This window comes from Thermobia domestica, chromosome 15 (assembly GCF_964235325.1).
Source record: "Thermobia domestica chromosome 15, izTheDome1.hap1.1, whole genome shotgun sequence".
NCBI classification, from domain to species: Eukaryota; Metazoa; Arthropoda; class Insecta; order Zygentoma; family Lepismatidae; genus Thermobia; species Thermobia domestica.
Window position 1 is genome coordinate 175,728,889 of NC_137468.1, and position 144,179 is coordinate 175,873,067.

Genomic DNA, 144,179 nt, shown 5'->3' on the forward strand with positions numbered 1-144,179 from the left:
ATGTCGCCATCCATCCATTCATCGCACATAATTTCATGAATGCACTACTTTGTTTTCTAACTAACAGGGCTCCAAGTTGTTAATCCCACTCTGAGTATCCCCAGAGCAGAAGATTAACGCTGTCGTAGCAACTAATATCATATATCCTTGCGTTCTGTTACCTGCACTTCATTTTATATTACATACCATGCTCAGGTCACCTTCTTCTGTATTCCTAACCAGATAAATATATCAATAAATAAATAAATCCTGATACTCCTCTCCCAATGAACTACTTATAAATTAATGCTCATAGTCTCAGAGATGGCGTTACCTTCTGCAGCCCGTCCATCTTAGTATGAAAATGAAATTATACTTGAGAAAAGCGCCGCGAAGGTCGCATGAGACCTACATTCTTACTGTCTCGTAACTTACTTAGAAGGCTGTTGGTGAAACTTCTCATTAGAGGGAGCAACATGACCCTTCGAAGAGTCTTGTGTTGACTTGCCAGTAATATTGCATTTTAAATTTTTTCATTACAAAATTATTATTGGTTCTATGAAACAAAAAATCACAAAATTCACTACGGCACTCAACGTATTACGAGCCACCACCGTGAACTGCTTCAACTAGATTATTAAAAGCTTCGCTACTCTCCAAGTTTGATTCGAAATACATAACCATACGCAATTAAGTAGCAGTGGGTGGTTTCCTGTCACGTTTTCTTATTCGGACTAGTACCGATAACCTTCTGGCATTTACGGAGTATGTGAATGAGATAAACGCTTTTCTGTGAACACCAGAAGAAATCAATAAAATGGGATGTGGAGTATCCCTTTCTGTGAACTAATATCCCTAAGACAAGTAAATGAGTGTGGAATAATCAATGGAATGAGAATGTGGGAGGAAACAGGGTTACCTGAGAAAACCCGCAGACATCATGTTGTCCACCAAAAACTTACTTGAACGGATCGAACCAGGGACCCCACGCACAAGAGGTAAGGGCTGTACCACTGAGCCTTTCTGTCCCTGTTGGAGTATAGTTGAGGAAAATTTGAATGGAAGAAAGTAACCCCGCCTTGGAAATAGGTAATTGTAGTGCTTATACTGAGCCAAAATAAGAACATCTAAATAAACGGATAAAGGAAGATCTTTGAGGATAAGCTTTGAGATACGAGAAATCTAGAAGTCATGAATCAGATTAGAAGAGATGGCAAGAAGAGCGAGGTAAGAATGTGCTTCGAGAAGTTCAATGTTACACCATACATTTAAGGTTACAGAATCACAGGACAAGAACTAGAAATTATTCCAGTATCATGGAATCACCAGATCGATGGGGATACAACATTGCAATGTTGTTTTTCATTTAGAAAACAGAGGACAAGATATCGGGGAATAAATGTTTAATCAGAACAATCTAGAGTTTAAATAGGTGTGTACAGTTACTAGGCATTGAACGGTATAAAATATTATGAATAGTTGTGATAAGCTTTGCATAAAATCGAATTTATTAATAACTATTGATTTTAAATTATCTCTTATTTTATATAAATGAGGTTTGAAACAATTTACATGAGTCATGGGGCTGTATGCATCTTCGGGTGTGACAGTGAGAAGCAAGACTCAAACAAAAGTTGTGACCCTTGGCTTATGATACAGTCCACTGCTGGATACATTTAGTCTTCATAGTACCGTATCCAATCCTAACTGTATGCGCGTAGAGGGCAGCGGTGGCTCAGTGGTAGAGCGTTCACCTCTGGTACATGGGGTCCTTGGATTGATCTATCTCGCGCCAAGTGAGCTTTGTGGTGGACGAACATCGTGTGTAGGTTTTCTCGGGGTTCTCCCGTTTCCTTCCGACTTCCTCATTCCACTATTTCATTCATTTCTCATCATAAACGTTTTCTTTAACGTATCCGGCATAACCGTGGGACGTAAAACAAAGATTTCATTTCATTTCAACTATGCGCGTACTCGTAATGGTTTCATACCTATTCCATGATGATGAGGCACATATTCCTAGCAGTGATCACATAATTCTAATGCCAATACGTGTAGTCGAATAGTGATGCACATAACATTGAAAGTCATTCAATAACCATAAACATATTTCACATAATAATAAAAGCATTTCATGTAACCCTGAGAGCATTTAACATAATCCTAAAAAGTATTTCGCATAATCCTAATAGTATTTCACATACATATTGCAATGACTAAATGTTAAGACTGGCAACACTGTAAGATAACCACTAGAGCCATTAAGCGATTATTGTATGTAGCTTTTAGTACCGAGTGTGTTGTGCATTGTGTGAAGAATTCACGTATATATGTTGCGAATTTCGTGATTTACTATGCTTTCAGTAAACTGTGTTTTCTTTCTTCGTCATGCATAGTGACGTAGAGGAGAAAGTAACCGTCACGTTCTGTGTAAAACTTGGCAAAATAGCCAGCGAGACCGCGGACATGATTCAAACAACCTACCACAATGATGCTCTTTCTCGAGCGAACATTTTTATGTGGCATCATTGTTTTCGTGACAGTCGAGAGACGTCACGGATAACCTTAGGCCAGACCATCTAGTATCCGTTCGAACTGACGAAAATGTTGAAAACATGCGACAAAAGCTGTCTGAAAATCGTTTAGTCCCTTAGGATGGTTGCAGAGCCCTTGAACATTGGTAAGGCCATATTCCTCGAAGGTTCGTGGAATAAAATCTACAGAAGAGGCAGATTTGTTCTAGATTTGTGCCCCACAGTCTGGTAGCAGAGTAAAAAGAAGATCGGGTGTCATCGTGTCAGGATTGGGCCCAACTGACCGAAAATGATCCAGAATGTTTAAAAAAATCATAACTGGTGATGAATCACTCTTTCACGCGTACGATCCTGCCACAAAGAGACAATTCGGACATCCAAAAGACTGTGACGAAGGAACTCAACACTGTCAGACAACAGGACTTTCAGAAAGGAATCCAGAAACTACTGCATAAAGCCGTGCAATTACCTGTATACAACAAGGATGGTTATATATTGGAGATTAGAAACCAATCAATGTAATTCTCTTTATTATTTTCTGTTAGTGACAATCTTTTCAAAATTTAGTAGACCAACTGTGTAATCCTAGAAGTATTTCATACATGTATAATCCTAAAAGTACTGTATATAATCCTACTAGTGTCACATATAATCCGAATTGTGATATGGGCACACATACAGTATTACTAGTATGTTTATCTGTCTCTATTTACCATTACTAACAACTAGCTGGGATGTATTTTTAAAAATCTCAATTTTCTGTTATAATTCTCATGCTTACAATATTTGTTTATTTATTTCAGGATTATTCAAGCGTGCACAATATTATAGCAGCAAGTTCGAGAATCTTTTTCACTTTTGGCTCTTGCATTTACATGTTGTAGCAGTTATGCACCCGAGAGGCATTGAGGTATGTGTTTCAATTTAAAACTTTGGGTCGACTTTACATTGCCCTCTCCAGTTGGTATCCTTATACTGACACCATTATGCTCAACCACAAGAACGAACGGTCAGTTATCTTAGTAAATGATGAAACAAAGAAATCTTCCTTTGTATGTATATTGGCCTCACTAACGGGTCTGTTATTTACTTTCACCCCCTGCGCTACCGCGCCAGCTAACTAAATTCGTTCTTCCCTGAAGCTAATTAGATGTACTACTAGCTTATAGCGAGTGACTAACGCATTTGTGAACAAAACTGTACTGAGCATTACTTATCAGTAAAGATACAACAATGGCTTTTGAGCTCCTTCGTTGCTAAGCGGTTACTCGATTCCTGGTATGAGATTATGGCTCGGATTTCACGTTAATCAGTAGGTTCACGTCTCACATAGCCTCGCTGCTGAACGGGACGTTAAATTTAAAATAAACTCAACAACAAAGGCACTTGTCGAGATTCCTCGTGACTGTGTAGTTAGCATAATTGCCTTCGACATGGAAGACTCAGGCTCGAATCCAGTGGGAGCTGATGTGCTTCGGATCCTACGTTAAGTTATAGGTACCTATGTTCTATAGCCTCGCTGCTATAGGAACGCTAAACTCTAATCAATGCAATCTACTAATACTTCTAAACCAGTCCTGTGTTTCTATATGCATGAAGATAAACTGGAGTTTGTAATGTAAATTTCAAATTAAAATTCAGTTGTAGATTTGTATGAAAAAATGTTTATACTTTTACAGGCTATCCCACATAAGAACTGTACGCATTTGTGGCAGAAATGGAGCAGTTTCCATTAGAATAGCGAATTGATATTGTGAAATTTTACGTAAAGACAGGCTCCATCAAAGAATGTACAGAAATGTTTCAAGCGAAGTATTCTAATAGAAAACTCCACATGACCAGCACTATTCAAGACCTATACAAGAAATGGAGGGATGTACGATCCGTTCAGAGTGTGCAGAGAAACAAGCGACCGACAGTGAAATCCCCTGAAACTATAGACAGAATTTGCACAGACATTACGAGAAACCCCCAAATGTCGGTAAGAAGGTTATCGCAGATTGGTATATCTTATACATCGTGTCATTGTGTACTAAAAGGTGTGAGAGATCGTGTGAGTGTGGTGCAAGAGTTGAAACGTGAGGCTCAGGAAAACAGTGTTCTTTATTGTAACAGGCTGTTAACATTAATTGCTAACGATTACTTCGTCTCCTTGCTTTACTTCATGTCAAATGAGCCTGGTTTCACTTGTCAGGTTATGCAAACTCCCAGAATTACAGATACTGGTCGCAGGACAACCCACATGTTCTGCATGAAGAACCTCTCCATTCAGAAAAGATTGTGTTTGGTTGCGTTGTTCGGTATGCGCATTATTGGCCCCATGTTTTTCAATGACATCTTAAACAGTGCCAGATATTTAGAGATCTTTGACTCTTTCTATGCCCAATTAACAGATGCAGAGAAGCTGTATGCAGTATTCCAACAAGATGGAGCACCCGCACACACATCTAACCAAGGCATGACCCACATCAGCAACGTATTCCCTGAAGACAGACTTGTCAGTTGAGGCCTTTGGTCCCCAAGTTCCCGGACTTAACATTGCGTGATTTTTATTTATAGAACACACTGTAAAGCAAAGTGTATGCTGACAATCCGCATACCATAGACGATCTTCAACGAAACATTACTTGAGAAATTAACATTACGCCTGCAGAAATACAGCGTGATGCTGGTAACGTCATCAAACGAGGTCAGCGATGCCTGGATGTCCATGGGCACCTCTCCCAGTATCTACTGTTTAACGTTACTATTATCTATTCATTGTTGCTGTTAAAATATTACTTGAATCTCGTGCGTGAGGCGTACCGGTTTTATGTGGGATACCCTGAATAAACAGTTTATATTAGAGGTTGTTCATTTTAAATATAATTTTAAGAATAAGAACTACAATTCTCGTAATATTATAAGATAAGGTTGATCAATAAATTCTGCCCTCCTTTTGTGAGTAAAATATAAGACTGTTATGCATAATATTGACTTTTATGAATATTTGGCTTTTATACTTACAAGTGTGAATCAAAAGGTTTGCAATACTTCGATGATTCGCTTGCTTTATTTGACTAGTGACAACGAAATGTGCACAGCATTCCAAGTATAGGCCATTGTTTTGCACCATTTTTGAAACCAACTTTCGGCCAATTCTTCAGTCCTACATGGGTAATAGTTCACATTCTTCCAGGGGAAAGAACTTCTGCACTGCAACTTAAAATCCTCTTGGTTGTTGAAGCACAGCAAACGCAGGAAGTAAGATATCGATCGGAACAAATAATAATCTAAGTGTGTGGGGGAAGTGTGGCATTAGTACAATTATGTCAAGGTTCTGCAATTTATTTCGGGTCGTTCGAAATTTATCATCTCTGGAGTTATCTGGCTGCAGATAGGTCCACTTCCTATTTATCAGTACAGAATATTTTGGCACACAATGTCATATATATATATATATATATATATATATATATATATATATATATATATATATATATATATATATATATATATATATATCCAGTCATTTGGAGTATAGGTTGCAATTGAAATCTACAAAGGGTATTTTCCATTTATGAGTGAGTTCTTTTCGACGATTTTCCCGAAATAAACAATACAGGTAATTTTGCTTGAATTACGAAAATGTAGATTTCATTCCATAAGTTATTACAATACGTGATAAGAATTTTTTTCTGAAAAACTAAATCACGAGGGGTAGGCCCTAGTTTGCTTTAGAAGGTGAGCTTTCTTCGTGTTAAGTTTCACGAAAACGTTGACTATAATTTCCTTGATATTAAAATGTATCGGTAAATTAACAGTCATGTGACATCATCTAATGTAAAGAAGGAAGATGGGACGGGGAAAGTTTAATGCTATGGCAGCGCTTTTATTTCTTTACACAATTTCATTCCATCTGTTCTCTCACAATCATTTAATTCTCTGTAAGCTGCTTCCTAAAGATCATATTGTAGGACGTAAAATTATAGACTTCAGTAAGATGATAGTGGAACTTACTGTATAATCGGGGCCGTAACTTGCGGGGAGGAGCTACTCCGTTACTAAGCGGTTAGCATACATGCCTTTGGCGTGGGAGGCCCGGGTTCGATTCCCGGCGGGAGCTCATGTGGTTCGGATTCCACCTTAATCAGTAGGTCCACGTCTCATATTGCCTCGCTGCTGAACGGGACGTTAAACTCAAAATAAACTCAACTCATCTTGGAAGGGGGCAACTGCCTACCCCAAGGAGGCTCCCCGCCGTTCGAGGGGGTCATTTTACGACATAATTTTCTTACTTTATATACTATACTAACATGAAATTATAAACGAAGCATCGAACAGGTTCACTACAATACATAAACAAAACAGCACACAAAAGGCAAATAAAACAAAAATGAGTCGTGGACCCATTGCAGCAAAAATATCTGCTATTAGGGGCCCTAGAAATAATTTATTCTCATGGCTTTGAGATTTGTCAATATTGTCCCCTTAATTAATTTGTAATGTATAGAACAGGTCCAGGGACATAACTAACGGCACCGCAGACTTTGCCATGCGGGAAGGTCCACAGACTCTAAGCGGCCTATAAAGAGTAAGAGAAAGATGGAAAGAAGAGGCCCAAGAATTAGAAAAAAAACTTTTTCTATGGGGCCGAAATACGAGTATTAATGCTTGCCCCCTAGAAACAATCTAAGCTACGGCTTTGTGTATAATATTGTAAAGCTAGTGAAGGGTGTCCCATAAAGAACATACCTTTTGAAATGCCCGCCATTTCTTTTCTCATAAGTTGGCAGCACTGAACGTTACACGATTTTCATCTGATGTTTCTGTGGTTAGTCGTCACGCAGCGCCGGCAAGTGGATTTTCATCTTGTTTTCCGTACCATGTAGGAATGGAGCGCTTCGAAACGGAACAACGTGTTGTCATAGTGAAAAACAAAAATGGAGAATGTTGTGCAGCGACTGTTCGCAAACTCCGTGGAATATTTAATCAACATAATGTGCCGATTAATTCAACAGTGATGAGACTGATTGCTAAATTATGAGAAAACCGGTTCAGTTGTGAACATTAAACCCTCGAGGCGTCTGCGTGTTAGTCGTTCTGCGGCAAATCTTGCCATCGTGAGTGATAATGCTGCTGTAAGTCCGGTCCAGAAAACAGACCAAGATCATGCGCTATTGGGGGCTTCGTAACAACTAACTACAAAGACAACTGATGGAAATCGTGCAACGTACAGTACTCCGAATTTACTAGAACAGAAATGGCGGACATTTAAAAAATCGTAATGTATATATACTGTAAAATATATATACTGTATATATCCTCACGAAAGCGAATTTTTGAATTCTTCTTTTTCGTAATAAATAGCTAGGGTAATTATCTCGGCCGTGTTTGTTAATGAAGTAAATCAGTCAATATACAGGGTAGCCCAAAAGTAGGTATACACCCCTGCATTGACTAAGTATAACATTCTAGCTTATAGGTTTATTTGCTTCGGCTGTTCCGAGCTTAAGATATAAGTAAAAAGACATTAAGAACAAATAAAAAAAGAAACTAAGACTACCTGATGGATAACAATAAGAAATGATATGAAATAAAGTACGGGACTGGATACCTTCTTTTGTTCCACCCTGTATTAACGGGTAATGGTGACTTTAACGGTAACTATCCACGTCTTATTTTATACCATTCAAACAAAGATAGTAGAACGCCGATAGATGGCACCAAACATCCTCCAGTGACTGACATCTATCGAACGAAATTAAAACTTCTTGTATGTAATCCTTTTATACTGTCTACCAAGGACTATTTCAGTTACTTTAAAACGCACGTTGTAATACATATTGTATATCCTGTACAGGTGATACTAGGCAGTTCTAAACATATCAACAAGAGTAAGTATTACAAGACTGGTTTGGAAGACTGGTTAGGCAACGGACTTCTCACAAGCGGAGGTTAGTACAACTAAATAACTACTATATTTTATAATTACAATATGAGAATGCAAACATAGAATAGACCCATATAATGTAAATATTTACAATAAATGTGTAATTTTTTTTGGTTACCGAAATTCACTATAGTAAAGTAACATTAACTATCCAGAAAGTGAGGGCGCGGTGGCTCGGTGGTAGAGCGTTCACCTCCGGTGCTTGGGGTCCCTGGTTCGATCCGAATTCGTGCCGTGTGGACTTTGTGGTGGACAAACACCGTGCTCGTGAGTTTTCTCGGGGTTCTCCCGTTTCCTCCCACTTTCTTCATTCCACCATTTCATTCATTTCTCATCATCACAGTCTCCTTTAGCCTAACCGGCATAACCGTGGGACGTAAAACTCAAAGATTTCATTTTTTTTTCATTTTCTACCCAGAAAGTCACTCACGTTTCAGCGGGGTGCCGCTAGAGGCGGGGCAATCGCCGCCATTTTGTGCGGAGACTGTAGCAGTATTGCCAATTTGGGGGTAAAGTCGCTAAATCTAGGGGATTCGACTTCCAGAATAGCGGAAAAACATAACACTTCCGGTTAGTGACTTTTTTGGTGATTTTTATATAATGATTTGAAGACTTATTTACAAATCTAGCGATTTTTGTGATGTGAACAAATCAAGCACTATTAGTTGAAAACAGTTTTTATAGGTTTGTTTTCCTTTTACTTAACTGAATTAGTCCAAACGTCAAGGAGTTTGACTAATATACAGCCCATATAGCATGTGATATCGCCAGAATCCCGTTTTGTTTTCTGATGGGCTACGTCTTATCATCTAATGGAAAACAATTTGAACCTTCCATGTCATTTAGTTAGCAGAGCTTCCATTGAAAGACAGAAATAATACAGTATTACTTCTAAAACTTCGATCCAACGACGAATGGGTATAACTTTTTTTCTCTCTCTCTCTCTCTAAAGGTTTAAATTTCATGTGGTTTTTCCTAGCGAGATTTCGTGAGCGCGAAATTGAACCTTTGGGTTTTATATGGCATGGAGTTGATTTTAACGTCCCGTTCGGCAGTGAGGCTATATGATACGTGGACCTACGAACATGGAATCCCAACCATGTAAGCTCCCGCCGGGAATCGAAGCCGGGTCTTCCGCGAGAAAGACGGGTACCCTAAACGCTTTGCATGGAGTATATATATATATATATATATATATATATATATATATATATATATATATATATATATATATATATATATATATATGTACTATAAAGAATATATAATATGAAGAGAGAGAGAGAGAATACCACGAATAATTTTTAGCGACTTTTCATCCCAAATTGGAGTCACTTCACCTCCCACTTAGTGACTTTTCGTGTCAACTTTTTGGCAACACTGGACCCTATCCTGTTCAGCTGAGAACCTGTGAAGTTCGTGTTGCTTTTATGTTCATAATACATTGTTAACACGAGTGCTCTGCTCTGAATAAAAATCCCGTCAGTTGTGATTGAGGTCGGTCAGACAATTTTTGTTGTCGAGAAAACACTGAACTGATTGGCATTCATCGACAAATGTATCAGTTTTATGGCAAAGATAATGAGTGAAAGTGGAGTGAGGCGATGAAGCCTCATGTTTAAAGGTGGCCGCACAATCGTTCACGGTGAAAATCGAAGTGGGCGACCGGTTACTGTGACAGATGATCTGGTCGCAAAAACCAATCACAAGGTTCGTCAGAATCACCGTTTTACGTTAATAAAGCTCTCGTTTGAATTTCCTCAAATTTCATAGAGCTTATTGAGGCTACCGGGTTCCGAAAATTTCGATAGAGGATCGAATAGCTCAGCGGATAGCAACCACCTTGAAATTCCTGGAGGTCTATAACAAAGACGGCAATTTCTTGAGTTGGTGGCAGCAACTTTTTCACCTCTCCCCCAAGGCTGCATGTACAATTAGATATACAAAGCAAGAAAAGTCAGAATAATACTTTAGCATTAAAATCTAACGTTAAATTGTTCTATTAATACTTGACATTTAATCTTAATCAATAGAAGTTAGTATTAAATGAAACCTGATACGAGACTTGGGTTAAGTGCGTTAATTGTTTTATAAAATGCAGTCCATTAAGTGGGCAACACCAATCCACCAAGAAAACTTGCAACCCATGTCTGCAAGATAACTTATGACTACTGCGTTTGAGTATAAGTGTTCTGCAAGTCGTCTTTTCGGAATACGGTTTAACAATTACCGCTGTAAAATATTGTGAAACTTTACATGATTTGGGAAGAGCAATTCGATAGAAACGGCGAGGAAAACTGAATGCAAAAGTCCTGCTGTTTCAAGATAACGCCCGCCTGGAGTCGGCCAAGCAGACCCAGGAGCCCTCTTACAGGCTCTTAGACCATTTGCTATATAGCCTGGATCTCGCGCCGAGTGACTACCACTTGTTCCCTACATGAAGAACTGGCTAGTAACGAAACTCTTTGATGACAACACAGACTTTCAGGTTGACGTGCGGGGATAATTGAAGTCACAGGCGGCAACTTTTTATGACAATAGACTTCGTAAGCTTGTTCATCGCTATGATAAGTGTCTAACCTTGTACGGCGACTATGTAGAAGTGGACTGTAAGACAGGCGCTTCAAAATTTATAAAATAAAAAAAACGTCTACTTTCAATTGTTTTCTTTTTATTCTAAAACGTGAGTTACTTTCTGGATAGTTCTCGAATATACAAATATCAATTAAAATGATTAAAGTATATATTTTTGTGGTGTTCTCACTGCAAATAATTACTTGATCAACATTTTTATTTTTCTTATTCATTAGCTACACCACCACGTGCAATCATGAAGCTGCAAACATATTGTAAGTCAAGGAAGCCTGTAATAAAGTCTAAATTGTATCAAATCAAAGTATATAGAATTATTTCTTACTGGTGTGTCCCATATGATTTACATATTTAAAAAAAAACTTTCTTAATACAGCGTGCCCATAAACCTTAAACTTAAACTTTAAACTTAAACATCACACTTTAAACTGATATTACATCATTTTGGTTAATCGCATTTATATCAAATTGGTCACATTTGAAAGAAAAAGTCAAATACATTTACCATACCTCATAGACATGGAATGTGGACCCGATTCTTAGGACTGCGTATAAATGTCTATTGCACTTGTTCCGGAATTCCCACACTGACAGATGGTCTCTCTGAATGGCCTTTCCTTTGATGACACATGCAGCCACTGTACCACTTAAAAATTGACTTGAAACTTTCGTACAAAAGCACACTGAATCTGCATCAAAACACGCCAACTTCAATCTTGAGAAGTCGCCATAACTACTTAAAACTTATTCTTTAATAACAACACAACATAAAGACAGGAAATAAATTTACGTTAGCACATTAAGGCATGATATACAGAAACATAAAAGCTTCCCAACCCCATCAGAAAGTCGCGGTCGGAAAGAGGGATTGCCGCCGTCGACGATGACATGCCGCCGGAGGCAGCCGGCACCCGTCCGCTGCAGCACCACGATCTACTTGTTCGAAGTTGCCGACCTTTTGCCGAGGCGACAAGCGATCGAAGATCGTAAAATAAAATGCACTTTGCCGACTCTTTGCCGACTGTTGCCGCCCGTCAGAGTCGCAAAGGCCTCTTTCCGATCCTCTGCCTGGTCCTTACGGCGTCGGCGGCTCATTTAATGCTCATTCTCGGCCGTTGGCCGACTGCTCGGCAGGACAACTATTCGTCGCGGTCGAAAATCGCGCAGAAAGACGCCGGTGTCCGGCGCCGGCAATCCGACCGCGGCATCTGGTCAGCATGGACAAATTGTCTGACTGTAGGCGGCAGGATCCTGATTGGGAAGTGACCTCCAGCAGAAACAGCAACTGCCTGCTAAATATCCAACAATGAACCCATATCGACTAATCGCAAAGTAATCATAAGTGAATATACTTTTCGTGTGTTTGATTCCTTTATCATTTGCATTATTGCCCATTGTTGATATGCACAAAAATATTTGTGTTTTTCTTTCAAATGTGACCAATTTCATTTAAATACGATTAATTAAAGTGACATATTACACTTTAGAGTATGATAGTATTTTTATAGACACACTGTATTATGAATTGTTGATATTCCAAGTTGTATCAAGAACGAAAACAATATTTAATGTGAGTTCAAACTCTAATGTTTATCAAGTGACAATTTTTTTCCCTGTTACAACAAAGTTTAGTGTTCTGAACTGTTTTATTAGTAGACTATAACACTTCACAATTCCCTTCAGGGTATTTTAGAACATAGATATTATTGATAAAATTTTATTTTATGTTAATCAAGGGTGTAATGGAGGGTATACGGGGGTATATCCACCTAATATTTTTATAGCTCACCATATGTTCACTTTAAATCTGGGATGAAATGAAAAGATCATGATGGTGGGCATACGCTATTTATTGAAACCAGTAGAGCGTAAAATTGCCAAAAATTCTAGGAATATAGCACTGGAGCTAATTAATTTTTTTCTTGTGGCTTTATTGCATATAAGTTGATGTTTGCATATACGTATGGAAAGATTCTTCTAGTCATTACACATATCTATAGGTAAGCTGTCACATTACTTATTTATATTGAGTTAACCATTTGCAGATACAGAATTTCGACACACACACACACACACACACATATATATATATATATATATATATATATATATATATATATATATATATATATATATATATATATATACACGAGGTGAGACAATTAAATAACGAGACTGGTGTCATAAATGTGCTGTATTGCAAAGGAAGTTACAGTTGACTGTTATCCCCTTCAATATACTCCCCTTCCCTATCTATACTCCGCTGCATACGTGTCTTCCATTGTTCAAAGCAATGCTGTAGGTCATTAGATGTCACATTGTTCAATAACTCTGACGTTTTTCGTTTCACCCCTTCCACAGACTGAAAATGTGTTCCCTTCAATGCACGTTTCACTTTTGGGAATAGATAAAAGTCACAAGGAGAAAGGTCTGGGGAATACGGAGGACGGTCGAGCACAAGAATGCGCTTGGCTGCTAAATATTGCTTCAAGAAAGGGCATTATGGGCAGGCGCATTGTCTTAGGAAAAACATAAGTAAAAACTTTAGGCTTCTTAATACTATATATATATATATATATATATATATATATATATATATATAACGCAGCTGCTGAAATGCGTTGGGCAGGGGCGGATATGAGTAAATCCATGATCGATCGATCTAGGGCGCAGTAAAACTAGTTGCGCCACTGATAATCATTCTTAGAAAAAAGGGAATCTCTCTATTCAATACAATGGCTCTTATGTTACGTGACTCGTGCTAAATTTTAACAGAACCCTGATGCAACTTCACTTCCATCACATTTTGGAGAAAAGTGTTTAATAAACTACCTGGCATGAGGATAAATCATTTTAGTGACACAGCAAAGGTCTTGTTTTATTAATATATACCATTGCCAAGCAATTACTTTTACAAAAGCATTTTGTTCTGTGGTGACCCAGCGATAGAACACTCATCTCTGTCGTGTGTAGTCCCTGGTTCGATCCCAAGTATCGTTAAATGGGATTGGTGATGGACAAACACCGTGTGTGTGTAATTTTCTCGGGGTTCTTAAGTTTCCTCCTATCCTTGACATTCTAATATGATAACACATGTCATCATAACCGTCACTCTAAACCTCGGTGCATATACATAGGACGTTAAACTAAAAAAAGAAAGAACACTTTCTTTCTTATAAAATATCATAATTCTTTTGAGGGATAATAAAGTGTGACATAAATTACTTGTTTGTGGTTATGAGGAAAACGAAATAACGGTCAGCGACGAAGATGAACAAACTGCGATTCCTCTTTCCGGCTGGATTGCAAGAAACCGTTTTCCAATATTTTTTCCCGTTTTAGCTCCATAGTGATTGATGTAAAAACCGGGAATGATTGGTTTCTACCACTTCCGGTTTAAAGATCACCTCGACCAACGAAGTAGATTCATAACTTTGGATCCTCTAAAATGAAATGCAATCTTTATGTTTTACGTCCCACATTTATGTCGGTTAGGCTAAAGGAGACGGTTATGATGAGAAATGAATGAAATGGTGGAATGAAGAAAGTAGGAGGAAACAGGAGAACCCGGAGAAAACCCACGAGCACGGTGTTTGTCCAGCACAAAGTCCACACAGCGCGAACTGGGATCGAATCAGGGACCCCAAGCACCGGAGGTGAACGCTCTACCACTGATCCACCGCGCCCCCCTCTTTGGATCCTCTATATTCTTACCAAATTTGGAGAGGATTCAACTAATAGTTCTTTTTTTTTTTTTTTTTTTTTTTTGTCTCCCAGAAAGATGTAGACGCGGACGGACAGGGTAAATGTATAAACGAGTTTTGGTAAACCGAACTCCGTATAAATTGATACTTATACAATATTTTGCAATAGTACACATTCCATCATATTGGTATCTCCTGAAATTAATTTAAGGTGACTTTAAAGGAGCCCTAGCTGCCAACAGATGGCAGCACGCATCACAATCTTCTCAATGTAAATTGTGGAAGATGTCCCATAAATAATTGAACTTTTGAAATACCCGCAATTTCTGTATTAGTAAGTTGGCAGTACTGAATGTTACACGATTTTCATTTATTATCTTTATATTAAAGTAGTCACGGAACACCGAATAGCGCATGATGGTAATCGTCAATCATTCACCAGTGTCTAGATAATATTCACCATATTTGTAATATATTTTCACTATTCTGTCGTGAAGCGCGACATTCCTACATATACAGAAAACAGATCATGTGTTATTCGGCGGCCCGTGACTACTTAACCACAAAGGCAACAGAAAAAATCTTGTAACTTTCAGTGATACCAACTTACTAGTATAGAAATACTCTGTATTTTAAAAGTTCCGTTCTTTATGGAGGTTACTCTTTAGGAAGCGACAATACTCCCAATAATTGAATGTATTTCAAGACATAAATGAATATTCAAACATTTTTTTTTCGATTTCTTTTATGCAGGTGAGAAATGGCGAAACCATAGGAAGTTGGTTACACCTGGATTTCATTTCAAGATTCTTAAACAGTTTATTCCAATTCTGTATGAGAATAGCCGCTTATTTATACAAAAACTCAGTAAAGAAATTGGATCACCGAAGTTCGATGTTTTGCCATACACTACCCTTTTTTCTTTGGATGTCATATGTGGTACGTAAAATTTCCTCAAGTTTCTACTATAAATTATTGTAAAGAATTTTGTGTGCAGGTCAAGATAAAATGTACCACTATACACGAATGTTTTACACTAGGTAGTTTAAACTTAACCTACAAAAAAATCTTCATACATTGTAGAGAAGGCAGTATAGAGTAAGGAAGATTTAGAGTAATAGAAGAATAAGCTACTAAAAGGCAATGTAGTAGGCGAAAATGGGGGAATGGCAACCACTTAAGAAAATTTGAAACAAAATCTCAAAAATTACCGAGTGATACGAAAAGAAAACTACATTAGTAAAACAAAATGTACCTCGGACCGCAACACCTTGGAAAATGTTGCGCGTGTGAGAGCGTCTATCCAACAATTTCCAAAGCGTTCAGCACTTAAACAGATCGGTCAGTCGTTTCTTTTTCCTTAGTGCAGAACCTGTCGCTTTTAAGTTTGACACCCAAACTTGAATAGTTTTTCTATCCGTAATAGAATCATGTTGGCCAAGTCTGAACCGAATGCAAAATATCCGCTAAGTAGTAATTACAAAACACCATTGCGAATGTACTCTTCCATAACAAAGGCACAATGCTCACCGCGCCACGGCATTGCGACTACTGAAAATGACACGTATACCGCTATTGAACGGTAGCCCCTGCGTTCTGTATTCTCACCACAACTCACACAGTGCCCTCTCCAAATACAGGTTCTTTTGCCGGACCCTGTACATACATGAATTCATGTAATTTATGTTCTGTACTTCGTTTATCAGAAAATGCACACCTGATACCTTATGAATTATTTCTTGTGGGAGGAATCCCATTCCTGGGTACTCATTTTAAGTGCTTATTTATTTTAAGATGGATTAATTCTTATTGGTTAGCATTGAGATATTCGTCATAAGCACGACTACGCAAATGAACAAGCCATCTTGTACCAAGTGGCCACTAAAAAGTACGAAAGTCAGGGCATATCGAAGCCGGTGGGCTTGTTGAGTAGAAGATGGGTATCCGAAGGAAGCAGGCGCGTTAGCGACGGCGAGTATGCGCGTAAGGTAAGATAGTCGAAACAAACTATGTTCTACATAGCTATCTTAAGTGTCAGACAGCTTTGTCGTTACTGATCATGACTTAACACATTACATTCAGATACAAACTTCGTCTAGCATGGGTTGGTATAGACTATTACGTGGTTAAAAGCATATACTTTGCATAACGTTTCTAAACATTATTAGGAATCTGAGACGAAGATCTTCTATAGTATTAGTTTGATTACTTATATATTCCTCTTTTGAAATAACATTAGATATTTCTTTTAAACATTATTCAAATTTATGCATCCATAAGCTGGGATAACACCTTCCATTTTTGCAATGCAATATTACGTTAAACAGGATTGTCAATTTTACCATTTTCTAGCTTTCCTTATCTTTTGTTTTCCAGAAACAACAATGGGCGTAAGTATTAAGGCTCAAATTGATGGCAACTCTGAGTACATTGACGCTATGGCCAGGTAATGTCATTTTTTACCTTGCTTCTTTTTGTAAATGCTAGTATTTGTAAGACTTCCCTTGACCTACTTCCGCTCCAAATACAGATTTTTCTTTTTTCTAAAAAAAAATGTATTTCATTATCATCAGTGTTGTCAAGTCTATCGTTTTATGTATAACGACTCACCAAAGGTAGTCGTCAACCTGGTTCGGTTAATAATATCAGTAAATCTTGAGTGGTAGTAATTGTTTACACATTAAAATATCTTCCGTGATTACATTTACTAGTATTCTCACCTTTTATATTGAAATTACAAAACGATGATACGTTTTAAACAATTTTATTCGTTGATTCTCGTGGAACGAATATGCACATAGACTGTATTACAATCGTACATGTTAGTTAAGTATCTATCAACAACAACATAGCAACCAACTATATAATAATGTCTATTTCTTATATATTAAAAACATTCTTCTTCTGTTATTTTTAAATTAACATTATATCTGGCATAGTGCTTATGTAGAAGCACTTTCTGCCCAAAAATACAAGTAATTATCAATTTATACAAAGTATCTCGTTGTATAAAAATGTCGCCCGACGATGGGACTGAATATAAAAGTTACAAGGGAGCTTGGTTTTTATATCTAAGAACCACTGGTCCATTTATAAGAACAATATTCCCTTAATTATATTCTATACATTTTGATCGACCCTCGTATGTATATATAACATTATTTATTTTCATTCATATAAATATATTTATAATAAATCTTTCATTTCATTATCATTTATCTTTTATTACAATAATATATATATTTTATTATTAAAACGTCGTCGCTTATTTATATAATTAACGAAGGGTACGAATTCAAAATAGTAAGAAGCAATTACATTTAAAACATGAGTCATCATGATCAAGGGCGTATTATATATTAATTACTTTAGATGATATTCAACAGTATGCATTGTATCAATTAGGCGTCAGAATATAGAAGAATCTTATTCAAGTAACATATAAGGTGGTACATGAAGACAGTCGTCGAATAATTAGCTTAATAGAATGAATCATATACTTAACATAATCTTTGACAATTAAGTTTCAACACACAATCAAATATACTATAAATAACCTTTGCTTTTAATGAATCGAACTATAACTCTTTCATATTAACAAGAAAGAATTAAAATCATTTGAAAATTATCATTTGTTGAAACAAATGTGATAAAATATTTATGAGTTCATTAACTAATCCTATCAAGTATAGTGCTTGTATATCGAAGTCATAAAAATTGTTTTTTTTAATAGCTAGCCAATGGCTAGCACTCTGTTAGAGGGTTACGCCCTCTTTTAGGTAAGGGAAATTGGAACAATTATTGGATCAAGGATTATGGTTGGTCTAAGGGGTGTTATGAAGCAGAAAATCTTTATTTATTAAACATATCAACAAAACAGAGGACTTAAGGCCATTTGCGGCCTTAACATATTGGATGGAACAGGAGAAAAAAAACAACAAAGAAAAAAAACCAAGAAACAAACAAAATAAATACAATATATGCTGTGATACACAGAATCAGGAAATTACACAATATACATACTGAGAAAGAAACAAAGTATTATTCATATTATGGAGCAAGGGTGATCGATGAAAGTAATTATGATGTGAAAATGATGCTAACGGCATATGCTTATATATAAAATAAAGGCTTCGATATAGGAATAAGTCTTGTGATTATGGAGATGAGGAATGAGATGAGGTGCAAATCACGCCACAACACGCAGGTTATGTAAGAACACAGATGAAACTATCTTCTTGCCTAGGGGCTACTCTAGGCTATAATGGAGACAGAGGAAAGCCCATGTTAGTTAAAGGGAATGTCACTGTGCACTATATGATGGGAAGATGAGAGGGTGATGAAGGTGAGTATGAAAATCGTCAAGTAGAATAATATCAGGATGATTCGGTGGAAGTGTGTAACAGTACAGTGTGAATAGTAGTGACAGGGGTGTGTGCAGAAAGCGAGAAGGTGCGGGGTGTACTGCTGAATAATGCATCGTATCCAACAAAAGAGGATGATGATCTTGGTAACGTCGAGTGATATAATTTACCCGGAGTTTCTCGATGTGGTATTGTAAGGTAGGAAATGTAATGAGACGGTATAGGTATTGTGTAGGACTGGGTAATTTAATCCGGTAAGCTATTCGGAAGGCATGTCTTTCAAGAATGAGTAGTTTCTGGTAAAAACTGTCTGGAGCAGATACCCAAGCTGTATGGCCATGTGTAAGGGTCGGGCGCAAGAAGGCTTTGTAAGTATTGAGTACGGTGGCAGGTTTTAAGCCCCAGGTTGTGCCAGTTAAACGCTTCAGAAGATTGAGGCGATTGTAAGCTTTACTAGTAATCGTGGTAAGGTGTTTCTTCCACGTAAGATGCCGATCGAAGGTTACACCTAGGTATGTTGCTATCTTACTGGCTTGTATTGGAACGTCGTCTACCTGAAGCGTTAAGCGGTTTGGATTACGGCGTACTTTGGTTGACTTTTTCGGCGGTAGGAAGACGATGGCCTGAGTTTTAGAAGCGTTAATTAATAAATGCCATTTTTTGCACCACTGATAGAAATTATCTATGGCTGTTTGTAAAAGTGTATTGATTTCCTGGACTGTATTACAAAGGGCAAGGAATGCAGTGTCATCAGCATACTGAAACATGTGCAGTTTGTCTGGAAGTTGAGGCATATAGGTAACAAAGAGGAGATATAAAAGAGGCGATAACGCAGAACCTTGAGGGACACCAGAAAGTATAAAAATCGGATGTGATAGATGATCGTTTATGGAAACGTATGCAAGACGGCCATTGAGAAAGTTGAAAATAAATCTGATATAAGGGATTGGTGTATGAAGGCGCATAAGTTTGTAAATGAGTGCCAGATGCCAGACTTTGTCAAATGCTTTTTCTAAATCGAATAGTACCAGACAAGAGGGTTTGACGCTATTATAATGTATGGTGATCAGATTCGTAAGTCGAAGAAGTTGGTCGTTGATGGAGAAAGCAGGTCTGAAGCCGGCTTGATATACCGGAAGAATGTGATGATGAGCAAGGTATGTATGGAGTCGTTTGACCAGTATCCGTTCGAGGATTTTGCTAAATGTGGAGGTAAGCTGAATTGGACGGTATGATGAAACATCATCTAAAGGTTTGTTCGGTTTAGGAAACATAAGTGTTTTCGAAGTTTTCCAGGGTGTTGGAAAATACCCAGTGCGGAGAATGAACGTATAAATGGTTATTAAAAGAGTTAATAGTGATAACGGGCATTCTTTGATATGGCGGTAAGTAACCTTATCAAAACCGGGTGCAGAATTACGTTTTCGGTTGACAACAGCTCTGAGTTCATCGATTGTAATTGGTGAAGTTAGAGGTGTGTCAGGTAACAGGGAATGGCATATGTTAGGTTGTAAAACGGAAGAGTTCACATTAACTTTTTCGGCAGGATGGGAAGAATCATCGGAAGGAAGAGGTGTGAAGATGCGTTGGAGATTGTTTGCAAAAGCATTTGCTTTGTCTACGTCCCCTTGTGCTGGTGAGTTATCGATTAAAATAGGATATGGAGTCCTTGTATATTTGCCGCATAGAGCATTGAAACGTTTCCAGTACTTTGAAGTGTGATTATTATCTGAAAGTTTATTACATGTTTTAATCCAACATCTAAGTTTATAAGCACGAATATAATTGCGAACTGTGCGTTGTAACTGTTTATGAAGGCGAAGGGCATCTGGATTATGCGTGCGAGTATATTCACGATATAGCTGTCGAGAACGTGTTACCATGGTGAGATAGTTTGGCGGCAAAGTGGGCTGATATGGGCGGGAGGTACAAGTAGGTATGAAACGTGTACTAGCTTCTTGGATTGCGACAGTTATAGTGTCAATTGCAGTGTAAAGCTCGTCTTCCGTTGTAGGTTCTGTGAGGTGATCTGTGTTGGTAGAAAGATATGATCTGTAGTTCTTCCAGTTTGCTTTATCAAAACGAAGGCTGGTAGAGAGAATTGGTTGCGCCTGAGTTGTGTTAGAGCTGTGAGTGTTAATGGTAAGTTTTACTGGCACATGATCACTACCAAGTGGGTCTAAAATTTCGACAAGACTGTGGGAGACTAGAGTTGTTGATAAAATGACTATGTCCGGCGTTGTATTTGAAATGGGCCTAGTATGTTTCGGTAGATCTTGTATGATACCTGTCGTGTGGGTGGTAAGGAAATTTTTGAAGGTAGTTCTTTCGTGATCGGGCCGGCTATGCATATTAAAATCGGCCATAATGATGTAGTGATTGAATGAGTTGGATATAAATTGAACAAACGCTGTTGGTAATGGGTGTCCAGGACGAATGTAAATAGTTGCGACGGTGATGGTGATGTTTCGAAAATATAGAGAAGTAAGGACGTATTCTGGTAGATGAAGAGTATTGCAAAAATGTCGTCGATGCGGAGTTTTATGAAGGAAGCCAACGGCTGTACCACCATGAGCGCGTTGGGCAAGTAATTTGCAATCCTCACGTAGTAAGGTATAGCCAGGTACACGAAAAACCATTGATGGCGTTAAGAACGTTTCGTTCAACAGAAAGGCTGTAACGTGTTCTTCAAGGAGCAACGTTTCAAAGAGAACTTTGTTTTGACGAAATGAACGGATATTAAGAAACAGGAACACTAGAGCCATGAGAATGAGAATCTGGCAATGAGGTGTGAAAATGGACGGTGTTCCCAGAATAAGTGGCAGTAAAGTTAACATGGAATGTGGACTTTGCAGCTTGAATGATTTGCTGGAGAATGTGAGGTCGTTGGAATGGTTGGATGTTCTGCATAGCCAAAGTAAAGAAGGTCAGAAGCTGGTCAAGGGTTATCGGAGCGTCTGTAGACTGATGATGTGTGATAGGTTGTTCTGATGTACGAAGAGGTACTACCAATTCAGGATGGTCCCGTTGTGGATCTTGTTTGCCCTTGCATTTATAGCTATAAGCAGGATGTTGCTCCTGACAAGTGGGACAAGTCGGAGCAGACTTTAGGTTTGTGCAGGCACGGGTAGAATGTGGGCCGGAGCAATAACCACACTTGTGTGCGTTCCGACATTCGGAAGTTGAATGTGTGTTATATTGCTGGCATTTTTCGCATCGCACGGGCAAAGGTGGTGGTGAACGTGATGGTTCCACGCGATGCTTATGTTGATAGATGACAGCACCATTCGCTAACAAATCGTCGATGGTTGCTTGGTGTGATGTCAACACCCGAACCATGTAGGTGGGGCCTCGATCATTCTTGATCCTAATGGTCTTTGTGATGGTGTGCCCTTCGTATTTTAGTTCTTCTAGCACTTCTTCATCGGTGTATGAGGGATCTACCCCTCTAATAACAACGGAAAGTAATGGTGTGCGTCTAGGAGGAGGCATCTGCTTACGTCGGGTGTCTTGAAGTGAGGTTAATTGCGCGTTTTTGCCAAAAATGTCAATAGGCACTTTGTTTCTGATTGTTTGGAATAGTGCTTGATCAGTAGTCTTTAGTATGATACCATTGCGGGTATGGACGATCTCGGAGATGGCCGCGCGTGGTAAATACTTTCGAAGTTGAAGTGCAACAAATTTGGAATTTGAAAACTTGCTGTCAAAATTGGTTAGAAGCATAGAATGAATAGCTTGCTGTGGAGTACGTTTGGAGTTCTCTTCTGGAGTATCGGCAATGACCATTGCATCTGAGTCTGAATCGGAGTGCAGATGTTGTTTTTTCGATGGAGGCGAAGTGCTGAGGCGGGCGGCATAGGTTTCTTTCTCTGGAGGTGACCGAGAACGAACAGAGCCGTTAGACACAATAGAGGCTTCAGATGTCTGTGAACTTCGCCGCTGGCGTCTATGTGTAGCACCAGAGTCCTTTCGTGGTTCTGCCTTTCCGGCACGAACGGATGGCCCGGCTACGACGCGCGGGAGACTAGAATGACGACCTTTGCTCTTCAAGGAAGATGCCTTGCCTGAGTCCGCCATCGTAATAGCCAAATAGGTGGGCAAAAGCCCAGGAGCTATGTAGCAGAGAGTTTCAGATGTAGATGATAATGATGTAATGTGTGATAAAGGTCTGACTACCCGTTTGGATAGTAGTCAAGGTGGAGTAGAATCCCCTACCAAATCTGTAGCACTGCACACCCTTGGCTTGATCAGTCTGGACTACAGTGCTCGAAGAAATGGCTTGGAGAAGCACCCAGGATGAGGAACGGGAAGGAATTCAAAAAGCAGCTGTTCTGACGTCTGGTACGTCACAGCTAATAGCAATCGATTGTTGAACAATCGATCGGAAGTATGAAAAATTGTTTTCATTATTGATATTAACACATAAACTTAAAAATAAATGTTCACAAGAATCTATAGCTGGTATGGGTTTAACCCTTACTTCATTAACTAGAGTCAGTTTAAATTTGTACTAGCATATGATTCTCTTAGAGTACATTGTACTGCACTATCATGATTAGGTTCCGCAATATTTTGTACATGTATTGCGTCGTGATTCTGATTTTGATATGAAGTGCCATCTCTTGAACAACGATTATGTCTATACATAGAATTTGTAGCGTTTCTAGAATTTTGCCATGTATTTCGATTGCTTTTATGCCTACTTCGGTTGATTGATCTGACATAATTATTGTCACGATTGGTTAGGTTAGACGGATTCCCAACATAGCTTTGCCTATTTTGCTCATTCTGATGGCTTGAATTTACTCGGTTTAGGTTGTGTTCCGTATCGTTCACACTACGGATATTTAGATTCCGAACAGGTACAAAATGATCTGAATTATTTTTACTTTTACCTACTCCAGCTTGTTGATTCAGAGCATGGTATTGAGTTTCATAGCATTGAACAAGCATTAATAAATGGTTAAAACTCATACACTGGGTAGAAAACAGGATCTGTTGTAACTTAAACGGTAGCAAATTTCGAATTGATGCTATGATTCTAGATTCTGATTGCAATGGATTTACGACTTTTAATTCGTTGTATGTATTTACAACAAACTCGACAACAGATTTGTGCAAACGAGGATTGAAATGTTGATTTCTAATTGTGGCATCTCTATTTGCAAGCAAAAAGTCATTTTTGTAATTTGCGATTAGCGCTGTTTTGAACTCGTCATACGTATTGACGTGATCTCGCACTGCTTTAAACCATAAAGAACATGGTGGGAGTAATAAATGAGGGATTAATTTCATATATTGTGATTTATCTATACACATTATATTGCACTCGTCCTGGAATTTTTCTAGGAAAGAAGTAGCATTCTCATTACATTTACCACTGAACTTACTCATAGCACGTATTTCACTCATCTTTACGCTTAACTTTACCTTCCTTTTATCATTCCGTGTTCTTGTTGAGTGACAATTCCTACCTATGGCGTGATGTGTAGTTGCACCATCTCTTTTCTGCACATCGGTACTCCTCGGATAAATTTCTTCCAAAATAATGTCCTCATCAGATACGGGTGAAGGCGAAGTCATCTCTTGTGAACAAGGGAATTCTACACGATCATTAACCATGTTGTTACGGTATGTGTTGTCCTTGATCTGTAGTGTCCTGATTTTCTCTTGTAAGGTAGCTATCAACTGAGTATTAGCGCGTATCTGGTTGGAGTTATCCGTGACCTGAATCTTTTGTTGCTGTACAGTAGATTCTATTACTTCCAAATCCCTTTTTACACCACTGACTTCTTGGATTAGATGGTTTTGATTATCCTGGCAATCCTCAGATATTCTTTTTAACTTTTCATCAAACTGCGCGGTGATGTCATTCATCGCCTGTATAATAAATTGTTTCGTCTCTTCTGACTTCTGCTCCAATCGTCTGTTGGATTCCTCGGACTTCTGCTCCATCGTCTGCTTTAATTCTTGCTTTAATTCTTCATATTGTCTGTTGGATTCCTCGGACTTCTGCTCCATCGTCTGCTTTAATTCTTGCTTTAATTCTTCATATTGTCTGTTGGATTCCTCGGACTTCTGCTCCATCGTCTGCTTTAATTCCTCATATTGTCTGCTGGATTCGTTGGACATTTGAACCAAATTTTGTTCTAATCGCTTCATGGCTTCCGAATCATCTTTTCGACATTGTTCTTGCCGCTGTAAGGCTAGCAAAATTCGGTCTTCTAATGTCATTCCTGGTGCTGCACTTTGTTCACCGTTATCACAATCACTGGTTTCTTTCTCCATGGCCTCACCGTTCATTTTTCGTGTGATTATTCTACCACTTCTAAGTCTTGTAAAGTTCGTAGTCATTAACCTTATTACAGAAGTAAATTCACCCTGTACGGATATGAATTTACAAGATTCCCGGGTGAGGTAAACCAAAATTTTTATAACGACTCACCAAAGGTAGTCATCAACCTGGTTCGGTTAATAATATCAGTAAATCTTGAGTGGTAGTAATTGTTTACACATTAAAATATCTTCCGTGATTACATTTACTAGTATTCTCACCTTTTATATTGAAATTACAAAACGATGATACGTTTTAAACAATTTTATTCGTTGATTCTCGTGGAACGAATATGCACATAGACTGTATTACAATCGTACATGTTAGTTAAGTATCTATCAACAACAACATAGCAACCAACTATATAATAATGTCTATTTCTTATATATTAAAAACATTCTTCTTCTGTTATTTTTAAATTAACATTATATCTGGCATAGTGCTTATGTAGAAGCACTTTCTGCCCAAAAATACAAGTAATTATCAATTTATACAAAGTATCTCGTTGTATATGTACAGGTCTGTAGACTTTTCATAGCAACATTTTGATATGAACTACAGATTTAAAAAAAAATCGCTCAATACTACATGAAAGTTTCAATGTTGACTGTAGCTAGCTGAAACGTAACTACGAATATTTAAAAAAAGTAAATCAGAAACTTGTTTGAAGGATCATTTTTGACAGAAGAAAATGTTTTTACGTTGAGATGCAGAATAGTTTAGAATACTGTCTTTCTTTTTCTCTTCTTATCTTTGTTTGATCCCTACTAAGTCATCCTGAATGCTTTTTAAAGTTTAGATCAAATACTTATTTTAGATTTTTTAAAAATATTGTCTTTGGAGAAGAAAGGCACGTAAACTATAGCGTGTGATGTCTTTGAGTACTGCAAAAAATAATTCTTTCCTATCCTCCGTTTGGAAATAATCTACAAAGTAGGTACATTGCGTTGAGGAATTGGTTGTGTGAAATAAATTTCTACTTAATTTTTTTGATTTTTTAGAGACAAAATTATTCGGCAGTAATAAACTGCTGCGAATATCTCTACTGTGGTTAAAAATGATATCTCTCGCTGTTCTGGTGATAAAATGAACATTCGTACCAGTGTAGAACAGGTTTTCAAAAGACACTAGCTGTTCTATCCGCACTCTGTACAGATGATAGCGTTTTTGTCTTATGTCCTTAAATCTACTTCCACTCACACACGCCCTAATTTTAAAACACGTCAAAAGTTAGTGCCAAATTAGTGCTGAGTACTTATAATGTTTTTAAAAAAGTATGCAGTTACACAAATGTCAAAAATCAAGAAAGATTCTGGGTGGACCTATGTTTGCGCTAGCTCCACCCAGTCAACTGATTGCGATGAAACCCTTAAATAAAGTTATTGATAAATTAGTGCTGACGATATCGCATAAAAAGAAAATTAGTCCTCTTATCAGAAAGCCAAAAGATATACCAAAATCTTGGATGGCAGTATCATCAAAGAAAACATTTCATTTCTGATTTTTATCTAATGAGATAAATAACACTAATTCTTTTTCCATGCACTATCGTCATCACAAATTTTGTAATTTTTGACATAGTTTATATATAATTAGTGGGTGTATTATTAAAAGTGGGTGGGGGCTGTCTTCACGTGAACTTGGCTCCACCCATATCCGGACTAATTTTAAAACATATGCCGAAAATTTAGCTGACGTTCAAGAGTATAATTGCCGTCAGACTTGATTCACTTCGGTATCTGCAATGTACGAAAAAAAAAAAACTACACAAAAAATTTTGGGTTTTAGTGACAACTTCACCTTATTTTTTGGTACACCTTTATAAAAGAAGTTTTGAATGACTGAGTAATCAACACCCAGACCAATCTGTTTGGATTAGACACTTCAAATCTGGATAGACCATAGGATTTATGATGAAGGTACTACTAAGGTTGAATACATTTTGAAAATTCGACGAGGAAAGAGAAAAGAGGGTGGCAATATATTAAAATGTCCGATATCCCAGAATCTTTTAAGGTTAAAGACATGAAATTTGGTATAGTATGTATTTCTTATTTCAAATGGAAAATTCTATGGTTGCGGCAACATCATGCTCCCGGCCGAGTTAGAAAGATCCCTTGTTGTTTGATCTGTGCTAAACACTCGTGCCAAATCCCAATTTTTTATACATATGCATCTCCGTAGTTCATAGACGTAGTTGATCCGACGAAACACCTCGGTCGGTTCACATCCCTCACTCACAAACTGAATGACTGCTTGCTGAATCGACTTGGACGAGTTTAGGATAATGAAAGCCATTTGCAAACCTTATTCCTGCAAATACAGGAAACGTTTCAAAATGATCACTACACTCAGGGCCGAATTTAGGAAGGGGGAGGTGCAAAGATGCACGTGCAACCCCCTTCGTTGTAAATATACACTACCTAAAGTGAGAAGCTTGTTATGCTCCAGCATCACAGCTATGCTGTTGTTAATGGTTTTTCATTGTTTCTTATTTATTTATTTCAAGTGTTTCTTATTTATTTATTTCAAGTTTCAATTTATTTGTTCTTTTGTCCATGAATTATCAACCAATATAAATTTTGATATTGAGAAACACATGATGTAACCAACATATTATCTATCTGCACCAATAAATAACTCTAATGGAAGGTACTACAGGAACATGATCGTTGGTTTGTATCATATTGTAGAAAAAAGAAGAAAATCGATTTGCAGTTATAATACTTCCGATTTCAGATAAAATGAATGTTATAATTTAAATACAAAGTAACTTAATGCTTGAATACGTTTTAATTGTGCTCATAACTCAGTAAATTTATCTTTGAAGAAAATAATATTTAGTGGCCTCTTTCAAGGTAATATTAAATTTAATTTATATATTGTCCGAAAATATTTATTTTGTGTGTTACGAAGATGGATAAAATGATTAACTAAGCAAATCTTCGGGAAGCTTTGCTTCCCCTTTTCCTATGCTATTGCATAGCCATGCCACTAATGAAATCCAGAATGCGCAAATACTAACTCCAAATGTTTTCAATAATCCAAAATTGCCAGTTTCTTGTTTTCATATTGGAATTTTACATAAATTGATGAGTTTATTCGTATTTTGCTTGTAATACATGACGATGAAGCACGAATCGAAAGGATATAACAAAATTAATTTCAGACACGTTAATTACCTACTGTGGCATAGCAATATTCACGATAATATTATGTTAATGAGGATCCTGTTCTAAATAATTCTTTTGTAAGCCTGTACTTTAAGTCTTTTCATGACAGTTACCGTAGAATCTGTGTGTAATAACAGGAATAGAGTGTGTATAATTGTTAAATGAAGTTAAATACTGTATTAATAGTTATACAGTTAATGGAATATGTATGGTGTATACATATTTTGAATTAATGCATATGGCAAATAATTTAAATAATTATTTAATATAAAGATAAGAATTTTATTTAGAATGCACATTCGCCCGTTATGAAGACGCCAGACCTAACTGTATGAAGAAGGATTGGGTTATACTAGGCTTCTGAAGCCAATGATACATGATGACATGTTGCTATCTGAAGGTAGTTGTATTTTATGCCACATCTTCGGTAATCTAACGAACTAACAGCTTTATCTTTGTCTCAACATTATCATGTCTTTATTTGCAAAGGATACGAGTAATTATTCAAAGTTTTATCTAAATTAGAAAATGCATGCAAAAACTGAATAACATTATATCAGCTTAACCTAATTTAAACTCTTGAAAGCTTACTACAAAACTTCTGAACTTAACCTAATTTTGTTACATTTCGGAAATGCACCACAATGATTAAATTTAAACTGTAACATGAAGGCTGCCGAAATATGGAATTGTAAAAGAAGACAGTCGGATGCCTACCTTATATTTCTGTATTTCTTCTGTTGAGTTCAATTGTAATGTCACTTTTCTGAAAATGCTGATTTCCTATTATGTTTCAATATTTAATGATGCATTGCTATTTTTATCAATTATATAATTTCCATTGTACTTCAGCGTTAGCTTTGAAGATGAACTTCCATAAAGATATTATTCGTTATAATTACTTTTATGTATTTATTATCTGAAATAATTTAAGTGTCATAATTGTTTCTCTGCATTTGGAGTATAAATAATTCATCCAATCGCTCATCCACGTATTTGAAGACACGGTGTTAAATCTGTCCCGTGCAGTGTGATTTTGGAACTTAATCGGTACCACACTTACTTTCCACCGAACCGGAATCAGCGTTATTTTCCGCGGTTTTCTACACGCGGTGGCGACCTAGAAATAATACAATGATTTAACAATTTTCCGTTGCGATGCTGCCGTCAAAGATCTGAAGGAAATCTGGTGTACGTTTTTCTCGGAGAAGGACGGGAGTGCTACAGGGTGAGTTTGGCTCCCTAACAGCCAGGATTTGGATAGTTGATCTCAGTTCTTTTTCATTTTTCATGTTATGTTATGTAGGCGAGATGTGGAGGAGCATCATCAAGACGGAGTTCGCCAAACTTGTAAGTCGAAACTGATTTGGTGGAAGGAACTGGATGAGACTTCGAACAACTATCTAGTGGAAGTTAGTGTTGAGTAACGATTAAACAACTTTATAATACGCGTGTGCTGAGCAAAATAGTTAACTTCATAACGCAAAATCTGGTTTTGTATTTTATTCCTAACCCATAAGTGTATGAAAAAATTAAACATAATTCAGTGGTATTAAATAAAGTGCATGGCGAACGGAAAGGGAATTGCGAGGTTTCCCGAAACCTATGAAAAAGATATGGCTATGTTGGAAGTAGCGAAAGAACAATATAAGTGTTGCGACGAAGTGATTGTTAAAACAAGAAAGGGTAGCAAAAAGAAAACTGTGAATCGTGAGAAAATAATAGTATGTGAGAACTGTCACAATATTTTTCATTGTAACTGCATCGAGATGGACGATGATAGTGTTAATAAAATTTTGAAGCGAGAACTAAAATGGTGGTGTGACACGTGTAAGACGGACTCATCAGTGTTTCCTAAAGATGACGATTGTGACGAAACTAAACCTGATGGCGATGCAAGTGAAGAAGGTAGAACTTCAAACCAAGATACCACTGGAGAAGACGAAATAGAACGAATTTACCCGAATAATGTAATAACACAAACAATGAAAGCTGATGAAATCACTACTGGAAAGAAACTTCCTCCAGAGAAACATTCAGAGACAGAAGAGGAGAAGGACATCTGCATTCTTATGGAGTCTATACAAATGCGTGATCCAGAAGAACAACCTACAGTCCCGGTAAATATTAACAAAGCTGAAGATATGTTTGCACTGGTGATTCAACGATTCGATCAATTCCGTACTGATGTAACTAACAGTATGACTGCGTTGTCTAGAAACATGCATATATTTGGAAAGGAACTAAAACATGAAATCCGTCAGGATTTGAATACTGCAGTTGCGGAGATGAGAAAAAAAGTTGAATACATTCGAAACAGGGAGGACATAACAGAACAACGGTTGGGAGTAATTGAAAATAATATCGAGCATTTAGCTGAAAAACAAGACGACACCGTTGCTAGACTGGTGACAATGCAGAATGTCCAAGATGACAATGTATGTAGAATTGAAAATAACGCCTGCAGAATTAACACCTTGGAAGAAGAAATCCGAAATGATGTAAATTCAGCCATTGGAGATCTAAAGAAAGACGTCGTAGAAGACCAAGAAGAGGGTGAAAAGTTAGTAGGTGGTCTGAAGAACGCTTCTGATGGGACAGCATCAAATAAAATCGAAGATATGAACATATGTGATAACAGTCAAGAAGACGAATCTTTGACGTGTAAAATGAGGAAAGATTCGAATGGATTAGTTGAAATAACTCGTGAGAAGAGAAAAAAAGTTAAGGAAGAAGTTAAAATACGACAGTTCGGAAAGAGAACTAATATGATGACATGTAAAGGGAGAAATTTGAGAAAAAGAAAGAAGAAAGCAAAGGAATGCGAAAGTAGAAACAAAAAGAAAAAGAAGACAATGACAGAAATTAAACTCAGAAATTGCAAGCGGAGAAAAGGGAGAAGGACAGACTTTGCAGTTAGATATATAAAGAGTAAACGAAGAAAGTATAAAGGAGAAAGATGGAAGAAGCAGTGTATGAAGAAAGGCAAACATCTTGTAAAGGGAAGACAGTGGAAACATCGAAAAAGGAAAGAAAAGAAGTCACGAGAAAATAAAAGATGGAAAAGTGATAGGAGGAAACAACAAAAGGTGGAGAAAGACATAAATAGAAGGTATCGGAATAGGAAGATAGAAAGAGAAAAACTAAAATATGAAGAAAGAATTTCCTTCCAAAGAAAGAGACGAAAGATAATACATGTTTTCCAATGAGTTGTAATTGACTTTGTTTTTGTTCAGTTATTATTATTGTTGTTTTTTCATTTGGTTAGTGAATTTATAATTAAGAACTTACATTTTGATACATTGATATCCAGATAATAACTACATTTTGGGAATTTTGTTGTTTGGGAATTTAACATAATTTTAATTGAATTATATAACAATTGTTTTATGGAACCCTATTGCCTAAAAAGAAATTCCGTTTGAGGAAAAAGGCAAATATGATATAATTACACCAGGAGATTTTGTAATGCAGAAAACTCACTATTTATCTTATTACATTTAAAAGTGAATCTCTGAAGCAATTACATTGTTACGTTGGGCCATATGTAGTAACAAAAATTCTAAGACATTGTGCGGTAATGAACACACTGAATAATCGTCCAGCAGGAACACAGAACTTTAGAAATCTAAAGCTGTTTAACTGCTCTCCTGAAGAAAGAATTAACCTGTTAAAGAAATATAACACTGTCTGTGAAAATGCCATAAAGACAACTCCCTGATAAAGTAAAAAAAAAATACCTACGGATTTTTTCTGGAGAAGGGGGAGAACTGTTATGCTCCAGCATCACAGCTATGCTGTTGTTAATGGTTTTTCATTGTTTCTTATTTATTTATTTCAAGTGTTTCTTATTTATTTATTTCAAGTTTCAATTTATTTGTTCTTTTGTCCATGAATTATCAACCAATATAAATTTTGATATTGAGAAACACATGATGTAACCAACATATTATCTATCTGCACCAATAAATAACTCTAATGGAAGGTACTACAGGAACATGATCGTTGGTTTGTATCATATTGTAGAAAAAAGAAGAAAATCGATTTGCAGTTATAATACTTCCGATTTCAGATAAAATGAATGTTATAATTTAAATACAAAGTAACTTAATGCTTGAATACGTTTTAATTGTGCTCATAACTCAGTAAATTTATCTTTGAAGAAAATAATATTTAGTGGCCTCTTTCAAGGTAATATTAAATTTAATTTATATATTGTCCGAAAATATTTATTTTGTGTGTTACGAAGATGGATAAAATGATTAACTAAGCAAATCTTCGGGAAGCTTTGCTTCCCCTTTTCCTATGCTATTGCATAGCCATGCCACTAATGAAATCCAGAATGCGCAAATACTAACTCCAAATGTTTTCAATAATCCAAAATTGCCAGTTTCTTGTTTTCATATTGGAATTTTACATAAATTGATGAGTTTATTCGTATTTTGCTTGTAATACATGACGATGAAGCACGAATCGAAAGGATATAACAAAATTAATTTCAGACACGTTAATTACCTACTGTGGCATAGCAATATTCACGATAATATTATGTTAATGAGGATCCTGTTCTAAATAATTCTTTTGTAAGCCTGTACTTTAAGTCTTTTCATGACAGTTACCGTAGAATCTGTGTAATAACAGGAATAGAGTGTGTATAATTGTTAAATGAAGTTAAATACTGTATTAATAGTTATACAGTTAATGGAATATGTATGGTGTATACATATTTTGAATTAATGCATATGGCAAATAATTTAAATAATTATTTAATATAAAGATAAGAATTTTATTTAGAATGCACATTCGCCCGTTATGAAGACGCCAGACCTAACTGTATGAAGAAGGATTGGGTTATACTAGGCTTCTGAAGCCAATGATACATGATGACATGTTGCTATCTGAAGGTAGTTGTATTTTATGCCACATCTTCGGTAATCTAACGAACTAACAGCTTTATCTTTGTCTCAACATTATCATGTCTTTATTTGCAAAGGATACGAGTAATTATTCAAAGTTTTATCTAAATTAGAAAATGCATGCAAAAACTGAATAACATTATATCAGCTTAACCTAATTTAAACTCTTGAAAGCTTACTACAAAACTTCTGAACTTAACCTAATTTTGTTACATTTCGGAAATGCACCACAATGATTAAATTTAAACTGTAACATGAAGGCTGCCGAAATATGGAATTGTAAAAGAAGACAGTCGGATGCCTACCTTATATTTCTGTATTTCTTCTGTTGAGTTCAATTGTAATGTCACTTTTCTGAAAATGCTGATTTCCTATTATGTTTCAATATTTAATGATGCATTGCTATTTTTATCAATTATGTAATTTCCATTGTACTTCAGCGTTAGCTTTGAAGATGAACTTCCATAAAGATATTATTCGTTATAATTACTTTTATGTATTTATTATCTGAAATAATTTAAGTGTCATAATTGTTTCTCTGCATTTGGAGTATAAATAATTCATCCAATCGCTCATCCACGTATTTGAAGACACGGTGTTAAATCTGTCCCGTGCAGTGTGATTTTGGAACTTAATCGGTACCACACTTACTTTCCACCGAACCGGAATCAGCGTTATTTTCCGCGGTTTTCTACACGCGGTGGCGACCTAGAAATAATACAATGATTTAACAATTTTCCGTTGCGATGCTGCCGTCAAAGATCTGAAGGAAATCTGGTGTACGTTTTTCTCGGAGAAGGACGGGAGTGCTACAAGCTAGCAGTGAGTTTTGCAAAATCAATAGTTTCAGTTAATTTTCTGAAGATTGAAGGAAAAGGATTCATCGAGAGCAGACACTTAGCATTTCCATGGCAACTCCTCATTCCCACCACAGATGCTTAAAGGCATTTAAAAACTTCAAATTTAATTCAAATATACTGGCTGTTATTTGGTACACTCCCTCAGAAAATCCTGGATCCGGCCCTGACTACACTAATGTCACGTACATGGTATTACATATACTAACTACAACAATACAATCCTGTCATCAACTGTTCCTATCAGAGGTTCCAAAGTGGTTTCATTTGATCAATACTTATATAAATTAACAATAATATTGGGATTCAATACAATTCTTTGTAGAAACTCCTTACTTTACGTAACTACGTAAACTTGCTTTTAGAGTTACATACAGTGACGACTCCAGCTTTATGTCCTTAGGGGGGCAAAGGAGGGGCAGATACATTTTCGGGGGGGCGGCTATTTTCCACATGTTTGACTTACTTTATATTACATTGTGTATTTCGTTGTTGTTTATATTAGACCTATATGATAAACTTATTTCAAGTAAAATTTGTAACTAACAAATAAGTAACGTCTGCACATGAAATATTTATCAATGCAACTTTTGAAACCTTAACATAAATTGAATTACTTTCGCGTATGATACAAGTAACACATTTGTCTAGTACTATATGCTACGTATATATATATATATGGGGGCTATAGCCCCCCTTGACGCTCAGGTATACATTGGATAAAATGGACTTCAATCCTGTTTTACACTGGATAAAGCCCCTCCCTTGGTTTAGCCCCTCCCATGATCATATCCTGGATCCGCCACTGTATATAAAATTCACGGGGAGCTGCTGCTGAAAATCTCGTTGTCCAACCCAGAAGGAATGTAGGTACTAGGTACAAAGATGAAACTGTAGTTTTGAAAAACATATCTCTGTATGTACAAATACAAATTTTCATATTAATAAAATTTTTATTGCTTTCTCAGGCCTCTGAAGTGATTATGTGTGCCCAAACAGCGAATTTCATGAACATCCAGATCACAACTGTTATAACGTTTTTGTCGAAAAAGTGTAAAACGCTTTTTCAGGCCAGCCACCCTGAATGAGGTTTTCCTGGGTTTTTTCTCATTGCCACTAGGCAAATGCCGGAGCGGTACCTAACTTATAGGTCCCAGGCTGCTTCCTTCCTCCCTCAATTCTTTCTTCCTTTCCTTTCCCCGGATAGTGTGCTCACCGAGGGAGTCATCCCTCAAAACGTGATGGGCTAAATGGCCTTAGATGCCGAAAGCCCTGAAATCTAAATCCTAAATTCTCCCTTTGTTCCACCAAGGATAGTCACCGAAGTAAATTAATGAAGAAATCAGTGAAACACTACGATACAGTGGTGGAGAAGTGAGTGCTTAGTTTAAACGTGACGATTTCTCAACAAATTATGCTTTACATCCAGGATGACTTAAAGCAGTGACTGTTCTCGAAATCATGGATGCAATTTCTGACATTATTGTTTAAAATTTCGACCAGTGGTGGATATAGTCCGGGGCCGGGGAGCCTAGACCACTCCAGATTTTAAGTGACAAAAATAATTTAAGCTACTGTTTATATACTTTTTAAAGTGTATAGTAAACTCACGACATACTTATTATAGTCTGGGGTCTGGCTGCAACCCCCTTCCATAGTTTTTACCGTTTCAGCAAAACTTCTTGAGTCATATATTGTGGTCATTTCTTTGGAACGCGTCGGTAGCATAGTTCAGAATGGCTTGGGTATTTGCAAGTTCTCGATATAATGGGTTCCCAAAAGATCTGTCAGGAGAATAAAAGAGTGAGGGCATTAAGAGAAGTATTCTTCCAATTTGACTGTAATGCTGATCATTTCGCTCACGAATAGTAACTATGGACGAAATGTGGTTGCACCACTATGATCTTGAAACGAAACGACAGTCAGTGGAGTAGTAGCACTCATTTCTCCCTCGCCCCACGAATTCAACACACAGAAGTAGGTTGAACGTTCTTCTGGGATAAGTATGAAGTCGTACTCATAGACTACCTTCGCAACGATCAGATATTTAATCCAGAATATCTACATTACTCACAAAACTGAAAGACAAATTCAAAGTTCAACACCGCGGAAAATGGAAAGAAAGACATTCTGTTCCTTCAGGAGAATACACCTGTCCATCAAGCCCATGCGAACACACTTGACATTGCATAATCTAGGATTGCAATGTCTAGGTCATCATTCTTATTCCCCAGATTTAGCTCCATCTAACTATTGCCTGTACTTATTTCCCAACTTAAATAACACTTGAAAGGACGCCATTTTAGATCTGATAAGGGTAGTGCTACGAACAGTAGTGCGAGGAAGTCTCCAGATTTTGTTTTAACTTTTCTGCAAAAACTGGAGCACTGTATAAGATAGTAAAAGTAAACTCAAATCACTCTTATTAGATAATCCAATATATGATATAGAAAAGTTTTACGAAATTACAAAGCAGTTAAAGTGAAAAATAACATAGCACTGAAGAACTATGAGAAAAATAGACATGTATAGTACGAGTAGTTATCTATTGTATTGTGTTTTAATCGTTATTCTTTGTATTGTATTCGAATTACAATCGAGAATTCATATACATTAGGTTGTGTATTACAGTTATATCTTTATATATATATATATATTCTTTCTTTTCTGTATGCATTTTAATCTGTAACTTCTTTAAGATCTGACGATTGTAATGCTTCATATGGTCACTGAAGTTTCTGCAATAAAGACGATATGAATATGAATATTGACTCTCGGGGGAAGTGTAGAAGAGGTAAAACTTCACCATTCCATGTGCACTCCTTCTGGGTTGGGTTACGAATTTTTCAGCAGCTCCTGGTATATTTCTAGTCAATATGGTAAACGTCACGTCAGTACTTTGAAACAAAATAAGTAAGGGAGCAGTAATGCATACCAATTTAATTCCATACATTTATTATTATTATCATTTACAGGAAGGGAAAACACAACTCTTTTTATCTCCTTCAAAAAATTAAGTCCTGGTAGTCGCAAATGAAGCTGTTATAAGCCCATCCTCTGAATATTGAAAGCCGAGAATAATGTTTCAGGAAATAGAAGTATAGATCCTTTAAATAAAACAAAATATGAAACTGAAAACTTCAAATCTCGATAAATACAAACAAGTTATGTAATTGGTTTTACCTTTCTTTTGTTTCTAACCGAAGTTGATCCAATGAGAAGAAAACAAGTGGACCAAATCTGCTATTGTTCGCTAGGCACAATAATTAACATTCATAAGAAAGAACTATAAGTAAAACTTACCGGAAAAGTCGCTAAATTAGGAAACAGAAATATGCGCGGATACCCAGACGTTCAAAGAAGAAAGCTTGAGAACTAATCTGTTACATAGTACTCTGTAAATGCATAGATAGTACGATCTGAGAATGAGATTGGTTATGAAACTGATATAAAATACTATATGTAGAATGTTTTATGATTGTAGGAGTCTGGGGGGGCAGTCTAGATGTCAGTCAGGGGGGCAGGAATAGCCACTAGGGGGGCGCTCGCCCCCCTTGCCCCCCCTCTGGCGTCGTCACTGGTTACATATTTATACAGGCTTTATCTGTCTTTTAAGGAACTCATAAACCAGATATCAATAGTAACCCGTATGATTTAGTGTGATATTGTATAGAATGCTTTGGATAGACTTAGAAAAACTATACCATCGAAATAACATTTCATCTTGTTTTCAACACGCTTTAAACCCAATAAAATGAGTACATGAGAATCATATAGTGAGATTGTGAGTGAATTTTAATTTCCTTTGTGTACACTAATTGCTTTGCTTTTGTTTGAGGAGAGTGACAATGAGTAGAAATTCAGCGGAGCAGAAACCAGACATCGGACCAAGTGACGATGGATCGTAATGCATCAAACTTAAAGTGGTTGGAAATTATTCAAATTAAATTCACTTCAATCAAAATAACAACTCAGATGGGTAAACTCAAGAAATCCTACACAAACATGTAGGTGTGCCAGTCACATCACTGAGGTTTCTCTTCGACGGTAGAAGAATAAATGATGTTGAAACTCCAAAACAGCAAGAGATGGAAAACGATGACTTATTAAAGTGCAGGGCAGCAGTTCGTTCTGAAGTCTCCGAAAACAGTGAAGATGACTCGCTGTATAGCAAACTTCATTCTATCGTTTTATCATCCCTACCAATAGAAATGGATGTGGTACTAATCCATCAAATGGTTCTTGCGGCAGTGCCTGTTTTTAAATGTTGCTACTGCATTTATTTGGACAGAATTACATTCCTTCACTGTTTTGTAGTTTATTGGGTAAAGAACATTACAGATAAGCACAAGTTGTTTAAGATGCAAGCTGCTGTATTTTTCAAATTAGTTTTAGCATTTGATTTAATAGTGTTCTTTAGGGTTATATTTAATGCAAATGAACCATATGAAAATGTCTGGCTACACCATGGTGTCTGCCTCTCTATAGAGGTCAGAGATTTTTGCGCTTCTTGCACAATAATAGGCATTACCTTAGAAACCATTATGAAGTTACTGACAATATTGAGGACATTTTTGACAATTATAAGTTGTAGTCTTGTCATAAAATTTGAAACCTACGTACAGCAGCTTCGAAGCATCCAATAGTCAACATTATCTATAATGAAATAACTGAAATTGTGTTGAAGGTTATTCACTGAATAATATTATTGTGTGAAGTGATTATGCGTTCTTGTAAACAGCTATATGATTATTTATTTATTTATTTCTCTAAAAGTTTATTTAATGTGAATGAGTAATTTATAAACTTCTTCTTAAAGCTTAGTGCATGTGCATATTGTTTTTTCAGATTACATGAAATATTGTATAAGAAGTATTTGTCACCCTGGATATGGCCTGATATTATTTTTAAACTTACTTCTTTAGGCAGGGACCATGATAGATGCTTGAAAATTATTCAAGGGTTTACAAAAACAGTAAGTATTGCAGAAATCAAACAAATATTTTAATATGAACAAATATATAGAAATGACAGCAACATGAACTAAAACTTAGCCCTATAAACAAATAGTCTGAATTATATAGGGCTCCCAGAAACAGGTTGTGTTCAAAGTCTTGACTGGAAGACCAATCAGAAAACGACCATTAGGAAGATCTAGGCACAGATGGGAGGACAATATTAAGATGGATCTCGCAGAGAGAGGAATACAAAGTAGAAACTGAATCCAATTGCCTAAGGATAGAAGTCAGTGAGGAGCTTTTGGGAACGTGGCATTGAACCTCCGGGTTCCATAGGCCATAGAGTTAGTTAGTTGAAAGGATATAACTTAAATATCAAAGATAATATTCTGCTCAAACGTTAGGACTACGTAGTTACACGTGTTACACGGGAAACATAGAGACAATAATGCAGCTCAAACAACATCTTGTGAAACTTATTCAATGCGATGGAGTTTACAGCAACACTGATGCGTTTCTGAAGATCATTCACGGTTTTGATTAGTTGAAATACATAAACCTGGTCCTCCACAACCCTAAGTGATCTTCAGCAACGCATCAATGCAGCTGTCAAATCCATCACACCAAATAAACTTAATAAAATGTTGCTGGGTCTCGATGTTTTCCGTGTAACAGGTGGCACACACACCGAATGTTTGTAATTCCAATCAACTCCACCAAAACGTTACGCGTGTTTACAACTATTGTGAACATTTGAGCATAATTTGCAAGTATTTATATACGGTATAATGCAATATCCCCTTGATACGAAGGCGCTTCACATAGATAACAACAATAACAACAAAACAGACGGCGGACAGCAACAACAAGATGTGATACGGAAATGAACGATCGTTATCACCAACTCGAGGATTTCCGACGAGCAGAGGACAGGCTATAAAAATATACCCCAGAAACCAACACATCAGTTTCGGCTTATCAGTACTTCTCTCTTATCTTGCCTGGAGCTCTGAGAGATCCAGCTCAACACAATCTTCCTGGCTGCGAATCGGCCTTGAGAACTCCTCTCTCTTTTGGATGTGTCTGGACATCGAAAAACACTTACATCCATTTCCTGGCTACGACTGGGCCCCAAGGCTCTCTCTCATAACTGCCCCTTGACTCCGACTAAGACCTGGGACATCCTTACAAATACCAAAACAAGGGACTCCATTCAGTCTTCGGAACGCATATTTGCAATTATATTTCTATCTAAAAACGTTTATTTACATATTTACATCTCGATTAACATAAGTACTATATTTAAAATTACTTATTCATAATGTAATATATCATTCATAATAATATATACCACAGAACATATTAAAAATATGCAAGGGTTTCGAAGTGTCACTTAAAAATAGTACTGTTGATATTAAGGTCATACTCTTTCGAAACCAAACACTGATTTTGTGGGCACACAGTATAACTTCGGGGTGGAAATTTACAACACATACGTTGGATTGGACAAAATAGGAGCATAAGTTACTTCCAGTTGATTAGGTTGATTGAGAAAGAGGAAAGTATTTTTTTTTTTTATATGATAATTGACTTGTTTCTAGAAAACCCTCTAGAGTATGCATAATCGGAGGATTATTTGTGTATAGTATCTTGTAAAGATAAGAGTGTTTGTCGGAAGGGCAAATATCAATTTGTTGTAATTTCAGAGAATAATTCAGGTACGAATTGAGGAATGAGCAAAGAAGGTGAATAAATATGTTATAAGTGGGAAGCGTAACAAAGTGGTCTAAGTTAGTCTTAAGTATCACAGGGATAATGAAAGGAAGACAGTTGAATTGCGACATAGACTGCCTTCACACTAGGATCTTGTAAGCCCTATATGTGAACCTGTAATGTGAAGGCATTGGATATTCCTGATCCGCTCAAAAGATCGTGATACCAAAATGACAGCCATGCCAGAGGCTGCAGCTTTAATCTTGGCGATTAGTTGCAAGAAAATAGGAAAATAAGATATAGAACAATGTGGATTCATCCTATAAATCGTCCAAGATTGGAAGAAAGACAGTTCTACAGTGTGTTGCCTAAAATGTGAGATGAAAGAAAATATCTTAATTACTTCAGGATGTCTGTATCTTCGTTTGACGAACTGTATAATAGTATAAAGTGTGCATTTCATCAGAGTAACACCAAAATAAAAAAAATTCAACATTAAATATATGTACAGCTTTCTCCATTTCAACTGAGTTCGCACTCATATATGAAGGACTCTCATAAGGCTGCGTGTTATTTTCTTCTCCGCCAGCAGCCCGCTCGAGATAACTACTGGCGGCGTAATCTTCATAGCAGCTCAGGGCCACGGCTCACTTGCACTGAAGCGTATGAGTGAAGGCGTACATTTAAGACTATATAAAGCTAGTAGCTGCAGCTCACGCGAGCGACTCACAGAATCCTAGTGTGAAGGGCACCTAAGAACACAATAATAACAATATTGTTTTTTTTTTTTTGAATTACCAACGTATATGTTTCAAATCAGGCGTCGTCCCTTTGTTTTGATTGCATTTTTCCATTTCAACCTCAAGACTACGTAGATCATGGACCTACTGCTGTGTGAGATCCTAACAACATTTAACAGAAGAAAGTGCTATCAAAATTGAGCAAATAGATCAACACTGCAAATAATAGAATAGTTGAATTTTCCACCTGAAAAAGGTTGTACTCACAAACTTAACACGATTAAATTATTAAGGGGGTCCAAGCACCCAAACTCATATTATTTTAAGAATGTACAATTTTACGTAATCATATTAATTTTGTAATTGTTATTTTTACATAATATGTTGCTGAAGATGGGGGTTAAGATTCAGAAATACCACCTTTGCGTACACACTAAAGCTGGGTAGTAAGGAAGTGAATAATAGTTATTCTGATTTGGATTGTTTTAATACATAATGGAATCTCGCGGGCAACCCTTGTTTCTGTGGTGGTAAATCTGGTTCCTTAAACAATAGAATATATATACAGTTGAACCCCGATAACTCGAATTCCTTGATAACTATTTCTTCACATTCTTTTGAACTCTCCCTAATAATAATAAATGTTGAAATGACTTCTGTAAATCGAATGTTTGAAAGTTACGATCTCGATAACTCGAATTTTAAGGATTTCGTCATATTTAAAACTTCGATAACTCGAACTTTCGTATCTGTGAACCTCTACGAGAGAAGTTTACCTCTATAAGTCGAATTTCTCTTGATATGACCTCCATAACTCGAAGCTATACCTCTATGCTTTTACGTAATTGTCATTGTTACTAGTCCTGTCATTGTTGCCTGTCCTGTGTACTGTAATTGTGTTTTACTCATATCTAGTAATTTAATTTTGCTAGTCATTTAATTTAAATAACTTTGACAACTTCAAGTTATAGACAGAGGTTGACTAAATAAAACTTCGAGTTATGGAGACTTTCTATAGTTACTTTTCATGAAGAACGCGGAACCTTGTTATCTCGAATTTTTGTAGTGGTCACCTTGATAACTCAAACATTGATTACTCGAAAAACTCGGTAACTAGACTTTTTATCAATTCCCTTCAACTTCAAGTTATCGATGTCACATTGCATTCGTTCATTTTATCATAAGAAATGGAATTTGTAATCATGGATTAGTTCAACTTTTGTTCATAGGTTGTTAGACAAAGAATCGAATACCTGCGTCAAATGAAAAATCATCAGGACTCGCATCAAGGCTCTAATATTACATCAAATTACTACCGAGGTAAGTAAAATCTTATTATAAAGGGTAATTCAAAAACGAATTCTAAATACAAAAATAAAAAAGTTACCTGCGACTGACGTAATGCATGTATTGTGTAAATGCTGACATTGTATAAAAGGTACCCTCCAAAGTTTTTATTTTAATGGGCACTCTTACTAAGTTCCATATTCCATATATTCACAGTTATTCGATATAGAATGGTTTTCTGATGCGGGAGATATGAGTGGTAGGGCAAACAATTGATAAGCGCCGTTCAGGTAAAATTGAGTTACTAGCTGGAATAGGGTAGCATCAAACCACAGAACAGTATGAAGGTAATTTAATTTCTGAAATGAACCTGCAGGACAAGCTTGTGTCGTATGTGTTATTGCATTGAATTCCATAGGAATGTTGAACTGTCTTTCCCGGTTTATTCGAAACTTAGAAAATGTGACAAACCGTTACATTTTCCAAAAATCCTCTCATGTTTAAAATATAATAATCAAGTTATTGTTACACCTGCGAAACTTTCTCAATGGGTTAGATGACCTCTCGTGTCTACTGATGTAACTGCATTACTTCTGTGCGAGAACCAGGAGCGGATCCAGGGGGAGCGACCGATCGGGGCGATCGCCCTACCCCAGAACAGGAAACTTTCTTATTTTATATATAAATAAAACCCAACCGAGAGTTTGAAACTCTTAAAAGTAGCTCTAAGGAGCAGCATTACAACCCACCGCAACCCTAGAAGTCTGACCTGGATCCACCCCTGGCGAGAACCGAATTCTGTTTAGAAATATCTCTCAATAATGGTTACCGATGAGTTCTAGTTAACGTTGTTTGATCCAGTGTTCGTAGATTTCCGTAAGAAAATTTCCCTCGACTGACACAAAATTTTCCCTTTTCCTATCAAATTTCCTCTATTTTGTTGAGTGTCAAATTCAAACAACAGAAATTGTGAAAAAAATAATTTATCTATATTAAAGGAAGTGCCAACCACGTTTATTTTTTCCTTTACTTCTATAATTTTTACTTATCCCTTTTCTTAAAACAAAAAATACACAAATACCCCCAGGCAACAATCGGTGAAAATTATCCTACTTTGAACGCAGACACACACACACACACACACACACACACACACAAAAAAAAAAAAAACATATTTCTACCTATTGTGCTGGTTTATATCTGAAGAACAAACAAAAATTAAGCTTTTATATTAGTCAATCAGACAGCGTGAAAATTTCCTTAGAATTTTACGTTTTATCAAAAAATTCCCTTTCCTTTTTTTGCTAAATTTACCTATGAAATTCCCCTAGATTAGGGAACTTTCCCTCAAACTACGAACACTAATTTGATTACAGAGTAAACGTTCCCTTTCACTAATGCCGCCACTTTGCACGTCAGTTGCCACCAGTGAGCAATTTTGGAAATTGCGAGCAAGGGTTTTCAGTGCTGTCAAATCAAACTTGGAAAGCTTACTTTCAATGTAACGTCGATATGTCAATAGTGAATTCATTACGTCAGCCTCACGTAAGTCTTTCTGCGTAAAATTCGTCTTGAATTATTCTGAACTTAACTCTTTAAGAAGAATTAAAATCTATTAATCACAGTAAACAAAATTACAAGATTTTCCATCTCTTCCGTTAAAAGTAAACCGCTGCAGGAAGTTCGTTGCTATGTAACGGCGCCGTTAAAATCACCGTTAGACATGAATATGTTAACGAACTCGCCCGAGACAATTATACTAGTATATATGGTAATAAACAAAATTCAAAAATTTGCTTCCGTTCAATATGTTACCATGTGAGGTAGCGAAACAACGTATGTCAAGGTTACGTGATAAGATGTTAACTGATTGATTCCATTAATGAATTCGATGAAGATAATTGCATTCAAAAATTTGAATTATTTGAAGAGATATCGCGTGGAGTAACGGACGGACGTGCTAACATTACGATCTTATAAGGCTTGCTTGCGTGAACGTAGTAAATTTATGAGCATGGAAATTAATCCGGGAAAATGAACAGACAACAGACTTCGACTCTTTAAGATAAATTTTCAACTACTGTTTATTTACTTATTTAGGGAGTAAGTAAAAAATAATCCGCAATGTAGCTCTAACATTTTTTTGGAATACAAATTGGAAACTCACCTAAATATCATTTCTCAATATAGTCCCCTTCATTTTGAACGTACTTGGTCTATCTTTGCACAAGCTTCCTGACGCCCTTAGTAAAGAAGGATTTTGGCAATAACCACGTATTCACCGTCTCCTTCACTTTTTGGTTCGAAGTGAATCGGCGGCCCCTTAACGCCTCTTTGAGTGAATCAAGCAAGGGGTAGCCAAAGATGCAAGATAAGGACTATAGGGAGGATGAGACATTGTTTCAAAAATGAGTTCCCGAGCGTTTCAGCAGAGTGGGCAGCAGTATGTAGACGGGCATTGTCGTGCAACAACACAACAGTAGTTCTCGTCGTTTGGTTCGAATTGCAGGTTTTATCGTGTCAGTAAGCATCTCATTGTAACACTCTTTATTGTTGTGTCACTCTGTGATAATGTTCAAGTACTGGATTTATGCGTCCCAGAAAACGGTAAACATCAATTTTCTGCGGATAATTGGGTTTTGAACTTTTTCTTGCTTGGCGATTGTGAATATTTCCACTCCATACTCTGTCGTTTACTCTCTGGCTGGTAATGATGGATCCATATTTTTTCATTATAACCATCATAGTGATCCAAATGATTTGGCATATATCCAAGCGCATTTCTTTATGTAACACTGTGAGTTGTTTTGTAATATATATTGCCCAGACTTTAGAACCATAATCAAGTTCACTTCTAACAAGGGTGTTAAATACAGTTATTAAAGCATGAAGATTTGACCTGAAAATTTTTGTTGGAAGTGGTTCAAAGATTGGATCGGATACAAGACTACGTCTATGTAGTATGAAACAATGTTATTCTGATCTTAAATGAATGTGAGTAATTGTTAGTACTACTGCCTATATTCTCACAAGCGAGCATTGGCCACTATTGATTTCAACAGACGGTGTGCGTCAAGAGCCATATATGTCACATAACCCCTTTCCCGTATACTCTTCTTGGGATAAGGCGTGGGAGACCCGGGTTCGATTTCCGGCGAGAGCTCATGTAGTTCTGGTTGCACTTTAGTCAGTAGGTCCACGTCTCATATAGCCTCGCTCCTGAAAGGGACGTTAAACTCAAAATCAACTCAACTTTTCTTGCGCTAAGTCCAACATGGCGGTTTTTCAGATTACGCCTATTCAGTGGAGCTCTACATGCATTCTTCATATCGAACATTTGACCTCAATCTCTCTATTGGTTTCAAAATTATGGTATACGGTATACCCAGTATGCACCCAGTATACGGTCTGCCCCTGAACACCCTCATTTTCTCTGTTTCTTTTGGTGCTGAATCCAGTGCTGGTAATCATTTTCAACAATTAAATTCACCAAGTCGGAATGTTCCATTGTCAGAAAAATATATTAGAAGTAGATTGCTTTCATACGCAAAGATATTAAATGAGTTTTACGGTCCACGATTATGTCATCTAAACTAACGGAGACGATGATTGTTAAAGCAAGTGAATGATGATAGAAGAATTGGTGGAATAAAAAAGTGGGAGAAAAGGGAAAACTCCGAGAAAACCCATGGACATGATGTTGACCACCACAAACTTACTTGGCCGGGGATCGAACGAGGGACCCCATGTACCAAAGATAAGCGCTTTACCACTGCGTCACCGTGCCTCTGAAAGAAAGAGTACAACTGAAACGTAAGATCAAATCTTACGACTACATCATTCATTTCTCTGCTAAACTAGTATATTTTTATTAAATGTAAGTTAATTACAAAGTTTTGGAAGAAGAGTTTCCGACCTCGGTGGAACCTTAGAGTGGGTGCGCCTCTTTTCATTTTTATCTCTATATTTCTGTAATCATGTAAAATAAAGTACTTAACGTATTTGATTTTATAATAGTTTTCTTCATATCTCTGTTTCAGAAAAGGAAAGACTGAAAGTGTTTCTGGATATTCTAATAGAAGCCTCTGAAGAAGGAACCATACTGACTGAGAAAGAAATATATGAACAAGTTGATACTTTCATGTTTGAGGTAATGATTTCTGTTATCTCGTACGGAGAGTGATCAGAAGGTATGGTTACAAAGTATGTAGTGAAACATGTATATATTATTTCATACAACCAATACAGCCAATAGATAATATATACACAGCAAAAAATGAGGTGTTAAAATAACAGAGCATATCAGAAATACCTGGTTACTGGCTGTGAGTATTTGCATTGTTTTTTTTTTTATTATTATTATTGTTTTGTATGAGCAAAGCTTTGCGAAACATATTTCGCATTTATGGCAAGTAACTAATAACATTCTATCTTTTCTGTAATCGGTCACAATAATATTGTTGTAAACCTGTGAATCATCTGACAACAGTTACACAGATAGCTCTGCTTCCATCTGTTTTCTTTATTTGTTATTCTTGTGTCTTAGCATATATGAACATAAGATGGCAGAACTGTTGCCTACTGTTGTCAGACGATTGACAGGTTTACAACAATATTATTGTGACCGATTACAGAAACCATAGAACATTATTCGTTACTTGGCATAAATGTCAAAGATATTTCACAAATCTTTGCTCATATTAAACGATAAATACCAATGCAAATTCTCTCAGCTAGTAACTAGTTATTTCTGATATGCTCGGAAGGCGATGTCTTGGTGCTGAGTTAACACAAGTAACACACTAAAGTGGTAGTCATTTTGTGTTGTTTCAACACCTCATATTTTACAGTGTACATTAGGTTATTTTTCGGCTTAGTCTCCATACCTGTTAAATCGCTTGTCGCATCGTGGAATGAGTTTCAAGATTCATTCCTGGTAAAATCCTGTCCTTGCATATTCAGTCACGCTTCCGAAAGACATTCCTAATTCCGCCATCAGATGTCATAACTTGACCCTCCTGTTATCCTGTTATAAGCTTCTCCACGCGAGCTGTGTTCAAATATATTCTGCCATGCTTTCCTCTTTAGTGACGTTTTATCTACCAGTCGCAAACTTTTGACAGCGTTTTGCGACATGCTACGAAAAATTACAGTCTCTCCGTAAACGCCTACCAGCTACCGTTGGTTAGCCACGGTTACATGTTTTGCTCACAAAAGTTAACTGAGTGGACTTCGCTAACTCAGTTTTCCAAACGAGCCGCCATTTGTGTTTACATACAACTAGCGCAGTAGGTAACGGCTGGCTGAAACTCTGCACAGTTGCCAACTCCATGTATTAAAACTATCACACACTCCTCATTCCTCTATAACAGAAGAACTCCAGAAATACTGGTCTTGTAACATTAGTTTCTGATCCTTGTACTTTGCTGCTACCAGCAACTTAAATTTATTTCTTGACGTTTAAATCACTCTTTTAATTAAATAATACGTGTTTCATGCATCAACATAGACTGCAATGTTAAATTTGTTTTGGTGATCAAGTGTTAGGAATTTCAATGTTCACTTGTTGAGTCTGAATAGTTCATCACCAATGTTTGAGATTATTATTTCATACAATTTATCATACATGTGAGGTAACAAAAGTAAATATTATGAAAAGCCATTATAAGTACAACTACTTCATTAACTCAGCGTTCTGATACAGAGTGGAACTCCCTTCAGGACAGCAGGGGCGGATCCAGGACGGACTTATGGGGAGGTTAATACTGCTACTTAGAGCTACTTTTAAGAGCTCCAAACTCTAGGATGGGTTTTATTTATATATAAAATTAGAAAGGTTCCTCTTCTTGAGGGGAGAGAGATTAACCCGATCGCCCCTGGATCTGCCCCTACAGGAGAGCGAGATTACAGAATATACGTTAAGTTTTATTGCTTCACTTCAGTTCATGTATTCCATATCTGAAATCATCTAATATGTGTCTTAGAAAGGAATTATCTCAGGGACAGTCTAGAATTTGTCTATGGAACATAAAATTCATAAGTCTATGGATATGTGAAGTCTATGGAATTATCCAGCTGAATAAACAATCGAGGGAAGAAAAAAATGAAAAAAATTACTGTTTACTGTTTGATCGTGGAGGTCATTTCAGATTTTGCCACGTGGGAGGCGGATAAATGCCACATATACAAGAGTTTCACTTTTTTTATTATTATTACTATATTACTATACAATTGACTAGAAACTATGGAGTCTTCAAACTCAGGAGGACAATGCCCTCGCCTTTCCCAAATGACGCTCCAGTTTGCTTCCATCCAATTTGACACTCCACATTTTCATATTCATATATGACAAATTAGATTAGACGACAGATTCTAGGAGACCGACATTAAACATTCATAAAAAATGACTCCTCATAAAAATAGAAAACATTGGCCTTCTCCTTCAAATGTAACATATTTGATCGTTACCATTTTTATTTATTTACCTTTATTTTAATGTCAATCACTATTATTTGATACTATATATATACTAGCAGCGTTCACCCCGCTTCGCTGCGGTCACCCCGGAACGCAATAAACTTTGTTACTTAGATAATTTTTACTTTTTCGCTTTCAAGTGATATGATAAAAACCATAGAAGATTGCAGTAAATCTTAACATTATATCGCCTGTCATTTATGTTAACACGCCCCGCTTCGCTGCGGTCATCCTGGTGCTGGCATATTGTAAAAGTGCCTGTAAAAATAAGCAAATCAATTAAAAAATTTTAAACAGAAGATTCAAGCTATTTTCCGCTGTATATCGCCTGTCATTTATGTTAACCCGCCGAGTGACACGGTCATGCGGGTTGCATATAAATACGTTTATTTTTACCTATGATGAACTAACAAAGGATTTGTGGACACCTGAATGGTCAATTATCTCAAGACACTGGTAATTAAAAATTAAAGTGATATGATAAAAACCATCTAGGGTCCAAATCCTAATAACCCCCCAAAAATGAAAGAAATTGGTTCAGCCGTATTAGCGTGATGAGCGAACAAAGAATTGTACGTTCTCTTTTATATATATAGATTACTGTATATAGCATAATTACCAATGATTCGTTTTAGTTTTTAAGACGAATTCCGCCGTAACAACATTTTTACCTGTTATAACAACTGAAAGTACAGTAATAATAAATAAATAAAATCTTTATTTATCCATTGCAGGGGCATGAAACTGTATCTTCAGCCATTGCGTGGACCATTTTCATGTTGGGGCACGAACAAGAAGCTCAGGTATGATCTCTGAATTTTAATTACTCAGTAATATTTGTCCAATTACGTACTATCCTGTTGACGTTTAAAATGTTAAACTGTTAAGAAAAAAGTGTCCATTTTCTGCAGTTCATATCGAAGTATTTCTGAATTTTAAGAATCGCCTATATCTAGTCTTGTTAAGCTTATAGACAATTACAATAGTTAATTTATTATCAGGACGGTTTCCTTAGCTAAATTTTATGTAATTGATTGTTTGAAGGTATAACTTTTATTCATTCGACTGGATTTGCAAACATAGCAATAAGAAAATAGTTAATACAATATTACATTACAAACGACAAGCATCAACAAGCTAAGTAAGTCACTATCTGATTCATACAATACATTGAATACGATGCCATTAATGTGACATTTTTGTAAATGTACATATATAAGTTTTGTTTTCTTGTTGTTCCTACTAATAATTTAGCACTTTACTTTTCTAAGAATCTCCGAGGGAACACTAACACTAGTTGATTTTCACTACAAGAATAAATTAAATTAAAGATTGCAGTTGAACGATACTCGTGTAGGGGAGGGGAAAGATTTGACAAGTTTATTGTGTCACAAATATTGACTAATATCCAAGGTAATCATTTCTTCGGATGAGAACACTGTACCAGACACACATCCAGAAATTTTTGTTGGGGATTCAAAGTCCGAAGTCCGGACCACATGAACACTCCATCAATGCGTCTATCAATGAACACTCTACCAATGCGAAACACATTTAAAAAGAATTTTAAAATTTTTGTTGGGGGAGGGGGTCGGACCTGGTGGCCCCCTTTGTGGATACGCCACTGGAATGTAATTCTAGTAATAAGACTAAGTCTTGCTAGCTGCGGGCTTCCCCGCAGATACCCTTATTTGATCGGCCTATGGCCTCGCGTCTCTTACGTATCAATCTTTGCATCAGGAGTGAATTTCGTGCATTTGCTCTTAACATTTCCTGAATTTTGCCCAGCTTGGGGATTTACCCTCTGACCCTCACGTTTACTTGGCGCATGGCCTAGCACCTCTTAAACCTCCAATTCTGACAAATTTCAAGTTTCTTTCTTTATTTTAACTATCTAAAAGATAAGATTTTGTATCGGAAGAAAACGCTCATTCAAATAACATGGGAATTTCTCCATCTTTCCTTTAGACCGTTAAAAATTAAAAATATTCACTTTCGGTAATTTTCCTGAGAGTCAGTCCCAGAAGGCTTCAATTATGCTAAATTTCATCATTCTAATCGTGCCGGTAGTGCCTAAACATTTTTGGGATGTAGAAGATGTCCCATATGAATAACATGGGAAAGATTTTTAAGTTCCCCATAAAACCACCCTACAGTCGAAATTTTTTATTTTTGGTGATTTACGTAAGTAACGCTAAGCACACCGAAGTTTAAGTTTTTATTCCAATTCCAAGTACCTAAAATATGAGACTATAGGTAAAAAAAAAAAAAAGTCAATTTAAATAGCATGGAGAATTTCTTCCTCGCCCCCTTACACCCCTAAAAGTTAAAAATATTCCCTTTTTGCAATTTTCCTCTCGGGTAGTCCCGATAAACTACTACAACCGTAACAAATTTAATCATTGTAGGCTTACAGGTAGTACCCAATAATTTTCGGGTGTAGAAAGTGTTCCATATAAATAATATGGGTAAGATTTTTCAATTGCTCATAAAACCCCATTAAAGTTGGAATTTTTAATTTTTAGTAATTTACTTAGGTAACGCTAACGAAAACGTAAAGCATATTGAATTTGAAGTTTTTATTCCAAATACCTAAATCATGAGATTATAAGTCCAAAAAAGGTCCATTTAAATAACTTGGGTGATTTCTTCATCCCCTTTATATTCCTTAAAAATTAAAAATATCCACTATTGACAATTTTCCTGGAGTCAGTCTCGGAAAGCTACAATCATGTCAAATTTCAATTTTCCACGTGAACTGGAAGTACCCCTTTATTTTAAGCCAATTCATGTTGTTTTATATATAGTTAAGAGTTAGGATATAAATATAATTAATAATGCAAGTTTCACTACCGGAATCCTTCCTATGGAAGGATATAAATATAATTAAAAATGCAAGTTTCACTACCGAAATCCTTCCTATGGAAGGATATAAATATAATTAACAATACAAGTTGCATTACCGGAATCCTTCCTATGGAAGGATATAAATATAATTAATAATACAAGTTTCACTACCGGAATCCTTCCTATGAAAGGATATAAATAGAGATGCAAAGAAGCCGGCTTTTTTGAATCGATGGTTTTTTGCACATAAAAGCCGGCTTTTTTGGGAATAAAACGAGCATTTTGGAAATTTTGGCTTTTTTCATTTTCATGATATTTCTGTTTTAATAGCTTTCTTATAGTATACTCTAAAGTTAAATAAGATTTCATGACCTAAATGCTATATTTCGCTCTGGAATTCACCATAATGATGGATAGAGCACATGGTTTATGAATCAAAGTGAACATAAAGTACGTAGTATTTGAGGGCAATTTTATAAGCTATTTAACTTTATTTTAACTTCTGAATTATCGATATTTTTTCTCCTCTACATCATTTCTCTTTCGTCATCCGTGTTTCACTTCTTAGAGCCTAGTACTCTAGCTTCTAGCACATAATTAAACTTATGTTTTCCAATATATCCATCAGAGCGTACGTTTTCCAATATATCTGTCAGAGCATACTTCCACATTTCCGTTATATTGTAGCTGTGCAATGATTTAACAATAATCTTCCGGACACAGCCTTGAATACCATTTGATAGAAATAATCAGTATCGGATTTAGAAAAATATTTGGGAGGGTTTTATCTGAATAATGTTTGGTTTTTCTAAAAATTCCTAACTTTTACTTAAGAGGAGGTTAAAAAATTGAAATCTTTAAGTTTTACGTCCCATGGTTATGCCGGTTAGGCTAAAGGAGACGTTGATGATGAGAGATAAGTGAAATGGTGGAATGAAGAAAGTGGGAGGAAACGGGAGAACTCCGAGAAAACCCACGAGCACGGAAGAGGAGGTTAAGTTTACGAATACAGGCATAACAAATATTTCGTTTTGTTTGTATATTCAGCTATAATCTTTCAGATACGACCTTGAAGACCATTTTATACTGATAATGAGTGGGATATTTAGAAAAGTATTTTGGGAGGGGTTTTTCGTATTAAAGTTTAATTTTTCTAAAAATTCCTACTTTTTATTTGAGGACATCTTGAAGTTTATGAGTAAAGGCAAATCTAATATTTGGTTTGTTTTAGAAATTCCGTAATTTCGGGGTAGCGGCTTCAATCCGAAAGACATCCCCACCCTAACCCTCTCCGCAAATCCATCACTGCTGGTAATTAGTAATAACAAAGATTTAAAAACGATTAGAAAGGAAGTCTGCCAGGACTCACAGTACACGCACTATCTCTACATTCACAGATGGAATTAAGAAAAACTTTTGTCAAAATGGTCGAATGCGGGGTTGAATCCTGGACTTCACGATAGAAGCGCGAAAGCTAACCACTCATGTTTGCTGTCCAGTTGTGCTTAACTTAAATGTATTCTCCCTCTCTTTTTCTCTATGGCCACAAAAACTCTCCATTGACTTCTGTTCTTATTCAATTGAATCCAGTTTCTACTCTGTATTCCTATTTCTGCTAGATTCATCTTAATATTGTCCTCCCATCTGGTCCTAGGTTTTCCAAATGGACGTTTCCCGATTAGATTTTCAGTTGAAACTTTGAAAGCGTTCCTACTTTCTTCCGTTCTGGCTACATGACCTGCCCACCTGAGCCTCCTAGACTTGATGACTCTAACGATGTTGGGTAAACCGTATAAATTATGCAGTTCCTCCATATGAAGTTTCCGCCATTCCCCATTCCCGTTCCTCTTGGGTCCAAATATTCGTCTCAGAATTTTATTCTCAAATAATTTCAGTCTGCGTTCTTCCCTCAGCGTAAGCGAACATGTTTCACAACCATAAAGCATAACAGGCATGATTATTATTTTATATATTTTAAGCTTTAAATTCCTTGACAGAATTCGCGACGACAAAATATTTTGAACTGAATAATAACAAGAATTTCCTGATTTCAGTTGACATTTAATTTCTTTGTGGGTATGATTTTGGTCTGGTAATACTGATCCAAGATATTTGAAAGTATTCACTGTGTCGAAAGTATTAATTGATATTTTCACGCATTCATAATTTGCCATATTACGATCTTTGTAAACTTCCTTGTATTTAGATTTCTCTGCATTTACTCATGTCCCTGCAAGCCTTTAATAAGGCCTCTGCTTTCTTTCGATTGTTCTCCTATCAGATTTACATCATCAGCATACACCATAACCTGGTCAATACTATTCAACTTTAGGCCCTGATTCCTATCTTTGATTTTTCTTATGGCGTACTCCGGAACAAAGCTGAATAATAACGGCGATAACGCGTATCCTTGATTCAGGCCAATCTCGACGTGGAAGCTCACATTTTTCTACTCGGACTTTACTCTGGGATTCATTTAAACACTTAATAAATCTATCTTTTTCGGTATTCCAAATTCTGTAAGAATGTTGTACAATGTTTCCCTCCTAACCGAGATGTAAGCCTCTATAAAATCAATAAACAGGTGATGTACTGGGTAATATATTCCTATTTCTTTTCGAGTGTTTGTCGAATGGTAAATATCTGGTCGATTTCGACTAAATCCACACTGATAATCTCTAATAATTTCATCTGCATATGGGGTCAATTATATTAATAGAATGTTGAGAGAAATGCCTCGATTTATTACATTATTAGAATCAATTTTATCGTCTTTCTTGTGAATTGAAACAGTGATCGATTCTTCCTTGCTTTTTAAATGTATTTCATAGTTTTTTTGGTAAAAAAAAAAGTTTCGTAACGATATGTTCAATTTTCTTGTTTAAAATTCAGAAACCTTCAGAACTGGGTAAACCGTGATGGTGGTTATATATTCTACAGCCTAGAAAACCATACGCTCACATGAACCGTGTATTACGTATATGAGCACCGCGGTGGCTCAGTGGTAGAGCGTTCACCTCTGGTGCTTGAGGTCCTGGGTTTGATCCCAGCCCCCGCCAAGTGAACTTTGTGGTGGACAAACACCGTGTGCGTGGGTTTTCTCGGGGTTCTCCCGTTTCCTCCCACTTTCTTCATTCCACCATTTCATTCATTACTCATCATCACCGTCTCCTTTAGCCTTACCGGCATAACCGTGGGACGTAAAACAAAGATTTCATTTCATTTCATTTATTACGTATATGATCAATGAACAGAAAATTCGATACTTTTCCGATTCTGAACAAGCTTACGAAACAGTCAGTGCATTATAGAATTTGGAGCTTTACCGATTTTGCAGATCCGAAGTACCGGATAGAACAGATTATTACGTATGTGATCAGCCAGTGAAAAATTTCTTCGAAATATTCATACAATGTATATGGAAGTTAAAACTTAACTGAAAAATTTCAAGAATGTACAGAACTACCCGAAACGAAGCTCTTGATGTGCAGATTTCTCATGTACTTCTTAATTTTGCTTCAAAAAGAGAGTGTGATATTTTGAAGTAAAAATACTACATACAATTTTGCTAGTTATTTGTGTATCATTTTTAAAGTACTTATTGTATATAAGAGGTTAAAATATTATTACATATATTGGTTAATCCTTTGGAATTCATAATGTAAATATGTTAAGAATTAAAAAAAAAATCTTTTTGAAATTCATGTTTGTTTTCGAGGTTTCATATTATTATCTGCATCAACCACCAATTAAATGAGGTTTTTTTGTTTTGTTTTAGAGAAGCGAAACAAAGTTTGCTTTATCAGTTTAGAACAACATTTTCAAAAAAGCCCAAAATTTCCCAAGCAAAAAAGCGAAGCAGAAAAAACCGAGTATTTTTTTTTTCAAAAAAGCCGTTTTTTTCCGAGCCCTTGCATCTCTAGATATAAATATAATTAATAATACAAGTTTTACTACCGGAATCCTTCCTATGGAAATATAGCACATTAGTGCACTTATATGCATTTCTCCCAGTTCTTTTATGTGGCAGACTGACAGCGAGCATCGCTTTCCAGTGCCTTAGGCGTCCTAGCTCTGCACTATTCTCCTATCTTCTCTGATACCATTTCCCACGCTTCTCGATGGTTCAAATTCCCTAGTGTAAACATACGAAGTAAAAGTGGGAAGTCTCTAATGGCCTAAAAGTTCTTAAGGCATTAGAAGATGATTTTTGTAAAGAAACAGTACATGAGCAATTGTATGCGATTTTCATTGTTTTATCTGTGCCTATATGGTGACAGAAAGAATGATATGTCGCAGTTCTTTGGAATTACCCTTTTAGAAGCTAATTTCTGTAGAAAAGGAATCGCACGGTTTATTTGATAGCCCCAGATTGTTCAACTGTACAAGTTGCAAGTAGCCAGCATATGCAGAGTGCATTCAATAGGTTTCGGGACTACCTCAAAATAATATATTTATCAAACAGTATCATCTTCTTAGGTATTGTTCCGTTATTGTCAGGTCACTTGTAGCAACTGAGTACCTCCCATGGTATTTGGTCTTAAGCTAGTTCTTGATCTTCATGTACGATTTTTCTCTGTTGATACTGTCCACCAAATGTAACCTTCTTCGCACCCTCCATCTCCTTTCTGCCACCATACCCTCTAGCATGTCCCTCACGATGCACTTCTTTCTCAGCCAACGTTCCAACGAGTTTCTCTTTCTTTTCAAAATTACATTTAAAATTGTTCTTTTCTCTCGCACCATTCCTAACATCTTCTTATTCGTTTTCTGCTCGACTAAGCTAATTCTCTCCATTCTTGCCCGCACTTACAAGGGAACCTTCCGAAAATGATAGTTGCAGTGAAAGATGTGACCTATGCCAATTGAAAGAGCTGTAACAGGGATGTTCATTCCCAAAAAATTAGCTGCCCATAGCAATAGGTTCAAGAAATATAAGGGTTGGAAGTTCGGGAAACAGCAAGGTTGGAGAAGGGGGGAAAAGTGCAAATTCCGCAAAAAAGCGGGGCACGGCAAAATACAATGCTGACAAGTGATGTATAGAAAGAGACTTGCCACAATAGGGAACAAATAAATTCCACCAGTGTGGATAACAGTGTTGCCAACTGCAATGAAAAGTACATGTTTTGCAAAGAGCACTATATGAAGTGCGTGCAATATTCAGTGTCATGTAGAACATAAGATATGACGTGTATAATCAGTGGTACAATCTAACAAAAGAGAATAGAAAAACAGAAGTACGCAAAATGTGGAAAAGACGAAGTTGGCCATAATGCGCCACATTTGATCACGAGCTGTGCATACTAGAAAGAACAAAACAAGAAAGCACCAACTATGCAGGAAACCGACGTACCTAGAGTCGAAAAGAAAAACGAGGTCCAAAGTTGGCAACACTGGCCATGAAAATCCAGTCAAGTCTAATATAGTTAGGCCACTCGCTTCACACGGAGAAAATCCCGGCAAGAGGCATTAGCCTTCGCATCATTTGTATATGCTCGTCCACATTTTACGTGCAATTGTTCGATGAGACAATGGTCCAAACAGAAGATACATTTGGAGTGAGCACAGCAGAATACTGCCAATCCGTCAAACATGGTACAATGATCGCCTGTGAATGTCTCGAAACAGTACTCTAGAGGTGTCGGAACCTTTGGTGGTCTTTCTGGCACATATCCACACCTGTAGAAAGCAAACATAATCAAACGCTTGATCTGCTGTGTGTTGCTGTCTGTAGTACTATCACCGCCTATATGATATATCCAGAGTGTCCCACCTAACTCTGCGACTGAAATAGTTTCAAAGCGAAAAAACAAATATGACACATCCAGTTGTGAAGGAATGCACCCATGTCAGCGGGCGACAAACTTCTGGGAGACGCAAGTGCCTCCAAGTCCCCCATCATAGGGTCCCAGGGGCCAACTTCAAAATTTCAAATAGCACCATCGATCGAGTTATATTTCTTTCGATAAATCTTGGAATATGCAACAACGCATATCAGAAATATTTACTATATGGGATTTGAAAATGGCCACCAAAAATATCTGCTCGGTGACAAGAACAATGTGCATTTTTGTCGGCCATTTTGAAACCCGTGCTTCATATAGCAAATGTTCCCTATATATGTAGTTGCACATTCCATGATCTATCGAAAGAGGTACCACTCGGCTTCTGTTGCCCTTTGAAAGTTTGAAGTTGGCTCCTGGGGCCCTATGATGGGGATCCTGGGGGCACTTACTTCTCACAGACTTTTATCACCTCCTGACATTGGTACATTCCTGCACAACTGGATCCGTCACATTTTTGTTCATTTCGCAATTCTTTCAAGTCACAAAGTTTGGTGGGACACCCTGTATATTCCCACATACGACCCAACCATGAAATAATGTGTACTTCTATTATCGGTTGTTGGCTCAACCCAACCATTTCATGTTCCCCGACTTGACATTGCGTCAATCACTCTAGTATTGATGCATTCCGAGTGCTGCCTCTTACCGGAATTTTCTTTTTGTGAAGCGAGTGGCCTAACTATATTAGACTTGACTGGATTTTCATGGCCAGTATTGCCAACTTTGGAACTCGTTTTTCTTTTCAACTCTAGGTACGTCGGTTTCCTGCATAGTTGGTGCTTTTTTGTTTTGTTCATTCTAATATGCACAGCTCGTGATCAAATGTGGCGCATTATGGCCAACTTCATCTTTTCCACATTTTGCGTACTTCTGTTTTTCTATTTTCTTTTGTTAGATTGTACCACTGATTATACACGTCATATCTTATGTTCTACATGACACTGAATATTGCACGCACTTCATATAGTGCTCTTTGCAAAACATGTACTTTTCATTGCAGTTGGCAACACTGTTATCCCCACTGGTGGCCTTCATTTGTTCCCTATTGTGGCAAGTCTCTTTCTATACATCACTTGTCAGCATTGTACTTTGCCCTGTCCCCCTTTTTGCGGAATTTGCACTTTCCCCCCTTGTCCAACCTTGCTGTTTCCCGAACTTCAACCCCTTATATTTCTTGAACCTATTGCTATGGGCAGCTAATTTTTTGGGAATGAACATCTCTGTTACAGCTCTTTCAATTGGCATAGGCCACATCTTTCACTGCAACTATCATTTTCGGAAGGATCCCTTGTTAGATTTCGAAAGCTTCAAGTCATTTTCCATCACTTTAGAGTAATGCCCATGTTTCGACCCCGTACAATGCAATGTTCTAGACGATGGGCGCCCGAAGGGGAGACCAGGATTGGGCCCGAGCCTACCTTCCCCTTGCTGGCTTACAAAAATATATTATACTTCTTAAGGTTCTCTTAATACAAATAAAAAGATACCAAACGTAATATGGCAACCAAGAATTTAAGCCCCCTCCTAAAAAATTTTCTTCGGGCGCCCATGCTCCACACCACTGGCGCAAATCCCGAGGGGATGAGGGGGACATGTCCCTTACAATCTTGGAACTGGGGTGATTGTCTCCCCAGTAATAAGATTTAAAATGTGTTTTCTGGGATGTGATGATTTGTGTCCGATTGCTATAAGGGAAAGTGAGATGAATTTGATGTTTCTCAGAATAAGCTTCAAATCTGCGCGCTTCCCAATGTTGAAAACAACTCTGCTCCCCTGATCCTTCACAGCATTATTTCTCAAACCAAAGTAAACCAAATCACTTGGCATAACGGTCCGGTTTGTGGGCCTGAGCCGCTCCACGCCATCAACTTCTAGAATATTTCTAACATCGTTTAAAAGAAAAATGGTCTCACCCGACCCCTCCTGCAATGTTGAAGACAGATTTGCGCCGCTGCTAAACACGAAGCATTTTATGAATCTTTTTCTCAACTCTATGTTCTCAAGAATCCACAGAACAGACTTCTCTTCCTGATAAAGATTTTTTTTATCATTCTTATCCTTGCCTTTATTTCACGTTCGCACTTCACATCATCCCTAATAATACTATTCAGATATGGAAAACAATTCACACGTTTTATTCCCCTCCTACTTCCCAATTTAACTCTGATTGCTTCAATTTAATCATACTAGCTTTGACCTCTCTGGCATTTACTTCCATCACGTATTCTTCACAGATCTTCCTCAAGTTTTCTAACATATTGTTGACTTTCTTTTCAGACTCCGCAACAAGTTCCATGTCATCTGAAAAACATATATACCTAATTATTCTACCTCCTATAGAAATGTCGTTTTATTAAGTAGACTCTTATTTTACTATATTTTCTATATAGATATTAAATAATGGCGAGAGACACCATTCCAGTCGAATTCTCTTTGTAATTGTACTCTTTTCCGTCATTTCCTATTTTATTCTAAAACTTAGTGTTGATTCATGTATTATTTTTTTATGAGTTTCAATCTTTTCACTATGAACCCAAGCTTCTTTAAAACTCCCAACAATAATTTTCAGTTCACATGGTCAAAAGCCTTTTCAAGATCAAAAAATAAAACATACATCTCTTTCCATTTTTCTATAAACCTTTCACTGGCTATCTTGAATAATCAAATTGAATTGCTTGTGAATTTACCTCTTCTAAACCTGAACTGTTCCTCCTCCTCATTTTCATGTGCTCTTCCATGAATCATTCTATTCATTACTCGAAGGTTTGGGGCGCGGTGGTTTAGTGGTAGAGCGTTCACCCCCGATTCTTGGGATCCCTGATTCGATTCCAGTTCGCACCGTGTGAACTTTGTGGTGGACGAACACCGCGCTCGTGGGTTTTCTCCGGGTTCTCCCGTTTCTTCCCACTTTCTTCATTCCACCATTATTTCTCATCATCACTGTCTCCTTTAGCCTAACAGGCATAACGTGGGACGTAAAACTAAAAGATTTAATTTCATTTCATTACTCGAAGGATAACTATAGCTGCATGTGATATGAAACAATAGTTTATGATCAACACATCTCTTGCATTTTATTGCCGTCGGTATCATGATCGTCTTGTGAAAATCTTTTGACTGTTCTATTCTCTGTTCCATATGCAGTATTTCATTGGAGAGTCTAAACAGTTCTTTCTGGCCTTGTATCCCATATTCTTAATGAATCCGATTGGTATATTATCTATCCTGACCGCCTTTCTATTTTTCTTCTTGGATATAACATTTTTAAAACTCATCCCGAAGAAGATTAAAACCTTTATTATCATCTCATACTTCATTTTCTAATCTAACACCGAGGCCACACGGCCTATCCCTCAGACAAGTTCTCAGAATATTTATTCTGTCTTCCTACGATTTCATTCTTCTCGCTATCTTACCACTTTTATACTTTCTACTGCCACCGTAATACTCCCTTGTTTCCTCTGACGTTCGGATCGATTTCATTTCCTTGTACGTTTCCTCATATTTCCCAGCACATTCTAATTCTTCTATGTCTTCACGTTTTCTTTTTTATATACATAAAATTCTTCCCTTGCTCTGTCTGTTTTCCATCATAGCTTGCTACTTAAGTTCTCGTATATATTTCTGCCCTCTTCTGTATCAACCTGTTTCCATGTCTTCCTTTCCCTCGTTTTCTGCAACATCTGTTCTGTAAACCATGGTTTCTTAGCTTTTGTGTTCGCGATAACTTATAACTTCTCCTGCAGCCTACTGTATGCAAAGTATATGGTGCTCCCACCGTCTGTTCCTACCTGCATCTGCCCTTCTCTCGTTTGAATACTTTTAAGTTAGAATTGTATGCGGAGAGATGTGTAGAGTTTGCTTGGAGTATACTTACCTGGGGCTCTCTTCTCGTTTATAGATATTCTTTCAAACTACATGTGGAGAAACTTGTTGAGTTTGGTTGGGGTCTCACTCACGTTACGTACGCTATTTGGGACTCTATTATCTCTTATTTACTTCCGAGTTCCGACTTTATATGGCATGAAGACCTACAACATACTCAGAGTCAAAGTGGTATTTACTGTATTTTACAAATTATAGGACGCACTTTTTCCTTCGAAATATCGCCTCCAAAATTCAGGTATGTCTTATAGTCGAAATTAATATTAAAATGTTCACTGCTTGATTTAAAATCCCACTGTCTTTAAAATGGACAAAAAAATATGCGAGGGAGACAGTGTTAGCAAGTTTATGAATGCCACGGGAAACCTATATCTATCTGGCAACATTGGATTCAACTTGCAGCAGCAGTGCACCGATGCGACGAACATGAGTTGCGGGCATTCATGAGCTTGCTAACCCTGTCTCCCTCGCATATTTTCGAAATACACTCAGCCCTAGCCAGAAGGCATTAGGTTTGGCAACATCGCACGGAAACAAATGAATCCTGAACTGCAATCTAACCCGTTCCTACTACTACTACTACTACTACTACTACTATTATTATTATTATTATTATTATTATTATTATTATTATTATTATTATTATTATTATTATAATTACTTTTGCAATGGATCTGTATAAGTACAAGGGCAAAGTTATTTTAATGAAAAGTTTAATGAAAATTTTAAAAAATAATCGTTAAATAACTTTTTCAATATTATTTTAATCTTATTTTAACGAAAGAAGTATTATAAAAAAATTTAAAAGTAATAGAAAAACTTTCCTAACGCAGGATTTGAACCCACGCCAACAACAATTTTTCTTATTAGTATATTGCGCTAGCTCACTCGGCTACTTTTTTTTAAACCTTCTTTATTGAGAAGAACAAACAAAGTACATGAACATATTAAGAATTAAAAAAAAAGTGAATTAATACATTTGTAAAAAAATATGGTAAAATAAGAAAAACGAAAAGAAGAAAAAAACTGACATAATGAACAAAGACAATGCATATATACATAGGTGTCTGCACGGTGCAGGCAGGTTACATTATTATTAGTAGATTTACCACGAGTTATTCCTACATTATAATGAGCTGATGTGACAAAAGTGTATTACAGATTTGTCATCTTTTTGTTTTTTTTATAACATTACATACATGGACAAAGACTCTGTAAGAACAGCTAAATAGTTAGCAAAAAATTTCCTTTTTCGTGCAGGTGAGAGAAGGCTGGCCTGATATTGCAAATATTGCTTGTATAATTCTATATGATAAGGCCGATTAGTATGCACAAGAAACATAATTGTCTGTATAGTTATCCAGATAACAGCATTGTTTTTAAATGTCGGAAAATAATTAAAAGCAGGCCACAAAATAAGTTCTGTTACAGTAAAGCTATGAGGTGAAAGACGACTAATTTTACTAATTAAAATACAAAAATACGTCCAAATGATTGGTACGTTGGAACAGGCATGAAACTTATGTGCTAGTGTATCAAGATTGTTGCAGTATGGGCATATATTACTATTTACAATACCTATATTGTGAAGTTTTTCCAATGTTTCGTATACATTATTGACTATGAAATACCAGGTTGTACGTTGGTGGTGGGTGAGAAAGGAAGCGTTGATGTTTTTCCATATAGCATTCCAATTTTTGTGTGGGTGCTTTAAGACAACAGTTGGTATACTAGTAACCCACAAGCGAACATAGCGCCAGTAAAGGTTGTTGACCGAACCAGTTTCAATTGGATCTTTTGCTAGCAAGGCGTATATCATATCAAGTATGACATCACGTAAATGAGGAAATTTGTAGCTCCAAGGAAACACGTGTACTGGCGCCTGAAGGTCTAAACAGTGGAAGCAGACATTGATAACAGCAGCCGTAATCGAAGTCTCGTGTTCACAGACCAGCTTACAACTTCTGTGCATAAGAAGGGCACGTACCTGTGCTTCTATGTGCAAAAAGCCTATGCCTCCTTCACGTGAGGGGAGGTAGAGTTGATTCTTAGCCACGCGTAAGATTTTGGAATGCCATAAGAAAAAGAAAGCTTGGCTGGTTAACTGGTTAGATATTTTAACTGGCATTGGTAAAATCTGTTCAATGTGGCTGAAAATACTAAAAACAGACGTTTTGAGAAATAAGTTTCTACTAAAAATGTTCATGTTTCGCTGTCTATGAGTAATAAGAAGACTTAGGATTTTATTTGCTGTTAGATTATATGACTGTTCTACTGTTTGATTGATATTATTGTACCAGCATACACCGAGTATTTTGACACTTTGAACCGTATCATAGTAGTTGCTATATGAAGCATTGTATTCTGGATGAATACATAATATTTTTGGTTTTCTGTGATTGAGTTGCGCTCCAGAAGCCTGTTGATATAAGGTTAATAACCGTTGTAGGCAATTCATGTCGGCCAGATTTTGTAAACAATAGTGGGAATCATCTATATAACTTTGTACAGTTAGTTTGGTATTGTAGACAGACACACCAGGGAGTAAACGTTCAGTCGCGTATATAAGTGGTGCAAGGGACAAACTGAATAATAAACTTGACATTGGGTCACCTTGCAAAATACCATTATTAATGTTTATTGGGTTATTTAAGCCACCATTAACTTTAATTTTTGACAATCTATGCGTATAAATTCCTCGTACAAGAGAAATAAAGGAGGACCCAAAACCATATTTCTCAAGGACTTTGAATAAGTAGTCATGGTTAATCCTATCAAAAGCTTGAGAATAATCCGTGGCTAAAACAGCAACGGGTGAAGGAGCAGTGGATTCCTGGTAGGAAATGAAATCTCTAAGATTTGATAAAGCCTTATAGATCGGGTTCTTTTGGCCTATTCCATATTGATGTGAACTTAGCAGTTTGTCACTAAACACTTTTATTCGTGCAGTAAGACAGCGTGTTAAAATTTTTAAATCCGTACACAGAAGGGAAATAGGTCTTAAATCATTAACACTGGAAGTGCGAGAATGTTTAGGTACTAAAACTGTAACACCTGTGCGGAGAGATTCACCTAGAACTAGAGTCTGCCTATATTCATTGAAAAGGTTCGTAAGAAAGGGTGCTAAAATATTGATAAAGGTTATATAGAATTCTAGAGGTAGGGAATCAATCCCCGTAGATTTTCCTCGACGGCCGGAAGCAATGGCTGATTTAACCTCTTCTACTGTAAATGGACTAGATAGATATTCTTGATCCTGTTTCTGTAAGACTGTATTAAGATAGTTGAGAAGTTCGGGACTGTCACAGATGGAAGTAGGCTTAGCATACAGCTGTTTATAATGATTTGTGACACAATGTATTACTTGCTCACCTACATACACGTGACCGGTGGCATCTTTAAGCTGAGATATAAATTTCTGCTTTCCACGCATGAGTTCTTTGTTGATTTGTACAATTCCGGGAGCTTCTAAGTCGTCATATTGATGTAGTTTACTGCGAGTTGTGAAACCTTGGATGCGGCGTTTGTGCATGGCTAATAGGTGGGCTTTAATTTCTTGAATTTGAGGTCGAAAATTGCTACCTTGAAGTTGTTCTTTCATGTAGTCTCTTAAGAGAGTGGTGTAATATTGATACTGAGTACAATATGAAGCATTCCGATTCCGACAATATTGTTGAGTAATCACTCGAAGCTTCGGTTTGACTCTTTTTTTCCCAGAAATGCATAAGGGATCCTTTGTAATATTGATGACGGTGTAAAAGATCTGCCCATTCTTCGTGAATAAGATGGATGTAGTCAGGCTCCTGTAGGATGGAGATATTAAAATACCACAAACCACTTCGTTTTAAAAATTTTGAGACGGGTAGATCAATGGTCATTGTAACTGCCAGGTGGTCACTAAAGCAGATGGGTGTAATTTGTACATCTCGAACCCCATGAAGAAGAGATTTACTAATATAGAATCTGTCCAATCGAGAGGAAGACGATCCAGACGTGAAGAATGTATGTCCTGGTTCATTAGGATGAAAATGGCGCCACACATCCACTAAGTCATAAGTTGTTTTAGTTGACGGAGAGCAGACGAATCACTGAAATGAGGATAAGCATCGAGGGGAGAAAGTGTGCACTTATAATCCCCGGCAAGAATGCATGGGGAGTGACCATTATACAAAGCCGGGGGGAGTTTAGTAGCAAAGAAATTATTTCGTTCTCTTTTATACGAAGAACCAGATTTAGCATAGACACTGCACAAACGAATATTTTGTAAATCTCCGGTGGTAATACGCTCACTGGGATGTTGTAAAGGTGCCAAAAAATTGAGATCACTGCGGTAAATAATGGCGGTTCCTGAAGCTGTTTCACTAACACTGGTAACATGAGAATGATTCGGTAGGTAATGGAATTCCGTGACTGCGACTTCCTGAGCGAACAAAACATTGATTTCTTCTTGGTGTATAAAGTTACTTAGGGCATGGAGTAGTAATCGCGTCACTTTGCCGAACTTTTTGGCCCCTGGGTCCCTGCCTCAGGACCCATGGTCCCTGGCCGGGGTCAATGACCTAGGGGTACATAGGACCACCCCCTCTAAATTTTGGCAGGGGTACCATGGCCCACCCCCTAAATTTTGGCAGGGGTACATAGGACCACCCCCTTAATTTTTGGAAATTGCCAAATCTAAAAATTTGGTATGGTAGGGTAGGACCATAGTATGTACCTCTATCAGTATTGGGGGTCTATGTCGTTCCCTTTCATGGGTAAAAAATTGCCAAAAAGTCAAATTTCAGGGGTTTTTGACCTAATTTATCCCCTTGGATGAGGTGTTATTACCCTATATGGTTATATGGACGTATACAGGGGTCCATTCCCTTTCATAAGACATGGGTATATTAATGCACCCCTTGAAAAATTTGGGAGGGGTACCTTGGCCCACCCCTTAAATTTTGGAAATTGCCAAATCTAAAAATTTGGTATGGTAGCCTAGGACCACAGTATGTACCTCTATCAGTATTGGGGGTCAATGTCGTTCCCTTTCATGGGTAAAAAATTGCCAAAAATTCACATTTCGGAGGTTTTTGACCTAATTTATCCCCTTGAATGAGGTGTTATTACCCTATATAGTTATATGGGCGTATACAGGGGTCCATTACCTTTCATAAGACATGGGTATATTAATGCACCCATTGAAAAATTTGGGAGGGGTACCTTGGCCCACCCCTTAAATTTTGGAAATTGCCCAATTTAAACATTTGGTATTATAGTACAGGACCCTAATATGTATTATGATAAATTTGGATGGTCCACCTCGTTCCCTTTTAGGGGTACCAAATTGCCAAAATATAAACGTAAGCAATACGTAGTACCACGTGTTTGGTTTTGACCTAATTTATCCCCTTGGATGAGGTGTTATTACCCTATATGGTTATATGGGCGTATACAGGGGTCCATTACCTTTCATAAGACATGGGTATATTAATGCACCCCTTTAAAAATTTGGAAGGGGTACCTTGGCCCACCCCTTCATTTTTAGAAATTGCCCAATTTAAACATTTGGTATTATAGTATAGGACGCTAATATGGATCACTATAAATTTGGGTGGTCCACCTCGTTCCCTTTTAGGGGTACAAAATTGCCAAATTTTAGTACAACCACGTGTTTGGTTTTAACCTAATTTATCTCCTTGGATGAGGTCCTATTACCTTATATGGTTATATGGTCATGTATAGGTGTTCATTCCCTATCATAAGACATAGGTACATTGGTGCACCCCTTTAAATTTTTAGGAGGGGGTACCCTGGCCCACCCCTTCAATTTCAGAAATTCTCCAATTTAAGCATTTGGTATTATAGTACAGGACCTCATTATGTATCATGATAAATTTGGATGGTCCATCTCGTTCCCTTTCATGGGTACGAAATTGCCAAATTTAGGTACAACCACGTGTTTGGTTTTTGATTTAATTTATTCCCTTGGATGAGGTCCTATTACCTTATATGGTTATATGGTCATGTATAGGGGTCCATTTCCTATCATAAGACATAGGTACATTTTGCACCCCCGGGGGGGTACAATGGCCCACCCCTTTAATTTTGGAAATTGTTCAATTTAAACATTTGGTATTACAGTATAGGACCCTAATATGGATCACTATAAATTTGGATGGTCCACCTCGTTCCCTTTTTAGGGGTACAAAATTGCCAAAATATAAACGTAAGCAATACGTTGTACCACGTGTTTGGTTTTTGACCTAATTTATCTCCTTGGATGAGGTCCTATTACCTTATATGGTTATATTGTAATGTATAGGTGTTCATTTCCTATCATAAGGCATAGGTACATTGGTGCATCCCTTTCAATTTTAGGAGAGGTACGTACCTTGGCCCGCCCCTTAAATTTTGGAATTTTTTTGATTTAAGCATTCGGTATTATAGTACAGGACCTTAATATGTATTATGATAAATTTGGTGGTCCACATCGTCCACTTTCATGGGTACGAAATTGCCAAAATATAAACGTAAGCAATACGTTGTACCACGTGTTTGACATTTTGACCCAATTTATCTCTTGGATGAGGTCCTATTACCTTATATGTTTATATGGTTATGTATAGGGGTCTATTCCCTATCATAAGACATAGGTACATTTGTGCACCCCTTTAAAATTTGTTAGGGGTACCTTGGCCCATCCCTTAAATTTTAGAAATTGCTCATTTTATATATTTGGTATTATAGTACTGGACCCTAACATGTATTATGATAAATTTGGGTGGTTTACCTCGTTTCTCTTTCATGGGTACATGTTATATGAGTATGTACAGAGGTTTATTACCTTTATATGTTTATGTTCCCTTTTAAATTTGGGGAATTATCAAATAACAAAATTCGGTAAACCTTTTTCTAGGACCCATTGGTGTTCCTCTTATGGCCAAATATTCAAAATTTAAAGGTTATTGACCGGCTTTATTATTGAATAAGTACAGGATTTATTACTTTTTCATAACACACAGGTGTATTTGTGTACCAATCTTAAATTTTGGGAGGGGTACATTTCTTATTGTCATATCAATAATTGGTAATGGTTCTTAAAATTGGATAGTATCTCATTCATTGGGTAAATCATTGTGAAATATGAGTATGATCACGTAATCAGTTATTGACCTATGATGGAATTAGGAGTCCAGGACATTGGAACATTGAAACTTTGTAGGATAATTTGAGAATTGCGTTATTGGTTTTGGTTATTCCCGCCAAATATAAACGTAAGCAAGACGTTGTACCACGTGATTGTCCTTGATGAGGTAGTGTACAGGGATTCATTTCCTTTGTTGTGGTACTTCTTAAGTTTGAGTACACACACACTTCTAGAAAACAGTTGGTTCTACTCAGGTAAACAATTGACGGACATTATTGACATTATTGAACATATAATGATATGATTAACTCTAAGACTTAGGTATATCAAGAGAAGTATTCTTTAAATTTGGGAATGGTGATAAACAGAATTTTAACATAAGGTGCGAAATTTGAAACAATACATTGAACTTTAGTCACAGCTCATAGTCTAAGATCATTGGTGGTGATTGATTTGAAATCTGATAGCTAACCTTATTGAATCTTATGACTCATAGACGAAAGGCAATACATGCTACAACACTGGCAAAGTTATTGTTAATGCAATTTGATTGGTTGATCACTATCTTTCCTGCAATCTGATTGGTTGATCACTATCTTTCGTGCAATCTGATTGGTTGATGATTTTCAAATCTTTGCTGTATTCAGTTTTAAGTTTTGTTTAACATTTAAAAATCTTGGTTTCGTTCAACATTTTGCACTCACTGATAAATATGATCAAAACCGTTTATTTGTTAATCGAATAGTTAAAAACCGGATAAAGTTTGACGGTTAACCGTGAAACGTAAAATTTTTTTAGTTTGAAATTTTTTTGCTTGAAATTTTTGGTTTGAAAATTTTTTCGTTTCCAAATTTTTGTTTGAAATTTTTTGTTTGAAAATTTTTGTTCGAAAATTTTGTTTAAAATTTTGTTTAAAATTTTTCGTTTCCAAATTTTTTTGTTTCTAAATTTTGTTTGAAATTTTTTTCGCTTCAAAATTTTGTTTGAATTTTTTTTGGGTTTGAAATTTTTTGTTTGAATTTTTTTTCGTTTCAAAATTTTGTTTCAAAGATTTCTGTTTGAAATTTTTGTTTCAAAGTTTGAGTTGATATTTTTAAAAGTTTGTGCATTTATTAGTAAAGAACCGGAACTGTTTAGAACAAAAACCTTTGACAACATTGTGGTGCAATAGTACACGTCAGAACATGATGATGCAACGTCATCAGTTTTTCATTATATATAAGTATCGTTCGCGTTAGTATTCATGATAACATCATCATGGCTACTTGTCTGCAGTTTCTAAACACGCGTGATGTGATGAAATCATTTACCAAGATTACTGATTTACAACAGAATGTACCTTATAGAATCTTAGCTAGCCAAATGATCCCTACAAAGTTTGGATTAAGAATCGTAGTGAAGCTTGAAAATGATAAGAATATAATTTTACCAGCAAGATATTTACCCAGGGAAGCATCAAAACAAGAAGAACTGCTGCGTTTCTTAAATACTGGATCTGTATCTTTATTTTACAAAGGATTCTTGGGTCGAAGTCATCAACTTGAATTTAGTACACAGCCAGATTCGTCAGCAATTGTGATGAAATCATGAATTCAAACGTCAGCACATTTCTTTCCAATGACGTCAGCCGTACTTGTATGAATTTGGTTGGTCAGCATGACGTCAGCAACTGTGATGAAATCATGAATTCAAACGTCAGCACATTCCTTTCCAATGACGTCAGCAATAACTATAAACCAGCAAATACAGTGTCATCCCACGAAATCATTTGAGCAAGTGCTTTTCAGGAGGAAAGATGTGTACTTCTAACGATAAAGAGTTCATCTTCGCAAGCTATTATCCAATAAATATATTTCAAACAAAACAGGTGATGATTGGTATCAGTGCTAGAACATTTGAACCTGTGATTCGATTGGGCAAAGCAGAACAATTTGGTGTACAACTGACCTGTGAAGAATGGCAAATATTATGTTCACGAATCGACCAAATGAACGATTATTTTCATGATGAGCTAAATGTGACCATAGTCAAATCATTAGGCTCAAATCATGAAGTGGTGTTGCGTACAGTCCTCGAAGAGAAGATGGTGCTGTTACGTAAAAAGAGTACATTCCATGTCCCTCGCAATATGGTGTATCTAACGGAAACTGAATGGAACAAATTCATCAGCGTATTTCAGTGTGTGAAACATGCAGTGGAAGTGTGCAACAAAACTAGTATATTCCTGAAAAAGTACTATTTTGAAAAATGTGTTATGCATATTGTACAACATGTATCTAGATATTGTGATGGTTGTCAACATCGTTCGTGGGTGCATACCTGTATTGATAAACAGTTTATTTGTGATCAAATGGACATTGAGTTTCCACCAATTGATATCGCAATAGACCTTAAAAGACTTCAATTGGAATTAAAATTATATGCTAAAGACAAACTAGTGCAAGGAGTTCAAAATACATTGTATCGACAATATCCAGAACCACTATCTGGTATGGATGTATGTGGAGTGTAATAAAATGATCCATTTCAATGAATTGTGTTTTTTCATTTCAAGTACAACCCCAGGTTCTCACGTGTACTATTGCACCGCAATGTTGTCAAAGGTTTTTGTTCTAAACAGTTCCGGTTCTTTACTAATAAATGCACAAACTTTTAAAAATGTCAACTCAAACTTTGAAACAAAAATTTCAAACAAAAATCTTTGAAACAAAATTTTGAAACGAAAAAAAATTCAAACAAAATTTCAAACCCAAAAAAAAATTCAAACAAAATTTTGAAGCGAAAAAAATTTCAATCAAAATTTTGAAACAAAAAATTTGGAAACGAACAATTTTAAACAAAAAATTTTAAACAAAAAATTTTAAAAAAAATTTTCGAACAAAAATTTTCAAACAAAAAATTTCAAACGAAAAAATCTCAAACAAAATTTTGAAACAAAAAAATTTGGAAACGAAAAAATTTTCAAACCAAAAATTTCAAGCAAAAAAATTTCAAACTAAAAAAATTTTACGTTTCACGGTTAACCGTCAAACTTTATCCGGTTTTTAACTATTCGATTAACAAATAAACGGTTTTGATCATATTTATCAGTGAGTGCAAAATGTTGAACGAAACCAAGATTTTTTAATGTTAAACAAAACTTAAAACTGAATACAGCAAAGATTTGAAAATCATCAACCAATCAGATTGCACGAAAGATAGTGATCAACCAATCAGATTGCAGGAAAGATAGTGATCAACCAATCAAATTGCATTAACAATAACTTTGCCAGTGTTGTAGCATGTATTGCCTTTCGTCTATGAGTCATAAGATTCAATAAGGTTAGCTATCAGATTTCAAATCAATCACCACCAATGATCTTAGACTATGAGCTGTGACTAAAGTTCAATGTATTGTTTCAAATTTCGCACCTTATGTTAAAATTCTGTTTATCACCATTCCCAAATTTAAAGAATACTTCTCTTGATATACCTAAGTCTTAGAGTTAATCGTATCATTATATGTTCAATAATGTCAATAATGTCCGTCAATTGTTCACCTGAGTAGAACCAACTGTTTTCTAGAAGTGTGTGTGTGTACTCAAACTTAAGAAGTACCACAACAAAGGAAATGAATCCCTGTACACTACCTCATCAAGGACAATCACGTGGTACAACGTCTTGCTTACGTTTATATTTGGCGGGAATAACCAAAACCAATAACGCAATTCTCAAATTATCCTACAAAGTTTCAATGTTCCAATGTCCTGGACTCCTAATTCCATCATAGGTCAATAACTGATTACGTGATCATACTCATATTTCACAATGATTTACCCAATGAATGAGATACTATCCAATTTTAAGAACCATTATCAATTATTGATATGACAATAAGAAATGTACCCCTCCCAAAATTTAAGATTGGTACACAAATACACCTGTGTGTTATGAAAAAGTAATAAATCCTGTACTTATTCAATAATAAAGCCGGTCAATAACCTTTAAATTTTGAATATTTGGCCATAAGAGGAACACCAATGGGTCCTAGAAAAAGGTTTACCGAATTTTGTTATTTGATAATTCCCCAAATTTAAAAGGGAACATAAACATATAAAGGTAATAAACCTCTGTACATACCCATATAACATGTACCCATGAAAGAGAAACGAGGTAAACCACCCAAATTTATCATAATACATGTTAGGTTCCAGTACTATAATACCAAATATATAAAACGAGCAATTTCTAAAATTTAAGGGATGGGCCAAGGTACCCCTAACAAATTTTAAAGGGGTGCACAAATGTACCTATGTCTTATGATAGGGAATAGACCCCTATGCATAACCATATAAACATATAAGGTAATAGGACCTCATCCAAGAGATAAATTGGGTCAAAATGTCAAACACGTGGTACAACGTATTGCTTACGTTTATATTTTGGCAATTTCGAACCCATGAAAGTGGACGATGTGGACCATCCAAATTTATCATAATACATATTAAGGTCCTGTACTATAATACCGAATGCTTAAATCAAAAAAATCCAAAATTTAAGGGGCGGGCCAAGGTACGTACCTCTCCTAAAATTGAAAGGGATGCACCAATGTACCTATGTCTTATGATAGGAAATGAACACCTATACATTACAATATAACCATATAAGGTAATAGGACCTCATCCAAGGAGATAAATTAGGTCAAAAACCAAACACGTGGTACAACGTATTGCTTACGTTTATATTTTGGCAATTTTGTACCCCTAAAAAGGGAACGAGGTGGACCATCCAAATTTATAGTGATCCATATTAGGGTCCTATACTGTAATACCAAATGTTTAAATTGAACAATTTCCAAAATTAAAGGGGTGGGCCATTGTACCCTCCCGGGGGTGCAAAATGTACCTATGTCTTATGATAGGAAATGGACCCCTATACATGACCATATAACCATATAAGGTAATAGGACCTCATCCAAGGGAATAAATTAAATCAAAAACCAAACACGTGGTTGTACCTAAATTTGGCAATTTCGTACCCATGAAATGGAACGAGATGGACCATCCAAATTTATCATGATACATAATGAGGTCCTGTACTATAATACCAAATGCTTAAATTGGAGAATTTCTGAAATTGAAGGGGTGGGCCAGGGTACCCCCTCCTAAAAATTTAAAGGGGTGCACCAATGTACCTATGTCTTATGATAGGGAATGAACACCTATACATGACCATATAACCATATAAGGTAATAGGACCTCATCCAAGGAGATAAATTAGGTTAAAACCAAACACGTGGTTGTACTAAAATTTGGCAATTTTGTACCCCTAAAAGGGAACGAGGTGGACCACCCAAATTTATAGTGATCCATATTAGCGTCCTATACTATAATACCAAATGTTTAAATTGGGCAATTTCTAAAAATGAAGGGGTGGGCCAAGGTACCCCTTCCAAATTTTTAAAGGGGTGCATTAATATACCCATGTCTTATGAAAGGTAATGGACCCCTGTATACGCCCATATAACCATATAGGGTAATAACACCTCATCCAAGGGGATAAATTAGGTCAAAACCAAACACGTGGTACTACGTATTGCTTACGTTTATATTTTGGCAATTTGGTACCCCTAAAAGGGAACGAGGTGGACCATCCAAATTTATCATAATACATATTAGGGTCCTGTACTATAATACCAAATGTTTAAATTGGGCAATTTCCAAAATTTAAGGGGTGGGCCAAGGTACCCCTCCCAAATTTTTCAATGGGTGCATTAATATACCCATGTCTTATGAAAGGTAATGGACCCCTGTATACGCCCATATAACTATATAGGGTAATAACACCTCATTCAAGGGGATAAATTAGGTCAAAAACCTCCGAAATGTGAATTTTTGGCAATTTTTTACCCATGAAAGGGAACGACATTGACCCCCAATACTGATAGAGGTACATACTGTGGTCCTAGGCTACCATACCAAATTTTTAGATTTGGCAATTTCCAAAATTTAAGGGGTGGGCCAAGGTACCCCTCCCAAATTTTTCAAGGGGTGCATTAATATACCCATGTCTTATGAAAGGGAATGGACCCCTGTATACGTCCATATAACCATATAGGGTAATAACACCTCATCCAAGGGGATAAATTAGGTCAAAAACCCCCGAAATTTGACTTTTTGGCAATTTCTTACCCATGAAAGGGAACGACATAGACCCCCAATACTGATAGAGGTACATACTATTGTCCTAGGCTACCATACCAAATTTTTAGATTTGGCAATTTCCAAAATTTAAGGGGGTGGTCCTATGTACCCCTGCCAAAATTTAGGGGGTGGGCCATGGTACCCCTGCCAAAATTTAGAGGGGTGGTCCTATGTACCCCTAGGTCATTGACCCCGGCCAGGGACCATGGGTCCTGAGGCAGGGACCCAGGGGCCAAAAAGTTCGGCAAAGTGACCCCATTACTACTCATGGTGCTTAACTAAAGACGTGAACTTGTTGAGATTAACGGTCGCTAAACGGAACGTAAACATAAAAACGAGGAGAGACAAGAAATATAAGCGAGCGTTACAACACATGATAAATAGTAGGTAATATCACTGCAGAAAGAAGAAAGAAAAGTACCACAATGCAGTATTATGATGCCACTACAATTTTAGGTACCCCCTTTTTCGGAATTAACCACTGATTTCAACTTTTTTGTGGAAGCTCGCGTTTGGCGTGCATGATTGACAGAAAGATCGTGTATAGGACGCAAGTCCTTACTACATACACTACTGAGTACTTTTTCTTTACTGAGTTTGCGTTTATCACTATGAGTAATTTCTGTATCTGAGTCACTTGTGGAGTCACTACCGCGAGAGCGTGATGTTAAGTTGAGAGTGAATTCTGGTGGAACAGCTAAAGGTACGGTCTGAGAGACGGAACAAGTCTCTTCGACTAAACCAGTATCACTTACCGTAGAAACTGATGTGACGACTGTTGAAACAGCTGGTGCGGTGCTGGGTGTTATGGGTGCTGGAATAATTTTAGTATCCTGAGTTTCTTCCACTTCCATGGTATTAGATGGTACAGGTTCTGCAGGAGCCGATTCGGAGTGAATGGGGGGATCTGCAGGCTGGTTGTCTGATTCGTTTGGTAGATTTGAAGAAGGTGATTCCAGAACATTCTTACGAAGCACGGGAAAAACACTGTAACTACCTGTATCAGGAGCTGATGGATCCACTGGTAAATTATGAGGTACTCGCACAATGGGAGAAATGGAACTGGTTGATGAAGATGGCACAGTAAGACGTGAATTCCGCTTCTTGGGACATCCCTGAACAAAATGGTCGGGGGAATTGCAGATGGCGCAAGTTTGAATTTGACCAGGAAAGCTGGTAAACAAACGTAAACCACAGACCGTGATAAACGAAGGAATGTTTCGTTTAATAGTCATTTTAACAAGCTTACGACCTGTTCGGGTAGCATAAACATGTTCCTTAGAATATTGTTCGTCGACAATACTCGTAACATCGCCATATTGGGAGAGCACACGCGTTAATTGCATGTCACTAAGTTCCATGGGGCATAAGGACACCTTGACTATCACCACAGAATTATCCGCCAAATCAATAGGCAACACATGTTCCCCGTTATTATCTGAGTAGGTTACTACTCCATTAGTACTAGCTAGGATTTGTTCACATAACACTTTGTTAATTAATTTCAGATATAAGTTCTTACGTAGAAAGTCCATTTCAATGAACAACACCATATCAAGGGTTAACTTAAATACCTTACGTATCCATTCATGAACAGCAATAGGCGTCGGCTTTTGACTCACCGTAACTAAGTTGGTACGCAATGTATTAGCTCGTATGCAACTCATGGCAGTAATTCGACGATAAACGTCACCAAACTATGAACAAAATAAATATGCACTGAAAATGCTTATAAAGTTAGAACGTTTAAACTGAAAATAAGTCACACTGAAACTTCAAGTTCTCACAAAAAAAATAGCGATGTAAACAAACCCTCGAAACTAGAGCGACGGCAGAGACGATGTTACTCGCCTCGTTGCGAGCGCTGAACCCCTACTAGGGCCGACAGCAACTGGTTTTTACGTTCTGCTATATGTAGGACATGACACGTGATCGCGATATAAATGTCATTCATGTTTTCTACATTGTTGCCAAGCGTAACCCCATTCACAATGCCTTATGGCTAGAGTTCAGTGTATTTCGCAAATATGCGTCTCCCTCCCGTCCCGCCATCACAAACCCAGAACCACAGACTAGAATATACAGACAGTAAACTCTGCAAAAAAAAAAAAAAAAAAAAACTAGGAAACAAGGAGAACTGTAGCGCCTTTAACATGCGACGACGGAACTAACCAGTCGATAATCCATGACGTTGTGCTGGAAAACCGATGGCAGCACCAACCCACTTATGATGAAACATCGTTTCCCACCAAACGTACAATATAATAATAAAATGGCAAAAATATTACTGTACTTTTGTTAAATTGCTTAAAGTGCGTCTTATAGTTCATAAAATACGGGAAATAATAGAAGAAAAAATATGCAACTAACAGTGACATATATATTATTAGCAATCTTGTAAAATTTTAATTGTATGTTGTTTTTTTTTCTTTAAAGCAAAAAGTGAATGCAGAACTGGAGAGTATTTACGGGACGAGTACTCGTGCACCTACTCTTGAAGACTTATCTAAGATGAAGTATCTGGAACGGTGTATTAAAGAGACCATGCGACTCTACCCCAGCGTGAGTTTCTTCCTTAGGACAGCAGAAGAAGACATCATCATTGGTAAGGAATTCAGAGTTTACAAATAGAAAAATACAGTCTCTAAAAATCTTCATCCGATTTCCGCAAGGTCATGGTTTGAAAATTATTAATTGAATTTGAAAGAAACGTCTTTACAGTTCGAAAGACAGAGAGTTGAAGTCCATAGACGCATTACTTTCATTTGTATATAAATATACACATATCATCCAAGTTGAAAGAGCTGTATTTAAATGTCACACACAAGACGAGAGATTTCTTGTCTTATCTTGAAAACGAGAAATCTATATTTTAGAATTCGAGATGAGACTATAAAGGGTTGATAAGTATAGTGAAATGGACCCAGATGAATCTTCGGACGACAAGTAGGTTGTAGGTAGATACCCCCAAGATACATTAATCCCTCACGTTTCAAAACTCAGCTCTGATTGGTTCATGAGGAATGGCGCAAAATCGAAAAAAATTGGATTAATTTATTTCTGTAGAATGGCTCGATCGACTCTGTTCAAACTTGGATGTATACAAAGACTCCTTCGTTTGAAAAATTTGACAGCCCCCCTCCACCATTTTCCTGCTTCAAAAAATTCGATCCAATATTTTGAGCCCCTTTTAACCTATGATGGTCATCCAACACAATTATGAAAAAATAAAGATGTCGTCCTAACCCTAGAATCACATACATTTTTGCAAAATTGTATCACGGGTACGCCATGGTCAAAAGTAACCATACCCCACCAATAAGGGGCCAATTGCCAAAGGAACAGTTATTGATATAACTTTTGCATATTTGCTACGTAAAAGAATGAGAAATCACACCTGAAAAGTGCCAAACTCACTGAGGCCCCATTTGATGGCCTGTGGCGTCAACATCTTCATTTTATGCCGAAGTGAAACTGTTGATATTGGTGTTTATTTCATATGAATCAATCAACCTCAACATAAATATGAGGTTAAAATTGCCGTTACACCCCCGTTAGTAACTCATTTGAGGATACATGAATTTTCAGTGTTAGTGTTCATATAAAAAAATCAATGTTATATATACCTACAGTGTCCAATCAAAGTGAAATGACCTCAGCTGGAAAGAGAACAACCATCAACAACAACATAACGTAATGCAACCTGTAGTGTCGTTCATAGGTCCTGAGACGGGCGGGTGTGAATAATAAATAGAGTAATGGAAAATTGTAACATTTGAATTAAAGTTACATATCATCCAAGAGATAGAAGAAAACATAATGCAAACGGAAAGTAAGTTACAGGTAAGAAATACAAGTATATCAATGTTTGAAACAAGTAAGGATGAAAGCAGCATTGTACTATGCATTTCAGTCCTCGTCACTGTTTTCATTTATGACCACACAAATGTTGTCGTGATTGAATATTTTCTCAATATTTATGTTGGGTTTGGGATCCTCGACAAATATCTTCCGTAACTGAGGTAATAAATAATGGCTGCAACATGGGAGCAAGAGCCAACTGTTCGCAATCCATTTGCACGGTCGCAACAATACCTAATGACACTTTTTTAACCTTCTGTGTTTGGTATTTGATAAAGCATTTGCACGTCTTGCTTTGCGTGTATCTTTAATGTACTGATGTTTTCAATATCTTGTCGTTGCCTTTAACATATTGCATATTTTTTTCTATCTTTCATCCTACATTTTAGCCAAATAACATATCGCTTGTTTATATCGTAAGGATCCACAAAACCATTGCTTCAAATCTTTTTCGGTCACTCGAGGAAAATCCTCAAGATCCTGTGGAGAAATAGATGTAAACGGATGTTTTCTTGTTCGCAATTTCTTCTGTTCAACAAGGGCTGCAAAGATATTTTCGTTTCCTGAAGTTTCCGCGGAATTCATGATTACGGTGATTGCAGAGTGGTTTTCATCTGGAGCCACATGTTTGGAGAATTTATTGTGTAGAAAACTAGCAATTCTAGAATACGGGCTTTTAGCTATCATTTCATAGTGAAATACTTCATCAAATAGACGAAACTTTTCTTTCAGCATTCCATGTGTAGCTTCAACTTCCCAACGAATTCTTGTAACAATTGCTTCTGCAGTAGAGATTTGTGATTTTTTTGTCTTTAAATGCAGACAAAATAACTTCATAACCTTTCCCTCAATGTAAGTTTTAAAAGGTCTATATTTTAATCCATTGATTACTAATTTACAAATATATAACGTACAATTCTTATGTAGATGGGATCTTGCCGCCCCCAAGAGAAATCGCAACAGACGCTACTGGCTGTCAGCATTACTTTTTTCGCTATATATTCACACAATCACAACGATTCATTATTCCGTGTTTGTTTTAAGGCGACAAGTGTATTTATTTCCAAATAAATTTATAAATATCAAAGTTTCACTATATCCCAAACTAGGGATAGGGGCGCCACAGGTCATCAAATGGGGCCTCAGTGAATTTGGCACTTTTCAGGTATGATTTCTCATTCATTTACGTAGGAAATACGCAAAAGCTACATCTTATGTTCTTTCTGCAATTGCCCCCTTGTAGGTGGGGTATGGTTGGTTTTGGCCAATTTTGACCATGGCGTACCCGTGATACAATTTTTGGAAAAATGTTGGTGATTGTAGGGTTAGAACGACATCTAAAATTTATATTTTTTGACAGTGGACTTTGTGCTGGACAAACACTGTGCTCGTGGGTTTTCTCGCGGTTCTCCCGTTTCCTCCCACTTTCTTCATTTCACCCTTTCACTCATTTCTCATTATCACTGTCTTCTTTAGCCTAACCGTTATAACCGTGGGACGTTAAACTTAAAGATTTCATTTCATTTTTTTTTTTACTTTTTCATAATTGTGCTCGCAGATCATCATAGGTCAAAAGGGGTTCAAAATATAGAATCGAATCTTTTAAGATAGGAAATGGTGGGTAGGAGCTGTTAAATTATTCAAACGAAGCCCTTGTATACATTTATACATACATCCACGTTTGAACAGAATCAATCGAGCCATTCTTGAGAAACAACTTAATCCCACCTTTCCGATTTTGAACCAATCAGAGTTGAGGTTTGAAACATGAGGGATTAATTATCTTGAGGGTAGCACCTACTACCTATTTGTCGTCTCAAGACTCATCTGGTGCCATTTCTCTATACTTATCCATCCATGACCTTTGATGAGTTTCGTGGGCAAGACTAATTCATCCACACTTAATGGATTAATTCATTCTCAAATCCCAAACACACATTTAATGATACATGATTCACAGTATATATATGACTTATAAATTGATAAAGTGAATGTGGAACACAATGAAAAACAATTATCAATGTTTCAAGATAATCAAGCTATTACACAATAAGTCCAATAATCAATATAGTTTAAACAGGGGTGCACTCAGCAAGTTTTTTTTTTTATTATTATTATTCTTGGTGAGACGAAGACTTTTTAATGAAAGCCGGACAGGAGATGACTTCCTGATACGAATTCGGCGTCTCGGGAATATGTTTCCATCTACGACCACCTATGTCAAGAAAAAAGGTTTACGGTCCCTTCTTTTTCATGTAGGAAACGGTAACGGGATTTTCCCCCCTGATATGTTGATCAGGTGGTTATTTCCTTAATTGGATGAAGATAGTAACGTTTACTTCATACAATTGGATTCAACTCAATCCTATTTTCATAGTGATGTGAGATCATTCTTGAACAAAAAACTGAAACGTCGTTCAATTGGGCGCAGAAGTGGTGGTGGTGGCAAACTTCTGTCGAGCACAACACGTTCCTCAATCTTCCTCTTGCGTTTTTCTTTTTCTTTGGACTACGTTAAAAGCACAGTTTAGTATTCTCAATTACCGCCCGTCTCATATAGCCTTGCTGCTGAACGGGACGCTAAACTAAAATCACCTCACCTCAATAACCGCGTACAGTTAACTAATTAAGGTTCGCATAACCAATGCCATCCACAGAAATACCCGTCATATGTTAGGCCGTGTATGGCTGGTAATGAACTTTCTTCTTGATATGTAAAGGGTTAGGCTACCAGAGAAGGCCACAATGAACATTTATAAAGTTCATTAAAGAAAAATAAAACGTGGTGAGTTTTTTTTTCGATATTTTGCATGTATTTGTATGAATGTATTTTTATTGTACCTAGGTATAATATACAATGCTTGTTTGTAGCCCCGACAATAATTTTGAAAATCCTTGTTTACACCTTACTTTGAACTAAGCTACAATTGAATTCATAACATCAGGTGCGCACGCAGAAATTTTTATTAGAAGGGGTCCAAACTTTGGGAGTGGGGAGTCCAATACTGCAAGCCGCCACGATGATGTTGTACTGAACGGGTATTATTCTGCACCGAAAAGATGATAAGTAATTGTAAAATACTTATATTTTCAGAACAAAAGATCATAAGAGATAGAGCACAGATAAAGGCTACCAAATCAAGATCAAATTTTATTCTACATCAATCATTTCCCTGTTAAACTAGTAAACTGGTATAGTCTTATTGGGAAAGTGTACAGAATTATGTTGAGTTAGGAAGTTTTGAGGTGTGTTGGCAGTGCGCCCCTGTATACGGTGAAAATGTAACAATTTCTTCATTTCCAAGCGTTATGTACAGTAGTGGTACAGTAGCACTGCTCAGGAATGAATTGATTCATACATAGGCACATCTACAATATTTAATTAGCAAAAGAAAAACTAATAAATATAAATCAAATTGTTGAGATATTAAGAAAACTCTCTCTGTTTTTAGGGATGCGCACGAGACGAGTCGAGACAGGATTTTCCTGACAAAATTCGAGTCCAGACACTACTCTTCCAATAGAGAAATATACATTTTGCGAGTCAAGACATCAATTTTACAGCACATTTTCGAGACGAGAGCGCCACAAGTCTTGTCTCGTGCGCATCCCTACTGTTTTTTTTTCTTTTATCTTTAAAATATTTCTTACTCATAGCAGGAGGTTTGTTATTTTATATCGTAACATTCTTAAGCTTATAATAATGTGTTGATACAGTATAAGAATATATTATTCTGTTTGTAGGATGTCCATATATAATAACTATTGCTAAACCTTACGCAATATTTCTGAAATTCTCCATTCCTAAAGAAAGGCGTTGATTAAAAAGTGTTGTTCTTGTATAAATTACATATTACTTGTGTAAATTTTTCCTTGTTAGTTGAATTGAACTGTAGTAGTTTAGAGTTACCATGGATACCATCCATGTAATTATACCCACAGGGAACTAAAAGTTTCTCAGAATAAGATGGATGACTACTTGTCAAACAGTTTTGACATATGACGTAAAATACAAACTGACAACTTATCAAAAGAAATAATTAACAGCTAAGTTACATTAAAAAAGGAAAAAAATGAGAATGTTCCAAGAGCATTGCCAGAACAAACTTAAAAAGAACTGTTTGTTGTCTACGGCAAATTGCTTTTCTTTTAAAGAAAATAAAGATGGTAGGCTATTTGTCTGTCATAACTAGAGGAAGAATAATTGCGTCCGGGAAGCTGGAATGTCTAAAAAGAAAGTTGCTCGAGCAGTGAGCCTGAATATTAAAACAGAAAGATGTTGAACGATTCAAAGCAGAAGGGAAAAAGGGATTACAAACTAAAGCGAAACTCAGTAGACCGCAAGTGACAACGGAAGACGAAAATGTTTCAATTATTGAAGCTAACGCTGCAAAGATGTTCGCTGCTGCAACAAACCTGGACACAACTTTACGTCTGGAGTGCAATGCAGAGACATGTAACTGTACTCATCTGCTATGCAGGTCAAAGTAACAGATGCATGTATACACGCTCGCTTAGAGTTCGCAAGGACGAACATCAAGACTTCTGGTACCGTTTAATTGGGTTGGGAGTGATGAGAAAGTGTTCAGTTTATACGAAAGAGGAAACCAGTTGAAACATTTTACGATATATTGTTTTACGAAGACACATGCTCAAAGTGCAGAGCTCAAAATTGAAAAATTCGCAAAATATCATCTCTCTATGATTACAGTTCCCGAGATATGGCTCCTTAAATCTCCCAAAATCCGAACTTCTTAGCCAATATCTGGAATGATCTTCAGTTGGCCAGTGGCCACAGGTTACTATTTGGTACCAAAATGTTCTCCATACTCTTAGGTATTGATCAACACAGACATGATCTCTCTATGACTTACAGTTCCCGAGATGTGGCTCCTTTAATCTCCCGAAATCGGAACTTTTTTGGACCAATATCTCGGGGACAGTAAGAGCGACGAGAAAAATTTCATCACTTTCTCAGATAGCTTTTGATGCTCTATCGAATTGAGGGCTCAAAATTAAAAATTCGCAAATAACAGACACCCACACACATATATACACAAACAGACACAAGAGAATTCAGTAACGACCATTTTAAGTTCGTTGTTCAGAATTAACACATTGAATAAATTACAAAATACACTCTCGTAAATAGTGAAGAAGATCTAGCGATTCCGTATCTTACATCTATAGGCAACCAGCATTTCTGTGTTACTGTGCAGGTTGCGTAGTGTTCAGGTAATGTTATAGATGTTAATCAGGGTATAGTTAGTCACCATTAAAATCGCCGTTACACATGGAGATGTTAACAGATTGATTTTATTAACAAACTTTCACGAGGTAATTGTTCTAGCTGTCTAATTGCCAAAAGTAGAATGCAAAAAGTTTTTATTCTAGAGTTATTGTGCCAAGTAACGGTTGGACATAGGAACGTACTGACAGTAACGTCTAGGATGATGATACTGTCACATCTACTAATACTGCCTAATATATTGCTTCTCATCGCAATGTAATTCTCTCGTTAAAGTACTTTAAGTATGAGCTGATTCCATAATGCGGTTATCTGTATCTTATTCGGAATGTGAATTCTCTTTTCGAATTACTGTTTATTTCTGTTCTCAATATACTTGGTAAGGCACGCTGGTCCAGTGGTAGGGAAATTACCTCTGGTACGAGAAGTCTCTAGTTAGATATGCGGACAAGTAATCTTGTGGTGGACAACATCTTGTCTATGGGTTTTCTCTGAGCAGGGCCGTGCCGTGAGGGGGGGCGGAGCGGGACGACGTCCCCGGGCGCCGAAGTAAGGGGGCGAAAAATTCGGGAGAAAAAAAGGAAAAGATAGGAAAAATTGCATGGAATATATGTATGGGGGCGTCGTCGTATACTCTCACCTCGGGCGCTGATTTTCCACGGCGCGGCCCTGTCTCTGAGTACTACCATGTCCTCCAACATTTTCGTTCCATTAATTCTTGCATCATCATTCACTTGCCTTAGTCATCACGCTAAAGGGTATAATCGTAGAACGTTAAATTGAAAGAATTCATTTCTGTTTTCAATATATAGGATGTTACAGACAGATGAAAAGTAAGTTAGTACGTCATTAGGTAGTAAAGAAGCTGGTAGACGATATTTATTCAAAAAATCAAGTCAATTCTCCAGTATTTTTGTTCGTTTTCGATATATATATTTTTCTATCTGGGGTTTCGACATGTATGGTTATGTTTGCCCGTCACAGACATCCGGGAACTTGGAGAGGAAAAAAGGAAGAGGAAAGGAAAGAAACAGCCTAGGACTATTATGTTAGGTACCATTCCGGCATTTGCCTGGTGTGAATTAGGAAAATCCAGGAACACTCACTCCGGATGGAGGGCCTGAAAAACTTTTACACCTTTTCGACCGAGTGACCCATCGGGAATCGAACACAGAGCAGTCCACATCAAAGATGACAGCCTCAGCTACTCCGCTACTACGGATGCATACGAAGACAGACAAACAGGCTATAACACTTAAAATTGTCGCTTAAATCAAGAATACTGATTTTGAATCTAATGTCCGTTATTCAATAACTCTTACCATTGTTGCTAGAAATACATACGTAAACATTTACTGGCAGATAAAACGTGACGACGTAATATACGACTTGATTGATTGATTGATTTTTGAGTTTAACGTCCCTTTCAACAGCGAGGCTATATGAGACGGGACCTACTGATTAACGTGGAATCCGAATCACATGAGCTCCCGCCGGGAATTGAACCAAGGTCTCCCACGTCAATGGCACATACACGATATATGACTAGAGAAACATAAGTATCTCATTTCAAATCTATTTTTTATTATTATCATCACATTTCCTTCTGACATGTACAGAGTTTCATAAAAATGTATAACATACAAATACACAAACTAACAGTACGCATGTGTATGTTATGAAGTTAATGATTCTGCATTAAAGTCCGTTTGTGGCCCCGCTACCAACTTTATTGCGTATTTGATATTCTTTGGATCCCATCAAAACCTAAGTAGTTCCGTTAATTGTATGAATATAAGGAGTCACGCCCATCAGCATTAAAATTTCATACCGAAGTAGCTAACACTCTCGCCTTCGGTACGAGGGGTCTCGGGTTCGGTTTTTAGTGAACCCGTTTGGTCGAAAAATTGCAAAAGTTTTAATGCAGAGACGAACTCATTTCCGATTAACACAAAATTACAAACAGGTAACAGCTAATTCGGTATTTGGGAGTGATAGGATAATACAACTAATAAGTAATATTTCTAGTAAAATTTCACTACAAACAGGACCGAATCTAGGATTTCTTGAACGGGGTTGCACCAATAACTACCACTACATTTGATTTATTTTTTAAAATTTTTTTAAATCCCTTTAGATATATGTGGTGTGAATAAGGAATCTTCCTTTGTTCAGTGAATCCTTTTCATTCAACCTTCAGAAAATCCACTTAAACTATTGCTTTTGCAAAACTAAGATTTCTTTTAATCCTCCCACCAATAACTAGTACTACATTTGATTTAAATTTTTAAGTTTTTAAATGCCTTTAGGTATCTGTGGTGTGAATGAGGAATATTACTATGTTCAGTGAATCCTTTTCCTTCAACCTTCAGAAAATCCACTTAAACTATTGCTTTTGCAAAACTAAGATTTCTTTTAATCCTCCCACCAATAACTAGTACTACATTTGATTTAAATTTTTAAGTTTTTAAATGCCTTTAGGTATCTGTGGTGTGAATGAGGAATATTACTTTGTTCAGTGAATCCTTTTCCTTCAACCTTCAGAAAATCCACTTAAACTATTGCTTTTGCAAAACTAAGATTTCTTTTAATCCTCCCACCAATAACTAGTACTACATTTAATTTAAATTTTTAAGTTTTTAAATGCCTTTAGGTATCTGTAGTGTGAATGAGGAATATTATTTTGTTCAGTGAATCCTTTTCCTTCAACCTTCAGAAAATCCACTTAAACTATTGCTTTTGCAAAACTAAGATTTCTTTTAATCCTCCCACCAATAACTAGTACTACATTTGATTTAAATTTTTAAGTTTTTAAATGCCTTTAGGTATCTGTGGTGTGAATGAGGAATATTACTATGTTCAGTGAATCCTTTTCCTTCAACCTTCAGAAAATCCACTTAAACTATTGCTTTTGCAAAACTAAGATTTCTTTTAATCCTCCCACCAATAACTAGTACTACATTTGATTTAAATTTTTAAGTTTTTAAATGCCTTTAGGTATCTGTGGTGTGAATGAGGAATATTACTTTGTTCAGTGAATCCTTTTCCTTCAACCTTCAGAAAATCCACTTAAACTATTGCTTTTGCAAAACTAAGATTTCTTTTAATCCTCCCACCAATAACTAGTACTACATTTAATTTAAATTTTTAAGTTTTTAAATGCCTTTAGGTATCTGTAGTGTGAATGAGGAATATTATTTTGTTCAGTGAATCCTTTTCCTTCAACCTTCAGAAAATCCACTTAAACTATTGCTTTTGCAAAACTAAGATTTCTTTTAATCCTCCCACCAATAACTAGTACTACATTTGATTTAAATTTTTAAGTTTTTAAATGCCTTTAGGTATCTGTGGTGTGAATGAGGAATATTACTATGTTCAGTGAATCCTTTTCCTTCAACCTTCAGAAAATCGCCTTAAACTATTGCTTTTGCAAAACTAAGATTTCTTTTAATCCTCCCACCAATAACTAGTACTACATTTGATTTAAATTTTTAAGTTTTTAAATGCCTTTAGGTATCTGTGGTGTGAATGAGGAATATTACTATGTTCAGTGAATCCTTTTCCTTCAACCTTCAGAAAATCCACTTAAACTATTGCTTTTGCAAAACTAAGATTTCTTTTAATCCTCCCACCAATAACTAGTACTACATTTGATTTAAATTTTTAAGTTTTTAAATGCCTTTAGGTATCTGTGGTGTGAATGAGGAATATTACTATGTTCAGTGAATCCTTTTCCTTCAACCTTCAGAAAATCCACTTAAACTATTGCTTTTGCAAAACTAAGATTTCTTTTAATCCTCCCACCAATAACTAGTACTACATTTGATTTAAATTTTTAAGTTTTTAAATGCCTTTAGGTATCTGTGGTGTGAATGAGGAATATTACTATGTTCAGTGAATCCTTTTCCTTCAACCTTCAGAAAATCGCCTTAAACTATTGCTTTTGCAAAACTAAGATTTCTTTTAATCCTCCCACCAATAACTAGTACTACATTTAATTTAAATTTTTAAGTTTTTTAATGCCTTTTGGCATCTGTAGTGTGAATGAGGAATATTATTTTGTTCAGTGAATCCTTTTCGTTCAACCTTCAGAAAATCGCCTTAAACTATTGCTTTTGCAAAACTAAGCTTTCTTTTAAGCCTCAAATGAACACACGACAGCAGAAAGTTACGGAAAATGTTGCTTTTTCACTGCTAGGTTCTCATTTTAGATAGTGTATATTTATAGTGAAGGGGTTGCATGTGCTCCGGATCACCCCCCTTTCTAAATCCGACCGTGGCCACAAATATAAGATGTTTATTCCACAATGTCGAAGTTCTCGTTCACAATTAGCACATAATGGATAATGTATACTACCTACTACCATTGAATCCGGAATCTCTCCGGATAGCTCTACTCCATTGTTTTGTTCTCGACTCGTGTGTGACGGAAGATAGGAAACGTTAGATGATCTCCATGTGTGGTCAAAATGTCACAGTAGAACTTTACTAAATACAAAATCAATTTTGCCTTTAATGTCCTCCAGTAACTCAGTCCTCATGTGCCAACAGAAAAAAAAAAGAAATGCTATCTATATTTTCTCGACTGTGGTAGCAACAAATCACATTCCAAAGTTGGAAAATAATTTCAAACTTGAGACTTCTCCAGAACTTGATCTTAATACATACTGTAGAATCGAAGTGACAAGTTTTGACTCTTGTCAAAACACATAGCAAGACTTGTAAAACACATGAGCAAGGAACGTATTACTCGAGAGCTAAATATTTCAAATCAATGACCGAAAAATAAGCAGAAAAACTTGAATCAACATGGCGTGATAAGTGAAGATTTTTTTGTTCCCTATGCTAGCGAAAATAGAGCAACCGTTAGAAGGTTGTGCCTTCTAGGCGGTGAAAGGGAAAAATAAAGCACTTGCAATTAAGGGAAATAAACGTATTTGTTGTATATGGGAGATAGCTGCTAGCCTAAGATTTATTACTGTAATTTACAATTAATTGAATTCTTTCCTTATTTTAATAACAACTGAATTACTGCATTGCAAGGAGCTTACATAACCAAAACCAATGGAGAAACTGCTGTTTATTCTTGGTGTGACGTCACGGAATCGATGTTGCTCGAAACGACGATGAACTCGAAGGTAAATCACGAAACGCTTTGATGTTAAAGATGTCTAGGCTTCCGTATATAGCTTGGCTCTTAAAGATGGCAAAGATGAATTGATGAAGAAAAATCTCCATCCGTTGACTCGGGGCCCAGGGGAATATTCACACAAAATTAGAGGAAAATGGCTACTAAAAGAAGCTCGATATTTGGGTGCCACATGAAAAAAAATTAAATAAAAGTTTTGAGTTTTTACGTCCCACGATTATGCCGGTTAGGCTAAAGGAGACGGTGATGATGAGAAATGAATGAAAATGGTGGAATGAAGAAAGTGGGAGGAAACGAGAGAACACTAAGGAAACCCATACACACTGTGCTCGTCCTCCACAAAGTTCACTTGATAGGAGCAGAGTTTGAACCTGGGACCCCATCCACCAGAGGTGAACGCTCTATCACTGAGCCCCGGCGGCACCACTGGGTGCCACATAATCTGGCTCAGAAAATTATGACAATAATGTGCGAAGAAAGGCGTGGTCAAAGAGAGGAAAAGCTCCACACTGAAGCTTTCCTGGTGTCGTGATGAGTATAATTGTTATCTGGTAATCAATCAGGTGAATTCTAATCAATTAGATATCAGAGGCGAATCAGGTGAAACACGATATAAAAATCCAGGTAGTGGACATTGAAACTGAAACACCTGGTAGAAAAACATAATTGTATTTAATAAGATGCTGGAGCGCCTGTGGCGTCTCGTACAGCAGCAACACCGACTTGGGAAAGATTGATAGAGTTCGTGCACCATTTACAGACGAATTTTCAGCCATTCCTCTCGAAGTGCAGTGACAAGTTCAGCACGTGCACGTGTGAAAAGAAACGTTTCCTCACTCAATCCTCTAACAAACTCCATACAGGATCAATAATGTCGAAATCCGGCGATTAGGGATGCGCTCGAGTCGAGACATGTCTCGAATCTCGACTCGACTCGACTCGAATTCGAGTCGAGATTCGAGTCGAGACACACTTTGTAAAATTCGAGACGAGTCGAGACAAACGTATTTCTCGACTCGAATTTTCGAGTCGAGACACGAGTCGAGTCGAGACGGCTGTTGAAAATCTCGACTCGACTCGAATGTCTCGAGAATCTTTCTATAATTTTTAATATTATTTTGAAGAAAGTATTCACTCAGAAACAGCCTTGAAACCAATTCCAGCTTTTATTCCTTCAGAAAGGTACAGAACGCATCAAATTAATAGTTAATCTTTAAAGATCAAGATTTAATTTTCAGCTCAATTCAGTTAATTAGAACTAATAGTTAATGTCGTTGTATTTGGTTGTACTGCAAATATAATGATAATAATAATAATAATTGATTATCTAGTTTGTATAAAACTATTATCCGTAGTCTAAATCCTAGTTTGTATAAAACTATTGCAATAAACTGAACTTCATAAATTCTCTGAATGAGCAGTTGGTAGTCTATAGTAATTTAGCATAGTTATAATTATTGTGTTTTCGTTCCCATGAACGCAATAGGGTTACGTAACTTCTGGATTATTCGCTTACCCAACTATTCTGAGGCTTTAATATGTTGCAGCATATCACGAGCTACGGATAATATATAATGTAACATTTGTTGTATATCACATATTATGATACGAGACTATTTTACATAGTATATCTTATCTAATATAAATAAAATAAAGAGTTTGTTTGTGTGTTTGTCTGTCTGTCTGTGTGCGACCTGGGGACCAGACGAGTGGAGCGAGAGTTCCCAAAATTTGGTCACGGGTACCTTAGTCCAGGCCCCAGATCAAGACGAAGCGTTTTTTTTATTTCTAACCAGGGGGGTCTCGGGGGGGGGGGGGCGTTTACTGGGACCGACCTGGGACCAGACAAGTTGACCGAGAGTTACCAAATTTTGGTCACGGATACCTTGGTCCAGGTCCCAGTCTAAGGCGAAGCGTTTTTGTCAAAATTGGAACCAGGGGGTCTCAGGGGGGCGTTTAGCGAGACATGTAGTAAAAGTAATCCAAATTGATCGACATTAGTGTCAAATCCATAGTTTTCACGGTCGCTGAGATCAATGGTGACACTTCCATCAGCGATGACTTGCAAATTCAGCTACTACTGTATGCGGGCCGGGTGTCAGCGAGTGAGGAATACCGAGACATGTATAAACAGCCCATATTGATTGATACTAGTGTCAAATCCATAGTTTTCACGGTCACTGAAATGAATGGTGATACTTCCACAGGTGTTGACTTCCAAATACAGCCCCCATGCGAAGAATGGGTATATTAAGCTAGTATTACAATAAATGGACTGCTTGGATGCCAAGAACTAGTACAGATAAGTACCATTCTCTTCTATGAGTAGGTATTTTTTTAAAGGATTTTTGTAAACACTAAGTTATAAAACAATGAACTACATACAGTAGTTATGGTTTTGGTTCCCAACATAAAAGAAATATGGATTGTTCATGAGATATTGAACTTCAACTTTCACTCCTGGAAAATTTCAATTTTGGAGTTAGGCCACTTGGCATCAAAGCAGTTCACTGTAAGATAAATACATTCCGCACATTAGTAATATAGTTGTTCAGGGGCCTTCGATTTCCATCCTCTCAAATGAAAGCTGAACAATTGCTTGATACATGCTGACTATATAGGAGAAATAGTGTATTAAGTTTTCGAGCTTTGGTGCGTATCCGTATTTACACTCTGATATAACTTTAAGTTCACACTCAAATCGAGCTAATTGTTTAATGCATTTCGAAAGCTTTTGTTTTTATGCAGCTCATTAAGGAAAATCTATTTCATAATCGTAACATTTATGTACTAAGAAACTATGAACGTAAAGTGGACTCGACCTAGCCCCGTGGCCGCTGTGACTCAGTGGCACAGCTCTCACCCTTGGTGTGTGAGGACTCTGATTCTGTGTGTGTGTGTGAACTCCGCGGCTAGTGTACGCGTCTTTGCCGTGGAAGACTCGGGTTCATTTCCCGGAGCGAGCTCATGTAGTTCGGATTCCACGTTAATCAGTAGGTCTACATTTCATATATCCTCGCTGCTGAAAGAGACGGTAAAGTCAAAATCAACTCAACAATATATATGTGTGTGTGCTTATGTGAATTTCCTCGTGGCTGTATGGTTAACACACACACCTTGATCGCGAGAGACTCTGGTTCGATTTACGGTGGAAGCTCATGAAGTTGTTACCGGTATCCCACTTTAAACTGTAGATCCATGCCTCATATAACCATAGATATAATATATATGTCTTTGATACACTTATTTTCCGACTTGGAACCCATCGAAAATTTCCGGATACAGAGTCCCGTAGACCGAAAATGAGAAACATGGGTACAGAATAAAACAGCCATAGAAATTTAAGCTTTTTAGGCTAACTTAATCCTTACATATAATGCAACTAGCTTGGCCAAGTTATAATGGAGGAAATGCTATCATTGCAACACTCTGAGAATAGAAAATGTTCGTCAGGTATTACTATCCCCCCTCTCCTGCAGAATGAAAACCCTGACTAAAACTCAATATATATATATATATATATATATATATATATATATATATATATATATATATATATATATATATATATATATATAACTATTTTGTGTAATGTAACAAACAGTGGCGGATAGTATTCATGTTTCCTTACGAAGGTTCGCTTCCATCTTCTTCTCCCCAAGAACTAAGATAAATTAAAAAATTGCTATTACTTGTTAATCTTGTACAAAGGACGCAATTAAAGTCCCAGTGTAACACCCCTTCACATTTAGATTTTTTTTCCTGGAAGAAAACCAGTTATTATTGTTTCTTGATTTCTCAGTCTCACCTACATAAACATACGAATAGAATTTCAGGATAGGACATGTTTAGAGTGCTTGCACGTGACATCTAACTATATTTCTCATCAAATGTGTCACAGATGAAAATTTCCGTTTGTACTGCCTCTATTTTCTGGTACATATGTTTCATTTATGTTATGTTGCTAAAATTCGTTAGGAACCAAGTACAGACTGCGCCTGTGTGCCTGACAAAACGTAAATGTACTGGATAATTATTTCTTCACTTTCTTCCAAAAAAAAGAAAAGTAACCCATCTCATGTCGGCTAACAAAAGGAGGTAGCGGACCAAAGATAGCCGTTGTTTACCTAAGGTCGTTACACAGCAGGGGTTTCATTCAGTCAGAGGAAAAAGAAAAAATAATTTAAGGTTTCTACATTTGTTTTGAACTGCAATATACTTCTTCCTTTTATTTTAAGAACCATTTCCTTCTCATTTGTCTGCATCAGAAAAAAATGCAAAAAAATCTCTAGAATGTGCCTATTTACCTAAGTACGTACTAGATCACTAGTTCAATAGTAAAATCACTAAATCTAGTACGAAATCATAAATGTGGCATCCCTGGGTTGGAGCGAAAGTAATGGTTGGAGTAAAAACTAGTCCGTATTTCTACTGCGTTCTGTTGTTGAATTCACAGAAATGTTCAAAAATAAATTCAAAAAGTAAAACACGATCCTACAAAATACTGTTTACTTGCTCACTGGTTATAGTATTGTGAACTGAAACTCAAGTGCGCGGTCGTGTTGAATACTTCTGTCCCTTTCTACTTTACAACTTGAGGTGGGATGAGGGTCAGGATAGATCTAGTGATATACCGCTAATAAAAGTGCTTCAGTACAGAGTCGGAAGCGGTATGTATTGTTTATACTACTTACAACGTTACCCCCCACATAAAATATAAATTCACCCTTTCTCCTTTCCCTTTTTCGAATACAATGAACCGACTCTTTTGCTGAAGAAAGATGCTGAAAGAAAATTGAAACATCTGTGTCTAAACTTTCTTTGAAGCGCAGTCTTTTGTATTTGTAAAGTTTTGCGAGTGGTTTCGAGATAGCCAAATCTTTTACCATGAACTGCTGCGAACTAACCGTGAGTAAACACCCGATCTCGCTGTGCTCAATTTCTCTCGCACACGTGAAATGGGTTTGTTGTTTCCAAAACAAATAGGAAGTTACCTTGTGCTTTTGCATTTCTGCACGCACACAGGTACCATTGTTGTTTTAATGATCAGAAGAAATATCAAAACCATCCGATATATATGATACGACACAGCTAACAGAGGGACGCAAAGATAAAAGTAGGCCTATACCAAGTTTTCCGCGTGGTACCATTATGGAGAATAAATATTTGATAAAGTCACGTAAATGCGCTTACACCTATTCCATCTGTCCTTATAATTTTTCTGGTCTCATCAATTTCTCAGGAGAATATGTACAACATATGTCCAAATTCCATATATACTCTTTCTAAACTAATGAGTAAACTCATTAAGAACACCAACTGATATCAATAAACAGGATATTAAACAACACTTTATACTTCTATCATTTGGTACACATCTCTATGAAGCACAGCTTGTTTTTTTTCGAAATAGCTCCTTCGTGTCACAGCTGTGGTTAGTTTTGTTTTGTGTTAGGATGAAAGAGAGAAATACAACATTTGCTTCGCGGTGAAGTTATATATATTATTAAGATGAGCGGTGATAAGCGAGGTTTAACAAAGAGTGCCTTTCGGATGCACAATTTAACGGGTAGTTGCAGTCCGTGTTGAGAATCGAACCAAAGCTATGTAAGACATGTTAATATTGAGCTCTTTTGTGGTAAAAGTGAACTTCAGAAACACAAAAAAGACTTGAAACATCAAGCTAATGTAAAGCAATTGAAAAATAGCCTACCTATCGCTGCATCTTTTCTGTGGCTAGGAACATGCAGTGTGTAGCAACAAGAATCGTGTTAAGGACTTTTTTTTCGAGTCAGCATTGAAAGTTTGGCCTTGTTCCCACGGTCTACACATACTGAAGATCACAGTGAAATTTGACTTATAAAAGCAATGATGATTTTTTTTTAGAAAAATAGTAAAAATTAGCAATCTATCTCGCGCTAGTACTATAACGACTAGCCCAAAATCAGCTTAGGTTCTGTTGGTTGTATGTAGGATTGTCTAAATCTTTGTGATGTTTGTGAATTATATTGTTTTCATTCTTAGTGGGCGAAAGTGAAAATAAAAATATAACACTAAGGAAAGTGAAAGAAAAGAAGGTACTTAATTTTACAACCTGAAACTTTAGTGAGCTAAAAGAGTAAACACTGATACCTTTTTCACATTCATACTACGTCAAATGAGTTATCAAAATTATGTGACTTCCATATATAAAACGGGTATATTTTTTTATATAAGGGGTTTCTCAGTCGCCATAAAGTTATACACACCGTCAACCAAGAATTGACTCGTGAAAATTTTCCGTATATATTCAAGAGAGATAAAAGGTTGTTGCGAAACGGACAAGAAAAGCATATCGATAAAGCTAAAGGGAAAAGAGTCACTGACCATCAGATCTCTTTCAATGCAATATATATTCTGGCTGACAATATGAAAAGACACACCAACGTCATAGAACAGATTGACGGAGGAGAGTTGTCTTTTGTTGTTATTTGACTGCTGCTTTGTGGTTCCGGAAGGAACGGAACAAGCCTCTCAAACTGTACATAAGGAAAACAAAGTAAAATGTTCATCTTACTAATGACCCTGAATTTGATCACTAAGCTGTGGGAAAGAATGTTTTTCTTTCCTTTCTTTCGGGTTTGATGATTTGATGCTTTTAATGTCGCTTTCAACACCGAAGCTTAACCCATATGTGATCCCATTGGAATCGAATCCGTATGCTATACATACGAGTATGAGAAGCTCTATGTTGACATCGAGTATATATTTAACAATATACCGAATTGTGAAGTCATAAGAAGTATATTCGAGTCGATTTAACTTATTTGAACTCGCATAAAATAATCTAATATTAGTATCTTTGTAGCAACTTGTGAGATATTTATTCAACCTTTAGATGTTTGTCAGTCTTACCTCCATTTTTTCAATATAGTTTAGAAGTTGTATTTGTGTGATACTCAGGGAACACAAAATACTACTTAGTAAATAACCAGTGGTTTTGAAATAGTCTTTGTTACTACTTAGTTTATCATCTAAACAAATTAGATGGGGCACTATGGGTCAGTGGTAGAGCGCTTACCTCTGGTGCGTGGGGCTGTGGTTCGATTCCCGGCAAAGTAGTTTTGTAGTGGACAACATCGTGCTCGTGGGTTTTCTCAGAGTACTCGCGTTTCCTCCCACAATTTCATTCCAACAATTCTTCCATCATCATTCACTTACTTTAATCATTATCTCCCTTAGCCTAACAGGTATAATCCTGGAAGGTTAAACTCAAAGATTTCATTTCATTTTTTAAAAAAACAATTAAATCATAATTAAATTGAAGGTTTATTATTTTAGGATGGGAAACATATTGACACCCATGGCCGTAATCAGGCTTGAAGATTTGGTCGGACAGACATAGTTTAGGGTCAGGCTCTTAAGTATTCTTTTAATAAACAATGCTGAACAAACTAGACAATCGTGTTTTAGGATTGTAGAAAATGACCGTGAATAATGTTCAAACACAATTATTATTATATTTATTTCTCTGACTATTGGATCTTTACATTAAAGTGTTAAACAAAAGAGAATAATTGTTTATATAATAGTATTCAAGAGTTTTCTCGTCATGATTAGTTTTGTAAACAATTCAATTACACTTATTTGGTGTTTATTTCTAAATAATAAGTCCTAATACAATTTCATAAAGTTGTAATTCTTCTTTAGTTTGTATCACTTTACACAATGACAAATCCAAAAGGTGTGTTGTATCGGTGCAGTACCAGTTTTTCACGTTTTTCAAAATGTTCCAAAACCCAAAGAATAATCTTTAATTTCTGATATTTTAGTCGTCACAAATTACAATTTTATAATGTAGTCAGTGTTTATAATTACTGGGCAGTTGGGCGTTTAAACTAATGACATCATAATAAAGTCAAAACCATAATTTCAGGAATTGATTCTGAGTTTAACGTCCCGTTCAGCAGCGAGGCTATGTGAGACGTGGACGTACTGATTAACGTGGAATCCGAACCACATGAACTCCCACCGGGAATCAAGCCCAGGTTTTCCACGCCAAAGGCAAGTATGCTAACCGTTAGCCACGAAGGAGCTTCACCATAATTTTAGTGGGCGATAAGAAATATCTCGCCAGTGCTTTTACAATAAATAAAATTTTATTAAAGAATAGTGGTAAGAGATTTTATAATAGCTCTTTTATTTATGAGATATGAGTATTTTGAAAAAAAAAAAAACAACTAAAGAATAGGTTGGCGGAACCACAAAAGACTCGTAAAATAAACTTTCTTATAAATACATACGCACCTTACTCACCTTTTATAATTGCTATGCTTACGTTCTCCATAAAAACAGAAATTCTCTTTTAGTGATACTTTACTCAAGATCATGAAGTGGGTTCAAATTTAATTAAAGGCAAAATACAATACAATAATCCACAAATATTACCTCAAGTGAGTTTAAAGATTTCTAAACACTAGTGCGAAACCGGGCTCTGTCGTTGCGATCGATTTACAGGTCTTGAGACGAAAGTAAGAAGGGACTTACGCACACAGTAAGTAAAAACAATTAATATGCCTCTAACTTTCCCCCAAATGGGTATATCTTAAAACTAACCTCACCATTATTTTTCTAATTAAATTCTAGCCCGAAATTATGTATCATATTACCCTATTCCCATTTTGAAAACTTGACCTTAATTCAAAATGGCGGATTTCAAGATGGCTGCCATCAAGGTCATATCTACCATACGACTTCCCCCCAGGACTTATATGTATCCACATGTTTTTTCTTCACTTTTCTTCATTAACGCTCCGTTTACAAAGGGTAGTAAGGGACTTCTGTAGTAATCTCTAATAACCACATCACAACTCTTAAAAGTTATTTAAAAAAAATAGAAAACATGCACCATGGCAAAAAATTGTCATCACAAGTAATGATGCATACATGCCTTCTATCACCAAAAAAAGTTTCATTGAAATTGGAGCCGGACATTTGAGTGATGTCCCTTGTGGGATGTGATTGAACGTGACGTCAGAACACATCGCCCCCCTTCCCGGAATTTACGGGAATTAGGTGACCTGAGTGAGCACATGTGGTGCCAGCTCTCTCCAGCGACCTATCAAGGATCATTGCGTGTATGCCAAGACGTGTCGCCGTTTTTATCCATGCCAAAAGTCGACATACTGACAATTAGGTAGGTAGTCATGATGGTCTGGCTGATGTGTGCGTATATTGTAACTCGTATATTTTGTCTCGACTCGAATTTCGAGACGTCTCGACTCGAATTCGAGTCGAGTCGAGACAGAGACTGTCGAGTCGAGACACGAGTCGAGACAGAAACATATTTTCGAGTCGAGACACGAGTCGAGACAACATTTTCTCGAGACGAATCGAGACAGGCTTAAATCTCGACTCGACTCGACTCGAATGCATCCCTACCGGCGATTGAGCAGACCATAGCAGATGTTCAACCTCACTATCATGTTCATCGAACCACTCTGTGACAAATGTAGCTGTGTGAATAGACAATTATCATCCTGGAACACTCCGCGAAGAGTGTTCGAACTATAGGGAGTAAACAGTCCTCCAGAATGGTCCTATAGTCCTTGGCAGTGATACCACCTTCTAAAACAATTATGGGGCCCAAAGTATGTCACGATATTCTACCCTAAACATCATGGACCCACTTCAATGTTTGACTGTAGACACAAAGCGGTTTGGGTTGTGTGCATCAGAGGAGCTCCTCTAGACAAACACTCTCGCTATTGTTTGGAAAACACTCATCCGAGAATATGACACGTTTCAGGTCATCCAACGTCCACGTTTTATGAATCTGGTACTACTGAACCCGCTTTGTGGCGTTTGTGCTACTGATCAAAGGCTTCGGTATCGTAACTCTACCAAGAATGTTGTCCTACGTGTCGACGAACTGTTTTTATGTACACAGGTTCTGTGTGTTTAGTATTCACTTCTGCGGTGATTGCCGATGCGGTGGTTTTCCGTTTTTGTGTAATAATCCTAGTCAATGCTCTGACGTCCTTTCAGACAACTTCCGTTTTCCATTGCAATTGCTCCTCCTGCGTGTGATTCGTCCTTTCTGTTCATATGCACACATCACCCCGGATATTATACCTCATGAGACGTCACAAAGTGTTGCAGTTTTGAACATAGATGCACCTGCTAGATGCACCCCTATGATCTGCCTTCTTTTGAAGTCGGGTACGCTCCCCATTATACCACTATATTCAGACGATTTGATGTTCATTGACAAATACCTTCTACTGAGGTACTATCAAGTACCTGCACAGGACCCATTGTCCAAAAGTGCAGTGTAAACTTGGCTGACTTTGGTGAGACCCGCGAAATTCCTAGCTTTTTGCACGGGTGTTTCAGTTTTAATATCCATAACCTAAATGTCTGATGAGAGTTTCGGTCTGATACACTGGAAGTGGCAAAACTGTTGAAATGACTTTAGTCGCGTTGGTAAAGTTTCCGTTTACACATTCAGTAAAAAAAAAAAAAAAAAAAAAAAAAAAAAAAAAAAAAAAAAAGTAGTAATAAAAAATATAGCTGCTTTAAGCAAACAACATCTCTTACAGCTATTAGCAGGATTATACGTAGGAGATGGGTCCTGGGGGTTTACATCCCCGAAAGTCCGACTTTTCTATGAATTTACTCTAATTTTAGGAATGAATTTACAAATTTCAATATTAATTATTCTCATATTGAGTTTGGACCCCACCTAAAAACTTTGGACCCTTCCCGAAATAAACTTCTGTGTATGTGCCTGACATTTAGTCTAGTAGAAATGACTGTCCGTTCAGTTGTAAAAATATACTGACACTAAATGTTAATGTATCTTCTTGACTTCAGATAACCACAGAATACCAGCCGAAACAGATGTGGCCATCAACGTTTATCACACACATAGAAATCCAGAGTATTTCCCAAATCCAGACAAGTTTGATCCGGACCGATTTTTGCCTGAAAATGTCCAAAATCGTCATCCATACGCATACTTTCCATTTAGTGCAGGGCCTAGAAATTGTATAGGTACGTATGATATTTTAAAATAATACATGTTACGAATATATAAGTAAGTAATTGTATGTTGACGATTATCTTTTTTTCGATTAACGATTAGTTAATACTTTAGACAATTCTGAGACAAAAATGGTCAATTACTACTTCTGAATAATTGGTTTAGAGAATCATTTCTAAATTGAGACTCAATTTTATTGAATAAAAAACTATTAAGAGAGAACTACTGTTGTTAAGATTTTATATCTTCGATCTTCTATCTGAAGCTAAAGAAGAATATATAGAATTACGAGTGTGTTTATGTATACAGGGTGTCCCAAAAGAAATGGCACAAAACGAAACCACAAATTACTGGCACTAAACAAGGAAAACAGTTTATGACATATAGTCCGGAAGTGGACAGGGGCGGAGTTAGACAGCTTCGAATGTGGGGGCAAAGGAACTTCACACTTAGGGAAAGGAACTTACCAACTTACAAAACCGCACTGAAGATGCATGTGAACAGTTACGCAGTGATGGAATGCATTACCACGTTTGCATAGATGTGGGAGGATAGCACTTTGAACATCTTCTGTAGGCACGTTTATTGTCAGCACGTATAACCTATTAGTTTGTAGTGCTACTCTGTGTAAGATAAGGTACTGTGTATACAGTACGCCAGTCTGCCTGTTATTTCATTACATGAACGACTAGTTAAACTTGTTCTTATTTCTACCCTCTCTCTGCAAGGCTCTATTTAGTATACCACTTTCCATTGCCCCCTGAGATTATGCACTTATGCCAAGTAATCTTTGCTTTGACTTCCATTATACATGTGCTTGCACCGTCCCATGAATAACAACTTTTTAATGTACGGTTTCCATCTTTACTGCACCGTTTCATAACCCTTGCCGTACAGACATTCGGTGAATTCCTAAATGACGTATGGAGAATCTCTGGTCCTGTTATGTAACATGCATTTAACATGTCAAGTCGATATGATTTATATGTCTTTCTGAACCCCCTTGCTAGCTCCTATCATCATTCCACTTTCAGGTGTGTAGTTCTTTTCACCCCACATTCGAAGCTGTCTAGCTGATGTCCACTTCCGGACTATATGTCATATAAACGTTTTTTTATAGTTTTGGTGCCAGGAATCTATGGTTTCATTCTTCTCCATTGCTTTTGGGACATTCTGTATTGTAAAGTTCTGCTTATGCAGGTATAAGTAGAGCATAGATAGAGCAAATCATACTCCGAAATAGTTTTCTCCCAATATCAAGTTTTTTCTTAATCACGAAATCCTCTTTCCTATGAATAGTATATTACAAAAGTAACTATGATGTAAAATCCTCTAATACTTGGGTAAAATAATGTATCCCACGACCCGAGCAGCCTACGGAAAGACCTCCACAGAGCTTCAAGCAAGCTAGGGGGAGTGGATTTAGGATGCCCAATGCTCCACGCAAGCAAAGGGAGGTTAAAAGCCACAAAGCTCCACACAAGCTGAGTGACTGAGGTTAGGAGTCCCACAGAGTTCCGAGCAAAATAAGTGGGCAGGAAAAAAGCCTAGAGTTCCCAGCAAAATAAAGACTTTGGGTTTGGTTCCTCTCGAAGCTCCAGGCAAGCTAGGAGACTGGAGGTGACCAGCCGAAGACTGATAAGAGTCGTTGTGATCCTCCTGGTTTTATGGCTTCCAGTGTAGCGGCGGTGCTGATGGTTTCTTCGTCGTCATGTGACTAGCACTGGCGTTGATTTCCCTGTCGACTGCTACTGTGGTAACTCGTAGTAGAACGCACATGGTTAATGCTTGTAAACATAAGCACGTGTGGTTTGTTTTTCCAACAAAGCCATGTGCGGGGAGTTACAATATTTAGTATGTTAGGAATTAGCCCAGGCATCACTTATCTTAGACGAGTTACTATTTTAATTATTCGAAACGAGCCTAAACTATACTTTTTATTGAATGTAAGTGGCCTCTTTTGCAATTTATGCGAGAACGTATTAAACGAATAACTGAGGAATTTCGCTATTTCGAATGACCAATTGCAATCGGAAGTTTGTGACCGTCATATTCTAATGAATATGATTGTGCACTTGCCTCAGTAGTAAGCATAGGTAATTGCGTTCTTAGACATGTCAGACACAAGAAACACATATTTGGATGAGAGAGAGTTTAGTGAACAAAAACTATTGGGATTAAGATTACATAAAGAAAACTTTGAGCTGAGGGCTCTGATTACAGGTTCAATAATAAAAGAAATGTTACAAAATACGTATGTCCAAGACCCCTGCTAGTAGGCCATCTTTGGTTTCCTCTGCCTTGGCTATCCTTGGGTTCACTTCGAGTCCATATGGTCCCCGTTTTCACCTATCCTGGCACAGGTTGCTGGAGCTTTTGCTTCCTAGTACTGGAACCGTGAGAATAAGGAAGAGTTGTTGCTGGGATGCATGAAGATTGCACTGGTTATTCGTGCCGCCGCCTGGTGGCTGCTTTGTTAGTTTCCCCAATTGACGATCGCCACGCAAAGAAGCTGTCTGCCGTTCACAAGCTTAGGCCAGCATGTCATTTTTGCTCTAGATAGGATAAGTTTAAATGATCGAATAGGATAGAGGCTACCTTTCTTGTAAGTTCATTTTGTTTTTGAGAACTTAAATTAAGAATGAAAAATTAAAGTTCTGTTCATTTTGTTTAACGAATGTACATTCACTTTTATACAAACTTTCTCCAAGAAACTTTCATATGGCATTTATTTTCCGTCTACCCTGTAGAGCATGATTTTGATGGTATTTATATAATAAACAATAAAAACAAAATAATGTCATATTGTGCATTCCAGGCCAAAAGTTTGCCCTGTTGGAACTGAAAGTAGTTGTTTCCGAACTTCTGCGAAGGTACAGGATAGAAGCAGCGGAAAGAAGAGAAGATATCGAACTACTGATGTATATACTTTTGAAAACTAAAAATGGAATAAATATAAAATTGTATCCGAAATAATTGCAAAATATAGATGCAACTGGTATTTGTTATATAAAAGGAAATTTATATTTAATATATATATATAAACTTTATATTCAAGGTATCCCAAAAATCTATTAGACAATATTGTGGTTATGCTTAAGGTTCACACTTAAAATCCTAATTGAAGTGCATTGCGATAGGCTTTTTGGTGACCTATACATAACCAACTCTCTCTGATGCTCCTGATAGAAGAGTTATACAACATAAATTAAAGCTATATAGGCATGAATAGGCATGAATAAAATATAGGCATGAATATAGGCACGAATAAAAGATATAAGCCTCAATGTGTGATTAATTTAATGAGTCGGATTGTTATGTGCTGTCTGTGAAATGTTTATGTGACGTGACATGCTTGGTAGTTGAAAGATTTCCCTTAAGCATATATACACCTGTGTTTCTCATTGAAGTTGTTGTCCCACAACACAGTCACTTGAAGCGCAATTTCAGCACAAGTAGGCCTACTTAATATCGTGGGGATCCATACAGAAATCTGTTGTTTGATGAAACTCATTTTTTTCAGAGATTTAACAGATACTGTCTATGATGTTTGGAGTTCGAAGATAAGATGTGATTCCAGTTTCAAAGATACATCAAGACAGATAACGATATAATATCTGGTGACACACTATGCTACCAAGGACTTCAGGTTTTATACTATAATTTTTGCTGAGATTGTTAACCAAAGTGCCCGTGGTTATGACATAGAACCACACCATTGAAAGAGTGACCCAGAAAATCGTGTTCATGTACAAGAGGGAATTTGGTTCAGACGATAAAATTTGTCAACGCAAGATTTACATAATGATGAAATTCATTATGTAAGTCAAACTGTCTTCAGCATGTAAAATGAATTCGCAGACAAAAATTGCATAATAATTCCTAACATTTCATAACAGATTTCTGACCTGAAGTTACGCGAAGAAATCTTTTCTTTGTTTTGTTCACCTTCTTTCACAATTAATGTTAAATTTGAAGTCAAAGAACAACAGAAATAAAAAGTTTATAATTGGTTGGTTACAATATACACGATATACACTATTCAATTCAAATTTGTAGGATTAGAACGTATTTATGAATGCAGAACTATAATCCCTAGACTAATAACAATAATATACAAATGATTACCAATCTAATACATAAACTTTCAGTTGCAAGCACGTCAGATGTCTTGGTTGGCAATACGCATAAGGCGACGGCGACGCGAATCTTTCGGTTGTGGCGAAATCCGTAGTATGTGAGGACCAGTAGCGTATCACTTGCCAATAAGGTGATTAGACTGTTTTAATGTAAAGTGAATAACTTTTCTGATTTCCAAAGGGAGCCAATTTTTTGGTACAGTTGTGATCATAGAAAGTGGCACTGCCTTCCAAAGTCTGAAAAAATTATCCTAGATCCTTACGAATTCCCTTTAGGTCTTGATATTGTTTTCTGCATTTTTTCTACAGTCAAGGATCGAAATTGAACGATAATAATGCAGAATGTATATGATAATTTCGTTATTGACAAACAAAACAGCTATAATATAGAAAATTATGGCAATTTTCAATTACAAATATGCCGTATTATTGTTATTTTTAATCTAGGATGATTAACTAAGTAGAGAAGTAGGGAAGTAGGGAAAATATTCCAACTACAAACAGACTACAGTGAATATTCTTCTGCCTCACCCTACTTCCTAATTATTTTACTACCAATTCGAGTGTCCTCAAAACATGTCTTTGTCAAGTTAGTTTTCTTGGAGCCTAAGAAGTAGAATAAGTAAAATAAGAAGTAAAATATGATAAGAACAAGTAAAATATAATAAATCCATTAAATATATAAAATATAAAAATCCATTAAACTCAGCACAGTAAAAGCAAGAATATTTGAAAAAATCTGCTGTTCTCTGGTACCGGTATAACATATGATTCATCCGACCCACCTTTTATATGGAGATTGAGAGGGAACTACGAGTATATATCATTATACAAAGTAAAGTCATATTTACTTGTAATGTCAGTATTGGTGCATTCCATGCGAAATCAGCTCACAGGTGTAGATGCACCGTCTTCGATTTTGCTCATATTTTGGTATGATATGAGGTATCAAGAGAGATGTTGAAATGCAAAGTGGCAGATGAGGATGGTTCACCGTTTCCAAGACAGAGGAGATTGAACACGTGAAAATACTTCAAACATGCATATATTAAAATATTTGTAGTTACAGTTTGGTGAATGTGAGGACCATGAAAGTTTATCACAGTACACACAGTAATACACATGAGCATACAAAACAGTGAGAAACAAATATCGTCAATGTTGCCATCACAATGGCTGGTCAAAAGTAAAGGTCATTCATGCAAAAGTGGTCGACGTTTGATCAGTTTTGCGGAGTAGAAGGGGAAAGAATCACTAACCTTTATTTTGTGACTGACAATCTTGGACCTTCCTCAGAACAGCGGTGTATATTTCAACTGGTGGTAAGTTGCCCCTTCCTGTGTATGGATGTAATTTTAACTCAATGTTGTCAATATCGGCCATATTTGGACGGCCATATTGCAAATGGACCTTGGGGAAAATTGTTCAGCATGTGAGAAAATAACCTTCTTTCACATGTCTCCTTGCACAACAAATATGGTTTGGTAGTTTACAGTATTGTCCGAGTTACCAAAAACAACACAAATGGTAATTTCATGACTAAATGCAACCAGTGATTTATCCAGAATCTTGAACTTAGGGGGTGTTCAAAAATCTGTTTGTGTGTGTGTGTGCAACCTTGCATTAGAAATTTTAAAACTCGTTGACGAAACGAACGATTTCATTGGATTTCCTTCCTCAGCCGGAACCAATTAGCATTGACTTTCTCACGCTTGGTGTGACGTTGAGATGAAATCGTTGACAATCGATTGATCAAACGTTGTTGTGAAGATCACAGCTGTGTAAGGGTTGATTTCCATTCAATCTTGCGATGCGTGCTTCGCTTGAAAATTTATATTGTCGAAAGTAAGTTGTTTTATTCTATTGGCACGTAAAAACAATAACTCAAAATCTTTTAAAAAACCAAAATAGAAAGATTTTTAATGGTGTCTTTCCGTTCTGCATAAAGGCCCTCCAGCACCTTGTAGAAAGCGTTTTTAATAATCTTATCTTTAGGCAGAACGGAAATTTTCGTTCTGCCTGATCTTTCGAGACGAGGAATTCTGTTTAGGGAGGGATTTCTTCAAGAGAATTTTTCTTTAGTAATTGTAACAGATTCTGTAAGAAGAAGAATTATTTCTTTAAGTTTTATCGTAAATTTTTAGATGTTACTCCACTTGTTCTCGGAAAAATGACTAGATACAGTTCTGTTATTAACAGGGACATTCTATGTCAAATCAACAAGTCACCAGACTTGACCATCTCAGATTTTTGTAAAAATTGATGCACAGCTTTATTACAGTGGAAGATGAAAAAATTCCAAATATTACCTCTCTCCTCCTGAAAGTGTCCCCATACAGGGTGTTCAAAAATTTCAAAAAGGGCATTTTTTCAGTTACTGTAATTACTAACAATTGTCATAAAATGGTTAATATGTGCACTAGAGACGTGAGACAAACACCATTGGAAAGCGTAAAGATTGCTCTGCAAGATGTATTATATTGGAGAAGCCTGTACAATAAAAAATAACACTTCAAAAATTCAAATTAAAATTTAAATTTTGAATTTCACATAGAAGTGTTCCTGTGAATTTGTTCAAAATTATCCATATTCTAGTGTCATATGTGTGCTAAAACAACACAAAGTCGCCTTTTGGGCACTAAATGGGATCCGATTGAAAATTGAACATAAAACAAACATTTCAAGGTATTGATCATGTGAATATCTGGGTTCAGATCGATAACCATTTGCCTGTAGCTATTTACCAGCAGCATCAAAGGACTTTATATTCAATTTAATTTGTTTCTTGATGTATTCATTTGAATCTACACAATTATCCACCTTTCGAGTTATTTAGGGAGGTATTACGTTTCCGAACAGTACTCAATACAGGTCATTATTCTTGTTAGTCAGTATGGATGTTTTTAAATTTATATTGGCTACATTGATACAAGTTATTTTCATTCCTTTGTTTCATTCCTTTTGCGTTATTTCATACTCGTATTGCAAATTAGCTCCGACAATACTATGAACCATCAAGCCATATTTGTTGTGCAAGGAGACATGCGACAGAAGATTAATTTCCCACATGCTGAACAATTTTCCTCCAGGCTTTTTCGTAATATGGCCGATATTGACAACATTGAGTTACAATAACATCCATACACAGGAAGGGGCGATATGCCACCAGCTGAAATATACATCGATGTTCTGAGGAAGGTCCAAGATTGTCAGTCACAAAATAAATGTTAGTGATTCTTTCCCCTTCTCCTCCAAAAAACTGATCAAACTTTGGTTACTTTCCGTGAATGACCTTTACTTTTGACCGGCCATAGAGATGGCAATATTGGCGATATTGGTTTCTCACATTTTTGGATGCTCATATGTATTACTATGTGTACTGTGATAAACTTTCATGTTTCTCACGTTCACAAACCTATAACAATAAATATTTTAACATATGCATGTTTGGAGCATATTTCACGTGTTCAGTGCCCTCTATCTCGGAAACGATGAACCATGCTCATCTGGCACTTTGCACTTTAACACCTCTCTTCATATCTCATAACATACCAAAACACGAGCAAAATCGAAGACGGTGAAACTAAATTTTTCAAAATTGATTGATTTCGCTTGGAATACATCTATTACTACCTAACTTAAAATAAAGCGATCTTGAATGAGTTATCTTTATCCTTAAAAATAACTGATATCTTAAAACGCTATTTCTGTCAGGAAAACAGATAAAGATTTTGTAATTTATTTTCTGTATAGTTCTTCAGCAAGTGATTTTGTAATTAGTATTCAAAATAAATATACAAACAGATGAGAATAATCTTTAAAATTTTGAATCTTTACAAAACATATAAGACCTCATGCACAGTCGTTCTGACGTGTGATTAGTGCCATACTAAAGAGTTCAACTAACATGTTTCCTGCAGTAGTCAGGCCTTTAGAACGATGCTAATCATACGTGAAAAAGACTCTGCATAAGGCGGAAAATGATTTGTTTGTTACTTTTACCCTTGGTGTGTGAGGTGCGAGGATTTTGTGGTCGGCAATCACCATGAGCGTGGGTGTTCTCAGAGTTCCCTCATTCCGTCCCACTTTGTTAATTCTATCATTATCTTCCACCTCATTATCATCGTCTCTTTTAACTTTGGTGCATAAACGTAAGACGTTAAACTAAACAAAAATGTTCTATTTTTAAATGAGATCCGAACAAACTATTTTAAGCTAAATTTCATGGCAATTGTACCTTTTGCCAGGAATAGAAATTTGATTATTTAACGTGGATCGCTAGGTGTTTTCGGTGCTATGCTAAACGCTGCTTGAATACTGCGGTATTGCCAGATAGTGTCGAATATTCACTGATGGCAGATAATAAAGGTAGTAATCATTGAATCCTGCTTAGATACTTACTAGAGAATTTAGTTTTCGACCTTTACCGCGATTCCGGTTCTCGAACTGCGACGCTAAAATCCTGAAATTTCTTATTGTGACTACTACAGTAAATGTATAAATTTGGCAAAAACGCATTATGGCGCTCTGCGCAAGTTTCGTCTCAAAATCTATTTCCTTAAATGTAAATTAATATTTAAATAAAATATGAAACATAACACGGAAAACAGTCAAACAATATATCTATTTCGTGATAAGATTGTTACCTTAAAATAGTTTACACATACAATAGTTTACACATAGGGCACTTCTAGTAAGATCTACCAGCAAGTGCCTTCTTGTGCGCTCATTGTAAAATGAATCGAATATTTTCTTTTATTTGTTACATTTTTCGATATCAGAAGACACAAACAAGTGAATCAGTGTCTTGTGCTGTAGCTGAAACAATACATTATCTCACAGTACAATATTTAAAATATGTAACGTTTCATTGCGCAGTAGTTAAGAGAATGAGCTAAGATATGTACTGACTTCTGGTATGTTTCATTATTTTAAAATAACCCTTGTACGCATTTTTAATTAATAATATCCGACGACTGAAATAAAGTATGATTCTTGTGTAACATCATTCCTTAGATGTTCAGCAGCTTATATTTATGTTTGTTTACGTCACTTTGCATTCAATAACGATCCCACTTTCGCTTCTCCTTTCATTGCTTTTCTCAGTTAGACCATTATTAAACTAAAATCCACAATCGCATTCATGTTTAACTCAATCGTTGCCTTTATTTGTTTAAGGGTCTTAGAGTAATATGTCTGTATAATATTTTCTTTACATTGCACAACTTAATTCAATGCATAACCGTGTATGAATCGAAAATGTAATTTCCAACCTTGAGATTATTCAAACTTAATATTTTAACATTCTCTCATAAAACTTCATTATTTTTCTGCCATGAAATTATCTTAAATTGTAATAACAATGTCATAACACAGATTTGCATATTTATCGAGAATACCTTTGAAAACAGCTTTAAGAACACGAAGTTCATACTTCACCTCTATTCTTCTGCGTAAACTAGCAAGGAGAGAAAAACGTTCAGTTATAAAATAGTCGGCTGTGTGGAAAATACAATATATATATATATATATATATATATATATATATATATATATATATATATATATATATATATATATATATATATATAATAGTTGATTCGAACTATTCCAACGACCTGCTAGAATTTGTTTAAAAGAAAAAGTATGGTAAAAGAATAGGATATTAACGGTTGAAGGTATTTAAGAACGATTTCATAGTGACATTATCTACATCAAGAAACAACTGCTTCATGCCAAAAGAATCGTCTACAAGACAAACCAACAAACTCGACTACTTTCTAGTTTTCATTGTTCTAACAAGAGATTAAATCAACTTGGAGATGGAAATCTAGAATCCAATGTATAATCTTGCATAGGGTTCATGCTTATGCGAACTGATTTTTCCATACTTTCCATTACTAAAAGAGGCAAAATATACAATCCTGCAAACAAACAAAAAAGCGTTTTTCTATTGCGACAGATAATACATATTTTGGACTAAGGTTCTGTTATCTCACTTTATTAAGATACTTGTAGTAAGGGGAATAGGGGTTTTTAATTTGTGTGAAAAGTAAAGTATCTTGCGAGATCTTCATGTTACGTAGTTGAAACGGTTTATGGAAATACATTTGAGTAAAAGTTTGATGTTGAGAACCTATAATGTTACTGTTTCTCATCCCTATACCAAAGGGCTGAACATGAACTAAAATAGCTTCTAGATTGTCACTATTCATCTCAGCGACCCTGCAAACTATGGTTTGGATACTAATATTGGTCATTAAGATTGCTGTTACATCTTTCTTCTATATTTTTCGTTATTATTTTTTCTATATCAGTTTCTAAGTTATAGATATGCCAAGTAAGTATTGAATACGCAATTATGCATTTAACATACTTTTCTAAAATGACTTAAATTGACGAAGCTTTCTCGATTCTTTTACGAGTTTTACTCTCCTTTTGTTAATCATTATATCATGCACGGATTGAAATTTAACGTGAAACTGATACAAATGCCTTACCACCGGAAATAAAACCCGGCCTCTCGAACGGGAACAGGCCCGCAGCTAGAACATTAGGACAAGGGGAGGGGAATGTCGAAATTTTGGCTAGCTGACTTTATATTCAAACATACAACTTAAAGTTTCAGCTATAGTTGAAGGTGGTTGAGGTGGTAGGCTGAGCCTCCTTACCACGCCCTAGCTAAGGGGCTGCGTGGGAGACGAGTACAGTAACCATTTAATCATGAGTAGCAAAGGAAGATTTAAAAAAATCAAGTGTTAGTTTTAAGGAAAAGTCATTATCTTACTGATTCTTAGGTTCTTTTTCTAGTTGTCAATCAAATGAGCACACAAAACTACTGCAATTATGTGTAAAAGAACGTGAGAATCATAAAAATATAATAACTGTAGAAGCACCAATTTATGTGGCCAACCTGATTTTAGTAATGACTTCAAACTTTAAAAGAGCTATATCTCAAAAGTAAATTTTAGACTTAGTTACTACTGTTAAAACAATAACAATATATTAATCAGTAGATCTCAGTGAGTTAACAAAATGATAGGACAAAATTTAAATCCTCATGCGTAGGTTTCGAAAACATCCAGAAAAAACAGGAGCATTGCCAGAACGAACTTAAAAAGAATAATATTCTTCGAAATTTATATGTAATTTTATGTTATATTTGTTTGATTAAATTAAGTAGATAACACACTGATATGTTTGAAACCTGTGTATGAGGGGATCTATTGAATTAGCTATATTGAACCGTTACTTTGTATCACCGTATATATATATTGATAAAATGCAGATATAAACAGTGGTTACCGGTTACTATTTGGTACCAAAATATTCACCATTCTCTTAGGTATTGATCAACTAATATCATCTCTCCCTGACGTACGGTTCCCGAGATATGGCTCCTTAAATCTCACGAAAGCGGAGCTTTTAGGCCAACGGGATCGATTAGAGTGAAAAATTCCATGACTTTCTCAGATAGTTTTTGATGCTCTATCGAATGGAGGACTCGAAATTGAAGAATTCAAAAATTACAGACAAATACAAACACATACACATAGAGAATTCACTAACGAACTTTTTAAGTTCGTTGAAAACATTTTCTGTAAACATAAAAATTGACGCTGTAAGATGGGGAAGCCACCTACTAAGGTGAAATTGATTCTGAAGTATGGCCCTTATGAAGTTTACCATTATGACACTTGCTAGATAACAGTACGCTGTATGGTTAATGACAAATATATCAAAATCAAGATTAACTCTTAAAGTTTATTTATTTATTATTTAACAACAATATTGCCTAACGTTTATATATATCACTGGAAAATAACAAATTAATTTATTATTGTTACCTTCCATAAATGCTGACATACATATTCCTAATAGTGACGCAGATACTTCTAACAATGACACTCATACTCCTAACAGTAATACACATACTTCTAACAGTGGTACACATATTCCTAACAGGGGCACACCTACTTTTAACAGCGGCACATATACTTCTAATAGTGGCACACGTACTCTGAACAGTGTCACACTTACTTCTACTGGTGGCACACATACGTGTAACAGTGACACACATACTCCTAACAGAGGCACACATCTTCTAACACTAAGTTGTTAGCATACGCGCCTTTGGCGTAAGAGACCCGGGTTCGATTCCCTGAGGGAGCTCATGTGGTCCGAATTCCACGTTAATCAGTAGGTCCTGTCTCATAGCCTTGCTGCTGAAAGGGATGTTAAACTGAAAATCAACTCAACATCTTCTAACAGTGACACTCATATTTCTAATAGTCTCACACATACTTCTAACAGAGCATGCATACTTCTAACAGTGTCACGTTTACTTCTACCAGTGGCACACATATATCTAATAGCGGCACGTACTCCAAACAATGTCACACATATTTCTAAGAGGTACACATACTTTGACAGTGGAATAATACTCTAACAGTGACAAACATACATCTCACAGTAACATATATTTATAACAGTGACATACAATCTTGTAAGAGTGACATACTGTCCAAACAGTATGTCATTGTTATAAGATTGTGTGTTACTGTCCAAACAGTATGTCATTGTTATAAGATTGTGTGTTACTGTCCAAACAGTATGTCATTGTTATAAGATTGTGTGTTACTGTCCAAACAGTACGTGACGTACATACAGTACTACTTGTAATAAACTGTCAAAAGGAGCATCTCAAACAACAGTTTAATTCTTACACGTTAAAGCAACAAACATGATGTTTCCAACATCACGTTAAACGTAATGTAAAGAATAATGCAAAACGATGTAATTAACACATAACAAGTATTGTATTATGAAGTGATTCAAGCTTGTATGTATTTAACCCTTCAGTTTTACGGACTGAAAAAAATCATCATAAGTTATTAATCGCTATGTAATTCCTGTCTCAACATCATGTGTTCTTAAATTCTACTCCGAAATAAATTTATTTGAATGGTGCTAGAAGAAATGTCTTATTAACTGATTTTACAGAAGATCGTTTCATGCTTATGGCATTCCTACTGAATGGCACCCGCCTGCCCTGGATTGTAAAACCCCTTCTCCACCACTGATGATAGCTCTGGTAGTGGAGAATTACACGACACGGGAGCTTTCATTGAACCAAGCTTGTATTAAGTATAGCCTGATTCACTTTAGCCTACTCCTCCTTTGCATACATTCTAAAGCCTCCCAATTGTTGTTGTAACTAGATGTTTTGTGATGTTTCGTTTTAATAGACCAAAAGTGAAAAGGTCGGTCCTTACAAACTTCTTTATGTATGTAACCTGACGGGTGATAGTGTTAATTCATTACCCTAGATGAAGTGTTGTTCTATCTGATCAGGTCAAAGAGGTGCTGAAGAGGTATAGAAAAGAGCACACACAATAGATTCGCAAGTGCAAGAAAACTTCTCTACAATATTTAAGGTATTGGCGGGTTTCTGTACCAACGGGTAGCTTACTATACACAGAGTAGCTTCTAGTGTGAAAGTAAATATTGCTTACTAGACACACATATACACACAGCGCGTCTTAGATCTCATATAGCGCCAGGCCTGTAGCCAGCCTAAAAGTGTAGGGGGGCCAGCCTGAAGTTACGGGGGGCCTGGTCCAACCATATTAAAGTTCATCATCATAATATAATTCTTTTGCAAGCCTACCGGGAAAATTTTTAGGGGGGTACCGAAAGTTTAGGGAGGCCCGGCCCCCTAGACCCCCTGGATACAGGCCTGTAATAGCGCCAACATGTCCGTGCTTTATATACAATACGGCCACAAATGTCCACGTAAACTAACACAAAGCCAACAGTGTTCTACAGCTCGTACGGTAGAGACCTGCACGGGCCGGGCCTGGCTCGAGGCCCGAAGCCCGGCCCGGCCCGCGGGCCGGACTTGGGCGGGCCGACACTGATTTCTCTTCAGGTCGGGCCGGACTAGGGCCGATTAATTGCAATTCTTTAATAATTATTGACATTCATTAAATGATAATTAGAATAAAGGCAAACGTTGAAGAAGTGTGCCCGTGAAAAATGTTACAAAATGAAACTTCGAAAATTTATCGGGCCCGGGCCGGGCTTGGGCAAAGAATTTTAAAAAACTTTTTCGGCCGGGCGGGGCTCGGGCCGAAAATCACCAAAAATTTTCGGGCCCGGGCTGGGCCGGGCCTACATACATTCGGGCTGGATGGGGCTCGGGCCGAAAAATTCGGCCCGTGCAGGTCTCTATCGTACGGAATGGAAACATGTATCAAGAGGAAAGTATGCAAGGCTGAGTGGACTAACCACAATCAGATTCTGTTTAATACAGAAACCTCCTTCAACGAAAGCTCTGATGTTGCCATCATATTAAACATAATTGGTGGTGGAAAAGGGATCTAAAGCCTAAGGCAGCTAGATACAATTCACTACCATGTACAAGGATTGGTGGTGGAAAAGGAGTTCTACAGCCTAAGGCAAGCGGGTCCAATTTACTACAATCCACAAAGATTGGTGATGAGAAAGAAGTTTTAAGGCCTAGGACAGGTGGGTGCAATCGACTATCATGAACAAGGAGCAGTGACGAAAAAAGGGTTTACAGCCTAGGGTAGGCGGTTCCAATTTACTACCATCCACACGGATCGGTGATGAAAACGGAGTCTTACAGCCTAGAGCAGACAAGTACAATTCGCTACCTTGTACAAGGGTCAAATGATCTGTAAACATTCCTTTGTCGTCCATGTACGCAAGCAGCTGGTTAGTTCAATTCAGTAAAGTTCCTCTCATATATACACCGTGTCCCAAAAGTCCGGTAACACTTTTCTTAATTTATTACACAAAAACGGCAAGTGATATAGTTATCGTGTATATGTCACACGAAAGAGTATCTCATTTTTTTTTTAAAAAAATTACTTTTCAGTCAATGATCATATTTCCCACATTCGCCGCAGTTGACATTAACGTCGGGATGTTGTAAACATGGCGACTTCTGGTGCAGAGGGTGCTTTTTGTGTATTGGAATTCTATAGAAACAAAAGTGCTACAGATGTGCAACGTAAGTTTAGGACAAGGTACAAAAAAAAGAAGCACCAAGCAGGAAGTCTATTTATTCTTCCCGAACAATCAGTTACCTCAACGCTGGATAGGGCGAGCAGAGAAAAATGATCAGTGTTTCGACACGTGTCCTCCAAGATCACCGGATCTAACCCCTTGTGACTTCTTCTTATGGCAACACATAAGAGATAGTGTGTATGTGCCACCGTTACCAGAAAATGAAAAAAGTACTCAAGAGCAGGATTGAAGAAGTTACTACCACTATCTCTCAGGATTTGGCTGCCGCCCGTACCGGCGAGGATGAGCCCTCGGGTATTACCCGAAATGGGCAACTAACCCGTGCCCTTGGATCCGGAAGATAAAACTGCGTGGTACCCCAACACGCTGAAAAGAGTGGGTAGCTGGTGTGTCCAAAAGTGTGGGCGGATCCAGCGCCCTACCGGTAGGATGATGTAGGTACTGCCCTCAAAGAGAGTGTAATGCGTTCTCGTGGGTCGTGGATGGGATACTTAGTATCCTAAAGCATACTCGTACCTCAGGAGCGCTGAGGAAGTGGGTCACTCTTTCGTCCCAGGTTTGCACATTCACTGGGAACAGGAACCACGACCCTATCAGGAGAGCCGCTGCTTCCAAATGGCTATTGTCTTTAAAGGTAGACAGTCTATATCAGCCATTGGGTCCGGTAATGTACGGTTAGCCTCTCACGTAAGAAGAGGTCGTTCCGTGTTTTTTGAACGATTCCACCGAAGGAAGGGTGTGGGTGTCCCTTCTAATGGTGGTTTATACGAATCATTGGGATTCGGACAAGTAGCTTAGCTACAACGTGTACGTGGTACCTAAACACATTAAAGATAGGTAGCCCCGTATTGTTTGGGCGGGTCTACCAGGGGAGACACGGCTCCCAAATGACTGTCTGCCTTGAGCAAACGGTCTACATCAGTCATTGGGTCTGGTAATGTGTGGTGTACCTCTATCGTAATTAGAGGAAGTCTATCGTATTGCTTGGACGACCCTACCGGGGACGGGGAGTGTCGGATTCCTGCTTACCGTGTGGAGGAGGGACCAATCTTAGGAATCTGGGTAACGGTGAACACGGGCGGGAGGCGACCTTGCCTTATAACGTTCGGGCATCGTGCCTGCTGAGCATGGTAGGACTGACTCGCTAGCAGTCTGCCTCAACCAGTAGATCAACAGGTAGGCATTCAGGACCTCGGTCTGGCCGCGCAGTGGCGTATGCCACTCTCTCAGAGAAAGGGGGTCCCATCGCTTAGGCAAGTCAGAATTAGGGGACAAATTATGATGACGGTGCATCACGTGCACCAGGATACAATCCAGTATCGAGGAGCTACGGGTGGGGTGCCTCTTTGGCGGGACCCGTCCATGAAATAGACCGAAAGGTCGCGCACATGCTCTCTATAGTCTGGCAGTAGTACAGCACTAGCAAACAATGTCTCTCAGGATATGCTTCAACGACTATGGCAAGAATTTGATTACCGTCTAGACGTATGTCGTGTTACACTTAGGTCCCATATCGAGGCATTGTGAACTCATATATTAAAAAAAATTGAGATACTCTTTCATATGACATATACACAACAGCTATGTCACTTGTACTTTTTGTGTAATAAATTTAGAAAAGTCTTACTGGACTTTTGAGACAAGGTGTATTGTTTAAATTTCTAGTGTTCATAATGAAACACCCAGTATATTGGCCTTCATTATTCTTGAGATATAATTCCTTTTCTTTTAAAATTTCAATCTCTCTTCCTCTCTGAGTAATTTCTTTTCAATACAAAGAGAAGCATAAAATGAAATATAGAGAACTCTTTGAAGTACATTTCTCAATAATGCATTTTGTATTAATTCAACAAAAGATGTGAGCATGCGTAGTATGAAACTCATAATCCTTTGGATTTATTTAATGAGCAAAGCTTAATTTCAAACTAATCTGCTGTAATTACATTTGTCAAGGAAATCTGAATTACTGCAGCAAAGTTGTTTTCACGAACTTTATATATATGTAGCTCATTTCGTTAATGAATTTACATACACACACGAACACATCACGCTTCTGTGCATATGATATGAATTATACAATATGCTCATCGGAAGTAAAAATATAAATAGCAAAAACTTGTATATACGGTCTTATGCATTTACTCTCATGGTTATTATTATTATTATTATTATTATTATTATTATTATTATTATTATTATTATTATTATTATTTATGTATTATTTGAGCTCGCGATACAAGTTGTACCAACAATTTTACTAATGCGAGAAGTCTAAATACTCGTAAAATTATTTTCTAAACAGCTCCAGGAAAGCTTTATGCGATACAAATATAATTTAATGCTTATATCTATAATTATATCTATCTATCTATCTATCTATCTATCTATCTATCTATATATATATATATATAGGTGGCCCATTTTAATCTTTCCACGAAAATATCTCAAAAGCGGTTGATCATAAATGAACCAAATCGAATGGTGTTATCGCGGTGCCCCCAGGCCCAGGGAGAAAAATGGGGCAGGTGATATCTCGTTCCATAGATATTTACAAACTAAAAAGCGTTGTGGCGATAGATTTTTCATATCAATCACCATATTTAAAATGGCCGCTAAAACATTGTACCTGTATTAGATAGAACGTCAAGTACCATTAATATGAAAACAGTTGGAGATAAATGAACAAAACAAACTGAAACAGTAAAATGTCATGTGACACATCGAATGGTGTTGTCGCGGTGACCCCCCAGGGCCGTCCTTCAACGGGTCCCAGGGACAAACTTTAAAATTTTAAATAGAATAATGGGTCGACTGATAGCTACTTCGATAGATCTTCAAGCACTAAAGAGTGCTGTGGCAAAAGATTTTTCATATGGGTCACTGTTTTCAAAATGACCATCAAGACATGGTACTTGTATCAGATAAAACGTCCAGTGCCCACAGAATGAAAACCGTTAAAGATAAATGAACAGAACACAAGTTCAAATAGGAAATCACAGAGGTATTTATCATCCTACAGCTCGAAAATGTTTCAACAGAGAAAAAGATAAGAGTAAAAGTGCCACAATGCAAAGGAGGAAAACTAATTCCTAGAAATTTTCGCTCCAATCTCCATCTGTAAGTGGGTGAAGCGAGAAGGAACGGTGAAATTGCAAATAAGAACCCTAGTTTTCGCAAATTTAATCTACGCAACAAAATTATTTGAAATGTGTTTCTATAAGAGATAGATGTCTCTGTAATTAGGAAAAGTAGGTAAAATTCGTGTTAAATGGTACCTTTCATTTTTTTTATTGCAGGCAATGGTTTGATGAAAAATGAATGAACTGAATTCCGAAACAAAATTGTCGAACAATGCAGTTTTTAGAATATTGTGTATAAACGTTAGTTTTGTTCAACCGTCGTCTGCACGAGATTGGTCCGATTCCTTTCCTTCTTTGTCTTGTTGCATGTCAAATCCAAGTTCTTTTCTTTCTGATTGTCCTCTCCTCTTACGTCCAGGGTTTTTTCTTCTTATTGAGTCTCCTTGCCTATCACGTTCGGGGTTTGAATTCACGAAAACCTACGCTACCCAAGTAACAAGAGAGCTTTCGGACAGTTGGCGCGTGTTTGGATTTTGGCTTTCTACCCGTGCTTTCATATAATCTGCCTTTTGTTGTACTTGCAAGCGATGCTTTAAGCCCTTCACGGAGCATCATAGCGTCACTGGCTATTCATTGGATATTGGCTTGCCGCAAACGTAAAATGCTTGCATAAGCTTGAATGGAAGACTTAATGCGATTTTGCTCCCATGTAACTTCGTTACTGGAATCCAGCTTGCGGGATGCTTGCATGCTTTCCAATCAAGTTGGATGAAAGTATGGCCGATTTGCAATGCAAGCTTACATCAAGCGATTTGCAAGTTGTCTTTGCTTCTAGAGTAATAACAGTACAAATGTTTTGGTGTACAAAGTATTAGTATATTGTTATTTAATAATTCAAACAACACTGTTTTATTTATTTTTATTCCTTAATAGTGAATATTATAGGAGGATAAACGTTTGAGGGCTTCCCTTGGAGCTTCAGTTTTCGTGCGTAAAGTGCAGAAACCAAAATTGACGTGCCATGATTTTATTCTATGACGTGCAGTCGTCAAATGCACAGATAGCTGATTAGTAGACAAAGATGTGGGAAGTCAATGGCCGTGTCAGTACAGAAGGTACAAAACCGATGTCCCCCTAGTGGAACAGAAAGACAAGGACAATCTCAGCTATAATGGGTAGAGCAGGATGCATGCCCATTTTTCAAACTATCCAATACCACCTGCGAGGGATATTTAGGAGATGAGGTTCACTGAGATGTTGTCAACAGTTACATTCCGAATAACTTGGAGCGATAATTTCAGTTGTGATCCTCAGTAATGAAACGGTACATACTGATGCAAATGCCTCCCACATATCTTGCACGCATTGCCTTAAATTCTCAGGAGCGAAGGGGATGGGTAAAATATTTGCAAGTTCCAAAAATGCATTATTAAAACCTTTGTTTTACATTTCAGTTGCTTCTTTTTCCCATCAAATCATACTTTTTAGTACAATTTGGTGTTGCCCTTCAAACCGAATTTAACCTTATTTTTATTCTTTACAGTACTAGTCACTTGCCCACTCAAATATTTAAGACAAACCATACCCATTGCAAGTAAAAGTGCGTTTCTCACTTGAGATTTTACCATTCATTCCTGCTGCACCCACTGATCGAGGGAGTTCGCAAAGGTAATATTCTAAGAATTAGATTTCCTCCTTTGCGTTATATCATTTTTACTTTAATCATCTTTCTCACTGTGTATCATTCTCGAGCCATAGAATGATAAATACCTCTGTGATTTCCTATACGAGTTTTATTCTGTTCATTTATTTCCAATCGTTTTCATATTAGGACGTTTCACTGGACGTTTTATCTGATATAAACACACCATATCTTGGCGGCCATTTTAAAAACGGTGACCTATATGAAAAATCTTTTACCACAGCGCTCTTCAGTGTTTGAAGATCTATCGAATGAAGTATCGGTTGACCCATGTTTTCATTTAAAATTGCGAAGTTGGGCCCTGAGCCCCCATGAAACCCGGACCTGAGAGTCACCGCGACAACACCATTCGATGTGCTCCATGCCATTTTACTGTTTCAGTTTATGTTCTGTTCATTTATCGCCAACTGTTTTCATATTAATGGTACTTGACGCTTTTTCTGATATAGGCACCATGTTTTGGCGGCCATTTTAAATATGATCACCGATATGAAAATCTTTTGCCACAACGCTCTTTAGTTTGTAAATATTTATCGAACGGAATATCACCTGCCCTATTTTTTCATTTAAAATTTTAAAGTTGGGCCCTAGGCTCCTTTGGAGGGCGGCCCTGAGAGGCACTCTGATAATTTGATGTGCCCCATGGTATTTCATATTGACTTCTTGTTTGGATCAGTTATGTTCAACCGTGTTTTGAGATATTTTCATGGAAAGATTAAAATGGGCCACCCTGTATATATATAGTGGCTTGTTTATGATTTTGTATCGGGGATGACTTTGCTAACTTTATTTCCTGGAAACATAAAAATTCTACAAAATACACTGAGAAAAAAATTATAGGTGGCTTACTTAAAAAGATAGGTTACATGCGTAATTCCTGTAGTTTTTGGACTTAACGTACAGCAGACGTATAATTGAAAACGCATGTTTTATAATACTTTCTGTAAAAGTGTTCTACCTATACGTACTTTCCGTATGAAACAATGTAGACGGTCAGGATCTCACATACAAATGGATGTATATAACATACAGCTGACGAAGATAACATAAGTATATGCATGTGATATACGGAAAACTGTTAGATGTCAGATATCCTGCAATGGCATGATGAAACATCTAAGGGCAGAGCCTATGTAGCATACGGATAACGTATGCTTCGTATTGATTTCTATACTAAGCAAGAGGATACCGTATATTTGTACAATATACCGCTGTCCAGAGAACTGATTTTTCTCTGTGTATTTAGTTTATTTTAAAATAGTAAATAACATTTCATGGGGCTTACGCTCGGGAGCCCTCCCTTAAATACGCCACTATATATATAGGGACCGGAGGGGATTAAAACGGATTCTAGCAGCTAAAAAGAAGTCCGAAGAGGCGTATCCAGTGGTGCAAGGACCACAAGGCGTGGACTCATGAGCAGTGGAAACACGTAATGTGGTGCGATGAATCGAACTCCACCTTGTTTCCAACAACCGGTTGTGTTTACGTATGGAGAACACCGTCGCAGGCCTATGATACAGACTGTCTGCTTCAAACTGTAAGGCATGGGGGTGGTTCTGTTACAGTATGGGCAGTGATGTGGTTTTCTGCAGGTCCCATCATAGTCCTGCATGGAATGATGAATGCTAAGGCGTATGAGGCCATTGTGGGGGATCAGGTTCTACCCATGGCCCAAATATTGTTCTCTGATGGTGATGGCATCTACCAAGATGATTTAGTACCCTGTCACGCTGCAAAAAAAATTAAGTCATGGTTTGATGAGCATGACCAGGAGCTATCACACCTCCCTGAGTCTCACAATCACCAGATCTGAAAATCATTGAGCCATTGTAGTCTGAGTTACAAAGGCATGTTCGGTCTCATTACCCTCCACCAGCATCCCTTAAGGAACTGGAGTATGTTTTAGAGAAACAATGCTACAGAATTCCACACAGCACGATTGAGGAGCTATATACGTCGATTCCACGTGGGATCCAAGCTGTTTTGGACGCAAAAGGTATGATTTTCACACTTCTGCAAACGTTTTAATTTTTTTGCCCAGCCCATATATATATATATATATATATATATATATATATATATATATATATATATATATATATATATATATAATTTTATATAGGCTATTTGATATAACGCCCTTTAGGTTACGTATATGCCTTTTACTTTAAAGAAAACGAATAAATAGTTAAGAAAGAATTAATTTAATAATATGTGGGAGGAAACGGAATAAATCTTAATAAATATACTGTCACAATCTTATCTACCACAAAGTCATTTTGTCTGGGATTAAACTGGAAACCTTTCGCATTGGAAGTGAGTGCGCTAGCATTTTGTCTTTTTAAAGTTGCCCCAACCAGAATGTTAACCTCTATTCTTTTCTACTTAGTCGAGAAGTTCTCTGAGCTCCCTTATGACATATGTGTCTTTGGTGTGGTAGACCTGGATTCGATTAATTGTATTTCGGCAGATCATGTATTTCGGATTCCACATTAAGCTGGAGGGCCACGCCTCATACAGCCTTGTGGCTGAAAGCGACGCTAAACTCAAAATCAAATGTGTCGGTGGGAGCACTCGAAAAAGTGTAAAAAGCGTTTTCAGGCCAGCCACCCTGAATGAGGTTTTCCTGGGTTTTCCTCATTTACACCAGGCAAATACCTTTGTGATACCTAACATATAGGTTCCAGGCCGGTTCCTTCCTTCCCCAATCATTTCTTCCTTGCCTTCCCCCGGACAGTGTGTTCGCCGAGGGACGTCATATTTCATACGTAACGGGCTAACGGCCCTGGATGCCAAAAGCCCAGAACTCTCAATCTTAAATTTCCCTCAAAACCAAATAAAATAAAATCGAGAACTTTTCTACTTATTTCAGTCAGTTGTACTTAAGGCAGTTCTTCAGAGGAATTTGGACTTGCAATGAGTTTAGCCTCATGATTATCAACCTAAAACTCAGATCGCTCGACTACACATCACTGAATTAAAACTGAGCCATCGTATTTCAATATATAAATTGACGTTCACAAATCCGGCACCCTCAGGACCTTAGGAGCAGGGGTGCAATTTGGAGAGGGTGCGGGCAATTGCCCAGAGTTTCAGGAACATATACTTTCTAATAAGTGCTATACTAATATTCTAATAAAAACATTAAATTATTATGTCAATGGAGAAACTCCCCCCCCCCGGTAAAATTTTAAGTGACGCTACTGCTTAGGAATGCCGGATTTTGGATGCTTATGTATGGTGTATATATTTAAGAAAATCTGACAGTATAATGTCCAATGATTATGCTCTTTAGGCTAAGGGAGACGGGTGATTAAGGCAAGTAAATGATGATGGAACATTTGGTGGAAGGAGAAAGTGGGAGGGAATGGGAGTACCCCGAGAACATCAACGCACACGATGTTGTCCACCACAAACTTCCTTGGTTGAGAATCGAACTAGAGACCCCACAGACCAGAGATAAGCGCATTACCTCTGAGCCACCGTGCCCACTACGCATTTAAGTGTACAACTACCTGTAGAGGTTCTGGAAGGAAAAAAAAAACATTAAATTAAAACCAAATGAACTTCTAATGCTCATTAAATAAATAAAATAGTTCTACACACTTTTAGTTCATTAAAGAGACCGTGCCACAAATAGTAAAAAGATAAAAATGAAATTGAAGAAGCAGAAATGCCAATTAGCAGATACTGGTGTGCCATTACCAGTATCCTGAGTTATCTTTTCACAAAGTAGTGAGGATATTAACTTCACACACACACAACGTCGGTAAGTATCTAATCCAGTACTCATAACAAATTTGTTTTTTAACCTGCAATTGTGGAATATAAAATCATGTATCCTAGAAATAACTAAACGATTAGGCACATTACTAAGGCTAGCATTATTATATGTATCCTTCAATGAAACTAGTATGTTAACGACTAATAATAAAACAAATTCAACCAATATCATGGATACGACGGCTCTCTACAGTGAAATTATTAGACATCCTCCTGTTGACAACGTATTCTGACAATCAGTGAACTTACATAACAAACCACCCTCTACTTGTATTCTTTCTGCAGTTCCTCCCGGGGAAAGAAGAAAATGTTTGCAAGATGATCACCTTACTCCATCTCAATCATCTTTCGATAGTAAAAGAAGTTCCTCAATACATTTTGAGGTGCCTTCTACTTCCCCTACTTCTTCTTCCATGCCCCTCCATTGAGATTCGACACTCCGAAATCTAAACCGGATCCTAAGGTTTAGTTCAAAATAAAGACAAATTTAGATTTATAACATGCAAATTTCATCTAGTAAATCAACAATTGCTTCCTCCATTGACAACAAACTCATTGCATACAATAATGCAGAGCCTTCACCTGGACCAATCAACAATCGTCAGAACTATACTTTCCTTTCCAAGAATGACAATTCTGCTAATGATCAGATTTGTGAATTATCCCACCATAATGATATTATTAATCAAATAAAAGCAATGAAACAAATATTGACTACTGCTTCTGTAATTTTTCCTGCTAACTCCAATCTCAAAATTCTAGATACTTTGCTTCAACAAACTACTAGTGTCCTTTCCACCAAATAGCTTGAACATGGCTTCCGATACTTCCGAAAGTCTGGTAGCTGCCAATGGAATATGCAGAGTACAACTGGGAAGGGTTATGCCCTACTACACTTAATCAATATATTTCATCAACATTTGCTCATGTTACAGTAGACTTGGTCAAAACCTCATTCGTTGCTTCGCATAAAGAATTACAAGTTCATCGAGCAATTTCGAGAGGATGGTTATGGAAGCATAGCAATAGGTATACGTCACGACCTTTTCTATCAAGAACTACTAGTAAAAATCTGCAATAAACCTTCTAATGTCCAACTCCTAGGAACACAAGTGTAAAATTTTAATCTTGCGAACAATTATATTTTTTCTTCTGTTACTGTTGATGTGTCTTTCTGGCAGGATTTATCCCATTCTAATAATTTTGACATATTGGTTATGCTAACACCCAAGAACCTTGGTGGGATAGTGCACGTACCAATTCTGCTAGCAACAAATTAATCATTGCCTTATCTACAGATGATTATCTTCTTATCAATGATGGTACACCTACTCGTATTTGTTATAACTTTAAAAGCGCACCTGATATTTCATTGATAGGAACAAAACGTTTTATTTATTCCTCCTGGCATGTTTTTACGATGACCTCGGTAGTGATCATTTTCCCATTATTACTGAGGTACCAGTTTGTAAAATACCTATGTCCATTCATGGACGCTCTTTAACTTTCAAAATTTTCTTGCAATATATCTCTACGGATAATTGCTTCACAATTTCAAAATAACTTCAATTCCTATTACTCCTAATATGTAGGAAGCAGCACGAAGTTTGGATACTTTACTAAAAACTGCGGTACTTCGTTCAAAAGTGCAGCCGATTCTTCCTTCAAAATCATGACGTATTCGCAGTCTCTCAGTCAAACCTCCATGGTGTACTCAAGAACAAAAGCTGCACACTTAAAGTGTTAACTCCAGACAGCGGACTTGGAAATTACTTCTTCGCACTACAGGAAAAAAGTCATTTTTCTAGCTTATCAGAAAGCAAATGCCCTCACAAAAAGAATACTTCGACAAACACAACGTCAACATTGGCAAGATGTCCTACTGAAGCCGAAAACAAAAATTTTGAAATATCTCAAATAGCAATATATATATATATATATATATATATATATATATATATATATATATATATATATATATATATCTTAAGACTGGACAAAGTAATGTTCAACTCAATGGATATACTTGAATGGAAGAATTTAATCAGAATCTGGCTCCCCCTTTTGTAAATAATAACCGATTAGATCTTGTAAAATATTTTTCTTCGACCTCACTACTTCTGATCTTCCGTTCACTATTGAGGAAATAACCACTGTACTCCGGTCACTAAAAACATATTCATCTCCAGGCTTCGATGGAATACATTATAAACATCGAAAGAATCTTCCGTCGGAGGGAATCTCTGCAATTTTACATTTCTATAATTCCATTTGGAAAACTTCACAGATTCCTTCACAGTGGAAGAAAGTTCTGATTATCCCAAAACGGAAACCAACAAAACCCATATGAGCAGCGACCAGCTATAGAACGATCGCTTCAATATCTTGTTAACTGAAAACATTAGAAGAATTAATTGTAACCAGATTACAACGGTTTCTGGAACATCATCAGATATTGCCTCCCAATATGACAGGCTTTAGAAAACACAGGTCAACTTTAGATGCACTTAGTCCATTCATTTTAGATATTTGGACAACTTTTCAACATCGTCAATATCTTATGGCTATAAGCCTTGATCTTAAACAGGCATATGACCTAGTTCAATTGGATTTATTGATTACTAAAATGGCAAAATTGAACATCCCTACCGCTTTCATTAGATTTGTTCATAATGTACTCATTAATAGGCAAATTTATCTCAAAATAAATAATAGATGTAGTATTCCTCGGCAAACTTCTCTTGGTCTTATGAAAGGTAGCAAGCTTAGTACCACACTTTTTAACATCTTTATGGTGGACTTACTGGAAATCCTTAATGGTACTGTATCAGCTTCTCTCTTCGCAGATGACTTACTCATTTATTTTGTTACAAATGATCGAACTGGTATCCAACTGGTCGAAAGAAACCTGAGTTCTCATTGGAAATAATTGCAACCTGGTGCAGGAACAATGGTTTAGAAATTAACTGGAATAAAACCAATTACATAGTATTTACTAAAAAGAAAATCAATAACTTTCCTCCTCTTCAAATTTCACATTCACAGCTTTACAGCACAACAAATATCAAATATTTTGGATTATACCTAGATCGCAAATTAACTTGGAAATCACATTTAACTCACGTAATTAAAGAATGTAAACAAGTACAGAACATTCTTCGCTGCTTAAGTTCCAAAAAATGGGGCATTCATCCCCACACATTATATACTATTTATCAAAATTGCATTGAAGCCAAGATTCTTTATGGAAGTTAATCTACTCTATCACCATGCCAAAGTTCTATAAATCGCTAACAGCGATTCAGTACACTACTTTAAAAATTATACTTTCCCAACCTCGCTTTTGTCCTCATAATGTCATTTCGAAGGAAACAGGAACGCTATTGTTATCTATTAAAATACTCAAACGTGCCTGTAAATATATCATATCTCGACTCGCTATTACGAATTCACCACTACTCAAACAACTGGGAGCCTTAGCAGTACAGAACCGAAATACCAGGTAACTTACCATATGTTACTAAGTTACCATGGATATACAAAGCATTTTTACTTTTGAAAAATCTCCAAACTCAAATAATAAAACTTCCCAAGTCATGTTATAGCTTTGCATACGAAACAAATGCAACAATTATAAAACCTATTCTGCCGTCATATGTAGATACCAAGATTAAAGATCAATCTTAACGCATAAACAGAAATGTCTGGCAAAGTTTCCTCGATCAATTTAATCCTGACGCAATCTTCCTTTACAGTGATGCCTCCAAGGTTCAAACATAGCTCTGTTGGAGTAGCTATCTTTGTTACCCAACTTGATATTATCCAACAACTAAAACTTCCAGTTGTCACTAAAGTTTTTGAGGGTGAAGCGTTTGGAATACAACAAGCCCTATTACTCATTCAACGTAACAGTATCCGACGTGCATGTACGTATCTGCATCGATTCCTACAATGTGTTACAAGCACTTACACATTGGACACTTAAATCTACTTAGACTGTATTAAAAATAAAATCCATTTATCGAAAATTAATTGAAGTGGGTCATATCATAAATTTTATCCACGTCCTAAGCCATGTTAACATAAAACCGAATGAATTTGTTGATGATTGATCGAAAAATCTCGTAACTCTGATCTTTCAGCCAATATAAAATTACCATCTCTCAACTTTTTATTTCACATTGACTAGATAGTCTCGGAGCACACTGCCCTTTGGAAACACAAAATCAGAAGTGGACCAGAAACATACTATTGGCAAACTAACCTGGAATGTATTCCGCACTTGGTCACGGTCAAAAATCATTTTATATTATAAATAAATAATATATTAAATAAAATTCCACTGCGTAACAGGCTCCAGCAATAATGACAAATAGTATAGTCAAATTAGGGTTGGAGACGAAAAAAAAATATTAGAAAGCAAATTTTCATTTTAACACATTTTGTGAACTCTCCTGATATTCCACACAAAGTTCTAAAAAATCCCACGTGGGCAAGCGCCTCAAATGACATCATCAATATGGCGGCCACGCAACTACGACTGCTTATGCTTATGTGATAATATTCATCACAGAACTGAGATACAAACTTTGTTCTGGTGCCAAATTTACGATAAGGTATTATATAAGTGATTTAAACTAATATCGTTCTTAAGTGTTGCAGCCATTTTAAATATGGCGGTTATTATCTTAAAAATTAATTTTCTGCGTTTCATTTTATTTGCTTTAAAGTAGATTACTATGAAACTATCAGATATACAGAAAAACACCTCGAAGTAAACGTTATAGAGTGGAGCCTCGCCTTTCTAAAGATACTAATATTATTTCTGTATCTTAACAATTAAGCGAACTAGTCCATTTTATGTAGCGCAACGTGTTGAATTTTTAGCACTTAGATTACGCTAAACATCTGGGAATATTTTTACAATTAAAGGCAGAAAAACGTGGAAAACAAACTTTTAACACATTTTCTTCAAACTGCTGAGACTTCTGAGAAAATAGTCAAAAATAGCACAGGAGCAATCACCTAAAATGACGTCATCAATATGGCGACAATGCGAATACATTCATTTATGCTTATACGAAATATCTCATCACAGAACTGAGATACGAACGTCGTTCTGGTGCCAAGTTAAAGTTACATGATTCAAATGATTTCTGTGAATATCGTTTTTATGTGTTACCGCCATTTTTAAATATGTCGGGTATTATCTTCAGCACTTAGATTACGCTAAACATATGCAAGTACTTTTAAAGACGAAAAACTTTTGGAAACCTAATTTGCATTTCAATAATTCTTTTGTGCGTCGGTAACTAAATAAAAACGTGCCAAAAAAACAGAAATGGCAGTGGCATAACATGACATCATCAATATGGCGGCCAAGCAATGACGATAAAAATCTTCTACGTCAATTTAAAGAGGCATTTTTATATTATAATACGGTTGAGTGTGCTCTAGGGATGTTTTAAGTCGACGAGTAAATAAATATGATTGTATATCCACAAATGTTGAAAGACAATATGTTGGCGGTTCACTTTGTACACGCGCCGTCCAAACCCCACCGTGACCGGTCCCAATCCGTGCTAGGATTTAGGATTTAGATTTCTGGGCTTTGGGCATCTAAGGCCATTTAGTCCTTCACGATTTGAGGGATGAAGTCTCTCGGCGAGCACACAATACGGGGAAAGGGAAGGAAGAAAGGATTGGGGAAGGAAGGAAGCGGCCTGGGACCTATAAGTTAGGTACCAACCCGGCATTTGCATAGTATAAATTAGGAGAACCCAGGAAAACGTCATACAGGGTGGCTGACCTGAAATAGCGTGTTATACTTTTTCGACCGAGTACCCCCACCGGGAATCGAACCCGGGACCGATTGCACCGAAGGCGAGAGCGTAAGCGACTACGCTACACGGCACCACCCGACCCGTGCTGAGAAAGGGGGAATGAGCCCTTCATTACATACCTGTTACCGCATGCCTTGTAGTGGGCTGGATGCTTTGAGGCGGAGATAGGTTTGAGTGGTGCTTGGAATCAAGTAACTATCTCGAATGTTCAGCACCCCGAGCAGCACTTCCTCATAGACTGTTTCAACAAGCTCGACAATAACCTATCGGAGGAGGTGAGGATTAGTCTATCCTCCGAAATGTCCAACTAACTTGAGCCATTGGATCCGGGAGAGTACGTGTAAACTCATCACGTTCTCAGTGAGGTAGGTAGCTTCTGCTGCCGTCCCTAACGACAGAGGTGAAGTTTTCGGCTGTCCTCCGAAATGGGCAACTAAGCCGTGCCCTTGAGTCCAGGAGATAAGGTTACGTGGTACTCCAGCACGTATAAAAGAGTGAGTAGTTGGTTTGCCGAGGGGGATGGGTCCAATACCCTACCGGAAGGATGATGTAGGTAGTGATGTGAGGTGGAAAATTTTCCGCGGAAAATTTTCCGGAAAATTTTCCGCTGTATTTTTCCGGAAAATTTTCCGTTCTAAAAAAAAATGTCAGTAATCAAGTAACAATTCCTCAGCAATCATAAAATTGGTTGAATTCATGTACAAAAATGTAAAAAAGTGAAAGATCATTTAAAGAATCTGAAAATTTTCATGGCTCAGACAATTTTCAGTACTATGTAAGAACAAGTTAAACCATTTTTCATGAATCGAAATATTTTCTCATATGGAAAAATTGAAGAACTTTTCATGAGTCGGAAAATTTTCATCATTTTGATGCAAAAAGTAAAACAACTTCTTGTGAATCGGAAAGTTTTATTGCTCTGTAGAAACGAGTGAAAGGAATTTTTTTAGATCGGAAAATTTTCATCACGATGTAGAAACAAGCGGAAAAAAACTTTTCATAAGCCGGACAATTTTGGATATTATGTATAGTTATGTTAGGCGGAAAATTTTCCACTATATTTAACTGCACATTCAGCTACAAAATTGAATTTCTGTAGAGGACAGTTAATCAGCAACAAATTATAATTTTCCAATTAGGTTTCGGGAACCGGAAAATTTTCTAATATTTCAAGTTGGGAAATAAACTTTTACACAGTGTTTCTCTCTCTCTCTTCATCTGCGAGCTCCTTCGTTGCTAAGCAGTTAGCATACGCGCCTTTGGCATGGAAGACCTGGCTTCGATTTCCAGCGTGACTTCATATAGTTCGGATTTCACGTTAAACAGTTGGTCCCGTCTTATATAGTCTCGCTGCTGAAAGGGACGTTAAACTCAAAATCAACTCAATTCAACTCTTCTGTGTGTGTGTATGCAAAGTGCAGAGAACATGAGTTCGTAGAGTACAAATATCCAATTCTATTATTTAAAATTTCAATTTATTAAAAGTCATGAATGTTTTCCGATTCATAAAAACATACTCCACTTATTCCTACATCGTTGTTTAGCCGTATAATTTATTGGTAATGAGTATTGTCTTACATAGTTTCATGAAGTAAAAATCTAACCATTCATTTCAAGAATGTTTCAAAAACTTCAATGCGTTCTTCCCTCAGAATCCACCTTTGATCTTACAGTATTAGATTTCGTCAGTTTAATACGGATAAGTCGGTTATCTCATAGCTTTACTACTTTTATAGATTTACATTCTGCAACATTTATGAATAAGTAGATATAATAAAGAGAGAGAGAGAAACACTATGTGAATTTTTACTTCACAACTTGAAATATTAGAAACTTTTCCGTTTCCGGAAATCTAATTGGAAAATTATAATTTGTTGCTGTCTAATTTTCCTCTACAGGAATCGAATTTTAAAGCTGAATGTGCAGTTAAATATAGTGGAAAATTTTCCACCTAACATCACTATACATAATATCCAAAACTGTCCGGATTATGAAAAGTGTTTTCACTTGTTTCTACAACGTGATGAAAATTTTCCGATTCATGAAAATTCCTTACATTTGTTTCTACAGAGCAATAAAACTTTCCGATTCACAAAAAGTTGTTTTACTTTTTGCTTCAAAATTATGAAAATTTTCCGACTCATAAAAAGTTCTTCAATTTTTCCATACAAGACAGAAAATATTTCGATTTATGAAACATTGTTTCATTTGTTCCTACATAATACTGAAAATTGTGTTAGGCGTGAAAATTTCAGATTCTTTAAACGATCTTTCCCTTTTTAAAATTTCTATAATTCAATCAATTGCATGAATACTGAGGAATTGATACTTGATCACTGATATTTAAGAACGGAAAATTTTCCGGAAAAATATGGAAGAAAATTTTTCATATCACATCGCGGCTGAACAACGATGCAGGAATTAGTGGAGTATGTTGTTATGTATAGGAAAATTTTCCGTTTCAACATTTTCCGGAAAATTTTCATCAGTGTACAGGACAGACAATTCTGCGGTTCATGAAAAATTGTTTCACTTGTTCCTACATAGTACTGAAAATTGTCTGAGCCATGAAAATTTTCAGATTCTTTAAACGATCTTTCACTTTTTAACATTTCTATACATGATTTCAATCAATTTTATGAATACTAAGGAACTGCTACTTGATCACTGACATTTGTTAAGAACGGAAAATTTTCCGGAAAAATATAGAAGAAAATTTTTCACCTCACATCACGGCTAAACAGCGATGAAGGAATAAGTGATGTTTTATGAATCGGAAAATTTTCCGTTTCAAAATTTTCCGGAAAATTTTCATCAGTGTACAGAACAGACAATTCTTCGGTTCATGAAAAATTGTTTCACTTGTTCCTACATAGTACTAAAAATTGTCTGATCCATGCAAATTTTCAGATTCTTTAAACGATCTTTCACTTTTTAACATTTCTATACATGATTTCAATCAATTTTATGAATACTGAGGAACTGCTACTTGATCACTGATATTTGTTAAGAACGGAAAATTTTCCGGAAAAATATAGAAGAAAATTTTTCACCTCACATCACGACTAAACAGCGATGAAGGAATAAGTGATGTTTTATGAATCGGAAAATTTTCCGTTTCAAAATTTTCCGGAAAATTGTCATCAGTGTACAGGACAGACAATTCTTCGATTCATGAAATATTGTTTCACTTGTTCCTACATAGTACTGAAAATTGTCTGAGCCATGAAAATTTTCAGATTCTTTAAACAATCTTTCACTTTTTTACATTTCTATACACGAATTTAATCAATTTATAAATACTGAGGAATTGTTACTTGATCACTGATATATGTTAAGAACGGAAAATTTACCGGAAAAGTATAGAAGAAAATTTTCCACCTCACATTACGTCTATACAACGATGTAGGAATAAGTGGAGGTATGTTTTTATGAATCGGAAAATTTTCCCGGAAAATTTTCATCACTGGATGTAGGTACTGCCCTAAAAGAGCTTTTCGTACGTGCTCTGGGGTTCGGGATGGGATACCTAGTATCCTAACGAATACTTGTACCTTAGGGGTGCTGAGGAACTGGGACCGTTCATCCAGGTTTTGTTGACCTTACTGGGTGCAGGGTCTACGACCCTACCAGGGTAGCCGCCGCTCCCAAATGGCCATTGTCTTTAAAGATAGACAGTTTATGTCAGCCATTGAGTCTATACACAGTTTATGTCAGCCATTGGGTCTGGTAATGTACGGTGTAACTCTACTGTAATTAGAGGAAATTCCCTTTTGCTTGAACGACCCTACCGGGAGAGGATGTGGTGGTCCCTCCTAATGGTGGCCTACACGTACTATTGGGTTCAGAATGTAGTTTTTCTACGACGTGTACATGGTATCTAGGCATGTAAAAGGTAGGTAGCCACGTATTTCTTGGGCTACCCTGCCAGGGAAGACACGGCTTCCAAATGACAATGTCTGTGCTGAACACACGGTCTACATCAGTCATTGGTTCTGGTAAGGTACGATTCTACCGTATTACTTGTACGATTCTACCGGGAGGGGAGTGTCAGATTCCTGCCTGCAGGGGGACTGAACTCCGACTTGCCTATCCCAGATATCTGGGTAACGGTTTCTGATCCCAGTGAAAGGGAGGGAACTTTGTAGGATGTGGGCTCGCACCAAACGCAAATGGTGACTTAACACGTACCATTGGATCCGGGATGAAATATGGGAGTATCTCGACGTGTGTGTGGTACCTCTACACGCGAAGGCGGTTGCCAATTGAACGATAGAGGTAGGCAGGGCCCTGAATTGAACAAGCCCCCTCGGAAAATGCCTGGGGCTCCCGGATTGGGTTAGACTCTGCCTTGTTTGGCGGAACCTGGCAATCAAATAGACCGAACGGCCGCGGGCTCGCTCTCCACGCGTGCACGTAAATATGGATATAGAAGACCACTCGAACCTGATGTTCCAGAAACTGTAAGTGCCAAAAAGGAGGACTCCACTGCACATCCATGTGTGGAGAATGTGCGGGAGAATCATGCACAATAAAACTAGTATTAAATTCATTAGAAGACGACGATTATATTTGTAAAGATCTTGAAGAAACTTTCTAAAACTATCTTCTAAACGATTTAGAAAGATTAATGAATGAAACGGTTAAAAGGAATTGTAGAGAGCTACGTTATGTAACGTGTAATGCATTAAAGGGTTTTTAAATTTTGATTAAATATACACGATATGTTAAAAATTTTTTAAATATGTCTTATTTTATAACAGAAAAATATTTAATATTTACTATTTTAAATAATAATTTTGTTTGATAATATCATAATGTAAAATTCAGACTTTTTTCCATTACAAAGTAAAGTGAATTAGCGATATCAATGTTACTTTAAAATACTAAAACTATTTCTTATGTATGTATCTTGTAGTTACATAATCTGATTTGAAACAAATAAAATGAAAAGGAGTAATTAATTTTTAAGATTATACCTGGCATTTCTTAAAATGGCGGTAACATAAAAAACGATATTAACTTAAATCATTTGAATCATGTAACTTTAACTTAGCACCAGAATGGCGTTCATATCTCAGTTCTGTGAGGGGACCGCGGTGGCTTAGTGGTTGAGCGTTCACCTCCGGTGCTTGAGGTCCCTGGTTCGATCCCAGCTTGCGCTGTGTGGACTTTGTGGTGGGCAAACACCGTGCTCGTGGGTTTTCTCGGGGTTCTTCCGTTTCCTTCCACTTTCTTCATCCCACCATTTCACTCGTTTCTCATAATTACCGTCTCCTTTAGCCTAACCGGCATAACCGTGGGACGTAAAACTCAAAGATTTCCTTTCATTTTTTCGTGGGTGAAGGGACGCAACTAGGGATTTTGCCTACGGGCGCCAAAGACCATTGTTACGCCACTGGCTTAACGTAAAGTTTGGAAACCACTGTCCTAACGTGACACATACTTCTAACAGAGAGACACATACGATTTTAATCGGCATTATTGGTTACGAACGTACTTTATTCTTTTTTTTTTTTTTTTTTTTTTAAGATTCATCAGGAAATGCGGCGTAAATTGGTATAATACAATCACATTTCTCTCAGAACGTAACTCTGAAATCTGTATTGCATACATGTTGAGTAAGCAATTCGCTTGTAGGTAATTTAAAGCAGCGCGTTTGATACCCGGAGAAACTTAATCACGTGAGAAGCGAACTCCAACGGGTAGACAATGAAGTGGGTGTCGTATATTACGAATATACACGGTGAACCACAACTAAATTCTGTTGCGGAAAATTAAAACCTTCCATCTAAAGTGCAAATTACATACGGTTTCATTTCATTTAAACTAACATAGACACACAGCGATGTCCAATTTTACAGAAAATACGGGAAGGTTGATTCAATTGCGTAACAACAGATGCATGTGATAATGCATTATTCATAGCGTATTAACGATTCGTCCATATGTTAAGCTAGAGCAAGTAAAACAGGAAATATCGTTAATATTAAAGCAAATAAAACACGAACTAATAGCAAAATAAAAAGAACTGAGGTGATTAAATATGAATTAGAATGATTACATGTTATTTCAGTCATTTCGCATCTCTGCTCTCTGATTAATATGAGAATTTTTATTTTACACTTTTAAGTTACGTACTTTGAAAATAATCATTTACACTCATTTGCCACAATGTTTAAAATTGCTCTGTTATGACTGAATAATTTAAATTATTTAATAGGGAAAATAATTGAGAAATAATTTACCAATAAAAGTAGAGGTATTGATATCTGCTGGTGCAGGTTTTGTTTGGTTACACCAATTTACAAACTTTTATTCATGGCAGATGTATTAATATCAATATTTTCCTTTTTATGTCTCCAATGCTATTTTTTTTTTCATTTTTCATTTGTAACAAGTAAAACCGAAGAGTTTCAAAAATGCGACATGGTATAAGTTAACCTGACACAAGATAAAGGTAGGATCCCAGATTGCACAGATCGTTTCCCAACGTTGGGGAGCCTTGATTTCATTGCAAAATTCTTGGGACAATGTTCGGCCAACACTGTGCTACTTGGGCTACTGCTATGGGATTTTTTGGTTGAACTTACCTAAACGCTTGTGTTATAAAACGAAAATATACAGAATTTCAGTGAACCAAATAAGTTCAAACCAAGCACAGCCGTTCCGTAAAGAACAAAAAGGAAAAAATCTTGTTGTGCTAAAAATTTATGTTCCTATGCAGTGGACTTCCCTTACGCTGATAAGGAACACCATCCACAGTTTCTGGATTTCGAAATAGGACCTATTGAAGTTTAGCGTTTTCGCGATTTTGGACAGCCCTAGCTTTGAAACTATGCACTTTTCGCCATAGGTCCATATGAACTTTTTCTCTTATTTTGATGTGAGGAATCACCTCTTAAAGTTTGTCGGTGTAGTTCAATAGCACCCTATATACATATATTGTTGTTTATTCTTGAACAGGGTGTGCATTGCTACCAAGAGGAAGCATCAGTATCGCTTACTCTTTAGTGTACTGATATAAGCCATATAAGAAACAACAAAAGTTTACCTGAAATACATGAGGATTTAGGATTTAGGAATTAGATTTCTGGCCTTTCGGCATCTATTGCCATGTTAGCTCGTCAAACATACGAGGGATGACGTCCCTCGAATATCATACTCCATGGAGAATCGGATAGGAAGAAAAGAATGGGGAAGGACCTACGTAGGTGAGGTACAAGCCCGACATTTGCCTAGTGTGAATGATGAAAACCCAGTAAAACCTCACTCAGGATAACTAGCCTGAAAAATCTTTTATACTTTTTTGACCGAGTGTCTCTCTGGGAATCGAACCCTGATCGACATTATCCAGGATCGAGGAGTATTTTACTATATACAAAGCTTCATGCTCACTCGCCCTCACGTTCATATTCATGTTTTAGAATTGTAGATTAGCCTTGAAAACACAACAACTACTAAGCTAAGAAGGAAAACAGGTGTCTAGGGGTGGATCGAGAAACGGCAGAGGCACTTCCTGTAACAAAATGTTAGTTCGACAGCTCTGATCATCAGCTTATTTTAGACATCAATTCCACTACTCTTACCTGTAATTGATGTCAAGTCTCGGTAAGGGGCACGGTAACTGAGTGGTAGAGTTCTCACCTGTGGTGCGTAAAATCAATGGTTTAACCCATGGTCATACGAGCTTTTGCTGAACAAAATCGTATCCGTTGGTTTACCCGGCGTCTCTTTCCCCTTTCTTATTCTACTACAGGCTGTCCAATATACAATGCAACTCGGAGTTTGAGATAGTAGAACTTTTGAACCTGAAGCGATACACGAATAATGGTTATACCAAAATGAAGCCTTGTTCATGCATATATTTTTAAACTAGGAAGCAACGATTGAAGCATACTAGGAACCACACAGTATTGCCAGATGTAACCAAAGGTGTAAATCATTTTTTTTTTTTTTTTTTTGCAAAACATGTAAATTGACTGATAACTCATACGTATGGATGTTCTGTCGTTAATTTTCAGTTTGTTTAGTTGGAGTAGCATGGAAAATATGGAGCAGAAAAAAGAATTTTTCATTTCCACCGATAACTAATCGGATGAGGCCTCTGTAAGGGGAAACTATGGAAATCTTAGTTTTCATAAATTAACACTCTGAATTGGCAACTTAGTTGATGTTTCAATAACCCCAAAAGGTATGACGCAATTCTTGAAAACAATGAAAAAAAAAAAGGTTACTTAATACACCCGGCAACACTGCTACTTTCAGAAATGAGTTACCAGCTCTACAGCGGATCCTGGGAGTGTCCCCTGTTTTGATTCAAACCATGGTTCAAACGTTCCACCAGATTGGTAGCAACTTTACGAAGATTAGAAGTGTTAATGTACTCAATGGCACTGCGAATGTTTGTTTCCAGGTCTTGAATAGTTGGAGAATTATTCTTGTATACCTCTTACTTTAAATAGCCCCATAGAAATGAATAGCAATGTTGCCGGGTGCATGTAAGTATATATATATATATATATATATATATATATATATATATATATATATATATATATATAATGATAATTTCAAAGTTTGTTTTTCATTGTTTTCAGGAATTGCATAATGTAGGCAGATCTTTAACACACCTTTTGCTGCACTGAAACATCAGCTAAGTTGCCAATTCAGAGTGTTAATTTATGAAAACTACGATTTCCTTGGTTTCTCTTACAGAGGCCTCATCCGATTAGTTATCGGTGGAAATGAAAAATTCTTTTTTTCTGCTCCATAGTTTCCAAGCTACTCCAACTAAATAAACTAAAAATTAACGACAGAACATCCATACGTATGAGTTATCAGTGAATTTACATGTTTTGCAAAAAAAATTGATTTACACCTTCGATTACATCTGACAACACTGTGTGGTTCCTAGTGTACTTCAATCGTTGCTTCCTAGTTTAAAAATATATGCATGAACAAGGCTTCATTTTGGTATAAGCATTATTTATGCATCACTTCAGGTTCAAAAGTTCTACTATCTCAAACTCCAGGTTGCATTGTATATTGGACATCCTGTATTATTTCATAATTATTCACTTTAAATAACAATTAATCTCCTTTAGTCTTAAAGGTATAATCCTGGTATGTTAAGCTAAAAAATTTATTTTTTTTTCGAGTTTTTAACAGAAAATCACAACAGTCTATCTTCGTTTTTCGGTAAATCAGTTAACTAATAAACATGTTTGAGGCTGTACAATATGAAAAGGAGAAAAATAATCTAGAAGATGTTTCCAAAATTCATAGCTAATTCGGATCTGCTGATTTACTAGATATAGTGAAACATATCTGAATTCGCAAACATTGCCTTCTGGCCTCGCTTAACTCTCGTTGTGTAAAGGGTAACTTGTTTGAGTGATTCAGTGCCGCATAAAAGTCCCGTAAATTATCTGGATATCTCTTTCTGACAATGCAATCGAAATTCTCCCAATATGCAGATGCAAAAGTGAATCTCACGAATTCACGAATACTATAAATCTTCCATGGTTCATTTGTATAATCCCTTTTTAGCTGAACGATCAAACGTTCAGAAAGCTAAATTTGCATAATCCAATGACATATTATATAAGCCATTTCTACATTTATCCCAAGCGGACAAAAAGTCATGGCTGTAAGATACTTTTACTTATTGCAATTTCAATACAATTTTTGAAAAAAAAATCGAAGGAATATGTATTGAGGGTGTACTTTTAGCTAAGTGAAGGAAGAAAGAGTCATCGTGTAATTTTTTGAAATAGAATATTACGATACACAATGCTTTTTTAATTCGTCATTCGAAGAAGAGTAAATAATGTTCGTCTTAATCAAGAGAATGAGAGGATCAATCAAAAGACGACCTGTTCGGGAGAGTAATGCTCCCGGAAGTACGTTCTTTCGCGCGCTACTCTAGGCAGCTGTTTTACGCGGTATCCTAGCCAGTTGTTTTAAGTTGGTCAAAATTTTTATCATGGAGTTCAAGGGGAACAAAACGAGTTCTGCGGGCCTTCTAATCCGTTTCTACTACTACTACTACTACTTATGTGTACAAAAGTAACTAAATCACTTTTTCCAGTATTATGTTTATCTTTTAATTAAAAATGTTTAAAAATATTTTTTTAAAAATTAAAAAGACTTTCCTTGGGTCGGGTTTGAACTCACGCCAAAAGTGATATTTGCTATTAGCATGTAGCGCTAGCACACGAAGGCAGACAGCAGCAATAGTTTGATTTCTGCTATTTGAATGCAATGTGGCAAGAAATGGAAAATGCCAACCAATCAGAACTGTGTATTTCATTCTTACTTCCGGGAGCATTACTCTCCTGAGCTAGTCCTATCAAAAGAGTTTCTAAAGTCTTAAACCGACAAAAAGTGTAACTTTAATTTAATTACACCATACCTCGCCATTATATAAACATTTCAACATCAAGTTCACTCAACATGATGCTACCGAAAACATGCCAACTTCAATCTCACTCAACCTCACAACCACAACATCAATCTGACATCAGGCCAGTGTAATCATGTCAAGAACAAACTCACTTGAAATGAACACATCATTTTGAGATTACTCTCAATCGACACATTGGCAGAACACATTACACCTGTGTGATCTGATACTTACCTCAACATTTTTACGTCATAGGCAGCCTCACTAACATCAATCCGACATTGCGTTTACTAAACTTCACACTTACACTACTCTGACATTACACTTTCTCATTACTCATTACACTTACACCAATGTTCGCACCAGTTCGTCAGAACCGATTGTTGAAACATTTCTAGTCCGCAGAACCGTTTGTTATTCCCAGACATAACTGTAAATTTTACCCGGTTATACCCAGGAACAGTGAATTCTAGTTTAACTATGTTTGTTTTTTGAAATTCTTATAGCTACAGGATTAAACGTATGAGGCCTTCTGCAGAGTCGTTTTGACTTATGATTAGCGTCATACTAAAGACCTGACTACTGCAGGAAACATGTTAACCAAACTCTTTAGTATGGCACTAATCATGCGTCATAACGACTCTGCATAAGGCAAATGATTTCTCAGAATAAGGTATAAGCATTTATTTCTTAATCTCAAATGATCAGATATCAAGAATGAAAACTGGAATCACATGAGTGTAGTGGTGAGGGTTATTTATATTTGAAACTCATAATACCATTATCAACAATTGTCGATCCACCGCTGGATTACGGTCTTTCAAATACTTTTTGACAACTGTCTATCTTGGAAAATCCCTTTGTAAGATATTCACAGTGTTACCTAATTTCGTCACACCACTTTGTATAGGGTGCTGTATAGGTCAGTATTTGTCACTTGTGGTACCCAATAAAAAAAATGGTTTTGTCTACCTTGTATGGTTTGTTTCCTAAGAGAGTTATATATATTCATCTACCTATCCATCTACTCTCTCTCTCTCTCTCTCTCTCTCCCTTTATATATATATATATATATATATATATATATATATATATATATCTGTAAGGTTTTAATGAACTATACCAACAAACTGTAAGAGGTGATTCTTCACATCAAAATTAGAGATAAAGTTCATATGAACCTATGGCGAAAAGTGCATAGTTTCAGAGCTAGGGCTGTCTAAAATAGTGGAAAAGCTAAATTTCAACAGGTCCTATTTCGAATTCCAAAAACTGTGGATGGTGGACCTTATCAGCGTAAAGGAAGCCACGGATATACAATTCAAAATTGCATATTTTATCAATTTTCAATAGGTGTACAGGGTATTCCCTACAGGGTGTAATTCTCAGATATGCTCTCAATAGAGTTTTAAGATATACCATGATTTCAAGGAGGGTCCAAAGTAGGCAGGAGGTAGAGACCTGCACGGGCCGCGCTTGGGCGGGCCGACTCTGTTATTTCTTTGGGTTGGGTGGGCCGACACTGATTTTTCTTCAGGTCGGGTCGAGCTGGGACCGATTAATTGCAATTCTTTAATAATTATTGACTTTCGTTAAATGATAATTGGAATAAAGCCAAACATTGAAGAAATGTGCCCGTGAAAAATGTTACAAAGAATGCAATAGTTATTTACAGTTTGCGTTGTTTAGCATCTACGCTTTCACTATAGAGGATTGCAGGCACTGCGCGGTAAATTGAGCTATTACTTTGACCTTCACTGAACCCAAAATATGACAAGAAGGGGTGAGAAAGTTTCGCCTGTCGCTAAACAATATTGCCATCTTCACTTTATGCTAAAAATCAATTAAGTTAGATTTTTGTTACAGGGAATGGAGTTTTTGTTCCCTCAATGACAGGCGAAGTTCTGGGAGGCAATGGTACAATTCGGGAGGCAAGCGTGAGGTTGTGAACTAGAGTTTAGAAAATGTTTCTGAGGATTAGGTCAAGTTTAATACTAAATTTTGAGAAAGATTGGGAATCGAGCTAAATTTTTTACAAATTTATCGGGCCGGAGTCGGGCCAAAAATTTTAAAATTTATCGGTCCCGGGCCGGGATTGGGCCAAGAATTTTAAAAATTTATCGGGCCGGGCCTAGGTACATTCGGACTGGATTGGGCTCGGGCCGAAATATTCGGTCCGTGCAGGTCTCTAGCAGGAGGAAAGCCTTGACAATAATGGACATCCAATGCTTCGGAGAAAGTCGGAATTGTTAGGAAACGGCAGCTCTATGCTCTTTTGTGTTAGGAATAACATGTGATGCGATGTAATTCGTCATGGTATATTTAATGTTTTCTTCACTTATAAGCGTGAAAGAAAACATTGTAACATGCGTTTTCCCGAGTACGAGAGACCGTGTTGCTGATGATTCTTAGCACTTCCAACATTGCTCCAAATTATTCCGTATTCACTGCCATCAAGGCTTATCGTTTGCCTACTTTGGACCAATCATAAAGTAAGAGCATATCTCAAAATTCTGTACATAGCATGTCTGGAAATTTTACTCTGCAGAGAATACTCTGTACACCAATTGAACATTAATGAAATATGCATTTTTGGATGGCGTATGCTTGACTTCCTTTACGCTGATAAGGACTACTATCCACAGTTTCTCGAGTTCGACACAAGGCCTCTTGAAATTTGGCTTTTTCGTATATATTAGAACAAGGGCCAAGGGGGTAACTTCCCCCACTTGGGAACTCTTACCACTATATTATAATGTTCCTTAGGGTCCTTAGAGTCAAAAATAGTAGTTGGTCAACATACAAGTGCAACACCTGGGTCCTGGGGTCCTTAACCCTTTAGCACCCGTGTATATTTATAGACATCGATGGGATCTCTTTAAATGACCGTAGATCAGACTGTTAGCGCAACACTGGAACAAGTTATACCTCGATCGACTTGTAAAAGTGTAGGCTTTCAGTTTACGTAATGAACGAGACATTTCTGTGTACAAAGGAAAACTAATTGAGGGATATTTAAGAAAATTTCCCTTAAAAAGGTCCTTTCTCGAAATTCTTTTAGCTATTACGTGGCAACACTGCAAACTAGATGAATAATAAAATGTATTTGTGTGTGGTATTCTATGTTCAACTTAAACTGAAAATTTCATCTTAGTTCAGCAAATAGCAGCAGATGAAATATGTTATTTTTATAGTTTTCACAGAGCTCATAATAATAGATTTTCATGGAAGTACGAGCATGAGTTTGTATAAATGTTCCGATCGTCAGTGCAACACTGGACCAAGTTATTTCTCGATCGATTTGCAATAGTGTAGTCTTTCAGTTTACGTAATGATGGAGACATTTCTGAGTACTAAGGAAAAAATAACTGAGGGATATTTAAGAAAATATCCCTAAAAAGTCTCTTCTCGCGGTTCTTTTAGTTATTACGTAGCA

At 36.8% G+C, this 144,179-nt stretch overlaps 1 protein-coding gene across 1 annotated transcript; it reads left to right on the forward strand.

Annotated features, from left to right (window-relative positions):
• Positions 1–4,347: 4,347 nt before the first annotated feature.
• On the forward strand, positions 4,348–103,799 carry LOC145671729 (cytochrome P450 4C1-like). Its single transcript, XM_081740932.1, has 11 exons — positions 4,348–5,010; positions 8,356–8,449; positions 15,495–15,680; positions 17,118–17,187; positions 39,234–39,360; positions 43,026–43,116; positions 47,124–47,233; positions 50,295–50,363; positions 77,886–78,054; positions 100,562–100,741; positions 103,549–103,799. Exons 1-11 carry the CDS (start codon positions 4,348–4,350, stop codon positions 103,704–103,706), a joined length of 1,917 nt encoding a protein of 638 aa, XP_081597058.1. The 3' UTR covers positions 103,707–103,799.
• The last annotated feature ends 40,380 nt before the right edge of the window (positions 103,800–144,179 follow it).

Coding starts and splice junctions, on each gene's coding strand:
- LOC145671729 (XM_081740932.1), top strand. CDS start 4,348: ATGACCAGCACTATTCAAGACCTATACAAGAAATGGAGGGATGTACGA. Junction 5,011..8,355: donor TATTCCCTGAAGACAGACTT/GTCAGTTGAGGC, acceptor TATCCTGTACAG/GTGATACTAGGCAGTTCTAA. Junction 50,364..77,885: donor GGCACGAACAAGAAGCTCAG/GTATGATCTCTG, acceptor TTTTCTTTAAAG/CAAAAAGTGAATGCAGAACT.